Below are 144,179 nucleotides of genomic sequence, written 5' to 3' on the forward strand. Positions count from 1 at the left end.
GGTACTGACGAGGGTAGATTTAAACTGGGTGGTGGTATTGACTGGGTAGATTTTGGAGTGGTGGTGGTACTGACGAGGGTAGATTTAAACTGGGTGGTGGTATTGACTGGGTAGATTTTGGAGTGGTGGTGGTATTGACGGGGTAGATTTAGGAGTGGTTGTGGTATTGGCGAGGGTAGATTTAAACTGGGTGGTGGTATTGACGGGGTAGATTTAGGAGTGGTGGTGGTATTGACGAGGGTAGATTTAAAATTGGGTGGTGGTATTGACGGGGTAGATTTAGGAGTGGTGGTGGTATTGACGAGGGTAGATTTAAACTGGGTGGTGGAATTGACGGGGTAGATTTAGGAGTGGTGGTGGTATTGACGCGGGTAGATTTAAACTGGGTGGTGGTATTGACGGGGTAGATTTAAGGATGGTGGTTGTTCCAAATCATACAGCACGAAATCAGAGGTGAAATGATCACATAATCTGAGACTGACTGATTAAGAGCTGACAGGGGTAACTAATACTGACTCAAAACGGTAGCTAATAATCCCCGAGGTGTTTGATTGAAGATAAGTCCCCGTACGCAAATCCATCTATTGTTGCCCCTTAACAATGTATTTAACTGTGAATGATGTCACGCTCGAATGGGGAACACATGCACAAAGCCTTGTCCGACCAGGAACACTCCGCTACCGTTGCCAATGCTAGTATTTGTGTAGCGACGGTCCGGTATGGTGGTGGCCTAGCTTGTGGGTCAGGTTCAGTCTTGTGTTCTGGTGTTGACTGTTTGATATGAAGTTTACATGACATTAAATATCACAGAAGATGAGTGTTAAGTTCAGGGACAGAGGTAAGTGTTCTCTCAAACTCAAGCAATTTCGAAAATGTCGTAATTTCATTATGTATAACATTATTTTGATTGTCTTAGGTATTGGTTGGAGAAATAATATAGAGTATATGTTTTGTTAAAGTACCGTGACACGTCATGAATGTAGAACATTATTAGACAGAAATACCTGACTATATATGTTTTTTTCTATATTTATTATGTTTTTTGGTATTTATTTATTTTATGATTTACTTGCTATTTAGTTATTTTATTATTTACTTGGTATTTAGTTATAATAAAATCGACAAAATCCTTTCCCTTATCATGAGAAGAGTGAGTGAGTATGATTTTACGCCGCTTTTAGCAATATTCCAGCGGGAGACACCAGTATTGGGCTTCACACATTGTGCCCATGTCGGGAATCGAGCCCTGGTCTTCGATGTGACGAGCGAACGCTTTAACCACAAGGCTACCCGACCACCCCTATCATTAGAAGAGTCCACTGTAGGATTCTGACTTTACAATAGTCATGTGTTTATGAATCACTATCAAATAGGACCCGTGAAGATCCCGGGGTAGAATGGGTCTTCAGCAACCAATGCTTGCCGTTAAAAGCGACTATGCTTGTCCTAAGAGGCGACTAACGGGATCGGGTGGTCAGGCTCGCTGACTTGGTTGATGCATGTCATGTGTCCCAACTGGGTGGATCGATGCTCATGATATCAATCACCTGGTTGACTGGTCCAGACTCGATTATTTACAGACCGCCGTCATATAGCTGGAATTTTGCTGAGTGCGGCGTTAAACAACAAACACACAAACACTATCAAATAGTAACAATACCAGGTGAAAAGGTGAGCGTGTCCTGCCTTACCGGCGGCTTTCTTCACAAACACAGGTACCAAAGTCGTCGTTATATTCTCTCTGCCGTAGCAATAACAACTGTAGTCATATTTATGTTTCTGCCTGTTTCTTGTTTTACGCCGCACTCAGCAATATTCCAGTTTTTTTATGGCGGCATGTAAATAATTGACTCTGGTCCAGAGTAACCAGTGGTTGATGTCATGAGCATGCACTGTTCCACGCAGTCGGCGTGCGGTGACACAATGTCACTGATCAGCCCATTCAATGTCGTCGCCTGTCGGCAGGCAACGGAGCATTGGAAGGCTATTCTAACCCAACTGGGCTGTACATGCATCCATACTCGAGTCATGTGGGACACCCTAGTGGTTAATGGGTATCGATAATAAGTTGTGCCAGAAAAAACCATGACAAAAATAGTTATGATTCTGACTGTTGACATAAAGAAGAAATTGTCCACAAAATTGTTTTTCTTTTTTTTCAATCATGTTTTGCAACTATAGCTAGAAAAATACCGGGGTATATACCGGCGCCGTCGGGTAGACTAGTGGCTAAAGCGTTCGCTCTTTACGCCGAAGACGCGGGTTCGATTCCCGACATGGGTGCATTGTGTGAAGCCTATTTCTTGTGTCCCCCGCCGTGATATTGCTGGAATATTGCTAAAAGCGGCGCAAAACCACACTCACTCTTGTGTATACCACCACTCTACATATTAATCTCATGCGATTAGATTAGATTATTTCCCTCAGCCCTGTTAGAAGAAAACAGTTATAGTCGTGTATTCCATTACGTAAGCAAAGCTTTATTTTTCCCGTTGTGTATGTAATACATCCTGTCTGGCCTTTATCGCCCGCAGCTAAATTATTGTTAATCTGGATTGGAGCATCCTTGATCATCCAGTGTGTTACATGTTTATTATGCCGTTAAAAAGGGGGCTTCTCTCTCTTGGTAGCTACCATATTCACACTTTATTTTTACTCTCTCTGTCTATTTTTTCTTGTCGTCTTTTTTTGTGTAGATTTTCATCTATGTATTATATGTTAAGTTATATTTTTCTGCACGCTTTCATATTTTTGTTGATACAATTACTACTAAGTGTTAAAGCCTAAGGCTCGCCCCGGTCACGTGGTCCCTCCCAGTTCATGTAAATACGTGGCTCTATACATTAGTTTAAAATATTTACAAAGATTAAAATATAGAAATATTGTCATTTTGTTGATCAATGTGACCATACGCCCTCTATATTACTACCCATACAAGAGACTAATGCGCTTACGAATGGCGCAGCAGAGGTCGCGAACTAGTCTAGATTTCTGCTATACATCCGGGTACTCACTGGGAAAAAACAATAACAAAGGCAACAACCAGTCCCGGGGAATTGCGTTAGATCAGTGCCCCTTTAAGGTAAATATACTGGACCAATTTTCCACCAAATTTCGTTCCGGAAGTGACGTCATCATATTCATTTTGTCTTTTCACTAACTTAGTACCGAAGGTTTCTCTCTCATGAGAGTAATGTGTTGGGGCGGTTATTTGAGAGTCCTGACGTTTGGATCGGGAGCTGTGGTAGCAATATATTCAAGATTTCTATATATTTCAGGGTATTGATCCTGGTGGAATTGAGATATATTACACTGGAAAATCGAAAATGGGTCGGTGTAGAACACTACTGCCCCACTCATGAAAATATTAACTTTGTAGGATCACTTGAAGAGATCACGCGAGTGAGTGAGTATGGCTTTACGCCGCCTTTAGCAATATACTGGGGGATACCAGTTGATATCAAATTACAAAAACCTTCTATATATCACGACAGAGTTGTAAGATAAGATACAGTCCCCTGCGTAGATAAAGTCCCCTGCGTAGATGTATGGGCGTATCTGGTGCATGACATAAGAGTTAGTCATGTCATACAGATAATGATATTCTTGTGAACTGTTAACCCAAAGATTGCACGGTTCGATTATTTCGAACAATAAATACCCCGGATGTGGAACGAGAAGTCTTAAGCCGGCACTATAATACCGTGTCCCTCAGTGGAACGCTGTTTAATGTTGTGTTTCTCGAAAATATAATGTAAAAACACACAAAAAGAAATGAAAATGATCTCCCCGTGTCCTTATTTTGTCAGGAATAGGGCCGGTGGGGTAGCCTTGTGGGTAAAGGGTTTGCTCGTCACGTCGAAGGACCTGGGTTCGATTCCCGACATGAGTACAATGTGTGAAGCCCATTTCTGGTGTCCCCCGCCGTGATATTGCTGGAATATTGCTAAAAGCGGCGTAAAACCAAACTCACACACTCACTCACTGATCAGGAATTGCCAATCACTCTTCTGTTCCGCTACAAGCCGATCGTCCTTTTGCACCAGTCGTGTCATCCGGGACAGGCTAAATGATTTACATAAATGGTCAAGTTGTGGTGGGTGGCCGATCCGCGTGGATACGTTAATGAAATAACACGAATCATTTCGCAAGAACATAATAAAATGTTTTATTTTCGGTTCGAATTTTCAATTTCGAAAACACTGAATATGTTAATAGCCTTTCTTTGTGGGCCAAGTTGCCCTTAGCTATTTCACCACTAAGACCATTGACGTCGTCCTATTTCGCAATTTACAGTCTTCCGCGGGGGAGTGGATCTGAGTTTGAGTCAACTAAAAGCGATACATTTCGCTACATACACTTACTATTTTGTGGGGGTCACGGGTGGCCCAGTCGTCTAAGGCGCCGCGATTCGCTGTGCAGAGTTGCGTCCCTTGGGCACGCCAGAAACCTAGGATTGTGGGTTCGAATCCCGGTTCGCCCCGATTATGTTTCTAGGTTTGTCAGCACCATACCCGTGCTCGTGGGTTTCACCGAAGTGGTAAACGTCTAAGACCTGCATCACTTCGGGCTTTCCTCCCACATTAAGCTGACACGCCGTGATATAACTGGAATACTGTTAAAAGCAGCGTTAAACCCAACTCACTCACTCACTACTATTTTGTGTCAACTGTGTTAGTGGCGGTTGCTACCAGTAGGGCAGGATGTGCTTACCCTTGCGGACACCTGGTTTCATCACTGATTTTCGGTAATCCATTCATAACATTTTCATCACTATGTTACCTTTGACGCCCAATGGAATCTGTTTGTGCGGATAATCGGGGGTGGTTTTAAAGACAATGGCATACATCGCACGAATTAACCTAGACTGTGCTATATATAGATCATCATTTTATTTTTATAAAAACGCAAAAATATGAAAGTCTCGTAGGCATACATCACACGAATCAACCTAGACTGTGCTATATATAAATCATCATTTTATATTTATAAAAGCACAAAAATATGAAAGTCTCGTAGGCATACATCACACGAATCAACCTAGATTGTGCTATTATAAATCATCATTTTAAATTTATGAAAACGCAAAAATATGAAAGTCCCGTAGGCATTTTATGAAAGTATGTAAACCTCGGCACATTTGCAAATGAAAATTGCTTAAAGGGAAATCGGCTTAGTGCTTAACCTCCTTATTGACTGCTCTGTTTATCCCTGATCGCCGATGTTGTACAGGATTATCAGGGTATGTATTGTATTAAGAGAAAAGAGAATCCTTCGTATATATCGAATAACTGTAAACCCGACTTAACTGGCGGACGCACAGGGATTATGGGAGCGTTCACACCTGCAGTCACCGCAAGTTGGGTATAAGCTTATGTTTTCTTGTTAAACACAGTATGTGAATTGGTTTCTTGGTATCAGTATGTGATTAATATTTTGATTTGTTGTTAAATGCCGCACTCATATTCCAGCCAAATCATCGTAGCATGTAAATAATCTGTCTGATTCAAAGAAACCAGCGGAGCAATGACCCTACGCCCCCGGGGTACGATGACACGGGGTTTCTTAGGCAGACATTAGCAACGGGAACATAGCAGAGCGAAGTGACACGCTATGGCCACCCGATCCTTATAAGTGGGGTCCTACCTCTAGCTGGGGCACTTGGGATCTACCCAGTCCCGAAATCCCCGGGGTTGCATGTTTGAAGGGAGGGAAAAAGAAGAGCGAAAAAATACTACCGACCATGCATTCTTAATACTATATTATGATAAATTAAATAGATATAGCTCATGCACAATCAATAACTGATCAATTATGGATATATTACCTACACATATACATACACCTTCCACCGTTAAGCAAAAAATAATCAGTCCGTCAGTGTATCGGATACTCTCAGCTGTAAGACAGGCAGACAATATCAGTATCACAGAGCCTGTACCTGGCCTAGTCAGCACATTGTACACACTATCAGTATCACAGAGCCTGTACCTGGCCTAGACAGCACAATGTACACACAATCAGTATCACAGAGCCTGTACCTTGCCTAGACAGCACATTGTACACACTATCAGTATCACAGAGCCTGTACCTGGCCTAGTCAGCACATTGTACACACTATCAGTATCACAGAGCCTGTACCTGGCCTAGTCAGCACATTGTACACACAATCAGTATCACAGAGCCTGTACCTCGCCTAGACAGCACAATGTACACAATATCAGTATCACAGAGCCTGTACCTGGCCTAGACAGCACATTGTACACACTATCAGTATCACAGAGCCTGTACCTGGCCTAGTCTGCACATTGTACACACTATCAGTATCACAGAGCCTGTACCTGGCCTAGTCAGCACATTGTACACACAATCAGTATCACAGAGCCTGTACCTGGCCTAGACAGCACAATGTACACAATATCAGTATCACAGAGCCTGTACCTGGCCTAGACAGCACATTGTACACACTATCAGTATAACAGAGCCTGTACCTGGCCTAGTCTGCACAGTGTACACACTATCAGTATCACAGAGCCTGTACCTGGCCTAGACAGCACATTGTACACACTATCAGTATCACAGAGCCTGTACCTGGCCTAGTCTGCACATTGTACTCACTATCAGTATCACAGAGCCTGTACCTGGCCTAGACAGCACATTGTACACACTATCAGTATCACAGAGCCTGTACCTGGCCTAGACAGCACATTGTACACACTATCAGTATCACAGAGCCTGTACCTGGCCTAGTCAGAACACTGTACACACTATCAGTATCACAGAGCCTGTACCTGGCCTAGTCAGAACATTGTACACACTATCAGTATCACAGAGCCTGTACCTGGCCTAGTCAGAACATTGTACACACTATCAGTATCACAGAGCCTGTACCTGGCCTAGACAGCACATTGTACACACTATCAGTATCACAGAGCCTGTACCTGGCCTAGACAGCACATTGTACACACTATCAGTATCACAGAGCCTGTACCTGGCCTAGACAGCACGTTGTACACACAATCAGTATCACAGAGCCTGTACCTGGCCTAGTCTGCACATTGTACACACTATCAGTATCACAGAGCCTGTACCTGGCCTAGCCTGCACATTGTACTCACTATCAGTATCACAGAGCCTGTACCTGGCCTAGACAGCACATTGTACACACTATCAGTATCACAGAGCCTGTACCTGGCCTAGACAGCACGTTGTACACACTATCAGTATCACAGAGCCTGTACCTGGCCTAGTCAGAACATTGTACACACTATCAGTATCACAGAGCCTGTACCTGGCCTAGACAGCACGTTGTACACACTATCAGTATCACAGAGCCTGTACCTGGCCTAGACAACACACTGTACACACTATCAGTATCACAGAGCCTGTACCTGGCCTAGTCAGAACACTGTACACACTATCAGTATCACAGAGCCTGTACCTGGCCTAGACAGCACATTGTACACACTATCAGTATCACAGAGCCTGTACCTGGTCTAGTCAGGACACTGTACACACTATCAGTATCACAGAGCCTGTACCTGGCCTAGTCAGAACACTGTACACACTATCAGTATCACAGAGCCTGTACCTGGTCTAGTCAGAACACTGTACACACTATCAGTATCACAGAGCCTGTACCTGGCCTAGTCAGAACACTGTACACACTATCAGTATCACAGAGCCTGTACCTGGCCTAGTCAGAACATTGTACACACTATCAGTATCACAGAGCCTGTACATGGCCTAGTCTGCACATTGTACACACTATCAGTATCACAGAGCCTGTACCTGGCCTAGACAGCACATTGTACACACGATCAGTATCACAGAGCATGTACCTGGTCTAGTCAGAACATTGTACACACTATCAGTATCACAGAGCCTGTACCTTGCCTAGTCAGAACATTGTACACACTATCAGTATCACAGAGCCTGTACCTGACCTAGTCAGAACATTGTACACACTATCAGTATCACAGAGCCTGTACCTGGCCTAGTCAGAACATTGTACACACTATCAGTATCACACAGCCTGTACCTGGCCTAGACAGCACATTGTACACACTATCAGTATCACACAGCCTGTACCTGGCCTAGTCTACACATTGTACACACTATCAGTATCACAGAGCCTGTACCTGGCCTAGTCTACACATTGTACACACTATCAGTATCACAGAGCCTGTACCTTGCCTAGTCAGAACATTGTACACACTACCAGTATCACAGAGCCTGTACCTGGCCTAGACAGCACATTGTACTCACTATCAGTATCACAGAGCCGTTCCAAGTAGCCGTCCAATCATATTACCCGTATATGCGACATCAAACGCTGTGCTAAGTTTGTAATAAGAGACATTTAGATTGCAACATCACAAAAAAAAAGCGATTGCGAATGGGTCCAGGGTAATAGTAATGGTAATAAAAGTGGCCGCCATGTTGGACAATACACAGCGCTTGGCCCTTTTCCTCAAATTGATTAGAGTGAGTGAGTGAGTTGGATTTAACGTCGTTTTTAACAGTATTCCAGTGATATCGCGGCGTGTCAGCTTATTGTGGGAGGAAAGCCCAAAGTGATGCAGGTCTCCGACGTTTACCACTTCGGTGAAACCCACGAGCACGGGTATGGTGCTGACAAATCTAGAAACATAATCGGGGCGAAACGGGATTCGAACCCACAATCATAGGTTTCTGGCGTGCCCAAGGGACATGACTCTGCACAGCGAATCGCGGCGCCTTAGACGACTGGGCCACACGCACCCAACAAAGTGATGAGAAAACTCCCATTCTCAAACATAAACTTACGAACGTCCCAGTGCTCCGATCGTTTAGCTGAACAGGGACCCGTTCCAAAAAGCGATTTAAACGCTAAGATAAACGCAACACCCCAACTTTCACGTAGTTGTACCACAGTCGTAGCGTTGAGATCGTGTAGTCGGGCCCCGTCCTGTCCTTCAAGAGGTTTAAAGGTTTCCATACTGCTTTGGTTTATTAATACCTTGCTTAAATAATCGCTTCCGATTGCTGGAGACTGCTAGTATAACGCCAACAATAAGCGTCAGGGGTTACCAGCGCCACTCTGCAACAACACACCACGGTGCTAACATACATTTGTTCTGCAGTAAGCATGCAGATTGGCGGGGTACGGGGTTTGTAGAAGCCATTTTTCATCTCATCAACCTGTGCCAGGAATTTACAATGTTCGCTGTTCTAACACATGTCGTTAACGGAAAACCGACGAAACACAAGGTGAAGATCCAGCCCCATGTGTATTGTGGTGAGTTCCTTGGCACAAGCTATAGACACCATGTTCAAGATACAATGTTTCTTGATATTGAAATCAGTGTGTACAACAACTGACCGTTTGTATTTGATATACATTAGCCGTTATGCGATGTTAATCAGCTAAATAGTTTAATACATCAATGTAAATATTCACGTAGAAACGTCATGCCAGGTAGGAACGCCTGAAAGGATTGTATTGTCCAAAGAGGAACTTTGAGGGAACCTTCGTGTGTTTCTTGTTGAACCCTGCATTCAGCACTAAACCAGGAGAGAGAGAGTGAGTGAGTGAGTTGGGTTTAACGCCGCTTTTAACAGTATTCCAGTTATATCACGGCGTGTCAGCTTAATGTGGGAGGAAAGCCCGAAGAGATGCAGGTCTCAGACGTTTACCAGTTCGGTGAAACCCACGAGCACGGGTATAGTGCTGACAAACCTAGAAACATAATCGGGGCGAACCGGGATTCGAATCATAGGTTTCTGGCGTGCCCAGGGGAAATTATTCGTTTATGTATTGTTTCATTAATCTTTATTATAAGAAAGCAGAAATACAGAAAAGGCGTTGGGTAAGTCTATGTAATTTAGGCAGCATTTCTCCGATAATACACACGTATGCATACATGTCGATATATGTACCCACGTATTACATACGGATGTCACTAAACTAACGGGGTAAGAAACTATACGCCTATGTTTATTGGTGGCTAAAACAAGAAATGGTTATTCGATGATGATGATGATGATGATGATGATGATGATCTGATTTGACAGAGTATCATAGTTGTTTTTGAGCTTAAGTGTGCAGTGTCTCGGCCGTTGTTTGGAGCCAAAGTAAGGTGAGGTGAAATAATGGGGTTTAACGTCGCGTTCAAGATTATTGCACTTATAAAGCGACGTGTGTGCATTCGTGCGTGCGTGCGAGCGTGCGTGTGGCTGCTTGTACTAGTCCGGACTTTATAGTGTTAGCCCACTGAGGTACCAAGCCGCAGTTTAACATGAATACCCACTCAGACTCAGTTTTCTGACTTCGAGCCGACCAGTCCTTGTTTTAATCCCTTAATGCCGAGCGCCAGATAGGGTGACAACAATAAGCGTCATAAAACGTATTTTTGTATGACGCGGTCGGCATGATCAAACCAACTGCCTTCACTCTCCTGGCAGACGCTCTACCCACTAGACCACGGAGGCGGTCTTCAACCTGAGTTGTAATGTGGAGGGCAAATATATATAGTCGTTATCATACCCATTAGACGGCAGCCAAAAGGCTATTACGTGACGTAGGCTCTGACACGAGGTCCACGTAATGAATGGGGTTAGCCAGTTACCTGATTGGGACGATAATACAACCTTTCTGTATGGGGTGCATGTCAATTGCAAAGAATAATTGTGTTCGAGATACTTATAATTGCAGGGTTTTCTTGAGGTCTCGTCACCCCCTGCCGAGAATTCACATAATTGAACTTAAGTCTAGATCTGCGTGATATTCTGATCCTGCGTGTTCCCGAAGACTTGAAGTTTGTTGGTTTTTGTTTAACGCCGCACTCAGCAATACTCCAGCTGTATGACAGCGGTCTGTAAATAATCGAGTCAGGACCAGACAATCCAGTGACTGACGTTATGAAAATCGACCTCCGCAAATGGATACGATGAAATACATTAACCAAGTCAGCGAGCCTGACAACCCGATCCCGTTAGTCGCTTCTTACCACAAGCATAATAGCTTCTTCCTACGACAAGCATGGGTTGCTGAAGACCTGTTCTAACTCGGATCATCATGCCCAGTATGTTATGAAGACTTACTGATGATAGTATTTTCAGCAGCAAAATATAAGTAAACACTAGCCAGTCCTATTAAATATTTTGTTTTTCAAGGCATATACGCACAGAATGAGAAGGCCAAATATGTAAAAGAAATTGTTTTAAAAGATTAAAACAGGTACCTTGTCAGCGATCTCTACAAAAATATCAAATGTTTATGTGGTTTAGTGCCTGAAATCAGTCTTTAAATAAAAGTTTTATATAAAATATAAATGGAGATAAGCATTTACTTTAATCAAACACGACATTCTATTCATGTTCGTTAGAAATAATTCCAAATTATGTATAAATTTGAATTAAGAAATAAAATATTTCCGACCTGAAATATAATAAATACATTAAATTTAAATTTAAGACAGAGATTTAAAATTTAGGAAAAATATCTGAATGGTTGTTTGTTAACCAGCCTTACGAATGTACAACTACTTCATAGCAGCCTGTATTTAATAGATTACAAATCGGTTAAACTAATGGTTTATTATGAAGGAAATTAACTACACCATTGAGAGTACGACGAGGCACTTGATCACCATGTCACAAGCAGTGCCCAACTGATCCTCATTTCGACAATCCTTATGTACTTGGGATTTGTTCCGCCCAGGAATCCCCATTGGGATTTTATAGATATATAATTGAACCATTCCTCTTAATATTTTTATCTTATTTGTTCGTTTTATTTTTTCACAGAAAAGGTTAACCCGGTGAAATTCCGGCATCAGGATGACGTCATTGAGAATGACGTCGCGGACGAAAGGAGGAAATTGGAGGGCGTGTACCAGTACCGCCACCTATCGGATGAAGACAGAGAATTGGTGGATTGTCTCCTCTTGGGTACTCTCTCAAAGGATGAGATTCCACGGCCCAAATCTAAGGTCGTCAAAATATTCATCAGCTCAACCTTTACAGGTATACTTGTTTGTTTGTTTGTTTGTTTGTTGTTTCACGCCGCACTCCACAGCAACATTCCAGTTGTATGATGGCGGTCTGTAAATAATCGAGTCTGGACCAGACAATCCAGTGAATGATGTCATGAGCATCGATCCAAGGAATTGGGACACGATGGCATGCATCAACCAAGTCAGCGAGCCTGACCACCCGATCCCGTTAGTCGCTTCTTACGATAAGCAAAGTCGCCTTTTACGGTATGCATGGGTTGCTGAAGACCTATTCTAACCCGGATCTAAAAGGGGCTTACAGGTAATGCATTGTTGATTAAAGAACATATACCACTGTGTTTGTAAACGTGTATCAGTAGTATGTCTCTTGTGCTGAGGCAGCCTCCGTGGCGTAGGGGATAGAGTGCTTGCCTTGAGAGCCGAAGAACGGTGGTTCGTTCCTCTGGCAGCGTCATACGAAAAGACGTTAAATGTCGATACTTGTTGTTACCCTGTTTGGCGCTCGGCATTTGAGATAAAACAAGGACTGGTCTGCTCGGAGTATACTGTGTCTAAGTGGGGTACTCATGTTAAACTGAGACATGGTATCTCAGTGGGCAAGCACTATAAAACCGGACTAGTACCAGCAGCCACACACACCGTGCATCTACTTCGCTATATAAGTGCGTGGCGGTCGGGTAGCCTAGTGGTTCAAGCGTTCGCTCGTCACTCCGAAGACCCGGGTTCGATTCCCGACATGGGTACAATGTGTGAAGCCCATTTCTAGTGTCCCCCGCCGTGATATTGCGGGGATATTTCTAAAAGCGGCGTAAAACCATACTCCCTCACTCACTATATAAGTCAATAATGCGGCGTTGAACCTCCCCTTTATGCTGTATCAGTAATGATGTAGTAGTACTGAAATATGAGAATGCTGGAATAGTATTCTGTCACCATAATTTCACAGCAGTAGAGATGTTTCCTCGTGTTGCAGACATGACCCAGGAGCGGAACGCTCTGGCTGAAACAGTGTACCCCAAGCTCCGACAGTACTGCAGACACAAGCATGGTTTGGACTTCCAGGTACGGGGAGGTAACATATGTAGGATGGGAGGTAACATATGTAGGATGGGAGGTAACATATGTAGGATGGGAGGTAACATCTGTAGGATGGGAGGTTACGCATGTAGGGTGGGAGGTAACATATGTAGGATGGGAGGTAACATCTGTAGGATGGGAGGTTACGCATGTAGGGTGGGAGGTAACATATGTACAGTGGGAAGTAACATATGTAGGGTGGGAGATTACACATGTAGGGTGGGAGGTAACATATGTAGGATGGGAGGTTACACATGTGGGGTGGGAGGTGACATATGTAGGTTGGGAGGTAACATATGTAGGATGGGAGGTGACATATGTAGGGTGGGAGGTGACTGATGAAGGGTATGAGGTGATATATGTAGGGTGGGAGGTAACAATTGTAGGATGGGAGGTAACATGTGTAGGATGGGAGGCAACATATGTAGGATGGGAGGTGACATATGTAGGATGGGAGGTAACATATGTAGGTTGGGAGGTGACCGATGAAGGGTGGGAGGTGACATATGTAGGATGGGAGGCAACATATGTAGGATGGGAGGTAACGGTTGTAGGATGGGAGGTAACAATTGTAGGATGGGAGGTAACAATTGTAGGATGGGAGGTAATAGATGTAGGATGGGAGGTAATAGATGTAGGATGGGAGGCAACATATGTAGGATGGGAGGTAACGGTTGTAGGATGGGAGGTAAAATATTAACACTCAATGCCAGGGTGAAAGGCGGGCTGTTAGTAATACACTGTTCTCTTCTTGCAGGCCGTGGACATGAGATGGGGAGTTCCCCCCGAAGCCAGTGACGACCACACGGCCGCCAACCACTGCCTCGCGGAGCTCAGACACTGTCAGGAGCTGTCGATCGGACCCAACTTTGTGGTAAACAAAGACAATACGAAATATCTGATACATATGATACAATGTTTATTCATCATATTTAGACCAACAGTGACCAACTCGCAGCAACTTTATCAGTCACCACACAGATGCACATTATATATTTTCGGACAACAAAATGTGAAAGCTTGTTCAAACGATGTACAAGAAAGTACTTGAATGGAATGTACTAACCATTGAGCTTAAAATATATGATATTGTTCAAGGAATACATCCTCATCTAAACTAAACATTCGGGAGTACTATTTTTGGAATCGTTTGTTAACACTTTAAACAAGGAACATTCAAATATTTACCAGCAATAACGTCTTTTCACACAAGATTTCGTTTTTTTAGGCTTTCGTGGGTCAGCGGTACGGGTCTTGCCCCCTACCGGCTGCAATTATCAGAGCCGAGTTCGAAGCCATCCGTGCAAACCTTGAGACCTCTAGTAAAGACGTCACGCTCCTAGACACGTGCTATCTCAAGGACCAGAACTCGCTCCCAGCCGTGTACAGATTGCAACCTGCCAGTAAAATAAAAGGTAACGATTGCAAAGACTGATTATAGGATCTGGTGAAACTGGACTGAGTGGAGTGGAACGCCACTTGAAAACATTTCAAGTTTTATCACGGAATGTCGGTTTATCATTGTTGTGTACCGCTCGCGAAACGGGTCCAGAGGTCTAGTGGCTTTAATTTAATTTAATTTAATTTAATTTCTGTCGCGGTTATATATATATTGTATATAAATAACGTCATACTATGTTAGAGTGCATTGTGACGTCAAAACAGCGTAACGGTATAACTGTACTCTTGAAAATCACATGCGTGAAACCGGTTGAGTAAATTATACAGCTCATCTTTGGACTTTTGTATTTTATATATAAATGGCATTTAGTAGACATTTGAGACTTTTATGAAAACCACGACCGTGGGGTAGAGCTAACACACCAAGGGTCGATATCAGGCTGAATCAAACCAACAGTCAGCCGTTCCAGACACGGCTAAGGGAGGCTACCACGAAATATGGCGCTTTCGATAAAGTTATTGATGCAGGCATTGATTAAGATATTGATAAAGGTATCAATACTGGTATTGATGAAAGTATTATAACAGTATTGATGAATGTATTGGTAAAGTTATAGCCGCATTGATAAAGGTATTGATACAGGCAATGATTGAGATATTGTTAAGGAATGAATACTGGTATCGATGAAGATATTGGCAACAGTATTTATGAATGTAATAACGGGATTTTGGTCAATGTCTTTAAAAGAATATCAATAAAGGCATTGATAAAGGTTTTGATACAGACATTGATTAAGGTATTGATCAAGGTATCAATACTGGTATTGCTGGAGGTATTGGTGAAAGGATTGTTGAATGTATTGGTAACAGTATTCATGAATATTTTGATTAAGATATTGGCGATTGTATTTCAAAAGAAAGGTTTTGATACAGACATTAATTAAGATATTGATCAAAGTATCAATACTGGTATTTACGGAAGCGTAGTAGGGCAACGGAGAATCTTTTTTTGTCTAATTATCTCCTACGTAGGACTTAGTATCTCCTACGTAGGACTTAGTATCTCCTACGTAGGAGATAGGAAGTCCTACGTAGGAGATATGAAGTCCTAGTAAGTCCTACGTAGGAGATACTAACTCCTACGTGGGAGATACTAAGCCCTACGTAGAAGATACTAAGTCCTACGAAGGAGATACTTAAACGTCACCGTGGCCCCACTACGCTGCCGTACTTCTATAGGTATTGGTGAAGGTATTGATGAAGGTTTTAGTAGAGGTATGGATTAAACTATTGATAAGGGTGTGACAATGGCATTGGTCAAGGAATTGATTGAGATGTGGATAAAGGTACTAATATAGGCGTTGATTAAGATATTGATACAGGCATTGGTACAGTGTTACCATTGTATATTTATGTTATGAAATTACTTTGTCTTGTAACACTCTTTGTCTTTTCTTTCAGAGAAGACTGGCCGCCTGTGGTGCAGTATAGCGGGGGACATACGAGAGGTGTTATTTCGGGGTGCTCAGAGAGCCGTGGAAGCTTCGGAACTCTCTAAGGAATCATTCCGACTTCTCAAATCTTCAGGTGTGTGCTGGGTGTGTTAAATCGTCAGACATCTATGATCGTTCGAATCCTGTTTCCCCCCAATTATGTTTCTAGGATGTCAGCAACACACACGTGCTCGTGGGTTTCACCGAAGTGGTAAACGTCTGAGACCTGCATCACTTCGGGCTTTCCTCCAACATTAAGCTGACACGCCATGATATGACTGGAATACTGTTTAAAACAGCGTTACCTCACCCACTCACACACCCACTCACTCCTGAGCCAATAGCCCCCAAATGCCCCCTATATGTTGTTAGAGATTACTTATGAGGACCGTGCAGTGACCTAGCTGGCCCCGGCGTGGTACATGCTCTGTGATACTGATAGTGTGTACAATGAGCTGACTAGGCCAGGTCCAGACTCTGTGATACTGATAGTGTGTACAATGTTCTGACTAGACCAGGTACATGCTCTGTGATACTGATAGTGTGTACAATGAGCTGACTAGGCCAGGTACAGGCTCTGTGATACTGATAGTGTGTACAATGTTCTGACTAGACCAGGTACAGGCTCTGTGATACTGATAGTGTGTACAATGAGCTGACTAGGCCAGGTACAGGCTCTGTGATACCGATTGTGTGTACAATGTGCTGTCTAGGCCAGGTACAGGCTCTGTGATACTGATAGTGTGTACAATGTGCTGACTAGGCCAGGTCCAGACTCTGTGATACTGATAGTGTGTACAATGTGCTGACTAGACCAGGTACAGGCTCTGTGATACTGATAGTGTGTACAATGTTCTGACTGGGCTAGGTACACTTGCGTCCCTTTAGGCACGCCAGAAACCTATGATTGTGGGTTCGAATCCCGGTTCGTCCCGATTATGTTTCTAGGTTTGTCAACACCACGCCCGTGCTCGTGGGCGTTAAACCCAACTCACTCGCTCACTCACTCACTCACTCTTGTCAAATAACACGTTTATATCAGCTCGTGACATGGGCAATTGATAATTTCACCTATAGGTCACTCAGTGAGACAAGGATGTTATTTGACGGAAGAGAAGAACCAATTTAGATTATCTGCCGAAACAGACTCCATTGGGAGTAAATGGTAAAAATAGCTTTGGAAATTATATGAATAGCTCACTAAAAACCCGTGATGACACCAGGTGTTCGCCAGGAGTCCTACCCTAACTTCCGCCACTCACACAATTAGCATTTAAAGAATGACACATATCTTTTACACACACGAATGTTAAAATAAAAATATTCTATGGGGTTCAGAGTATGAATTTAACATTAATCGTCACAATCTTACCTCGCTACGAAAGTCCTGAATATTTGAGCTTTTTGTTGTATGTCAATGAATAGTGTGTAATTGTTGCCAGGATTGTACCAATGGTAAACTTTAAGCCAGTATAACCTTTCCTCAATAGGCCCTGTCGTCTGACGTGTCGCAATTAGCTGTTCAGAGTTGCGTCCCTTGGGCACGCAAAAACCTTTATTATCGTCAGTTAAATCCCGATTCGTCCCGATTGTTTCTAGGTTTGTCAGCACCATAGCCGTGCTTATGGGTTTCACCAAAGTGTAAAACGTCTGGGACCTGCTCACCCTTCCACATTAAGTGAGTGAGTGAGTTGGGTTTAACGCCGCTTTTAACAGTATTCCAGTCATATCACGGCGTGTCAGCTTAATGTGGGGGGAAAGCCCGAAGTGATGCAGGTCTCAGACGTTTACCACTTCGGTGAAACCCACGAGCACGAGCATGGTGCTGACAAACCTAGAAACATAATCGGGGCGAACCGGGATTCGAACCCACAATCATAGGTTTCTGGCGTGCCTAAGGGACGCAACTCTGCACAGCGAATCGCGGCGCCTTAGACCACTGGGCCACCCGTACCCCCCTTCCACATTAAGCTTACAGGCCGTGATATAACTCAACTGGAAGTTCAAAGTGGCGTCACATCCAACTCACTCACACAATAAAACTGATAGAACGGATCTCTTTAATAATGGTTGCCCTATTAATTACTCGGGGTTTTACACAAGGCAGACATGTGCAACCAGTGCGCCCCACTGCATAGAAGGGACGCCGATAAATACAATATTGCATCCCGAGGGTCGCACAGTAATATTCATTCCATCAAATTCTTCACAAGAAATATATTGTTCCTGTTATTAAATTAAATTATTAAATTATCAATTTTTACAGTACAGTACACTTGACCAGGACCCTCATATTTTCAGTAAGGACTCTTGGAATTAATTATTGACCCCTAGTTTTGTAGGTCAAGGTAAAACCTTGCGGGTATCTCATTCGCCCCCTGCTTCTTTCAGTGACAGAGATGGAGATCTACGACGGTCTGATTAACATCGCCAGGGAGAAAGACCGCCAGTCCAACTGTCTGCTGTACTTGAGGGATATAGAAGGACTAGACACAGACAGCGATCCTAAGATCGTCCGGCGCTTCCTGGACCTCCATCCAGACACCTTACAACCAAACGAGACTGCAGCCAATGCTCTGACAGAGCTGCGAGGACGATGTACCAAGAAGGTAACCAACCAGAACATGTTGAAGATGTCCGTGAAGTGGGAGAAAGATGGAATATGTCCTGTCACACATAATGACTACATACAGACCCTGTGTAATCACTTCTATGCTACGGTGAAGCTCATGGTGGATCGGAACATGGCTAAGAGGAACAAACTCCAGGATGATGACCTCTACAATGAAGTGGTCCAGCATTGGACGATTGCTAGAAACAGATGCCAAACCTTTGTAGGCAGGGCTCCGATGATTCAGAGCATCAGGGGGTACCTAGAAGCGCAAACAGACCAAGCCTTAGTCGTGCATGGGGAATCTGGCAGTGGAAAGACGTCACTGATGTCCAAGGCTGTTTCTGTGGTCAGTGAAGTGGTGTCCCAGAACGAGAACGAGATGAAGATGGTGACTGTGGTCCGGTTTGTTGGCACAACGCCCGAAAGCTCCTCCAGCCACCAACTGCTGTATTCCGTGTGCCACCAACTTGCGTACATCAGCAAGCAACACAGATCCGATGTCCCCGAGGACTATACAAGTCTGAAGATGTACTTCAGGGACGTCGTACAGAAAGGCAATTTCAGTGGAGTTGTGATTTTATTCCTTGATGCTTTAGACCAACTATCGCCAGCAAACGGGGCACACACTTTGGACTGGCTTCCATCAAGGCTTGCGCCAAATGTGAAGCTTATTGTGTCCACGTTGCCAGAGAAACATGGTATTTTGGACAAATTACGGAACAAAATTGCCCATAACTTCTTAGAAGTGTCACCTCTTCCACAAACAGATTGCAAGCAGGTAATGAGGGCACTGTTGGAACATTCGGGGAGGGCGATTTCCTATCCTCAGTGGAGAATAGTTGAAAAAGCCTTTACATTTTGTACATTACCTCTATTCATCACACTCACCTTCCAAGAAGCCATTAGATGGAACTCTTATGATGATCTGCCACCCGATGCCCTTCTACACACAGTGGAGGCAAGCATCAACCGATTGTTCGACAGGCTGGAGAAGACATATGGAAAAATGTTTGTTTCTAGAGCGCTGGGATATATCACGGCTGCGAGGAATGGTCTCAGTATGTCTGAACTGGATGATATTTTGTCTTTGGATGAGGATGTCCTGAACAGTGTCTTCACCCTCTGGGAACCGCCAATCAGAAGGATTCCTTCCAATCTCTGGCCACGCCTCTACTTGGACATTTCCTCTTTCCTAGTAGAACAGGAGGCGGATGACATTGTGGTGCTGTCCTGGTATCATACCCAATTCGTCAGGGCGGCAATGTCAAGATATCTGTCAAACGTTGAGGAACGCATGCTCATACATAGAAACATTGCTGAGTATTATCTCGGGACTTGGAGTGGAACAATGAAAAAACCCTTTGTGTATCAGCAAAGATTGATGGCACGTCTGAAAAAGACAGACCCACACAGCGCAGCTTGCAGACATGTTCCCGAGCAGCCCCTGATCTTCAAAACCAGTGAAACGTGTGAGAGATACAACCTCCGCAAAATGAACCAATTGCCATACAGTCTTGTTCAGAGTGAGCAAATAGACCGGCTAAAGAAGGAGTGCTTTTGTAACTTTGACTGGCTGTATGCCAAACTCAAGGCAGTATCACTGCAGCAGATTCTAGGTGATTTCTCAATGTTCCACGACAGAGAAACAAGCTTTGTAGCTGATGCACTTCGTATGTCTGGATCTGCTCTCAAGATTGATCCAAACGCTCTTGGTACGGAGATTTCCGGGCGCCTTCTACCTCATATTCACCATTACCCAATTATCAGAGACCTTGTTAGACAGTGCGATCTGAGGTCTCAGCACCAATGTCCCCTGGTACCACACTTCCAGATCTATAGCGTGCCAGGGGGCCCTCTGCAGTATGAGTGGGAGATAGATGGAACAATCCGGTCAGCAGTGGATGTTGATGTCTTCAACAGCCCCGATGGCATTCTAATGACTGCTAAACCCTACTACAGCAAGACTCTGAAGGTATGGGAGTTAACCCAAGGGGAACCGAGACAAGATATGCAGATGCCCATTGGGGAGATACATCCAAGTAAAGATGGAAAATATCTCAACATCTTCTCCAGGAATCGTATTGTGACGATTTACAAATCGGATTGTGGGGAAGTCCATGCTTCTGTGGATTTTGGTTATGGTGAAGTTGCTCATGTGAACATATCCAACCAATACATTGCCTTCACAACACGACATAATGCTAGTCCTTGTGTTATAGACATTGCCAAAGGAAAGGTTCTGCATAGATTCCCCTGTAGGAGCAATGCAGTGGCCATCAGCCCAAACGAAAGATACATAGTGTTCAATGCAGACAGGAATATTATGTTGTACTCTTTGCCTCTAATGGAAAGAAAGTGTGTAGGTCAAGCCAATGATGAACCTATGCAGATTGCTTTCAGTGACGCTCACATGAAGTGCTATGTTCTCACCAAAACAAGACTGTTCCAAACCATCCATTTTGACGTTGTAAACAGAGTCTCAACGACTTCTGGCATAGTTGAGGATATGGAGATAAAGGAGTTTAAAATATCACATCTTGAGCATAGGATTCTTGTCCGGAGTTCCCGTTGTCTGTATCTCGTTGACACAGCCACAGAGACAATTATACATAGGCTGCAGAGGATGCCTCCAGGGGTTTTCGTGAAGACCATGACATCTTTCACGGGAGCTGGTTTCACACCAAAGGATGATCTAGTGGTAGCCTCAAGGGACACGTACATCGCAGTGTGGGAGACCGAGACGGGAACACCTATCAGACTTCTTCAAGCATCGGTGTCCCCAATAGTGAAGATCTTCACTTCAGATACCTTGAACAAGGCAGTAGCCCTACTCAGAGACAACACTCTTCAAGTGTGGGATCTGGACAATTTGGATGCTGATGTTCAACATTCTAACGAAGTCATGTCTACCACAGTAAGGTCTGTGGCAGTTTCATCCACCACCAGGAGAGTTCTATGTCATGGAACTAGGTACCCAGAGGCCAAAATACTGGACATTGAAACGGGTAATATTAAAGCTGTTCTCCAGCATACATGTGATTTGGAAGACAAAATTTTGGATTGTGAACTATCGCCTTTGGGCCTATTTGCTGTAACAAAGGCTCATCTGGCTGAGAAGGGAGAATATAGCAAAGGGTTTAAGACCATTCTCACTGATGACATTGTTTGGAATATGAGCACTCAAGAAAAGATCCACCACGCACCATCCAATAGGTACATAGTATTCAACACCATCAATTCCATTATAGCAGTTGTCCAGTGCGTGTTTTACAGTTCCATTGACTGGACATGCAACACATACCACGTGAAGGTGATTCAACCAGATGTGATTGAGGAAGAACAACCTGAATTCTCAATCCCACTGATGTCCGAGTTTGTGTGCAAGCCAGTCCTACTGTCTATCAGAGAGGGCGAGGGTGTGTTCCATACCTTCTATACAGTTCTGCAGTTCTGTAAGAAGGAACTACACCCTGTCACTAAGGGAGAACTGTCAAGGAGTTGCTATATGAGACTCTACACGCGGACTCTTTTGAGTAAACAACCCGATGAGAAGATCCTCTGTGTCAAAGACTTTCTGAAGCATGCTGATCCAAATGATCAGTTTGTGGACGTGCGGATCATTGATGGGAACAAACTCCTGATGATATATTCGAAGGATCCAGTCACAGCTTTCTTTGACAAAGAGACAGGACTGGTTCTCTCAGACGCTTCTCACAAGGCTGCTGTAGTGTACGATCCTGAGACGCAAACCATCATTCGACACCTTCTCCACATTGTGAAGCCAGACTCCCTCCTCAGCCAAACAGTTATCTCGCGTCTTAGTTCCGTTATAGTGGATGATCAGCTAAGAGTCTTTGACCATCATGAAAACAAACTGAGAACAGAGATCAAAACAAAGTTTGCCGACGGATGTCACAGGCTTGCCCTTGATGGTGCTTACATCGTAGGAATATCTCATGATCTTCGTTCAGTGATTGTGGTGCGGTCTGTAGATGGGGAACAAAAGGGTCGTCTGTTCATCCATGGGAAGGCAACTTGTATTGAAGTCGCTGAAGATGATCGGACAGTTGTGGTTGGATGTTATGACGGTCGGGTGATGATACTGAGCCTTGTTCTGGGGCTCAGTGATCCCGTGACTGAGTTAATTGATAAACTCCCGAGTAGAATCCCACTTAAAGGTCAACAAGAACCACTGGTCAATGGAGACATCAGGCACATGCAGCGGTCATTGCCAGAACTCACTCGACTTGCTATGAAGTTGAAAGAAGATGCAGAAAAGCATGAGAGACGACAAACATCGTTCAGAGCTCTTGCCACAAGTGTGACTGTACTTAACAAAGTCAGGATGAGATCCCAGGCGTGTTCTCTACAATGAAATCTTACTTCACTGGAATGATGATAACGTAACACTGCCAAAAGATGTTATCTTGTAACTTGAGTGTACTCGATCTAACATTCCTATGATTATTCCTGCCTGGCCTTTATACTATGCATTAGTGGACATCAGTACAATTGTGTCATGCCACCAGTGGCCATCAGGTCATTCAACAGTGGATACGAGGATCATCAGGTCATGCATCAATGGATATCAGGACAATTGTGTCATACACCAGTTGATACCAGGACGATCAGGTCAAGAATCAGTAGATGCCATCGGGCCATTCAACAGTGGATATCTGGACCATCAGGTCATGCATCAATGGATATGAGGACCATCGGGTCATGCATCAATGGATTTCAGAACAATTGTGTCATGTCATGCAGTGGATACCAAGTGGATCATCATTTCATGCATCAGTGATAATAGATCATCAGGTCATGCATCAGTGGATCCATTACCATCAGGTCAAGAATCAGTGGATACTAGGACAATCAATCATGTCATGCCTCAGTGGTTCCAGGACCCTCAGGTCAAGCATTAGTGAATACCCGGACTAGCATGTCATGCATCAGTCGAGACCATCATGTCATGCATAAATGGATACCAGGTCAATCAATCGTGTCATGCATCAGTGGATCCAGGACCATCAGGTCATGCATCAGTGGATACCAAGACCATCAGGTCATGCATCAGTGGATACCAGGACCATCAGTGGATACCAGGACCATCAGTTCATGCATCAGTGGAAACCAGGACCATCAGTTCATGCATCAGTGGAACCAGGACCATCAGGTCCTGCATCAGTGGATACCAAGACCATCAGGTCATGCATCAGTGGATACCAGGACCATCAGTGGATACCAGGACCATCAGTTCATGCATCAGTGGAAACCAGGACCATCAGGTCATGCGTCAGTGGAAACCAGGACCATCAGGTCATGCGTCAGTGGATACCAGGACCATCAGGTCATGCATCAGTGGATACCAGGACCATCATGTCATGCGTCAGTGGATACCAGGACCATCAGGTCATGCATCAGTGGATACCAGGACCATCAGGTCATTCATCAGTGGAAACCAGGACCATCAGGTCATGCGTCAGTGGATACCAGGACCATCAGTTCATGCATCAGTGGATACCAAGACCATCAGGTCATGCTTCAGTGGATACCAGGACCATCGGGTCATGTATCAGTGGATACCAGGACCATCGGGTCATGCATCAGTGGATACCAGGACAATCGGGTCATGCATCAGTGGATACCAGGACTAGCATGTCGTGCATAAATGGATACCAGGTCAATCAATCGTGTCATGCATCAGTGGATCCAGGACCATCAGGTCATGCATCAGTGGATACCAAGACCATCAGGTCATGCTTCAGTGGATACCAGGACCATCGGGTCATGCATCAGTGGATACCAGGACCATCAGGTCATTCATCAGTGGAAACCAGGACCATCAGGTCATGCGTCAATGGAAACCAGGACCATCAGTTCATGCATCAGTGGATACCAGGACCATCAGTTCATGCATCAGTGGATACCAGGAACATCAGGTCATGCGTCAATGGATACCAGGACCATCAGGTCATGCATCAGTGGATACCAGGACCATCAGGTCATGCATCAGTGGATACCAGGACCATCAGGTCATGCATCAGTGGATAAAAGGACCATCAGGTCATGCATCAGTGGATACCAGGACCATCAGGTCATGCATCAGTGGATACCAAGACCGTCAGGTCTTTCATCAGTGGATACCAGGACTAGCATGTCATGCATCAATGGATAACAGGACAATCAGGCCATTGATCAATGGATGCCAGGACCATCAGGTCATTTGTGGTTACCAAGACCCAAATGACATGCAATCTCAAAGCTTTTAGCAACACCTGAAGGGATCTTGATCTTTATCTTTCCTCAATTGTCTCTTGGCAAAACGGATGGTGAAGCGTAAACTATTTCCGAAATGTCAGTCTCACACAAGTTATGAAGCAGAAAAGGAGACCATACCATCCTCGATAGTCATTGCCCAACGGGAGAGACGTGACTGTCAGTAGCTGTAACGACAACAAATATCGCATTTACTGGACATTTCAACGTTCTCAAAATTAACATTTCGATTTCCCATAATTAGAATGAGGATGATAACAGAACTCGATCGGGCTTTTAAAAAAACCACAAACTTCTGAACTAGGCTCTGTCTAGTCTTACTGTGGGCCCATCAAAGCTGGCTGTGATACGCATATATATAACATAAGTGGTCGATTATCTTTAACATAATGTTTAATGTACGTGTCTTGTTTGTGAAGTCTGGGTTTCTTGTCAGACAGTAAACATTTTAGTCACTGCTACGAGAGGCCGAACCAGTTTACTTTGTAACAACACATCAGTTCAACACAGAATACTACCTAATACCTTAGTTTAACAAAGGTCACTTGTCATATGTATGTTTGTGTGCATATCTTAACTGTATTGTTTAGATAATGAAATATATGAATAACACATACGCTGTTTTGTGTGAAATGTTATTACATTTTGCAAAAACGAGGTACCAATTTGCATTTCTTGTTTTTTATTTAGGTTATGTTACGTAGCCTACTGGGGTACGAATAAATGCACTTTCCCACATCGGAATGTGTCTATTGTTTTGTACAGTTCCTTGGGTAGAGTTCCCAAGTATTGGGCAGTGGGGTAGCAAAGTGGTTAAAGCGTTTGCTCGTCACAGCGAAGACCCGGGTTCGATTCTCCACCGTGGTACAATGTTCGTGTCTCTCCAACGGTGATATCGCTGGAATATTGTTTAGTCCGGCGTAAAACCATAACCACTCACTCACTCACTCCATGCTCGTCATAAGTCGAATAAGGGATCGGGAGCACTGGCGTTTGTCAGACACAAAACCTGTTTTGCCTAGTGTTCGCTCGTCACGCCGAAGACCCGGGTTCGATTCCCGACATGGGTACAATGTGTGAAGCCCATTTCTGGTGTCCCCCGCCGTGATATAGCTGGAATATTGCTAAAAGCGGCGTAAAACCTCACTCACTCACTCAAACCCTGTTTTTCAGTCACTGCTTCAAGGCTTACAATTGGGTTTTTTCGAAGCAATTGTCCTTTTCACAACAAATCCAGTATGCCAAGCGAGCAACTTGTCCTGGAGAAAGGTTTCACCCGTGTGCCTGGCAGCGCCAAATCCATGTTCACCAAAGTCGTAAATGCCCATAACCTGAGTAAACTATGGCTTTCTTCCTACATGAACCTGACACGTCGAGATATAATCGAGGTAATTATGTTAAAGGCTCACTCACCATAGAACTATATATGTTACAGGAAATATGTATAATCAGGGAATATGTATAATCCCTGAAATTTTCAGGAATATATTTAATGTCTGATTCACTCAGGGAAGATACATAATCCCTAAATCTTTCAGGTATTATACACATTCCCTGATTTGTTTTTTTTTATTAAGTTTGACCAGATAAGAGCCTCAAAAGTAATTTCAGGGAATATGTCTAAAAAACTTGATGTTAAATAAATCAACATTAAATCAACATATCTGCCCTTGAATCCCTTGGGGACACAAACATAAGACACTGGGGTGATATATGCCCCCAAAACCCTTGGCAACACAAACATAAGACACTGGGGACATATACGCCCCAGAATCCCTTGGGGACACAAACATAAGACACTGGGGACCTATACGCCCTAGAATCCCTTGGGGACACAAACATAAGACACTGGGGACCTATACGCCCCCAAAGCCCTTGGCAACACAAACATAAGACACTGGAGACCTATACGCCCCAGAATCCCTTGGGGACACAAACATAAGACACTGGGGACCTATACGCCCCCAAAACCCTTGGGGACACAAACATAAGACACTGGGGACATATACGCGCCAGAATCCCTTGGGGACACAAACAACAGACACTTGGGACCTATACGCCCCAGAATCCCTTGGCAACACAAACATAAGACACTGGGGACATATCTACCCCAGAATCCCTTGGGGACACAAACATAAGACACTGGGGACCTATACGCCCCCAAATCCCTTGGGGACACAAACATAAGACACTGGGGACCTATCTGCCCCAGAATCCCTTGGGGACACAAACATAAGACACTGGGGACCTATCTACCCCAGAATCCCTTGGGGACACAAACATAAGATACTGGGGACATATACGCCCCAGAATCCCTTGGCAACACAAACAAAAGACACTGGGGACATATACGCCCCAGAATCCCTTGGTAACACAAACATAAGACACTGGGGACATATGCGCCCCAGAATCCCTTGGCAACACAAACATAAGATACTGGGGACATATACGCCCCAGAATCCCTTGGCAACACAAACATAAGACACTGGGGACCTATCTACCCCAGAATCCCTTGGGGACACAAACATAAGACACTGGGGACCTATACGCCCCAGAATCCCTTGGCAACACAAACATAAGACACTGGGGACCTATACGCCCCAGAATCCCTTGGGGACACAAACATAAGACTCTGGGGACCTATACGCCCCAGAATCCCTTGGGGACACCAACATAAGACACTGGGGACCTATCTACCCCAGAATCCCTTGGGGACACAAACATAAGACACTGGGGACATATACGCCCCAGAATCCCTTGGCAACACAAACATAAGACACTGGGGACATATACGCCCCAGAATCCCTTGGCAACACAAACATAAGACACTGGGGACCTATACGCCCCAGAATTCCTTGGCAACACAAACATAAGACACTGGGGACATATACGCTCCAGAATCCTTTGGCAACACAAACATAAGACACTGGGGACCTATCTACCCCAGAATCCCTTGGGGACACAAACATAAGACACTGGGGACCTATACGCCCCAGAATCCCTTGGCAACACAAACATAAGACACTGGGGACCTATACGCCCCAGAATCCCTTGGGGACACAAACATAAGACTCTGGGGACCTTTCTGTCCCAGAATCCCTTGGGGACACAAACATAAGACACTTGGGGACCTATACGCCCCAGAATCCCTTGGGGACACAAACATAAGACACTGGGGACCTATCTACCCCAGAATCCCTTGGGGACACAAACATAAGACACTGGGGACCTATACGCCCCAGAATCCCTTGGCAACACAAACATAAGACACTGGGGACCTATACGCCCCAGAATCCCTTGGGGACACAAACATAAGACACTGGGGACCTATACGCCCCAGAATCCCTTGGGGACACAAACATAAGACACTTGGGACCTATACGCCCCAGAATCCCTTGGGGGCACAAACATAAGACACTGACAACATAGCTGCCCTGGACACAAAGATAAGGTATGAGGACCTATCTGAACTAGAATCCAACGGGACACAAACATAATATATTGGTGTCCTTTCCCCGAATATCAAGCAAGACCTATGAGAAGGGAATAAATAGATAGATTTAAATCAGAGGACAAAATACAGTGCACCAATATTTACAGAGATCCGGGGAACTCTGACCCAAGTTATCTCAAGAAATACTAACTTTTTAAGTGGTAGAACCAGACAGCAGTGAATATGCCCTCTGTTACTCCGCAGTTCGATGGAGAATGCAGACACTCTGGCTTCAAGCCAGCACGAGTAACCGGCCTTGTCACGCGAGGGTAGCGTGATGTGAGCATGCCTTGTGTGAAAAAAGCTAGCTCATCGCGACGTTGCGTGATCGTTTTGCAGTGCGTACCATTCACCTCTCATTCTATCTGTGGCAGGTTATACTGGATGATCTGAGCTTGAAAATAAAATGCCTTGAGTGGGTGATAAGTGGTTATCTGATATAGAAATAGAGCGTGTCTTTCTGTATTGGACGCATAATTCTTATGTTTTTCAGCACGGGGTCACAGCCCATAGATTTCTGGATTTGTTCAATGTACCATGATCGAAGCGAGATTGTATCTCAACCACTATGTATTCACCTTGCCAGATGAAAAAAAGAAAGTAAACAGGTAAATTTGTGTAAATCACAGTACTTTCGCAAGTGGCATCAATATAAAAACAGTCCGACTGGCTCCAATGAGCACGATGAATTGCAAAATAACTCAAAATTGGGAATAGTCTATTAATTGTCAGGACGGTACACGGCAATGAAAACCCCGTACCCAACAATATTTGTTGTTTGTTATTTTTATTCCCATCACTGGAAAGGTTGTTTAAGAAACTATCATGTTGTTATGTGTACAAGTTGACATCTTTAACGGAGTGTGTGTGTGTGTGTGAGAGGGGGGGGGGGGGGGGGGGGGGGGGGGAAGAGAACAACGGTGGGGGGGGGGGGGGGGGCACAACGGTAGGAGGAACAGCGCAAACATGTACTGCACGTGCTATTTAGTATGGGTCGGTGTTGACACGATGCGCTACTCAGCTGATGTGAAACAGTTGGTTTTTAAGGTGTATGATTTCTTTCAATGTGAAGCAGAAAAAGGAAAACCATTTACATGTAAGGCCTTTAATAAATACTAGAAACGAGCTTCAAAAGCTCTTGGTATGTCTCCTTACAAGCTAATAAATGTTGTCCGTCGACAGGATTCCAACGAAGCAGGTGGGGGTCCGACCACTTAGGGGTGATAAATTAGACGCTTTTCCAGAAAATCAAGAAAGTCAGACGTGCAATTGTTAAACTGCATTCACAAAATAAGTACATGTCACTAAGACTCTTGAAGAAAAACTTTGAAACTTAACATGATTTAATTGTTTCAAAATACAAGCTGTGGCAACTTTTGCAAACATTTGAATACAGATACAAAAGAAGTGGAGATAATAGGGCAGTGTTAAGTGAACGATCTGACGTCCTTCGTCTCCGAAATTGTTTTCTTCGAACCATCAAGCAGAAACTGTGAAGAAGGGTGTGATCCTGTTTTCCTAGATGAGACGTGGGAAAATGCCTCTCACACAGCCAGCACTCAGTGGTACCCAGAGGGAACTGTAAGGAGTCTGGGAGAAAGTTACCAATGGGAAAAAGTGAAAGGCGTATCGTTCTCCTCCCCCTCCCCCCTCCCCCCTCCCAAGTGTATATTTTCCTTTGACAGATTAGTACCATAGCATGTGAAAAAAAATAATATGACATACGTGACAGTGCACCCAAAATGTAAACATGTAAATTGTATTTTCATACACTGGAATAACAGAACGCAACTTGTGTAGAATTAACTCGGCAGATAAGGGTTAAACGATCATTTGATAAAAATATGTGTGATATCACGGCGTTTAAGCGTAGTGGGTGGGGTGGGGTGTAGGGTGGTTGGTCTAGTCCATCACTTTGGGCCTGTATGGTGCTGACAAACCAAGCTTTCATTATCAGAGTAAATCTGAGATTCAAACCCATGATCACAAGATCCCGTCACGCCTGTGGGATGCATTGTGGAGACTAAGAAGGCTGGGCCACCCGTACTACCGCCTCTGCATGTGGAGATACTTGCATATTACACTCATCGGGTGTAGCTACCAACAAAACGCATGGATCCTTGGCGCATTGTCAAGTGTATGATCATCCCATTGCTATGCGTAAGAGATGACTAAATGTAAGCGGGGTAGTGGGCCCGTGTGACACAGCCGATTGGTGTCACCGTGTCCCGATGGTGTAGATCGTTGCCCATGTTTTGTTCCGATTCCATGTCAACAGTGAAAATACCGCTTTCTTTTCATGTCTGGTGCGATTGTGTCGGGACGGAGAAGAAATCAATTAAGTCAACTTTGTTTTATTTTCAAGTTTTGTTGTTTTCATACTTTTTTGTTTAAAGTGACAATCTGTAAGTTTAATGCAACAAATGAAAATTCTAATCTTGCCAGAATAACCACGATCTAATGAACCAAGACATAACCTGAATTAACCAGAACAACTATTAACCCTTTGTGCTCATGGTTATTACTGATTTTTAGAAGATTTTGTCACGTCTAGGAAAAAAAGAAGAATAGCATTTGCACAAATTGTCCATGCAAAGCTCTTAGTCAATCTTTAAGAACATTAACGAGTGGCATATTTTGCTAACATAAACATGTTTGGTTAAGAGGCCATTGAACAATATTTCAGCACCCTGTCAAATTAATGAGAAAGGAGTGAGTGAGTATGGTTTTACGCTGCTTTTAGCAATATTCCAGCAATATCACGGCGGGGGACACCAGAAATGGGCTTCACACATTGTACCCATGTCGGGAATCGAACCCGGGTCTTCGGCGTGACAAGCGAACGCTTGAACCACTAGGCTACCCGACCGCCCCCCTGTCAAATTAATGTGAAAGGAAGCCATGCCAGCCACTGATGTTTTAGAGCAGGTTCGTTTGTTTGCAGTTTTCCAGCTCAATGATGGCTGCCTGTAAATATGTCAGGATGGGCCAGACAATCCCGTGATTGATATCTGAACAACGATGAACACCACAGTGTACAATGACACAAGTCACACAATCCATTTGGTTGACCCTTAAGACCAGGGCCCCGTTCCACAAAGCTATCTTAGCGCTAGGTCGGTCGTAACTCCCATTCTTTAACACTGACTTACGGCAGTCGTAGCACTAAGATCGCTTAGTGGAACGGGTCCCTGCACAGGTTGCGGTGGACTAATTCTAACCCTGAATCCCAACAGGGATTTTACAGCATGTCATGGTGAAGAGAAAACAAGGTTCACATTCTAGGCTCATTTGTGATTCTTATCAACGATCAGATTCTGGAATAAGTGACCATGCTTATTGACAGGCCTATGTCATATGGCGGGAATATTGCCGACTGGCAATAACTTTCATTCACTCCCTCTTGTACCCATTGAACATGTGGAGTACCATAGTTACAGTTAAAACGTGTGTGAGTTTGTGAGTTGGGTTTAACACCGCTCTTAACAGTATTCCAGTTATATCACTGTGTGTCAGCTTAATGTAGGGGGAAAGCCCGAGGTGATAAAGGTGTCAGACGTTCACCACTTTGATGAAACCCACGAGCAAGGGTATGGTGCTGACAAACCCACAAGCAGAGTATGGTGTTGACAAACCCAATGATACGTTTCTGGCATGCCCACTGGACGCAACGCCTTAGACGACTGGGCAACTCATGCCATTAAGACATTAAAAGTGAGTTTATGTTGCTTTCTGCAGTACTGCAGCTCTATCTCAGCGGCCTGTGCAACATCAAGTCTGGACCAGGAACACCATTTATGTTGGTTTTGTCTGCATCATGAAGATTATTGAGGATGTTGATAGCATGGGAAACAATCCATGCAGTCCGGAACGACGACAATCAGTCTTCTCACACACAACATCCATACCAGCTCGCACGTTAGTGCACTAGCCAGGGATTACTAAATTGTGCTGAAGACAAGTAAAATTCTAATGATAGTAGTCCCGAGACAAGTTGCATTTGAGGGCTATAATTATGAACCTGTTCTCAATGCTTCAATTTGCTACAAATTGGAACTGAATAAAATTGACAGAAAATATGAATGAGTGAATGAGTATGGTTTTACACGCTTTTAGCAATATTCCAGCAATATCACGGTTGGGGACACCAGAAATGGGCTTCACACTTTGTACCCATGTCAGGACGGACCACGACTAGGAGATCATGAGTTTCAACTCATTCCATTCATAAATACTTAAGTTCATGTACAAGCCTTTTTATGCCAAATACAAAATGAGTGACCGTCATCCAACCATATTTCGGATAAATTACTCAGGGGTACATAGGACGTATGTCATGTATAAATATAACATCTTTACAAGCGCACGGTTGAGAAATCTAAGTGGGGCGGCGTTGGCAGTGGCGCTCAAATTCGATAAACACATCAAGCAGCCAACTCACAGGGGGATGCTGAACAGAGCTCCAGTTAACTTTTTAAGCAATTGAGTTTTACTCTGGTTTCTATTTTAATTGGGTTATTACATTTTTCATTGGGTAACCAATACCTTTTCACTCATCTATTCATCACTCAATTGGGTTTTTCCCAAAATTGGTGAATATTTTAAGATTTAAAAAAAAATGAAATAATGTTTCAGATGTATATAACTGTTCTTCATATATAGGCTCGAAAGTAAATAAGCTTGTTATTGTGTTTCAGAAAGTAGCTCCTTTGAACGCATGCTGAAATATTGGGTATTTACGCGAACTGTTTTTATACATCTGAGTTTTTCATTTAATGCATGCGTTTCTGTACGCAAGTTATTTGAAAGTAATTGGGTTTTGAAAATTTTAGGGGGGTATTTTACTCAAATACGCTGCTTATCTGTAGCTCTGGCTTAATCAACAAATCTCAGAAAGCAAAACAAAGCCCACAGTTTATGTTCAACAGTTTATCTGATACACTGGGAACAATCCAGACAATACAGAGTGGATATCACAAATCTTAACAATCACCAGACGCCCATGCAATAACATTGCAATACATGAGTCATTCTTCTCAGAAAAGGACAGATCTCAAGATCATATTTCCCGGTACTTCTTTTCCATCCCTCATTTATGAAGTTTTCTCAAAGAAATCAAAACAAAGACACAGGACTGGAACAACTGACTACTAGAAATAGTATACCATTGGCAAATACAGGGGAATCACAGAAACATTATGGAACAAATTATTATATATACAATAACCAATGGTATGGCCAGGATGAGCAAATATGTTTATAGCTGTACAAAACAAAAAAGGCTTAAATGAAGACTTCCCTCCCTTAAAACTCACCCATTGCAGATTTGCTTTATTTCGCATACCCAGTGTGAATAAAGCTGAAAATGTTGAGATGTAAGTTGGCATAGTATTGTGAAGAAGTCAGACATCACTTCAACACCAGTTGGATGTCTATTCACTATCCCAATGCTAGCTACAAACACAGAGCTGACCCTAAAATTTCAGATATTTAGCTTGTGATGATAACTTGTAACTGTTCTTCAAGTCAACAGGTTAGTAAGCGTGGTTGGCAACAAAGAGAGACTTTCCGCCAGCAGCACTCTCACTACCCCCTGTGTACTTTCCAAGAGCCGCTAATCCGTTGGCCTGCAACACAAAAGAGGAAAGTGAACTATTGATTTCTATTTGAAGAAAAAACAGGGATGTCGCTGAAATATGAAATATGTCAATACAATATGTCAATACAATATGTCAATTCAATATGTCAATACAATACAATACTGTATTGATGTTGAACATGTTGAAATGACAGTATGACAGTCTGCATCGTTTCAACCCTAGTACTTGAATTATTCTACCAATATTAGAGAGAGGGACACCAGAAATGAGCTTGTGGGGAATCGAACCCTGGCCTTGATGGTGACAAGCGAACCACTGGGCTACTCCACCGCCCTGATGAAACAGGAAACTAGTGAACTGACCTTTGCTCTCTTGAGCAACTCATCCTGAGCAGCCTTGATATTGTCGTCCTGGCCCTTCCATGCGGCAAGCACACTGGCCTGGAGGGCACGCCCATAGGAGAAAGTGAGAGCCCAGGGCTTGCGGCCAGGGTACTGGTTGATGGCGTTCAGGTTGAGTGTTGCATCTTCTTCAGACTGGCCCCCAGACAAGAATGTTACACCTGTAAAAAGGAGTGGGGTTAATTGGGACAGTGAGTATGGTCTAATGATGCTTTAAAAGATAATCAGAAATGGGTTTCACACATTGCACCCTTGAGGGGAATGAAACCTGGGTCTTCCAAACGCTCTAACCACTAGGCTACCCCACAGCCCTTAACAGGGACAGTAGTTCAGTAATATCAGTGTGTCAGCCTAATGTCGGAGGAAAGAGGAATTGATGTATAGTTCTGAATCTTTACCACTTTTGTGAAACCCACAAGCAAGGGTGCTGACAAACTAAGGTTCAAAATCAGAATGAATTTGGAATGCAAACCTATGATCATAGGATCCATGCACAGCAAAGAGACTCAACACTACAACTAAATTGCGGTGATTTAGACAACTGTGCCCCCTCATATGCAGCGTTTAAAGTAACCTACACCAGTGATGAATTTGAGTGTTATTATACGCCAATAAAATTGCAGGACTGGGAGGAAATCCATTTGCTGCTGACGAGAAATGATGCATTCCCATTTAAGAGGAAGGCAATGCCCAATACAGTGAACAGAAGTTTAACAATGTTTTGAAGAATACGTTTGGGAATAAATAGACATGGCACAGTAACAATTAATGAGCACATAAGTATTGTTTGCCAACGTATTTGATACGGTCGTAATTTGCAATCCATCCGTATTTGACTAGTGTTCATCCATACAATATGCCGATACGGCATCCATCTGGAGCGCTCAACAGCATTCCACTCATAACCTAGGGTGAAGCGGGATTCAAACCCAGCATTTGAACCAACAACCATAGGTTTCTGGCATGCCAAAGAGAGACAACATCCAGTTCCACAAAGCGATCTTAGCACGACTATTGTCCTAAGTCTATGTTAAAGTTATGGAGCTATGATCATCTTGGCGCTAAGATGGCCTATTCGTGCCCCACAGAACTCACAGAAAATTATAAATCAGTGTTGTTATCAACAATTGCTCATTTTGCATCTCAATCACAGCAAAGCCATTTTGTTTTATGTCATCATTATCACATCTAAGATACAAAGCAGGACAATCAGTACCTGCAACTGCAGGTGGGACTGTCCTTGAGAGCGCCTGGACTGTGGCACGGGCGTTCTCCTCATTGCTGTTCTTCTGAGCACTGCTCATACCAGCTGTCACCATGTTGGGCTTGAGAAGAGTGCCCTCCAGGAAGACGTTGTGGTCAGCCAGAGCCTTGTATGTGAATGCCAACACCTACAGGAACAGAAGCTGGTGGTGTTAGCGCAATCTTCAAGATGATGAATACTAATATCTATAACCATTTATTAACACCATTTCTATGAAGACTTTCCTGGATGGAACATTTCTAGGGTAAGAATAGTATGAATCATTTTGGAAATTTTTCAAAAATACCAAGGCATTTTTGAGTAATGTTTCATTTTTTAGATATTAGGTTAACAGCAGAGAATCCTTAAAGGCATAGAATGCACACAAATGTTATCTGCTGTGTGACTGAAAGGACATAGCATGCATGTTTGAATCATTAAGATAATTGCAGCTTTCCCATCAGATTTAACTGACATGAAATACAAACAAGTATTGAGAGTACTTGTCAGATTTTCTTCACTCCATCACCAAGTTGTGATTCAAACAAGACTGAACCCTGAATGTCGTGCTATGACCTGCTGAAGTCTTACCTGCTCTGTGACTCTCTGCGCTGTCTGGATATCGTGTTCACCATCTGGCAATACTTCTGGTTCAACAATGGGCACAAGGCCATTCTGAAATGATAGACATACTCATCATGCTCAGGAGCATAATCCTCACAAAGACTTATTAACTCTGGTCAATGGCTTGAAATTATCCTATTCATCTATACTCTACATTTCCAATACATTGAGGACAGCAAAGAGTATGACCATATTTCAAAACTATTCGGAACCTATGAGACAGGGTGACATGCAGTCAACAAGGTCACGTGTTGTGTGAACCTGATGTCTCATCTCAGTCGGCTCTTACAAGCTGGAGTGACTTTGTTTGTTGTTTACCGCTGTACACAGCAATATTCCAGCTATATGACGGAGGTCTGTAAATAATCGAGTCTGGACCTGACAATCCAGTGATTGACATCATGAGCATCGATCCACGCAATTGGGATACGATGACATGCATCAACCAAGTCAGCGAGCCTGACCACCCTATCCCGTTAGTCGCCTTTTACGGCAAGCATTGGTTGCTGAAGATCTATTCTACACTGGATCTTCACAGGTCGCTTGGGTTACTCGGCACCCAGTGACCCTGGGTCCCCACATGGTAATGACTGTTTGTTTGTTGTATTCTGCAAAATTACAGCTATATGACAGCGGTTTGTAAATAATCAATACTGGTTAGTTGCCTCTTACGACAAGCATGGGTTGCTGAAGACCAGTTCTAACCTGGCATTGGTAAAGACTTAGGACACAACTGATAACATCACTTTTGAGTTTACTAGCTCAAAATTACCTACTGGCAACACGATGATTTTAATAGCTTTTAATGTAAATATTAAGGCTGGGACATTACAGTAACTGTGCGATCTGATACGTATCGTAGTAACTTGCACATCATCCAATATGCATCACGACACTTGCAAGAGCTCTAATCTGTGATGCGTGAGCCATGTTTTTCATAGTCAAGATGAGCAAACCTGGCACACTGATTTACAGTTGACAGTGTCAAGTATGGCACAATGGATAAAAAGTGTAAATTGGCACGCCTCCCATGGCCGAAAGCTATGAACACACAATGCCATTTCAAAAATGGTCAAATGTAACAAATGTTCGGGTACCATATTTTAACGTGTTTTGGTATGATGCAGACGGGGATTGTACCCCCGACGTCCCCTCCCTGGGCAGACGCTTTACCACAAGACCACAAAGGAGGTCCTTTCTTTCTATTAAGGTGTTCCATCACCGACGATGACTAGCAGTGCGAAACTGTTAATTTTAACCACTGTTGTTTCGCAAGATTAATGAGGTTCTGGAGTCAATTCTGGTTTAAAGTTCCATAATTTTACCAGACTCTGGTTTCGGACAAGTGGCTACAGTGTTAGACTGTTACAGACAGCTTACCTGTTGGCAGATGCTAGCATAGCGTGCAAGAACGTTGCCGTTCTCCAACATGGACTGATAGGAAGGGGTGTGGGGACCGATCTTCAGGACACATCTCCATTTGGCAAACTGGGCTCCATCTTTCTTGTACTGTGCACACCTGGCACCCAAGTCATCCAAACCTGAAATAAGGCATGATGGAAATAAGCTTCATATTCATCAAATTCATGAAAAAATACAACTAACATCCTCTCTGATGATAAACAGTGACTCAGAGAAGTGAGAGTACGTAAGAATATTTGGTGTCACTATTTCATGTGAGTATTGTATCCCATCAAAATTTTATGTAATTCACGTATTAATGCTAAATGATACACATAATGTGGTACTTGTAAAATGATACGTTACTCAAATGCATTTTCTCTGACAGTATTTACACATGTTCTGTTAACAGAAGCTCTTTACTTATATGATTTGGTTGGCTAATATTCATTCCTTGCGATAGAATATGTCTCATTTGAGCCATCTGTGACATGCATAATGTCTACTATGTATTCAGTAGGGCACATGATCTAAACTTGGGATGATGAGTTACCATATACAGTGATATACATTCATATTCAGAAGCAAACATGGATAATATTACATGTCACACTGATTTAATGATCAGATGTGTCAGAATGTTTGTATTTCCCAAGCGAGAGCAAAGCAAAAATTTGATGCATGAATTCTAACAAGTTTGGAAAAATCGTATGTTGTGTGTTCGTGTGTGAGAATGATGAACCTGATTTCTAAAGAAAATACAGCAGGGCCAACTTAGAAATTCTTACAAACCCACTGGTCCAAGACTTCAAAACATTACAGCTACTGATCATGCTGATGCTATTCTTTGTTGACTTGTAACTTTCGTTGATTATTTTGAAACAAGTGATTCCTATTTTGATTTGCAGCACAGTTGGGCAATATTCACTTTCAAATCCTTATCAAATGTAGCAACTTATCAGACAGCGTTAGAAATTGGCATAAGACCTGAAGTTGTAGTCCTTGCCAAACTGCCCAACAGTTAAGGTATCGTAAGGATTAGTAGAAATTTGCCATTTTTAAGGGTTGTGCTGTATGTTATCATTATAAGGACTAGTGGCCTAAAAACATTAGTTTCTACCGCTGTCAGAGACTGTTTTTAGCCTTCCTTGACAATTACACTGACTAAATGTAATTACTCATATGTTTATTGACAACAAAAACATACAGTCATTGATTCTTTTTATTATTCATCTGAATCTTGCTTTCCCCCCATTCTGAGAACAAGTGAACAGGACTAGTGATGACACATTTTTAAGGTTGATAAATGCTCGGTGATATATTTTTTTTATATGGGTCTGGTAACCTTAAGCACAGGACGGCATTTGCAGTCTACAAAAGCTGCCAGCTACAACCAAAATGACAGACAAAAGATCACTACATAACTTACCCTGTGTTGTGCATTCATTGAAGGTTCCGGCAAGGGGGACCACACCCTTGTCAACCTTGATGCCGGGGATGATGCCCTTATCCTGAAGGATCTTGACGAAGGGAGTCCCATCGGATGCCTTCTGGTAGAGAGTCTCGTGGAAGAGGATCACACCACTGATGTTTTCTGTAACAGCTGCTGGGGCGGTGAACAGAAGCTCCCTGTATTTGCGGCGGTTGTCCTCTGTGTTCTCAACGTTGATGCCAGAGAGACGCTTGCCCATGGTGCCTGAAAATAAATGTTCATCATGGATCATAGACAACTCAATCCAAGGAGAATTGGTCCTCAGCAACCCATGCTTTTTGTAAGAGGCGACTAACGGGATCCGGTGGTCAGACTTGCTTGATGCATGCAATCGTATTTGTGTAGATTGATGCTTATGACGTCAATCACCTGATTGTCTGATCTAGACTCAATTATTTACAGACTGACATACAATAAACAAACAAAACATGGTCAACTCATGTGCTGAATGTAAATCCAACATACAAGTTATGACAATAGACAAACAACCACAGGATTTGAGTGAAAAAATGCTAGTCTGTCCAAGATAGGGCTGGGACGATACTCCAACTGTGCGTTTGATACATATCAGGATACCTTGATCACGATTCGATACATATCACGAAAATTGCACCTTCTCTTATCTGTGGTGTGTAAGCCATCTTTTTCATAGAAAGGATGTCAAAAAGACTGGCGCACTAACAATTTACTGTTGGCAGTGTCAAGAATGGCGCAATGAATGAAAATATGTACATTTTCACTACTCATTTTCACTTGTAATTAGTGTTTGGTGTAACATTTATTAAAGAAAACATTTAAGGTAAGAATCGTTACTTTTTACTAAGTGTGTGATTGTGATCGATACTTGTATCAAAAAGTAAAAAATCAGGATCCACCAATGCATCGGTGTATCGTCCCACCACTAGTCCAAGACTAGTCAATTTTGCAAACACTTGTTACTTTTGTAAGTTTAAGCGGAGATCTTTCCATATTTAAAACCCAATATGACAAGTCAACTTCTCGACTTCAACTTCATTAACTTAAGATTTATGGGGTAACATATACTGAACACACTGACCATGTTTACTGCACCAAGGGCAAAGCATCAAGTCAAAGTACACATAAACTCGGATAAACACATTGTCAGTAAGTTTCCTCGAGACAAATGGCAAATAGATCTCTTCATGATTTTATCAAGTTTTGATAGACATTTTTCTATATCACGATATAAAAAACAAATTAAATGAGGCTGTATTCATTGTCTACAACATATGAAAGGTTTTCCCCCAATTATCCTTTTTGGCTACATGCACAGAGGAGAACAGGACAACAGTGAAGTAGCAGCAACTAACTACATGCAACTTGTCCGAACTGTAACCATGGTAACAAGTACACAAACAATTGGAATATCCCCAGTTGTCCTCTAGAGGCTCTATAGTATCTGAATCCAACATTCTGAGGACCCCTGGACTATAAACGTATAACGGTGGGGTTACAACTTAACACTAGCCCACTAGCCCGGGGCTAGTACAAATTTCCAATTTTCCCATTGTTTTAACATTACAAGGACATTTTATCTCTACCCAGGCTAATAAGCTTTTCAGTAATTTCTAGCCCTACAAGGACGCCTTGACTTTCATGCATTATCTCAAACACAGTTGAACATTACATACAATATTATTTTTCAAGCAATTATTCTTTGATGCACTCTGGAAATGCAACAGTTACACTTAAAATGTATATAGTAAACTGAGGAGGTTAAAATACTGGCATAGTCCACTAAAACTGCTGTGACACATGGCCTAGTCTATTCAGCTCACCAGTTGACTCATCAGCTGCGAGGATACCCTTGCCAGGAGCTACAATAGCATTGGCAATGTCACGGAGCTCATTCTCCTGTTCCTTAGTCAAGGCTGGGGTAAAAGCAGGCATGGCTTTCTGAAACACATAAAAAAATCAATAAATTCCTTATTTCAAACAGTCTTTGACATGTTTAATACTGTTACTTTGTTTCTTTAACTGTAATAGAAGTACTATCTTAATACTGATAATACTATGTACTGATATACTGAGTATGAGTGCATTCCCTACATTTATGGTCTTGACAGTTCCAGACCAACAGGATCACACTTATATAACTGTTTGTTGGTTAAAGCTACACTATGCAACATTCCATCTTTATCATAACAGCCTTTGAATAATCAAGTCTTAGTTCACAAAAACTAAACCACCTGCAATAAAGTTGGCCATAAAACAAGCTGTTGAGTCCTCGGAAGCTGTTGCATTGTTCATATGTATATCCTTTTCATAGAGATATGAAACACTAACATTCACGGCCTTATCAAGGCTTTCAACTGTCTACAAGACTGGGTTATTAGCCATAGTCTGTCAATATTTTTACTAAATCCAGCTTACTATATATATTAGTCGTAAAACCTAAAATATGAAAACCACAAATTTTCCTGAGGATATAAATTTTCACATCTCACAAATAAAACATATTTAGTCTGTCATGAATGTAAATACTTTGTTTTAACAAGCTTTTATTTTGCACAAATTCAAGGCTTTTAAAGCTATTTTGGTGATTTTCAAAGCGTTTCAAGGTTGACACTAAAAGCCAAGGCTTTTCAAGCAGGATCTTAAAATTCAAGACCTTTTCAAGCCTTACGAACCTAAATATCGCTATCTATAATATGACCTGCCTATAAATGCAACATCCCTGGGTCAGTAATGGCACGTGTCCATGCAAAGTTAATTTCAGATGCTAGAGGTGTTCTCATGGGTACCAGTCATGACCGCATTTGGATTCTATTCTGATTTTATATTCCATGTACTGTGGTCATTGCAATACTGAATAGTATTTGAATCTAGGACACAGTGAGACAAATATTACTGTTTTGGGTAGCCAACCGGACTATTTCCCACACAAAAATTTGCCAGTCACCATCATACTGTTTTAACACCAAAACTTGCTTAGTCACGACATAGATTAAGACATTCTTACTTTATTTCATCATCAGAATGCTTCTATTTGTACAATTCCGGCCCATACACCAGTCACATGTTTGAATATTATAGTAATAACATGGTTGACAAAATTTCAAGTCATATTATTAAATTTAAATGATGTTTCAAGGCATATTTGAATTTATTTCTGACCTACAGTCATGCCAAAATCAAGACCGTTTCAAAATGTTGCCTTGTCCTTGCCAGAGCTATCATGGAAAGGATATGAACCCCCACTTTCATTCTCAATTTCAAGGGTAACAGTTCTTCAGATTGACAAGGGCATCCAGTTATCAAGGTCACTGCTGCCCCCCCCCCCCCCAATAAAACTAACCTCCCAGTTCAGAGCTACATGGATCGCCCTGGCCCTATATTTCTAATATTCAACTTAAAACAAAACATAAAAAGTCAATAAATTGACTGCTTATCCATTGTCAATTGCTAAAACTTCAAAGAAGCAATATCCCGACACATAAAGATCAAGGACAAGGTGAGTGACAGATGGTTCATTAACTGATCAATATTATCTGGTGACTTTTCAGCATGGTCAGTAATTACACGTCTTCCATTTTGCAATATGGTGGTTTTCAAAGTACTGAATATAGAACATGATATACAAATATAGATGCATTTCCTTCATGATATGTCCATGGTTCGTCCACATACCAGTAGAATCATTTTCAGTAGCTTTTAATCAGGAAAGAGGGTTTTCAGATCAGTTCAGTTTCTAGGGCATTGATTTCTTGTCATCCAAAATGTCCCCCCAAAAATATCAATTTTGATAATGAGATAAAGGACTGTCCTACCAAAATTTGCTTAACATCATGAAAATGTCCTAAAGAATTTTTCTGTTGCAAAATCACTGGGACATAATGGACTTTTAATAGCTCATCTTACCATGCTTACTAAATCACAATGCATTATACCTGACCCAGGTTTTGGACTAGTCACCATTTGAGTTCCCAACATATCATATACGTGGTCATCAAATATTCATTGATTGTTTTGCAGTGTCCAAAAGTAAATGGGGACCTTGGGGTTTGGACCTGTACTGGCTATAGTAATTAGTATCTGAGTGTGGGGAGTCCCCCTAAATCTGAACATGTAACATTAGGGCAATAACAGCCATTCATAATTTTGAACAAATGATAAGAATATAAAAAATAAGACATGGACTTGACAGAAGAAGCATGTCCTTAGCTAGGTCATCATGGTTAGAGAATAAAGTATGTGCTCTTTACATGTATTATACATCTCTAATGCAGCATTAGAAATTGGCACTAGTCCTTTAGTCCTTGCTAGTCCTTTAGTCCTTGCCAAACAGCCCAAAACTTAAGGTTTTATAAGGACAAGGGTTTTGCTGTATGTTATCAATATACCTGGAGCAATGGACTAAAACTGCTAGTTTCTATCGCTGTAATGAAGCAAAATGTACTTACTCTCATACAACTACTCTGTAAATTAAGCTGATCTGGACAGAACAGTTTTTCCTTTCAGACAGCTATTTTTCAATGAAAGCAAAAGGTAAAGCAATTTGTTCCTAAAACTACATCAGATCTTGAACATTCCCCAATCTATTGCATCAGTCCAAACTGTCACTCCTTAAAATCATGTTTCACTTAACATGCTCAAGGAAGTGAAATTGAATAGCTTCACATTGTCACGTACTTGGCTAAAATTACATCATTTAACCATCTTTATATTCCATTTGTTTTATCAAAACCCATGGTTGTTAACATGTTTAAGAGCTAATACAATCAATCGACAAATTTAAAGACCTGTGCCACTAGTCCCATCAAAATGTCAAGTGAAGCTATAAAAGTAATAACATGCATTCTGCAAGTCATTACATACGTAATTACATGGGATGAGAGAGGCTTGCCACTTCTAGACTTCAGGAAAGTCAAAATAGCAAGATGACGGTAAACGGAGCTGTCCAAACATAGGTTTCCAACTTAATATAAGATCTGTCAAACAAGGAGGTAGGCCCATAAATTTGTCAACAAGCCCTGTTTATCCCTAACAAAATGCACAAAGCAGAATGCGGTATCATAACCCCTCTAATATTGACATCTCGTCTGTATAAACGGTGTTGTAGAGCTATTCTGAGTGTCTGTAGTTAAAATCCATGTAATGTCCTTGCAAAGTAAGGATACCTCAAGGTAAGACGACCTAGACTTCATAAATGAGCTAGTTCAAGGTCAGTTCGTCCTACTACAAGGACGCAGTGATAGAACTGGTTATTATCGAAATGCACAAATAATGCAACATAATAGGTTGATAGAACTCATTATGAATATTCTACATGAACCAATAATTAGTTATCTGCATTTGAAAAAGATAAAATTGCGTACTTACCGTATAAGATTCACCGGTGCAGCAAGCGGCTTACTCCAGCAACACACAACGACAAATGGGACTGAGAACGAGGCAGCTTGCCTGTGACATCACGTAATCGTGATAGTTCAAGGGCCAGGGGTCAAGGGTCAATCGTCTCTCGTTTCTCTTCCATGAAAGGATAGAGTGGTTTGTTACAAATTGAGATAAAGTGTGCACATTACTGCACACACCAATAAAATAAACTTTTAATAGAAGAACCCTCAATAATTCTTATCTAAACAATACTTTAAAAATATAAATAAGGTATCCTTAAAAAGATATTATGTGATACAAACGGTTGCCCTTGTGAGAATGTCATGCTCAGGAAAAAAGGTTCGTGTCTGTATTTTGATAAATTAATTGATATTTTCGAAGGTAATAATTTTCACCTCTAAAGCCCTCATAAAGATCATAGACATATCGGCAAAGATTATGAGAAAGTAAAATGTCTGTAAAAAACTTAAGAGGATAACTGTAAACATAATCAACACGTATTTAATTTGAATTATATTATGCATATATATAGATAGATAGATAGATAGATAGATATATATTGTGGTGCTGAAGGTGAATATTTCGATAAAAAATATTTATTCTTGATATAAAGATATAAAGATATATTGATATCAATAACTGTTACATGATTCTGTGTTGTTGATATTGTTACTGGTTTGCTTCTTTGGTTGGTTGTTGTTGGGTTGTTTTGGTCTCTTGTTGTGAATTATTATTATTATTATTATTATTATTATTATTATTATTATTATTATTACTACTACTATTATTATTATTATTATTTACTTTATTTCTTTATTATTATACGTTGCAATTATAGAAACAAACAGTGGGTTCGAATCCCGTTTCTTCCTTATGTTTAGGTTTGTCAGCACCATACCCGTGCTCGTGTGTATCACCAAAGTTGTAAACGTCATAACCTGCATCACTTCGGGCTTTCTAATATGATACGCCGTGATAATACTGAAATACTGTTCAAAGCTGCGTTAACCCCCAACTCACTCACTCACTCACTCACTCACTCACTCACTCTTACACCTCTCCTTCCTATGCACACAACAAGACCTTAGACCGAAAACGATTGCTGTTAATACAATATCATGCAGGAACCTGTCTATGGCGATGTTTCCATCTTGATGGACAAATGTGAAATAATTAGAAGTTAACAAATACACACGTGAGATGTCAGTGCACCTGTACCCATAAATATATATTTTAGAACGTATGTACACGAGCAAATTTGCGTATGTAGTGTATTTCTTTATATATATTTAACTTTATTCTGCATATGAAAGGGGTATTGGATGAACACAAAATTGATAATATGTTAAAAGACAATTTATGTAAAAAATATCCTAATATCTGTGGGTGACCGACCTGTATATTCTGTCATGGCGTACTTTGAATTGACACAAACGACCTTCACCGCGGCCGAGATAACCTGTGATCTTCACTTTAGGTCAGGACAGACAAACACCATGTGGTTACCCAACAACAGGTCATCTCGGTGAGATAAGAACTGTGTTGTTTGTACCGTCATGTTGACACTGTATAATGGTGGGAACTAATAACTTATTTACATCAATCTTGAATGTTCATTGACATACATGTATATAAATGTTTATCGTCAGACCCAGATTCCCAAATTTGTAGTTACTTTTTTAATGGAATTTCTTTAATCCCAGTAATGTATTTTAATAGTATTTCTTTTTTAATAATCAAAGTAACAGTAAAAATGATTACAAAAAAACGATTACTCGACCAAATTGTCATATAAAAACATATGTGATCAACAAGAAACGTATTTCATAACTTGAAAAATAACAAATGTGAAAAAAATGAAATTGATTTTAAACCTTTAGGAAACACTGCTTATTTACGCTTATACATTGAATTGGTTTATGGATTCGAGGAAGAAACCCTTCACAAAAGTGAAATAAAATATTAAAAAAAACAGTATTTATTAATAATAAACATCCAAACTAACTCTTTGACTTGTTATAATTAATAAACAGTCAGAGTAGCACGGCACGTTTCTTAAATATCCCTTTTTTTACCCCGTCGGCCATACTTTTATAATTACTCTTTAATTTTTTTACATTTTTGCATTTCTGTTGTTATTTCGGCCATCTACCCACTGGTAACCACAGCAACCCAAGTTGGTAATGAAGAGAGGCCACCCTTTAAGGATTTAAGGAGCGCTTCCGGTGGAACCATAACACATTTACGCTCATTGGTCATCGTATGTCATGTGTTGCAAGGACGCTTTCGGTGGAGCCGTTTTAGCACTTCCGGTTGAGACTTACATACTGGCAAATGTACCCTTCTCTTTTTGTTTCAGCCTCTGATTGCAGATGGTAAATGACAGTTCGCTACTGGTGGAGACAGCCCTGTATTTCTTCTTCCGATTATATTATATTGATATTATATCTGCGAACGAAAACGACTATTGTTGCTATAGAATATCTCGAAATATCTTTTTGCGGGGTTTCCGTGTTGATGGACAACTGTGAAATGATTCCAGAATTATAGATACACGCGTGATATGTCAGTACATATGTACCCCTAGAAAATATACACATAGGACGTATATACATGAATACATTTGCATATATGGTATATTTAACTATGCATTATTCTGCATATGAACTGGGTATTAGATGTAAAAAAATATAACAGGTAAAATATCCCGAAATGTATGGATGAACGATCTTTATATTCTGTCGTTATGTACTTTTATTTGACACAAACGACCTTCACCCAGATCGAGATAACTTGTGTTTTTCACTCCAGGTTTAACAACAACAGGGCTTCTCGGTGAGATAAGATAAGTGTTGTTTATACCGTTATGTTGACTCTGAATAACGGTGAGAACCTGTGGAGATTGACAAAGCATATAATAACCATACTTAAGTACACGTATCTTGATATTCACTCGCATTTATATGTTTGTCTCCCGTATCAGATTCCAATATTTGTATGTACTAGATCCCAGTCCGACGTTTTAAAAATATTGTTCATAAATAAATAGACCCGTGAAGACCCGGGGTAGAATAGGTCTTCAGCAACCCATACTTGCCGTAAAAGACGACTATGCTTGTCGTAAAAGGCGACTAACGGGATCGGGTGGTCAGGCTCGCTGACTTGGTTGATACATGTCATCGATCCCAACTGCGTGGATCGATGCTCATGATGTCAATCACTGAATTGTCTGGTCCAGACTCGATTATTTTACAGACCGCCGTCCTATAGCTGGAATACTGCTGAGTGCGGTGTTAAACAACAACAACAAAAACAACAACAAAAAATCATAAATTAATAATATTCCTATTTTATATATAAAAAAGTAACAGTTAAAATAATTATATCAAAAATACCGCCAAGCGTTATATATAATCACAAAATGCCTTCTAAAACCTCATTTAGGAAACATTGATTACTTAGGCTTTTTTATCATTTAACTTAAGCATTTATCGATGACATAAGCTTATGACATAAAAACATGTTTGTCATACCCCAATGACATAAGTATGCAAATTAGATATGCAAATTAGATAACCGGAAGAGCGAGCAGTTTGATTTGAAACTATATATTATAAGTGAAGTTACACCAGAGATATAATCAGATTACACAGAATCGTTGTTGTTACCGTTATTAAAGTTTCAATTATTCTGCAAAAGTCTGTTCAAGTATTTTGTCTAAAATAATCCGAGGAACTTTTTTTCTCAGCGAATTGTTTATTTTGGTTTACATGGCTATGGAAAACATGTATCACTACGCACGATCTATACGTAAGATTTCGACAAGTTGCTGATGTTAATGTTTAATGCAATTATTCCTTAATTTGGAAGCAAAAATGTGAAAATGATAAATAGAATTCATCACTCGTGTTTTCTAATATGGGAAATATCAACCTCGTCCCGTTAATCGGTATTTGCCTCGCCAAAGGCTCGGCAAATACCGATTAACTAAGACTCGGTTGATATTACCCATATTAAAAAACACACGTGATGAATCCTCTATATATTAACTTTGTTAACGGATTTTCGGAAGAAACCCCTCACAAACGTAAAATAAAATATGTAAAACATCAGTTTATATTAATAATAACCCAAAGTAACCTTTTGACTTTTCATTTAAAAACAGTCCAAGTAGCACGACACGTTTATTTATTATCCAAAACTGGCTCCCACAGGAGATATCGCTTGGATGAGATCAAGCGATTTATTACTTGCCCGTGAAGAGATCACCCGTTTAATAAACATATAGCTTTATTACACATTGTGTAATACCAAAACGCGTGCTTATGTACTCTCGGAACACGTTTCACGAACAAATATTGAAAGCTCTCAACATCGCTTGGCTTATTCAACGACATTGCGTGTGGAGTTGATAGATCACTGAGAGGAGCTTATGCACACTCGATGACCCCAGCAACCTTGTTGCTAGGCTGACGTCACATGGCATTGTTTCGCCGATGGATCTTGCATCAAAATTCCACAAATTTCGTCATCGGGTATTGTGACGTTATTGAAAACTTTGATGTGCAAGGCCCGTTCCACAAGGCGATCGTATTGTAGCGCAACGACAGTCGTTGGTCTAAGTTAAAGTATGTGAGATGCGAAAGTCTTAGCCCTACGATAACTTTGTGAATTCTAAAGGTAGACCCGTTGCATGGTATGAAATTCATACGTTTCAACTTTTGACGTGTTTGAAGTATTATTCTGTTAAACTCAATTTGACTATGTCGTGGATCATGTAGGTGTCAGCCAATTCATACTCAACAGTATAATTAAAAAAACGTTATAAATTGCAAGTAATAAATAAAATACTAAACTCGCTCCCGTGTAAAACCAATTTTATGAAACTCGTGAATAGTTGTGGTATCTGACTCGCTTTCGCTCGTTTCATAAAATTGGTATTACACGGGAGCTCGTTTAGTATTCTATATATCTGCACTGTAGATATCGATGCAATGAAATTACATCACAATGCTTTATAGACCATTGCGATGTCACTGGTTACCATGACGTCACAATCAAATGACATCACTAATGGCTCTGCAGCTGCAGCTGTTAGCAGTACTTTTTTTACACTGAAGACACTGCTAATTACTGTCTACAAATTGAAAAAGTTGGAAGAATGATGTTGGATGATAAATACAATCGCACCCTCGTGTCTACTGATATCAAATATATCAAGACTCGTTGATATATTTGATATCAAAAGACACTCGGGTGAGATTCTCTATTTACTATCCTTTGTTACCCTGTCGGGAATAATTTAACTCTTTAAAACATTGGGGGTTTTTCATTTCCTTTTTTATTTTGGCCATCTACCCACTGGTTTTGAAACTAAAATCGGAAACCTTAAGTTGCTTTTAGAGAAAGTCCTTTAATACTAGGATTTAAGGAGCGCTTCCGGTGGAACCACACACGTTTGCGCTCATTGGTCAATGTACGTTTTGTGTTACATGCTCGCTTTCGATGGAGCTTCCTGTGGAACGTCGAAAGGCTCACATATTAGTTAATGCATGTCTCCCTGTTTGTTTCAGCCTCTGGTAGTCGCATCTGCCTGTGATAGTGATAAGACAGGTGTCATTTGATTTGATATGATGCTGTGTTCGCGTTGCATAACACGTGACATCTGTGAGGAAACGGAGGCAGCTGCACATGCTTGACCCATCCTGACCGACCAGCTTAATCACTTGTGTGACGTAACAGGATGGATGCATATGTTGTTGTACATTGTGTTGTGATCTGTTCTTAGCACAGATGTACCAGTACATGTTAATTAGATGGTTGACATTTAAAGGCACGGGTGAATTTTTTATTAAGAATAATCGCAATTAAGTGTTTCGTATTTGCAAACATTTCATTTTAGAAGGGAAATCTACGGAAGCCTTTTAGGGTCATTTGTTTTGTTTTTTAAAAATTCTAGAAATTCAAGATGTTATGTTGAAATTTCAAGATACTAAGTTGAAATTTCAAGATACATACTAAGTTGAAATTTCAAGATAATCGTCTTGAAAATTCAAAATAAAAACTTGAAATTTAAACTTAGTATCTTGAAATTTAAACTTAGTATCTTGAAATTTAAACTTAGTATCTTGAAATTTCAAGAGAAAAATAATAAAACATATGGCCCTAAAAGGCTTCCTTAGAAAACATTTTGTCTTTCAATTTCACTCAGCAATATTCCAGCTATATGACGGGGGTTTGTAAATAATCGAGTCTGGACCAGACAATCCAGTGATTGACATCATGAGCATCGATCCACGCAATTGGGATACGATGACATGTATCAACCAAGTCAGCGAGCCTGACCACCTGATCCCGTAAGTCGCCTCTTACGACAAGCATAGTCGCCTTTTACAACTAGTCTTATGGAAAGTGAAATAAGCGTCAAAAGAAAGTGTACACTTGAACAATGGATTTGACCAAACATTACTACCGTTATCAAAACCATACCAGGCTGAAAACATTCGCCGAAACACTGCGCACTTAAGGTCCAAGACTCAACCATTCACCACCAAATAACCAGCCTCTGTTTCATTTTCGATGCTATACAAAGTCTGCCTGCAAAGCACGCCAGAAACCTATGATTGTGGGTTCGAATCCCGGTTCGCCCCGATTATGTTTCTAGGTTTGTCACCGAAGTGGTAAACGTTTAAGATCGCAGCACTTGCCGCTTTCCTCCCACATTAAGCTAACACGCCGTGATATGACTGGAATACTATTAAAAGCGGCGTTAACCCCAACTCACTCACTAACTTACTCTTTCCATGGGTTTGACAATGGGATTATTAAAAATGTAATTTAAAACAATTGAAACAGAGGGCCCTAAACAAGGCACGCGAACGCAGCCATAAATTGTCCCGTTTCGTACGCGTTACACAACGATATCGGTCAACCCGTCCTTGACAAAACATATATATCAGAGCCTCCCCTGCGCTCGCAAACACTACATTTAGCGAGAGCTTCTATTGCAGTCTGTTTTTTATTTCAAATGTTTATTATGTGAAGATAACAGTGAATTCGAACATTGACTCATTGATGAAATATAAATTAGATATTCTAATATCAAGTATCACAAGAGATAATAAATAGGTAGGTGAATGACCACTTATCTAACTTTCTCAACCCATCCTTGTAAGAGGCGACTAACGGGATCGGGTGGTCAGACACACTGACTTCGCTGATACATGTCATCGTATCCAAATTGCGTAGACCAATGTTCATGATGTCAATCACTGGATTGTCTGTTCAAGATTCGATGATATACAGACCGCCGTCATATAGCTGGAATATTGTTGAGTACGGCGTTAAAGAATAAACAAACAAAACTAAAGTTACGTAAGTTTGTGTAAAAATCATTACTTCCTACGTTTGAGATTCACACTGAATCCGAATTACTTTAACAAATTGATAATAGTCAGGTATATGGTGTATGTTTGAATCCCGTACGCAGCAGTAAACCATCTCCACAGCTACAGACGGACATATCAAGTCTAGCTTAGACAATGAATTGGTGTACATTGTGAAACCAAAGGTGCAAGATAACATTTCCAAAATGTGTCAGTTTTTCAGAGTATGTTTTGGTTATCAACTCCCAAAACGTGACACAATGTGGCCATACATCATGAATAGATTATGGGTGTTGAACAAGACGCCAAGCCCTAAAATTACTATCAGCTAAGAATAGATACATCAGATACATGAACTCGTGAATGGAATCCGTCGCTACTCATAAATGAGACGCAAAGCACATGCAGACAGGAACTAGCATGTAATAAATTGGCTTTATTTACGCACGCGAAAGTCGTGAACATTGTCAATTGTGTACACAAAACTTGTGACGTCAGGATAATCTTGGGTGAAATGAAAAACAGTCACTGTTCCAGCCGTCGTGTCTTGGGCAGATATAGTTATCTAACAGAGATTTAAAAGTCGGTCAGATCCGATCACAATGCTCTCCAAAATCTCGCTGACATAATATTTATGTAGCAGGGCGTGGAATCATCCCACACATGACATTCTTACTCTAACGGGGTTACGGGGTCACATGGACAAGGCGTCCGACCTCGGATCAGAAGGTCCATGCTCCGAATCACGGTACATTAAGATACACAATACACACCTGTCGATGTGACCTTAGACTCGGTGATGCAAGTAGCAATATTGTTTTGAAATGGAATATTAACGCTCTGTGCATCATTACATATCTATATACGCATAATGGACCGTGGCCACTTTACAGAAATAAACTATCTGTCTCTCAGTCAAAACAATATTGTGGACAGATGACAGTAATTCACAACAAAGTGACAACTTTGTACGAGTATATTATCTTTATCTTACGTACGAATTATTGTGTAGAAGTAAGCGAGAACAATCTTAAATCTTTTGTACGGGTTAGTCAGATGCTGTATGCATTGTTAATATATTTTTTAATTAATTGCCAGTTAGAAAGAAATAGATGATATTAGACATGGTCAATATAATAAATAGCATGTAGTTATCGATGATCAATTTTGTACTCTAAAAAAATAAAAGTTTATCTTTCAGGTAACCGCATTTTCATTAATTACTTAATTTATTCAACAATATCAAAAGGATACACGTCTCGAACGCTATTGTATTTCATTCAAATGCAATGGGTTGAATACGTATGAAAAGAGTCAAATTTAGAGTTACCTTTCCCTGAGTTGTAAGGCTTTAACTGTTTAGTTCTTCTTTTAAACGCATGCGCTCCTGGTTATCCGTAAGCACTGTAAGCTGCTTGAAAGCACACACCGCACCCAGTTTGAACTCACTTTGGGAACAATGGCGTCGGTAGCTAAGCCCGAGAAAGAACAGCCAGATAAAATAGTAAATACTAATGGAACTAAAACATTTGGCGACAAACCAAAATGTTTTGCAATCGAGGAAGGTGGAGAGACTTACTACATCGGATCAGAGGTACATTTAAGCTAAATCTTGCATGTTTTCAACCGCTCTATGATCCTGTGTGATTTACCGGCATAACAAAAAACGTCTTCTTAGTTCTTTGAGCCAATAGGCCTATATGACTGGGCCTTGTTTTAGCTTTACATTAAACTATTTCTGAGATTTCAATATAATACTAACTGACAAACGTCTTTGTTTATCATGTTTATCGTACTACTTGTGAAAAGTTTCACGTTTCACACTCAAAATGTTTCAAATTTTCCATCACATTTTCCCCATTACTTAGGCCTATTCGTAATGTTGATTTTGAAATTTACCGAGTCACTATATTTCAATTCATGACAATAGATAGTATGACATTGTCATATGATATCAAATACTTTAGATTGGCTGTTTGAAAACGGGCCTTTGACTAATTGTGCTGGTAACTAGCCTACTGGCATTAGAGTCTAGGTTATTTTCATGATTGGCTATTATGTTATAGGACATTTTTCTGTATCATGAACAAAATAGTAAAATATATCTTAGATGGCAATAAGACAGGTATCTAGACAACAAACTGAAAATTTTCTGATGGGAGAACCATGAGTACCTGAAGTTCTGCAGTGATGATGAATTTGATCAGCTGATAATAATATAATAGTCTTTCATGATGCAGTGTTTGTGATGGGGAAAGAAAACATAGCTTTTCTCATGATGATAAATGAAATGTTTCACATATATCTGATATATAATTAGACATCTGTCATAGAATAAAGCCCGGGTAAGAATATGGGTCCCAGCAACCTATGTTTTTTGTACGAATTAAGCGACTAAATGGATCGGGTGGTCAGACTTGAGGACTTGGTTGATTGCATGTTATCCAAATAGCATGGATAGATGTTCATGATGTGACTCACTGGATTGTCTAGACCAGATACGATTATTTGGAGACTGTCGTCATATAGCTGTAATATTGCTGAATTTGGCGTTAGACAACAAACATAGAAGGCAAAAGTATGTGTGCTAAAGGCAATGATTGTTCTGACACAGGTGGGCAACTACCTTCGCATGTTCCGAGGGTCCTTATACAAGCGGTATCCATCAATGTGGAGAAGACTGGTGACGGTTGAGGAAAGGAAGAAGATCGCTACCATGGGTAAACAAACACTGACAATGATTTACCCAAAGATAAACTGTTATATCTGATTCCCTGCTAGGTACTTGCTCAAGAGTGCAGTTTACCAGGCACGACTGCCTGTCATCCACTAATTGACTACCTCTACTGGTCTTTACATTCTTTTATAATTGTTTTGAGGCTTTTGTGCAGACCAAGAAAGTTTGCCTGGTATTGGTCAGTATTCCCAGTTTGTTATGGTATTAATACAACTACATTTGTTCAATTGAATTTAGATATTGTGCAACTGAACATGTTGAAAAATTGATTTGCACATCCAGTAAACTTGTTGAAACCACAAGAATTAAAAAAATTACAGGTTACCTTTCATTATGGCATTTACAATGTATACCATGTACAGGAAAACTGTCAGAAGAGTTCACCCTTATTGGGCTGTTTTACCTTTATAATGAGTATGTTAAAGCAGCTTGCTAAGACTGCCTATTATTTTCCCCTGATGAAGTAAATTTCGTCTGACTAGGTATTTTTTATCATTGATTGTCATGATTATGCAATCGGTGTGATTTGACTTTAAAAAAAATAGCTTTTACCTAGCTGTCTTATCTACCATTATTATGCACATATTGGCCACAGCCATGGTTACTGTGGCAACATTGAATGATGTTATGTTGTTTTATGTGCATTCAGTTGTGTGCTTTGCATGTGGTCACAGCTATTGATAAAAAGTCCATTGAATATTGCCAATATTCAAAGATTCCTACATTGGAATCTCAATGTCCACTGAATTTATAAAACAACTGATATGCTTTTATCATTTCTGATAACTGACTTTTATCAATACATCATGTACATGATCAAGATTGAAAGTTGTTACTTGACAAGGTATTCATACTATATTATCAGTGGTTATTGAATTTTATTACTTGGAATCTGCATATATGTGGCAGACAAGAAATAAGCTGTTTGTTGATAAATTTATTTTCTCTGCATGATCAGTATCATCAGAATAAAATCATCCTGCATCGATGTCTTTACTTCATATATTATTATTTCAGACATAAGACGCTGTTGTGTATATCCTAATATTGTAATTCAAACACATGCCAATCACTCTCGTCTAAGAATAGATTCTTTCGAGTAGATCACTAAAGGAATCGATTTCTACATGTCTTAAGGCTTTTCTGTACAAAACAGCTTTACGGATCTGGTCAGCTTGGCTTCATTGCAATGTATGTCATAATAATCATATTCAGGGTAGGGTATAAGATATCCCTGTGCTTGGAATGAGAAAAATGTGATGTCACAATTGGTAATCCCGTGGGGATGCCAGGTAAGACTTGATCCCCAGCAACCTGTGCTGGTTGGAAGAGGCAACCAAATGGATCAGTTGGTCAGGGTCAATGACCTGATTGCTGGTGTGTCATCAGATAAGACCAAGACAGTGTGGACTGTTGTTAGCAATATCAATCACTGGATTGTCTGGTCCAGTTGAGATTATTTACAGGCCACCGTCATATAGCTGGAATATTGCTGAGTGAGGTTTTAAACAACAAATAAACACAATTTGAAGCATAATTGAGGATGGATGTATTCAACTTTCATTAAATCAGTTTTTCTTGTACAAATATCTGTAAAGTGATAGTGTTCGACCCAAATATTTCTTTCTCAGAACATGCAGAAGAATATACAACATAGAAAATATCATTCTCATTGCAAGTCTGATAATTTGATCATGTTGATTTATCCTGGTGATGTGTTAACTGTATTCAGTTCAGTCTTTGATATCTTAAACACTACACTAGATGTTCAAGAAGTTTGTAAATGGTAAACATATGTTCCATTTCATGATTTGATTGTACACAACCATGATTTGTGTCACCCCCATATATGATGCTTTGTGTTGGACATGTTGGGATTTTATATGCTAATTAGGAGATATAGTGTGATTTCAATGTTGAGGTTTCAAACATAGATTTGATACCTGTAAATTTCGTTCGAAAAAGAATGCAATTGCATGAGCTTTCGAAATTGAAAAAATGTGCTGGTATCAAATTGAAGTTGGAAACCTCTACGTTGAAAACATACCATGTTTATCTCCATTCTACCATGACACAGTGACAAAACAAACATGACCATTTTGGTTATGGGATAGATTAGTGTTGTGGCATCGTTTGAGCCTTAAATGTTTCGTAGGCTGACAGGGCGAATTCAGGGATTAGTGAAGATCAGTTTTAATCTGCATATATCCTGAAAGCATTATTCAAAAAGTTCTAAACTACATACGACTATTGTGATGTCATAAAGTTCTACAGATGGGAAGTCTAACTATTTGGACGTTGTAGACATGATGTCACAGAATGTGATAAAGTAGCACCTGAAGTCAAGCCATGTTGAAGTTACAATACACTGTTTAGTTAGTATCTGTTCATCATTTCTCCGCCTGAAATATATTGCCGCACTTGCTGTAAATTATGTAGGAACTGCAACACATTTAGCAATGTTAAGGAAGTAAGATCGGTATTTGAAATTGCAAAAGAAGTGCTTCTGAATAAATATTTTCTTTTCGAGGTAATGCAGTCATCAGCAATATCGTGGTGTGTCATTGATCCAGCATCTCTGCCAGACCAATCAGAATGCAGGTTTCTAAGATGTCATGGTAGAATTCTTGTTCATTACTCTTGCATTCTCTGCATTGTAACATTTGCTGCTTACATGTGGGAAGAAGATGAAGAATTGCCTTCTGATGGAACTCGATAAGTGATTAACATTCAGTAATGACTGAAACTATTTTCTTAGCCACTCATTCTTAGTTACCAGTTAAAGTTGCAGGAGGAAGATAACTCTTGCATGCAACACTGGAAATGGATGTATCTAGACATGCTCTTGGACCGATATTCAGCCCCAAGTCTTCACAACGTTCAGGAAATGTCACTTCAAATTCCTTATTTGAAAATAATAATTGGCCCCATTAATGCTCATGATATGGCTTTGTAGAGGTGTCTTGTATGTCACTGGTAACTGCTTCAATAAAGAAGAAGAAGGTGCCTGGGAACCAAGACTATTATCTTTTTTAGCCTTATATAGCTGGGGGGCACGGGTGGCCCAGTCGTCTAAGGCACCGCGATTCGCTGTGCAGAGTTGCGTCCCTTGGACACGCCAGAAACCTATGATTGTGGGTTCGAATCCCGGTTCGCCCCAATTATGTTTCTAGGTTTGTCAGCACCATACCTGTGCTCGTGGGTTTCACCGAAGTGGTAAACGTCTGAGACCTGCATCACTTCAGGCTTTCCTCCCACATGAAGCTGACACGCCGCGATATGACTAGAATACTGTTAAAAGCGGCGTTAAACCCAACTCACTCACTCACCTTATATAGCTGGAATGTTACTGAGTGCAGCCTTGAACAACAAACCGTAGTCGGTAATCTATATTTAGTTGCCAGGTAATCAGGAGGAAGTGTTTGTTCATCTTCAGCCCGCATGTTGATGTTTGCTTATTGCACCGCTGGTGTTTTGTGCTGTCTGTGAATTGTCCAGTATAGATCAGGAGAACTGTAGTTTTCGCAGGGTTCGGTCAGCATTCTCTGGCGACAAACATCACCCTGCTGAAGGCAGTCGAGGTGGACGAGATCTTCGAGGGCAACGACGACAAATACAAAGCTGTCTCCATCAGTAGTGAACCGTCATTTACGAGGTAAACATGTAAACAATCAACCGTGTCAAAACTATATCCATTTTCAGTTTACAAATTACCCTCATCATTATCTTCTGAATCTCCCGGATTGGGCCATGACGTAAGCTACACAGAAAGTCATAACCTGTTAGGGCTTTGTATCAGCAAAATAAACTGGTATTATTGTGATACATTGGGAACTATAGCGTTTGACAGTGATTTACACTTATTGTACATGCAGATTCTCTTTTCTATACACTGAAGTGAATATTACTCAGCCTGGTCTGTTGACGCCATGTCGTTGTCATGGATACAGGGGAGATAACAATGTGAGAGAAAAGTCGCTTCCACGTTTCCACCGTTTTTTCAATCATTTTCGTAGGGAAACATCATTTGTACATGAATTTCTGTGTAGATTTCAGGTTAAGTGATACAAAGAATAATGGAACTTGTTCAATTTTTGTTACCCATTATAATGGATTACAGAAAAAATATACTGGTTTGCCAGTCATACTATGAAGTCCAACAGTGAATTCTGTTCATACAAGTGGGGCTCACATTAGCATGGTTAACTATGTTATTAAGAGACTGATCATTTAGAATGTCTTCTTCCTGATTTCCTCTTCCCTTGGCCACGCCAGAAACCTATGATTGTGGGTTCGAGTTTGCTCCAATTATGTTTCTAGGTTTGTCAGCACCAAACCTATGCTCGTGGGTTTAAAAAAAGTTGTAACTATCTGAGACCTACATCACTTCAGGCTTTCCTCCCTAATTAAGCTGACATGCCATGATATAACTGAAATACATGTACTGTTAAAAGCAACTAATACCCAACTCACTCACTCACTCCTGTTTTCCTTCTGTCATTTTACTGTTAAATCTGTTTCCGTATTGAATGACATCAAAGTTGCTGGAGCTGTAGGTCCATAATGAACTCTTTAAGATGAACCAAAAAGAAATTTAAATTACCTTATTCGACGTAATAAGAGCCCTGCTCTAATAAGCGCCCACGGCGACATTTGCCAATATATTGGCTGGTGGACAATCCCAATTAGAACCCCTTCCGATTGATCAATGTACACAAGACTTATTTATTCGCGTATAATACGCACTCGTGTGTTATATGCACCCTTAATTATGGGCAATTAAATTCTGGAAAAATATATCTGTCGTACATAAACACTTCAGGCTGTCAGCATAAACCTCGAAATTTATCTTTCAACTCTATTTTTTTTCACCAAAATATAATAATATTCTAATAAGAGCCCCCTGTGTCTAATTTTGAGAGCGCCCTGGGCACATATTACGTCGAATACGGTAGTATGAAAATTAATTGTAAAATATGTATGATATTTATGTACAGAGGTTTACAACCACTCAAATCTGCTAAACATGTTTGGTTGGGCTTCCATTTATTCTCCTCCCAATAGGATCATTATCAAGGATGTAGTACAATAAACTACGGTTATAACGAACTCAAAGGGACCACTAAATTTAGTTTGTTATAACCGTAGTTCGTTATAAGCATATATACAGCATATATACAGCAAATGGACAGGTTTGATGCATGTCATCATATCCCCATTGCGTAGATTGATGCCCATGATATCAATAACTGGATTGTCTGGTCCAGACTTGATTATTTGCAGACTACTGTCATATAGCTGGAATATTGCTGAGTGTTTCGTTAAACAACAAACAAACAAAGTACTGGTTTGTCTGCTCAGATTTGATTATTTATGGGTCTTGGTTATGTGTCTGGAATATCTGCGAGTGCTGCTTTTAACAACAAACTAACATGTTTGAATCATTCTTTTCAACAGAGATTCAAAGACAAAGCGCAGTACCTGGGTACCCACAATTCCAAGCAGTTCTCACCATCTTGATGCTGTTCCCTGTTCTACACCCATCAATAGAAACAGACTCGGCAAAGGCAAAGTGCGGACATTCCCTCTATGGTAAACCGATGGCCACAACAGAGTGGATGGATTTCTGCTGCCATATACATGTCAAATATTGATAGGAAGTAATGATCGTAGAACTCTCAGAAACAGTGTACATGGTGTTAGGAAAGCTGGCATTTTGTCTACCTAGTAATCATGGCCGTCTAGACACAAACATGCTACAATTTAGGATGAGAATTGATTAAAGATTTATCATAGATCATTTGTTTAAAAAAAGGCAATAGATGATCAATGAATTATCAGTCATGAGACCCTTGAAGACCCTTCAGCAACCCATACTTGCCGTAAAAGGTGACTATGCTTGTTGTAAAAGGTGACTTACGGGATCGGGTGGTCAGGCTCGCTGACTTGGTTTAATACCTATCATCGATCCCAATTGCATGGATAGATGCTCATGATGTCAATCACTGGATTGTCTGGTCCAGGCTCGATTATTTTTCAGACTGCCATCATATAGCTTGAATATTGCCGAGTGCGGCGTTAAACAACAAACAAACAAACAAACATCAGTCATGAGTTAGAATATGAGCATCATAATGTGAGCATTGTCTCTCTGTATAAAGGATATTACAAATAACAGAATTGTACACATTGATTGATTGATAGAATTCGAAAAAATATGTTTGCAGATTCAGCCTCAGAATTTCGAGGTTTTTTTAGAATGGTCTCAAGGACTAGTTGAAACCTTAGTTACTGGTCTGCATTGCTGCAGTTGATGTTGGAACGGAACTACAAAGGAGACAGTTGTGTGAATATTGACATGTGTTGCTGACCTACCACATGTTTGTTGTAGCTTTGACGACACAAACCCAGCTACTATCCACGAGAATGCTGGCCAAAATGAATCCCTCATCCCAATCAGACTTGATATGGAGTTTGATGGCCAAAAACTGAGAGACTGTTTCACATGGAATAAAAACGGTAATTAAGATGTCAGAAAATGGTACTTGTTACCCTGCCTGGCGCTCGGCATTGAGGGGATAAAACAAGGATTGGTCAGCTCGTCGTCAGTGTAATGTGTTTGGGTAGGGTATCTATGTTGAGCTGGCATAACTCTGGATGAGTACAAGCAGCCAAACACACATGCATGCATTATTGATTGAGTGAGTGAGTGAGATGGGTCTAACGCCGCTTTTAACAGTATTCCAGTTATATCACAGCGTGTCAGCTTCATGTGGGAGGAAAGCCCGAAGTGATGCAGGTCTCAGACGTTTACCACTTCGGTGAAACCCACGAGTGTGCTGGCAAACCTAGAAACATAATCGGGGCAAACCGCCGGCATATATGAGTGAAATATTCTTGAATGCAATGTTAAATTCCATTTTACCTCACCCATGTTCTTTTGTGCACAGGTATTATTGGGTATCAGCAAACTTTAAAATAAAACTCACCATGCTTTTATCACCAGATATCCTTTAGCTTCAGGAAATGATGAGAAAGCACTGTATAATGTTACTCACTCAGCTGTTATCCTCTAGCTTCAGGAAACAAGATACGACTCTTTATTCTGCTATACTTTTTTCTAAACACCAGGGAGTTGCCTTGACTTGTTCTACTTGACACCAGACAACATCCTCTTTTCAATTTGGTCTGCAGCAGTTTGGGCGTGTGTGACAGTGCTTGTTTTTTCGCCTACATTGTCTCATATAGTCTGTTAATTCAACACATCCAGCATGCTGAGGTCTACAATTTTGACAATTTATAAGCTGGTGGCTCAAGTGCACAATCATATTACAAGCATAGGCTGCTTTGGATAAATTCTAGCCCTGTGAAGATCCGGGGTAGAATAGGTTTTCAGCAACCCATGCTTGCTGTAAAAGGCGACTATGTGGGATGGGGTGATCAGGCTCGCTGACTTGGTTGATGCATGTCATCGTATCCCAATTGCGTGGATCGTTGCTCATGATGTCAATCACTGGATTGTCCGGTCCAGACTCGATTATTTACAGACTGCAGTCATATAGCTGGAATATTGCTGAGTGCGGTGTTTAACATCAAACAAACCAACTTAAAATTGTGAGTTTTTGCAGCTGCCAAGGATCTATCACAGAATTGTTTGATATGTGTTACTTATTTGTAAGTTATTTGTAAGTTGGTGTTGTATTACTGGAAAATACCCGACATGGCATAATGTATATATGTAAAATCTATAGTTCACAGACTTTTCAATACATGTGTCATGTAATTTCAGAAAAGCTCATCTCACCTGAACAGTTTGCTGAAGTATTATGTGATGACCTTGACCTTAACCCAATCAACTTTGTGTCAGCTGTGGCCCAAGCGATCCGGCAGCAGATCGAAGCATCGCCCACAGACACTATAGTGGAGGACCAGAAAGATCAAAGAGTTATACTTAAAGTAAACAACGCGATATCAACAAATATTCAGTAACCTCGGAACCAGTTGTTTTCAAGGATTATTATAACACATTCGGACAGCCCTATAATGCAAAATATGTATCTGTTCCTATGCTGCCCCAAGTGTGTAACATGTTGCATAAACTCATAAGGGTATAAAATACATACAAAGCTCATTTAACTCAAATTTAAGCGCAGCCACCTCCATGTTTAGTCATTCACCCGAGACTACAGTTCACAGCAGCATTAGGCAGCCTTCATGGTCCAGTGTTAGTGCATCCATCCAGGGGAGCGGATGTCCGGGATTCAATCCCAGTCGCGTCATGCCAAAAGACCTTAAAAGATTGTACTTGTTGTTACCCTGCCTGGCTCTCAGCATTAAGGGGCTAAAACAAAGAATGGTCATCTCTGAGTCAGTATAGTATGTCTGAGTTGGGTACTGTTTAACTGCGGCATTGTATCTCAGTGGGCCAGCACTATTAATCGGCATTGGTCTGAACTGGTACAAGCAACCACATACACATGCTTAAAGTCGTTATATAAGTGCAATATAGATAGACCCAACGTTAATTCCCGACATGGGTAGTATGTGTGAAGCCCATTTCTGGTGTCCCAGCCATGATATTGCTGGAATATTGCTAAAAGCGGCATAAAACACTATTCACTTACTCATTATTCACGGCAGTAGAGTTCAAGTATGTGTGAGGGACGGTCGGGTAGCCTAGTGGTTAAAGTGTTCGCTCGTCACGCTGAAGACTCGGGTTCGATTCCCGACATGGGTACTATGTGTGAAGCCTATTTCTGGTGTCCCCGCCGTGATATTGCTGGAATATTGCTAAAAGCGGCATAAAACCATACACACTTACTCATTATTCACGGCAGTAGAGTTCAAGTATGTGTGATGCCAGCACTGGAACAGAAAATAAATGTAAAGAAATACAGGTACACAAGTGGAAAAGGCTACACTGGGTGGTTACACAGTGGTGTTATGCCATTGGGTTTTAGAAAGTTTTAATGCGTATTTGTACACAAACAACTGAAAACTAATTGGGTAATGGCGATATATTTTGCATATTTTACTCGAATCTGGCGCTCGGATTCTGCTTGGAAGTATCTTGACTTATCGATCTGGTTTTGGTTTGGTTTGTTGCTTTACGCCACACTCAGCCATATTCCAGCTACATGACGGCGGTCTGTAAATAATCGAGTCTGGACCAGACAATCCAGTGATTAGCATCATGAACATTGATCCACGCAATTGGGATCGATGACATGCATCAACCAAGTCAGCGAGCCTGACCCACTGATCCCATGTCTATCTGGATGACTGTAGACTTGGAAGGTTTCATTGTGTTTTAGCAATAAGGTTCAGGTTTGAATATTTTTCAGAATTGATGTCCAGATGTTTTTTTGCAGTTAAACATTCATGTAGGAAATATCTCACTAGTGGACCAATTTGAGTGGGACCTCTCCGAGCCAGAAAACAGTCCTGAGGAGTTCTCCACCAAACTGTGTGCAGAGCTAGGTAAGAATCATCTCAATGCTAATGACTGGATGGTAACACTGAACAAACGTAGCATACCTGACTGTTAGCGTGAGTACAGCTTAGCTATTGGTAATAACCATTATAACTTGCCCGTGAAGAGATCACCTGTTCAATAAACATACAGCTGTATTACACATTGAGTAATACCAAAGCGTGTGCTTATGTACTGCCGGAACAAGTTACACTAACAAACATTGAAAGCTTTCAACATCTCTTGGCTTATTCAATGACATTGTGTGAGGAGATGATAGATCACTGAGAGGAGCTTATGCACACTCAATGACCCCAGCAACCCCGTTGCTAGGCTGACGTCACATGGCATTGTTTCGCTGGTGGATCTTGCAACAAAATTCCACAAATCACGTCATAGGGTATTGAGACTTGATTGTAAACTTTGTGGTGCAGGTCCCGTTCCACAAGGCAATCGGATTGTAGCGCAATGACAGTCGTAAGTTTCTGTTCAAGTATGTGAGTTACGATAACCTTAGCGCTACAATAACTTTGTGGAACGGACGCCTGAATTCTAAAGGTTGTATGTTATTAAATTAGTATGGGTCAACGTTTGACATGTTCGAAGTATTATTCTGTTTAACTCAATTGGATTATGTTGTGGATCGTATAGGTGTCTGCCTATTCATACATGACAGTGAAATTCTAAAAAGAATTATAAATGGCAAGTAATAAATAAAATACTAAACTTGCTCCCGTGTAATACCAATTTTATGAAACCCATCAATAGTTCTGGTATCTGAATCGCTTTCACTCGTCAAATACCAGAACTATTCACTCATTTCATTAAATTGGTATTACACGGGAGCTCGTTTAGTATTCTACATTTATCTGATGATAAAGGCATATTTTATCACATCAGAATGTTTGAAATTGTAATATGCTTATGACTTTACTTGCTCATGCAGATCATGTGATAAATGTACACAAAGAAATTATGATTCCAATTACATGTCTTGAAAAATGTGATTGCATCATTTTTTTTGTTTTTATTATTGTTATTTTTTATTTATTCAGTTTGCAGCAATAAATGTAAATCTTAGCATCAACATTATCACAGTTTCAATGCATCAGTCTACCATCAGTGACATGTTAAAGTCTTTAATCCCAGAATAATGGGTACAATGTGTGAAGCCCATTTCTGGTGTCCCCTGCCATGATATTGCTGGAATATTGCAAAGAGTGGCGTAAAAACATACTCACACACACAGAATAATGCGGCAACATTATCAAAGGGAGATAATTCGAATGGCACATGTATGGATTGTCTCCCCTTGGCTTTTGAGTTTATTATTCTGTGCCTTATACCAAAAAGGTATGTAGATGTTGGTACATGTGTTAAAATGTTGCAGGTCTTGGTGGGGAGTTTGTGACGGCGATTGCATATAGTATACGAGGTCAGCTGAGCTGGCATCAAAGAACATACGCCTTCAGGTAAGTGGAAGGGGTTGACAGAATGTGACACCCCTGTGAAGATCTGGGTTAGAATTGGCCTTCAGCAACTCGTGCTTGTCGTAAGAGGAAACTAATGGGATCAAGTGGTCAGGCTCGCTGACTTGGTCATCGTATCCCACATGGGTGGATCGATGCTCATGATGTCTATCCTTGGCTTGCCTGGTCCAGACTTGATTATTTACAGACCACCATCATATAGCTGGAATATTGCTGAGTGCGGTGTTAAACAACAAAACAACCAACAAATCATATAACTGGAATGTTGCTGAGTGCAAACAACAAACAAGTAAATGAACAAACAATATATTACATTTTAACTTTGTTATCTCTGATCTGAATGGATGAGAATTATCAGACATTGCCAGATAAACATCATGATTCCTTTACATTTGGGAATAGGGGATTAACAGGTCTACAAATTTTTCATGGAGGGTGGATCACTACTGGTTGGGAGGGTGGGGATGTTGGAGTTTAGTTGGGGATGCTGGCTTTTGATGGGAAGGTTTGAGTGAATGAGGGGGTGGAAATCTTTCATCTAGTCTGGCCTTGTATTTCACAGTCTTATTCAGTAGTTCAACAAAATAAATATAAGCATGATAAAGCATAGAAAGACAGAGGTTTATTTGCATTACACGCCATGTGAGCTAAATTACAAAACTTTTCACATCATAATTTGAGTTACCACATGAAGATATACAGACTCAAATTAACAAATGTACTTATTAAGAGGAACAGTTCTTGAATAGACGTGTTAAGAACTTGGTAAATGGCAATGATACATTAATATCTGATGAAGTACATAGGCTTTTAAGTGAATAATACTGCTTATTTGACAATTTAGGTAATAACAGTTTACGCTCATCTTCATAATGTTTACAGACATATACAACATGAAGGAAAAGCATAGAAACGTAACAATGTTTTCCAACTTTTGACATTTTGCCGAACTGGTGGTGAAATCAGGCTTCATATGAATCTCTGATGTTGCAGCGAGGCACCACTGCCAATTGTTGAAGTTGCTCTCAGGAACCAGAACGAGGCTGACCAGTGGTGTCCATTCCTGGAGACACTGACCGATGCAGAAATGGAGAAGAAGATCCGAGATCAAGACAGAAACACAAGGTGGGTACGACACGGACTCTAGTCAACTGCAGAGTTGGATCTGTAAACTGAGTCTGTCGGGATTCAACTAGTCTCCTGCCAGTACTATCACATGAGGTGTTTATTAGAAAGCTAAGGAAATATGCCTATTTGACATCTCTCTTTTTTTTAGCATGTCGGAACTAACGAGAATTGACATTCATTTAGTTGTAAGGTGTCATTAGATATAATTCTGTTTGTCCACTGAAGTTTATGGTACTACTGTGTGGCAGATTGAGCATTCTTCCAAATATGTGTAATAGTGCTTTCTCTATTTGACATTGTTTTAATTAATCACAGTAAACTGTGACTCTCCAGCTCTGTGAGATTCAGATTTGATTGTATGTAAAAATTCACCGAATTGGTTTTGACTGCTTTTCCCGTTGGGGGAAAAAAAACTGTTGCAAGTCAGATTAGGTTCTACATCCTACAATTTGACTTTTGAAGTTTTTAAGCATCAAATTCAAGACGTCATTGTCATTGCCATAATGCTAAATATTACAAATTAATCTTTGTGGTCCATGGATTTAAATCCTATCTAAGGAAATCTCAAGGATCACTGGACCCCCCTCCTTTCTAACTCGGATTTCATATCATGCAGTATTTATATCTTGTTTTCAGACGTATGCGAAGATTGGCCAATACAGCACCTTCCTGGTGAACAAGACGTTTCAAGTGTTGATATTGACGAGTTTGGTCCACCTGGGAAGCCATTGACTTCTTCAGTATGAGTGCAATGTACATGGCAGGTTCTGAAAGTGACATGTTCGAGGTGCTGTCCACTATGAGGAGTCAACTGATGATCTGGTGACAAGACCATGTGGGGCAGGGGGTGGGGGCGGATCACTGCTGGGTAGGAGGGTGGGGATGTTGAAGTTGAGTTGGGGAGGCTGGCTTTTGATGGGAAGGTTTGAGTGAATGAGGGGTGGAAATCTGTCAACTAGCCCAGCCTTGTATTTCAGAGTCTTTTTCAGTAGATTTTAGGGTTACCATATGGACTTTTATTAGCCGGTTGGTATTTATTGGGATTTTTAGACTTGAGTCTGGGTTGGTTTGGTGAAGTGGGCGCTGGGAAATATGGGAGTGTTATGAGGATGGTTGGTCGTGGATTTGTATGATTGAGTCTTGGTTAGCTTGGTGGAGTGGGCGCGGGGAAATATGGGAGTGGTATGAGGATGGTTGGGTGGGTGTTTGTATGATTGAGTCTGGGTTAGTTTGGTGAAGTGGGCGCTGGGAAATATGGGAGTGGTGTGAGGATGGTTGGGTGGGTGTTTGTATGATCGAGTCTGGGTTGGTTTGGTGAAGAGGGGTGAAGTGGGTGCTGGGAAATATGGGAGTGGTGTGAGGATGGTTGGGTGGGTGTTTGTATGATCGAGTCTGGGTTGGTTTGGTGAAGAGGGGTGAAGTGGGTGCTGGGAAATATGGGAGTGGTGTGAGGAGGGTAGGTTGGGGATTTGCATGGACGAGGTTGGATTGTCGAGTCAGGAATGGAAAATGGGGTGGGATGGCGATGTGTATGGTCGAGTGTGGTTTGGTAGACAGGGGGCTGGAGTGAGGTGGATTGGGAAATCTGTAAATTGGCACATGTCACAGATGGAAGGACTGAAGGACACCTAGTGGACCATTACAGACGCTTTGAATGAATTTATTTATACTGTGTTACCATCATGTGCAACCCTAGACTTAAACGATGCAACTCCTTTCAACACTGTGAGCATATGTAAGTTTATCAAAGGGGATTTCAGGCGTAGAGCTAAACTTTTAAATATCTGACAGTTAAAGGCATTAAAAATGGAAATAGGATATTTCGAACACAGGTCCCATTGATACAGATAATTTGATATTCAAGTTGAACTGCGGAGGTAATTACATTACCGGTAAGTATGTTAGGGACACATAGGGTTAATCATGGATGAAGACAGATAGTAAGTGTTGTGTATGCGAGGATGCTGGACTATGGACTTCCTACAGCTAACACTGCCACGTCGCACTGTCATATGGTGCATCCAGGGTTTCTACTGGGTCAGTTCATTATGTCAAGTCATTCATTGTCATTATTCATGTACATCATTTATCATTTCAAATAAATCAAATTTTCTATATCATGTTTGTTGTGTTGTGGTCGTACACATGGAGGGTTCAGTGGCGTTCTGTTTAATATCTTCAGAATTTGGGGAGTGTTGTGTTCTATGTCATGTTTGTTGTCTGTATGACATATTGAGGGTTCAGTATGCGTTCTATTTAATATCTTCAGAATTTGGGGAGTGTTGTGTTCTATGTCATGTTTGCTGTGTGTATGACATATTGAGGGTTCAGTATGCGTTCTATTTAATATCTTCAGAATTTGGGGAGTGTTGTGTTCTATGTCATGTTTGTTGTGTGTATGACATATTGAGGGTTCAGTAGGCATTCTATATACAGTGGTCCCTCGCTACAACGCTACCAATGGGGTCCAAATAATTGGTGGGCGTTATAGATGATGAGCCGTTTAACCGAGGGCAAGGCAGGGGAGCGCGTTCGGCAAATCTCAAATCATCAATATGTGTTTATCTCACGTCACGTCAAAATAGTATATATTTTTATGGACCTAGATCTACCTTTAATATCATTCATTTATTAAATCTGTCACATTTCTAAATGTCTGAAATACGTATTCCATTTCAATTTATCATTTTTTATCGATAAATTAAAAAATTATTCACTATTTCCTGCGATGTTATTGAAAATAAAATTCTCGGACACACATTTTGACAACGGGTCCGCATCGAACATGTCAAAGAGCAAAATAAAGACGTTTTAAGCAAATCTTTAAATATATTATACAAAGTGATAAATAAAATCAACAAAAATATATCTAAAAGTAATCAAACTTACATCTAAGTTATTATTTCCATCACTGTAGGGATCACTGTATTTATATCTTCAGAATTTGGGGAGTGTTGTGTTCTATGTCATGTTTGTTGTGTGTATGACATTGAGGGTTCATTTCGCGATCTATTCAATATCTTCAGAATGTTGTGAGTGTTGTTTTCTATGGTGTGGTTGTAGTCAGAAAACAATATTACAGCTGTATCAGGGAGGCCTGCAATTAATTGAGTCTGGACATTTATATTCAGGTAAATTATTTATTCACATGAGACGGGGCTATATGAACACAAACAAATGTCCTGACTCATAGATTACCGGTCGTGTTGGGATTTGGGACAAAATAAAATTGAGCACTTTGTGATCTGTGACCAGGTTGACTGTCACCATACCCTAACCATGATAACAGCATGGGTAGATGCTCATGTTATCAACCACTTGTTTGGCCTATCTAGGCTATATTACGTTATAGGGAAAGTAGCAAATGTTTTAACTTATCCTGCATTACTCCGGATTGCATTAACTGCTGTCTTTTGATAGAGAGACGAACTGTGTGAGATCCAGCTGCTGAAGAAAGTTGCAGCAGCGCCCTCTCACACAGTCGGCAATGTGACCCGGAAGTCATGACGTAACATCAAAACACATAACTGCTTTAAACACAACATCTGAAACTTCGTGGGGAGGCAGTGTAGCGAAGGAAGGGCACTTCAACTTCGTAATGCAGGATAAGTATGCAAATATAAAAAATATTCAGATTTTACTAAATCTAATGACAATGGTGTTAACACTTTCTTGGGGAAGATTCATTTTCACAACACGAATGAACATGTAAAACATTTGCAATGATAAGGCACAGTATGGGCATATAAAAGTGGTTTACTCGAAAGTAGCAAAACACTACGCAACAGAGTTATTTCAATAATAGGGACAGCTATAAATTGGAATGATCTTTCATTATCCTGACCCACAAATCAGAAACATTGACACAAAGTAACATAGCAATCAGTTGAGGTTTTACTGCAACTGTCAGTGATGAACATTAAACGTTAAAATTTGTTTATTGTTTAACACCAAAATCAGAAGTGTTCGGCTAAATCAAAGGAGCCTGTAAATAATCCAAGTTACTGATTTATCTAGTCCAGACTTGATTATTTAAAGCTATTGTGACATAGCTGGAATATTACTGAGAGCAGCATCAAACAATATTCACTCACTCACTCACATGACAGGTCAAACAATTAAGCCCTAATACTAATCAGATGACTATGTCTGTCAAAAGAGGCAACTAACAGGATCGAGTCGTCTTGCTCACTGACTTGGTTGATGCATGACTATGTATCCCATTTGCGTGGATTGATGCTCATGTCAATCACTGGATTGTCTGGTCCAGACTCGATTATTTACAGACTTCTGTCAAATAGCTGGCAGTGTGCGAGCTTAGCCTCAATTTTGTAATTGATATCTTTTCCCGTAAAAACCAAGCCTCGTTCTCAAGTGCGACCTACAAACAGTAAATACAATTTGCTAGCAGATGACATATTCACTCTATAGTCTCTGTCAACTGGAGTTTTTAAACAGAGGTTTCTACTGAAACAACTTTTTTGTACTTTTATTAGCTTTCCATGTTACAAAATATATTCACTGGATATTAATGCTTTTCACCTGGATAATAAGGTTTATTCATTTCATGATGAGGATCATCTTTTTTTAAATTGTCCCAACTGTATGCATACCTGACAAGGACGACATTGGCTACCATTATGTTACGATGTCTTACATTTTTCTCAGGAGGAATGCCATTATTTTTTCTTTTGTTTCTATTTTTTCTGACTTGTTGGATGGCATAAATGCACATATATTCACAAGATGCAAAATTCTACTAGCGTTTAAACTTCTATATAATATTAATGCATACACAAGCCTTATTGGTATAAATGAACTCTTGATATTTTCCACTTGAAAATTCATTAGTTATAGAGGTGCCAGAATTCCAATATGTTCATACCTTTCTTGACAAATCTCCAGTGGTGTCACTTGGAAGTCGCATCATGATAAATAGTTAGTAAGAGACTGGTATTCCAAGTGAGTTCCAAGAAAATAACAGTTGAAACACACAATTTAGCCATGACCGAGCATAAAAATGCAATAGCCAAGGTATAATCCAAAAGTAATCGTCCACCACAACAGTAAAAGAAGTATACTGCTACAGCAGACGATAGGTTTGAGCCAATCATTTTACTGATAGAGGTCACGTGACTAAAATCTTGACAACTTCCGGTGGTGTGAAGGGTTACTTTCCCTAATTAAAACTAACAAACCAATACATATTTGAGATTTAAGTTCTGATTTATTTAAGCGCAAATGTCTGTTCAGTGTGATAACACTGACAAACTATGTCCAGACAGCTTAAGACAGAAAGAACCAAATGTCAAACACCACAACCTGTAAACCATCAGTTTAGACCCCTGACACACAAATTAGTCCCTCAATGACAAATCAGTCAACTCAAATTTAAACAAACGGTGTTAAACTGCCCTAAAGTAACATATCTGTCACTAGAATGTGATGCTATCAGTAAGATGCCAGATTTATTTATGTTTCTGGCCGCTCTGTGTGGGACTTCTTGGTCACTTCGAGGGGGAAACTGGGGACTGTCTTTTATCCAATTAAAAACATGTTTACATTTGTAGCTCCTCCTGTTTTAAGTTGGATATAGTAAGCTTAGTGATCAGTGATTGCAGGAAACATAGGAATTGGCCCCTCCTCCCTTTAAGATAGATGGAACCCATATTTTTGTGAATGACTTCTACCCTGTGAGAGAATATTTTGAGGTCACGTGACTTCAATAAACATGTTCTCACAGCCTCTACAGTGCATGGATGGGTTATATTTAGGTATTATTTTGGTAAATTGACATATGTGGAAATGGGAAATATATGAAAACATTACATGTACATATAGGATTTGTAATAAAAGGTTTATATGAGGTAGGTGTAGAGCCCAGGATTTTTCACTTCCTGTGACAGGGGCTGTGACGTCACTATGGGGCCTTTAGCATTGAATCTATTTATAACCTGTGTGAAAGCGAGGCTTGGTTTTCATCTATAAGCGGTAACATAGCCTGAGCTCGCACACTGTGGAATATTCAGTGTTTTGTTAAACAACCAACAAACAAACACTAATTTGTCTGCCCAGATGTGATTATTTACGGGTCTCCGTCATTTCTCTATTGCTGAGTGCGTTGTTTAACAACAAGCAAAATCAATGCTAATCATTTAAACTCAATGGCCATGATCAATAACTGCCAAGTATCAACAAAGTGCAGCAGGAAATAACACATTGTCAGTGCTTCCGGGTGTGTATACACCAAGTTCCTCTATCACCTGTGTTGATATACAGCCACTTCATAGTGCAGTAGTGACAATGAAATGAGGCCATGTGTTATCCAATGAGCCCTACTACATGCAAGAACTGTGTGGACCCTTAAGTTACCAAAATATCAAAGCAAGGTGTCAATGAAATTGAAGCAATGTGGAGATTCCTGCAAGGCTATGGCGCGAGCTGTCCAAGAAATATTGCTGTAATCTGAGCAAAATCGAGTGTACTTATGCACGATTGAGGTACTCCGTGTATATATACCCTGTGAAGTATTGATAATGGAAATAACATTGACACAAAGGCTGGGACGGGTAACTCATGTACTCAGGTGGGGTGGGTCCTGAGAAGGACATGGGTACCTTCAGGACATTCGGGATCTGTGGTAAGTCACGTGATAGATTGTTTAATGACAAAAACAATAAAAGTCACTTATTTTTTGCATTTCTTTCTGGCTATGCACACATTGTTTCTGACTTTGAAACATTTGAGTTAAGATGTAACTTCAGTCGACATCAGCGTATATAAATAGCATCTTCGGGAAAACAATTCCAAATCGGACATTATGTCCCAACTCTTGAGACCTACATAGGGTACCCGGGTAGGGTCAGGTAATAAGAGGTCGTAAATTTGGACTCGTCCCAGCCCTAATTGACCCCGTCCTTGAAGCAGAAACAGCTGACCCACAATGTTGCTCTGCGCATCTTCTGTACAATGCTTAGATGTCCCAAACACAGAACAACAAAAAGACTCTTTCATGTGTTTTTCCTGCCAGAGAATTTTAGATAGAGGCCATTTTCTGCCCGAAGAACGACCTCTGGAGAAGGCACCGCAGGTTTAGCAGGGTCAACCTCGATGTGAAATCTGTAAAAGTAAAATATTCCATTATATGACTCAGTTTTCATGTCAAAGCTTGTTGAAAGCTCCATTTAAATTCTGTACTAATACAGTATAATACATTTGTTACTCATCCTTCAATTTGCAAGTTTTAACTGCTTACAAAATTGCAGCTTACAAAAAAAAAGCAAAGAATTAAAAGTAACCTAACTGACATCTGTCCCGCAGTTATTTCCTGAGTAGTGTGATGATAATACAGCAGAAAATATGAAATATTGCCATATTGCAGATTATTCACATATTCCTGCATGTTTCATGGGGTTATTCCTATGCAGTAAGCTACTGCTGGAGCTGTCAACGAGGGTGCCAAACCCCTACCCTCCTGACGTCCGGCATACCACATACAGTAACATCTGTTCAAAACATTAGCATTGTTCACAATACTTCACATATGGCCATGCTCTGTTGAAATAATTATATAACCAACGATTTCAGATCATGACACTTTGGTCTCCTTCAATTATTCAACACCCACCGTCTAACAACTTGACACAGCATCACTTTTATTTCATTCACAGCAAAGTTCTGTCCGATACAGTTCCTGAAAAAACATCACAAACATCCTAAATATAGTACTGTTGAAACCTAACATCCCCTCGATGACTGTCTTATATGGACCTGGTTGTGACTATATGTAACTAAGGTGGCCATCTGTAATTTTTTTTGTGGTTTTCATCTGCCGATACGATATTACAAATAATGTCCTGCTAAAAATATGTTCTTATATCTACCTAATCATCCAATTTGATTGTACATCATCACATCCTAGAATCTGTTATCAAATTTCTGGTTACCAAAAAAATCTGCACCCAATGTCTTGAGTGAAAACAGTAGAACTTAGCAGCTTCAGTGGCCAAGAGATGAGTGATGTCATTTGATTGTGATGTCATGGTAACCGATGATGTCATATTGGTCTGCAAAGCATTGTGATGTTATTTTATTGCAGCGATATCTCCTAGGAGATGTAACTTGATCTCACCCAGTATCTCCTGTGAAAGCTTGTTTTGGATTTTAAAACTGCCTACTAATTATTATTGAAAATATTTTAATTTTGATGTTTAAACAAAGTTCATTCACCACTGTTTGATCTCTGACAACAAAGGTACCTTGCTGTGTATGCGCCCCTAGACAGTGTGATGGAAGTGAGACGGAAGTACTTATGTTTCCGGGAAAATCAAGACAGTGAGACGGAAGTAGTGATGTTTCCCAGAGCAACTATAGTCTGGAAGGTAATTTAAGGTACCAGCGTTTACTACAATATCTGAAAAACTATCGGACCTACTCCAGTCAAAGTTTGTATGAGATTATTAAACAGTCATACATAACTGGATATTACATTTAAAGACAATCGGTGCAAGAATAAAAAATCTGTCTATTTAGCTATCACTATATTTTATCAACAACCAGACCTATTCGTCACGGGTGGAACGAGTTGAGTTGATTGGTTCAACTGTGCCATATGGCCCTGTGACGCAGGGGTAGCATTATGCAGATGGCTGTTTCAATGAATGCTCGTTCCACCCGTGACGAACAGGTCTGGTTGTTGATGAAATATAGTGATAGCTAAATAGACAGATTTTGTATTCATGCACCGATTGTCTTTAAATGTAATATCCAGTTATGTATGACTGTTTAATAATCTCATACAACTTTGACTGGAGTAGGTCCGATAGTTTTTCAGATATTGTAGTAAACGTCGGTACCTTAAATTACCTTCCAGACTATAGACAGTGAGACGGAAATACTGATGTTTCCCAGAGCAACTAGACAGTGAGACGGAAATACTGATGTTTCCCAGAGCAACTAGACAGTGAGACGGAAATACTGATGTTTCCCAGAGCAACTAGACAGTGAGACGGAAATACTGATGTTTCTGGGAACATCTAGACAGTGAGACGGAAGTACTCATGTTTCCAGGTGTTCCCTGTTGTACTTGAGACAAAGGCTTTAATACTACAACACCTCAATTCCTGGTATTACTGCCTTGTTGCAGTCATCAAAGGACTGTAATTTGATTGGATGCTATTTTTAGAAGTTTTCGTTTGAACAGAACTCAAAACAAAGCTATGGTAGTGAACGGGTCCAGGGTATACTTCATAATGGAGATATAGTAGATTTGATGATCGAGCATGTCATACCTTGGTCCAGCAGAAAACGGCACAAAGCAGTAGGGGTCCCTCCCGGCAGCCCTGTCCAGACTGAATCTCTCGGTGTCAAACTCCTGAAACAAGGGTCACAATGAGTGCACTGTAGCTCACCTGGCTACACCTGGCAGAGGCTATCTGATCTGTGACACAACTTCTTTTTGAAAAATAAATCGAATACTCCTGGTGGACCCCAGGTTAGAATAGGTCTACAACACCTATGCTGATTGTAAGAGGTGACCATATATTTGTTTGTTTGTTGTGTAATGCCGCACTCAGCAATATTCCAGCTAAATGGTCAGTGGTCTGTAAATAATCGAGCCTGGACCAGACAATCCAGTGATTGACATCATGAGCATCGATCCAGGCAATTGGGATACGATGACATGCATCAACCAAGTCAGAGAGCCTGACCACCAAATCCTGTTAGTCGCCTCTTACGACAAGCATGGGTTGCTGAAGATCTATTCTACCCCGGATCTTTTCGGGTCTATATTCAGGCTTAGTGGCTTGGAAATCATTGTACAGCGTGGATCATTGCTTACAATATCAATCACTGGATAGCTCGGTCCAGAATCTTTTATTTACAGCCCATAGCTTGGAGCAGCATTGCACAACAGACAAACAAATCAAATATAAAAAGCCAGGAAGTTTTGAATGTTGACCATTCCGCACATGTTGCTTATCAGAGCTTGCCATTCCAAAAACATGTCTGTGTTGGGAATAAATTGACTTAAATGTGAATACATCACAGTTTACACATTTGCCTCCTTCAACACTTTGTTGAAAAAAAAAAGCTTCTTGCCTCACATCTTTTTAATAAAAATCTAACAATTTATTTGGCCTAAAAGTCTGGGCGATATCTGGGATATTTTTCCCACTACATAAGTCACAAAAAGAATCAACAACCATTAAAAAGCCCAGGGGCCACTTGCACAAAGCGATGTTAGCGCTATGACTATTGTAAGCCTATGTTAAAGTATGGGAGTTACGATCATCTTAGTGCTAAGATCGCTTTGTGCAAGTGGGCCCAGATGTAAGTAAAAGAGACCATACAAAGTATAACCTATCCAATTGAACCCCTTGAGATATGGAAACTAAATCTGATAATACCATGGGATTTGGCCAGACATTAGCGTTCCGGTGCATCTGGTACATGTTGATGTCGACTATCACCCCTTTGGGAATCTGGACGCCGTCAATGACCAGTGACTGGCTGAGCTGTCTGCTGACCACCGGCACAGGGGGAAACAGCCTCATGCTCTCACGGATAAACATGGGTAAATACTTGAGCTTGGCTAGATCATCCCTGAAACACAGGTACATTAGTCAGTGTGTGATAAACATGGACAAAAACTGGTCAGTGTGTGATAAACATAGGTAAATACAGATAATGTGTGACACACATGGGTAAATACTGAGACAGTGTGTAATAAACATGGGTAACCACTGAGACAGTGAGGGATAAACATGGGTAAATACTGAGACAGTGTGTGATAAACATGAGTAACCACTGAGAAAGTAAGGGATAAACATGGGTAAATACTGAGACAGTGTGTGACACACATGGGTAAATACTGAGACAGTGTGTAATAAACATGGATAACCACTGAGAAAGTGAGGGATACACATGGGTAAATACTGAGACTGGGATAAACATGGGTAAATACTGAGACAGTGAGGGATACACATGGGTAAATACTGAGACAGTGGGTGATAGCCATGGGTAAATACTGAGACAGTGTGTAATAAACATGGGTAAATACTGAGACTGGGATAAACATGGGTAAATACTGAGACTGTGGGATAAACATGGGTATATACTGAGACTGTGGGATAAACATGGGTAAATACTGAGACAGTGGGTGATAGACATGGGTAAATACTGAGACAGTGGGTGATAAACATTGTTAAATACTGACACAGTGGGTTATGAACATGGCTAAATACTGGTACAGTGTTAGATAAACACGGGTAAACACTGAAACAGTGGGTGATAAACGTGGTTAAATACTGGTACAGTGTTAGATAAAGATGGGTAAATACTGACACTGGTAAATACAGGGACGGTGTGTGACAAAGAGTAACTACTGGTACACTGGTCACCACAAACACCTCCTTACCACTCGACTTCATTCTTGTCCCCGACTGCCTGCTGAACGTCCTGGAGTACCTTCTGCTGCTCGGCAGGGTACTTGGCCAGCGTGTACAGACACCAACTGATGGCCGACGAGGTGGTGTCATGGCCTGGGCACAGACAACACATGTCTTATTAAATCAATCTGAGGTGGGGTGATGTAAAATGGGGTTCAACATCGAGTTCAAGATTATTACACTTTTATATTGTACGTCTATAACGACGTGCATGCGTGTGGCTGCTTGTACCAGTCCGGACTAATGACAATTTTATAGTGCTAGCCCACTGAGATACCATGCCGCAGTTTAACATGAATACCCCACTCAGACACAGTATACTGACTCCGAGCCAAACCAATCCTTGTTTTAGCCCCTTAATGCCAAAGCCAGACAGGGTAACAACAAGTGCCATCCTTTAAAGTCTTTTGGAATGATGCGGACGGGAATCGAACCTCTGACCTTTGCTATCTGGGCAGTCACTCTACCACTAGACCATGGAGGTGGTTCGACAATCTGAGAAGTGATGGAATGAATTCTGTGTAATATTGATTTTTAATAACATTTGAGTATGACAGTAACTATGCCATTAAAGGATAATCTGTGTGTATACATAGATGTCTTTCAATACTGAGTGAAGTAAAAACTGTGTCAGTTATTATGTATAGGAATGTGTATAGGAGATTTACAGAGCATCACACTATTTTGGGAAATGCACATACTGCAATACGTAGCACGATACATTGTAATTCTAAATTTTAAATTCAGAAGCACACTTGTGACAGACTGCAATATTTGTCCATCAAGTTTGCCATCTGTATTTTAGACCATAGAGCTTCCACAATTCGTCTTTTCTTGGAGCTCCAGTATGTTGATGACGTGTACAAATGCGTATGTACATAAGGGAGGTAACTGAGAATGAACCTACATCTTCGTGAACTTGCATTTTGGAATTATGGAAACAAACCTGCATTTTAGAACTATGGAAAGGTTTTGAAGATATTTGGTAAGTGTATAACATTTAACATATATATAAATATAAATCGCTATTTGAAACCACCCGATATATTGTGCATAAAAAAGTAGATTTGTAATACTTATTGTGGAAAGAATGAACCTCACTTTACCGATATATCGGTAATACCATGCACCCTAATGAAACCTGTATCATGTCCCCTACCTTCAAACATGAATGTGTCGACCTCATCTCTGAAGCCTGTATCATGTGCCCTACCTTCAAACATGAATGGGGGCAGTCGGGTAGCCTAGTGGTTAAAGCGTTCGCTCGTCATGCCGAAGACCCAGGTTTGATTTCCGACATGGGTACAATGTGTGAAGCCCATTTCTGGTGTCCCCTGCCATGATATTGCTGGAATATTGCTAAAAGCGGCGTAAAACCATACTCACTCACTCACTCACTCAAACATGAATGTGTCGACCTCATCTCTGAAGCCTGTATCATGTGCCCTACCTTCAAACATGAATGTGTCGACCTCATCTCTGATCTCCTGGTCAGTCAGGCCTTGACCTGCATCATCTCGCGCTGATAACAAAATGTCCAGGAAGTCCAAACGACGCTTGTTTAGTAACTCGGGATCTGATTCCTGGAAACAAAAGCTATAATATACTCCAGACTACCAATTTTTTGCATTGCTTGAGTGTTGATATTACCATTGTAAACATATGTATCTTATAGTTAATGTTCATAAAGTGAGTCAATCACTCAATCAGTGTCCGAAATAACTGCCTGTCCGCCTGACTGCTAATGTTTCTGTCAGGCTGCATGAAATTTTCTCCCACCTACCCAACTGTCTGACAGATAATTTTAACACTGCTTACATATTCAGTTTTATTGTAACTCCCTGTAGATTCTCAAGTACCGTAATCGACGCAATAAGCGCCCAGGGCGCTCTCAAAATTAGAAATAGGGGGCTCTTATTAGAATATTATTTGGGTGAGTTGAAAGATACATTTCGTGGTTTATGCTGACAGCCTGAAATGTTTATGTACGACAGATATATTTTTCTGACATTGAATTGCCCATAATTATGGGTGCATATAACACACGAGTGCGTATTGTACGCGAATTAATAAGTCTTGTGAACATTGATCAATCGGAAGGGGTACTAATTGGGATTGTTCACTAGCCAATGTATTAGCAAATACCGCTGTGGGCGCTTATTAGAGCAGGGCGCTTATTACGTCGAATACGGTAGTTGTTAATATTATTTTAACTGAATTGAATCAAGACACGATTTGTCTCTTATTTTTTTGCGATTTTTCAATATTTATAATACGGTTACTTTAAAGAAGGGCAGGCAACACTTATGGGTCACCAGCCTGACTGGCTTGTGGGGTTCTAAAATTATTTCAAACACTGGACTCTGTCAGCAACATTTAAGCTTTATCCTGGCTGCCTGTACATGATCGAGTTTGGCCTAGGCAAACATAGTATCTGGGAATGATGACGCACAATTATACAAGTTATTGAGTCTTCATCTGAGTTGGTTTAAACAAGTTACTAGGAACCTATTCTGACCTGGAATCCTAACAGGAGTTTCATGAAGTAATCGTGGTTGACAACTGGAACACCCGTGGCCCCTAATTCTGTTGTAAGCATGGGAGGTATATGATAATCACAAACTGAGAACACCTTGGTCATCTTGGTCACATCTTAATTACCTTGACAACCTTGGTCACCTTAACTACTTTGGTCACCTTGACTACCTTGGTCATCTCTAGGTTTGTCAGCACCATACCCATGCTCGTGGGTTTCACCAAAGTGGTAAACGTCCGAGACCTGCATCACTTCAGGCTTTCCTACCACATTAAGCTGACACGCCGTTATATAACTGGAATACTGTTAAAAGCGGCGCTAAACCTAACTCACTCACTCACTCACCTTGGTCACCTTAACTACCTTGGTCACCTTGATTACCTTGGTCACCTTAACTACCTTGGTCACCTTGACTACCTTGGTCACCTTGATTACCTTGGTCACCTTAACTACCTTGGTCACCTTGACTACCTTGGTCACCTCGATTACCTTGGTCACCTTAACTACCTTGGTCACCTTGATTACCTTGGTCACCTTGATTACCTTGGTCACCTTGACTACCTTGGTCACCTTGATTACCTTGATTACCTTGGTCACCTTAACTACCTTGGTCACCTTGACTACCTTGGTCACCTTAACTACCTTGGTCACCTTGACTACCTTGGTCACCTTGATTACCTTGGTCACCTTGACTACCTTGGTCACCTTGATTACCTTGGTCACCTTGATTACCTTGGTCACCTTAACTACCTCGGTCACCTTGGTCACCTTGATTACCTTAGTCACTTTAACTACCTTGGTCACCTTGACTACCTTGGTCACCTTGACTACCTTGGTCACCTTGACTACCTTGGTCACCTTGATTACCTTGGTCACTTTAACTACCTTGGTCACCTTGATTACCTTGGTCACCTTGATTACCTTGGTCACTTAAACTACCTTGGTCACCTTGATTACCTTGGTCACCTTGATTTCCTTGGTCACTTTAACTACCTTGGTCACCTTGATCATAGTGGATGCTTTGATCAACCACAGACCAATACCATCTGAAGCTGTCATCGCTGTCACCTTGATCACCTTGATTACCTTGGTTACCTCGGACATTATGGTCACCTTTCCAAATTGTACATCATAGCCACCTTGGCTACCTTGGTCACCTTGACTACCTTGGTCACCTTGACTACCTTGGTCACCTTGACTAACTGTGACAATCTTCGTCGTCCTCATCACAGTGCTACTAGAACTACCAACAGGTAGGATACATACTGCATCATGAGTGTCTATATTGACTACAAATGAAAATCTTACCAGTGCCTTTTTCCTAGCCATGATGATGTCCTCCGAGAATTTGTGAACATATTGACAGAGCTTGGCAAACTCCTTCCCATTGGCCGAGAGGTTGTAGATGAAAGGGATGTAGTGCAGGATGTTCCTGGAACATGGGGGACGTGGGTGAGTGTGCATACAACTACCACCGATAATATACATACACAAATAGCCTGTCACCCAGCGACACACAAGATAAACAACACAGCCAGTTAACAAGCTAGAGACAGTGAGTGAGTGAGTGAGTATGGTTTTACGCCGCTTTTAGCAATATTCCAGCAATATCATGGCGGGGGACACCAGAAATGGGCTTCACACATTGAACCAATGTCGGGAATCGAACCCTCGTCTTCGTCGTGACGAGCAAACGCTTTAACCCCTAGGCTCCCCGACCACCGCAAGCTAGTGACAGGATAGCCAACTTTTCCAGTTAACCAGCTAGAGACAGAATAGCCGACATTTCCAGTTTACCAGCTAGAGACAGGATAGCCGACTTTTCCAGTTTACCAGCTAGAGACAGGATAGCCAACTTTTCCAGTTTACCAGCTAGAGACAGGATAGCCGACATTTCCAGTTTACCAGCTAGAGACAGGATAGCCGACTTTTCCAGTTTACCAGCTAGAGACAGGATAGCCGACTTTTCCAGTTTACCAGCTAGAGACAGGATAGCCGACTTTTCCAGTTTACCAGCTTGATGTAAGATAACTAACATGTCAAGTTAACTAGCTACACGTAAGATATAAAAAAACATACCCTGTTAACCAGCTAGAGACAGGATAGCCAACATGTCCTGTTAACCAGCTTAAAACAAGATAGCTGACATGTCCAGTTAACCAGCTTGATACAAGATAGCCAACATGTCCTGTTAACCAGCTTGATACAAGATAGCTGACATGTCCAGTTAACCAGCTTGAAACAAGATAACTAACACGTCCTGTTAACCAGCTTGAAACAAGATAACTGACATGTCCAGTTAACCAGCTTGATACAAGATAACTAACATGTCAAGTTAACCAGCTACACGTAATATAAACAACACGTCCTGTTAACCAGCTCGATACAAGATAACTAACACGTCCTGTTAACCAGTTAGAGACAGGATAGCTGACATATCCAGTCAACCAGTTCGATACAAGATAGCTAACATGACAAGTTAACCAGCTTGACACAAGGTAACTAACATGTCCTGCTAACCAGCTAGAGACAATAAATCCAACATCTCCAGTTAACCAGTCAGTGATGAGGCAAACAGAACGTCAAGCAAACCAGTGGCATCATTTATTAGCTATTTACTTACAAGGATCTTGCCATGATCAGGTTTGACAATCTGATGACAGCTTTTACATAAGGATGACTCTGTCTGGAACAAAGATGTATTTAAGATAAAAGTGCATCCTAACTCCATAAGACTGAAAAACAAGGAACTGTTTGTGAGGCATCAGTGTGTCACTTTGAGTCTGTGCATCAGTCAGTTCTATGGCCAAGAAAAGATATTATTCAAATTTCCCACATCATATAAAGAAGACTCAGATACCCATGCTTGACGTCATTAAAATCAGAGTGTGTGTGAGTGAGTTGGGTTTAACGCCGCTTTTAACAGTATTCCAGACATATCGCAGCATGTCAGCTTAATGTGGGAGGAAAGCCTGAAGTGATGCAGGTTTCAGACGTTTACCACTTGGTGAAACCCACGAGCACGGGTATGGTGCTGACAAACCTAGAAACATAATCGGGGCGAACCGGGATTCGAACCCACAATCATAGGTTTCTGGCGTGCCAAAGGGACGCAACGCTGCAGTGCGAATCGCGGCGCCTTAGACGACTGGGCCACCCGTGCCCCCTGGTATGACAGAGCTGGGGATCGAATCACCAACCTGCCACTCTACAGACAGACTATGTTAGTGTCACATCAGCTGAAACCAAATCAACATAGCCCCCGAGATATTAAAGATCCAACCTTCCACTCTACAGACAGACCATGTCAGAGTCACATGGCTGAAACAAAGTCTACTAGGGCTGGGGCGGGTAACTAGGGTACTCGGGTCGGGTGGGTACTGAGTAGGATCCGGGTACCCACAGGACTACCCGGACCTGTGGTTAATCACGTGATATATTGTTTAATGACAAAATTTATCTAGAACTCTATGGTTTCACACACTATAAGTGACTAATGTTTGCATTCCTTCTGACTTCATATGTTTGATTAAAGATAGAACTTCAGTCAAGTTCAGTTTATGCATGACCAGATCATTTTCATTCGTGTATCTAAATACATTTTACGAGGGCTACGGTCAAACTATTCCCAGTCGGACCATCTTTCCGAGGCAAGAGAGTAAACTGACTTTAAAAGTCCAGTTTCCACCCTTGCCGAACTTGGCTGGAATTACTGGGCTCGATCGTAGCGCCACCAGTGGCTATTTCCAGTAATGTCCCTTCTAAGCCTCTTCAATGAACCAATCATATTCCACCTCTCGTATCACTTGCGTTTGCTTCACACAAAATGGTGGGACCCAGTCAGGACGATCTGATCGATAATCAAGATCTTTATTGTGATAAAACGGTCTAACATCACGAAATGCATCAATTCACGTGAGCACCTTGACTAAAAACATGAAAAGATTTGGAAAATATCTGCTGACGAGTTGGCAAATCCTGCAATTGACCGAAATCTGCACGACAGTTTATGAACCGGATTTCGATTTCGGTGCGCGATTTTTATTGGACTATGCATAGACTCGTAAGTCGAGCCAAAATGTAACTCCATAATACCAGTCTAGTTTGGCAAGGGTGTACACTGGACTTTTATAGTCAGTTAACTCTCTTGCCTTTGGAAGATGCAGTCGGACATTTGGACCTATCTCTTGAGACCTGCAGTGGGCGCCCGGGTAGGGTCGGGTAAAAGGGGTGTATGTACCCGGGTAGTAAATTTGGACTCAGCCCAGCCCTAAAGTCTACATAACCCACCGGGATAATAAAGATTCACTGTATTTCTTCATTAATGCCTTGTAGCCCCTCACCCTTTTTCCTGGATGTCATCCTTATAGGACAGCGAACACTGCAGCATCGTGTCCAGAGTGGCTAGTCCAGCCGGGGCAAACACTTCAACAGAGTTACCTCCCTTACTTTGGCTCTCCAGATTTTTCTGAAGATAGAAAAGTTTTGGGGCAACTTGCAATCCTGTTGGGCTTAATTAGATACTGCAACACACCTACTTGTGCCAGGGTATTGAAAGATTCTGAATGTAGAGAAATTTGTGAAATGGGACACATGAGAATGATAAATAAGTTGTAAGGAAGGCATAACAAAATTCAAGGCTAATTATAAATGACTCAAACATTTTGAAAAAAACGTTACTTAACTACAAATAAAGTGAATGATGGATCTTTCATGGGTAGACCCAATGAGTTAAAAATAAACCTTACATATACTATTTTCTTCGAGCAGTTTATGTAACATATTTGGGTACAAAACAAAGAATACTATCTGCTTTTTCACAAGTTTTTTAATTTCTATCCTTGATTATCCAATGTATTTTATCTAAGTGTTATTATTACATTTTATAATATTAATAAATCCTCTGGACAACTGACTATTGCTCCAATCTCATTAAAATTAGACCTCAGTTCTCGCTACCGCTTAACAAAGATCTGAGGACATCCTATTACGGGTCCCGTAAGAATGACCTTTCATCCGACCAATCAGAGCATCGCTTACCAGATTATGAAAGTGACAGTCAGAATGTGATTTCCAATCATGCAGACTCAAAAACTTTAACTCCCAACGATAGTTACGGGTTCAACGACTGTATCCATACAATCTAGACCATCTATTAGCCATTCCAGAATGTTCTTTTGTTCAGGTTTCAATTTTGTAATCGAGAATTTGTCAAAATATGTTTCGAAGCGTAGACACCAATTTGAAATTGGTGCCGTAAAGCACGAGAAAGCTGCCTTCTGATTGGTCATTCCATTGGTCGGTCAAAGTTCGCGCAAGGTCAGTCTGACGTGACCAATAATGGGATATCCTCAGATCTTTGTTTAGCGGGAGCGAGAACTAAGATCTGATTTTAATGAGATTGACTATCTCTCTCTCTTAATTTCTCCAGTTTCGGAGGCTATTCAACATTTTGTCATTCAACATGGGACTCAACACTAAGCAAGGGTAGTGAATGGGTCCAGGCTATTGATAATAGATAGGACGAAGATATTACATGCCAAATAACTGAAGATGAGGCTTGAACGCTATGTACTTTGCCGACATCTATTTAACAAGGTATTGAAGTCACATTTACCATGAACGTCTGAGCCACCTGGTTGTAGACCCTGACATATGGCTGGAGAATATCGAAGTGGAAGGCTGGGGTCAGCAGGCGGCGGTTTCTCTCCCACTTCTTACCATCGCTCACTAGTAATCCATCCCCTGTAACCATGGAAACACAACCAGTAGATTAGTTTGGCAAGGATGGAAACTGGACTTTTAAAGTCTGTCAGCTCCCTTGCCCTGGGAAGTTGTCAGTGTAACAATGCTTTTGAACCATCAGGCTAGCCAATCGCCCCAAACCCAAAAGTAATGCAGGGTGTAGATTTTTACCACTTTGGTGAAAAGGCTGTGCTGACAATCCAAGATTCTTATTCAGGTTAAATCTGAGATCAAAACAGATGATCATCAGATCCTGGCATGACTAAGGGACACAACTCAGGTCCTTACACTGCAGGTCCTTTAAACAAGGTGCCCCCTGCACCTCATAAAACTGAAATGACAATCTAACATTCACCTTGCCAAGGTAACAAATGAGTGAGTGAGTTTGTTGTGTTTAACACTATTTTGAACAGTATTTCAGTACTGATGAGGGAGGAGGGCCCAGAGAGATGTTTGTTGTAGATGTTATCAGACCTGTGAAGATCCGGGTTCGAATGGGTCTTCAGCAACCCATGCTTGCCGTGAAAGGTGACTATGTTTGTCGTTCGTTCGTTCGTTCGTTCGTTCGTGAGTATGGTTTTACGCCGCTTTTAGCAATATTCCAGCAATATCACGGCGTGGGACACCAGAAATGGGCTTCACACATTTCGGGAAACGAATCCGGGTCTTCGGCGTGATGAGCGAACGCTTTAACCGCTAGGCTACCCGACCGCCCTGTTTATCGTAAGAGGCAACTAACAGGATCGGGTGATCAGGCTTGCTGCCTTGGTTGATGCATGTCATCGTATCCCAATTGCGAGGAACGATGCTCATAATGTCAATCATTGGATTGTCTGGTCCAGACTTGATTATTTACAGACCTCTGTCATACAGCTGGAATATTGCTGTGTGTGTTAAACAACAAACAAACAAACAAAACTTTTCTGTAACCAATGAGTATGTTTGGGTGTTGATAAGAGAGAGAGCGAGTGAGTGAGGTTTTACGCCGCTGTTAGCAATATTCCAGCAATATCAAGGCAGGGGACACCAGAAATGGGCTTCACACATTGTACCCATGTCGGAAACCGAACCCCAGTCTTCAACGTGACAAGGGAATGCTTTAACCACAAGGCTACCCGACCGCCCCTGGGTGTTGATAGTCCTAGGATCTTAAATCGGAAATCGGAAATCGAACCCGGGTCTTCAGCATGACAAGCGAATGCTTTAACCACAAGGCTACCCGACCGCCCCAGGGTGTTGATAATCCTAGGATCTTAAATCAGGGCAAATCTGATATTGGCATCTCACAATCGCATCACTAAGGGACGTAACTCTACACAGCAAATTGCAGCAGCTCAACCCACCGGGCCCCCTGTGCCAATCAAAGTCAGATGTGTAGTTTACACTCACCTAGCCATGGCAACAAGAATTCATATCCACCTCCACCCTTGGCCTTGGGTTCGGATGTTTTCAGAATGGCCTTCACACTCTCGTGGTGGGCGGCAACTACAATAGGTCTGTAGAACCCAATCCAGAACATATATGCTTGAGATCCATCTTTCAATAATACCATAGTGTCCTCAAAAAAGGCCTTGATACTTTTAATCTGCAAAACAAACAAAAATGGAACATTTGAACCTACTGGTACTGTAAGAGAGTACAGGCCTAGTAATACTGCCTTGACATGTACTTAATTCCACTATAAGATCATTGATATTTTGTTTGTTGTTTAACGCTGCACTCAGCAATATTCCAGCTATATGACGGCGGTCTGTAAATAATTGAGTCTGGACCAGACAATCCAGTGATTGACATCTGCACATGATTTCTATACTTTACATGCAAATCCTGTACGAGACAAATGGTGCATCTCGAGTCATGGATCTATGACGTTGCATGTGATGCGTTCTTGAGCATCGATTCACACAACATACCAACCAGTATGTTCCTTAGTGCCTCGAACCAATCTAATATCTCTTGAATATGAGTAAGTCTTCATATATCAACCATCATGTATGGTATTCAAGTTTCTTTTGTCGGTGAGAATATATGAAACAGATTCCAATATCAAGATGAGAATAAGATGAGAATGACAGCTGGTAATGCCTGTCTTGACAATATAATCTAAAATACTGTATAAACGGTATTATGTTTGTTTGTTTGTTTGTTCAGCAATATTCCAGCTATATGACGGCGGTCTGTAAATAATTGAGTCTGTACCAGACAATCCAGTGATTGATATCATGAGCATCGATCCACGCAATTGGGATCTATGACATGCAACAACCAATTCAAGTCCCCAAGCCTGACCACCCAATCCCGTTAGCCGCCTCTTACGACAAACACAGACACCTTTCACGGCAAGTATGGGTTGCTGAAGACCTATTCTACCCCGGATCTTCACAAGTTCTATTCACGGTATTAGTATCCTGCTGCAAGAAAACACACCCTGTCCCTGCTATACTGGTTGTAAGAGGGGACTTAATATATTGGGAGGTCAGGCTTGGCTGGCTGATTCCATGTCATCGTACCCCAACATGGATTGCTGCTCATAACACCAATCACTGGATTCTTTACATGCTGCCATCATATATCTATAATATTACTGAATGAGATTTCAAAACAAAAAACAATATAAACTAAATGCCAGGCAAAAGAAGGCACATGAAAATTAAATCTGAGGATTTGGGGAGTAAAGTGACCACCTCCATCTTTCTCCTCCATCACCTAGTGATAGCATGCTGCCAATCAGGATCAGAGTAGGTGCAAGATATTCATCAAAATATAATGGACAAATAATACACTGGATACTCAAGGATGGATTGAATGTTGTATACTTATAGGAAATGATTTGGATACAATATATATTATTTAGATCTGTAGTTCACCTGACATGCAGAATATGAGCCTAGTTCCAATTACCTGTCACAGGTATAATGCTAAATGGGGATCAGGTGGTCACCTCCCCGACTGGGTACCACTGTACCCTGAATGTGTGGATTGCTGCTCCTGCTATCAATCACCAGTTTTTTTCTGGAGCAGACACAAATTTGATCTTCAAAACTAACCATTGCTATTAAGGCCAGGACTGCCAACCAGTGTTTGAAATTTAAAAAAATACCAGGTTGCCATCAGGACCCACACACATTAGAAGTTGCAGGCCCTGAAGTTGCAGGTCCTGAAGTTGCAGGCCCTGAAGTTGCAGGTCCTGAAGTTGCAGGCCCTGAAGTTGCAGGTCCTGAAGTTGCAGGCCCTGACTCTTCATGCCCTCATTTACAACAAATATGCAGCTTCTTGTGACAAATAAATCGGGACATAAATGTACTGCAGGCCACAGAGACCCACACAACATTGAAACTATGGGCCCGACACAAAACCTACCTGACACGGGCCTACGTGCAGGCGCTTATTTCCAACACTGCTGCCAACTTGCTTAAGGCTATATAATTCCCACTTCATGGTGATTCGTTAACTCCAATCTCAACCACCCACTCCTCTATATCCTCAACACACATCCTACACAATGTTACAGTGTTATCACAGTACGTTTCTCGTATACCATACCACGTACCTGTTTCAAATTTCCCCACAGCCAATGAATGGGAAAATGGGGAAACTTGTCGTCCAACCCAATGTGCCATTTCCGCAGTGTCCTGGCGAGAGGAAGAACTTTGAAGACGAAGACACTGATGGCCAGTGCTATCAAGAAGACACCAACAATTCCTAATGCTATCATCTTTGTATGTGTACAGTGTCAACGTGTTCCTCTTCTGCCACCATTAAATGTCAAGGCAGAGATCGTATACCGAGTCGTATGGTCTTTGATCAAGGGTAAAGACCGGCGTGTTATTTTTAACTATCACTCATACCCGCGTAATCAACTGACCCGACCCAACGTGCCCGGTAATTGAGGCTCTACATTGATGGTACACTAGAGGTGTAATTTGGTATTGTGGTGCATGAAAATCGAGATGTCGCTCTTTTTCCAAACCAATAGAGCATCTCACCCAGTGTCTTTGATATCGAATATATGAAAACAAATCGGTACAAGTTTAAAACTGCGAGGCTTGCCAAAAGACATGATGCTGTTATTTTAACATACAAAATCAGCCTTCCAACCAGTGTCTTGAGTGTAAAGGTTATGTCAACCAGCTACAGAGGTGAGTAATTGTGACGTCATGGTAACCGATGACGTCACAATGGTCTTCAAATCATTGTGATGCTATTCATTGTAGGGATATCTCCCAATGTAAATATAGAATACTAAACGAGCTCCCGTGTAATACCAATTTTATGAAACGAGTGAATAGTTCTGGTATCTGACGAGCGAAATCGAGTCAGATACCATAACTATTCATGAGTTTCATAAAATTGGTTTTACACGGGAGCGAGTTAAGTATTTTATTTATTACTGGTTATTTATAACCTTTTTAGAATTATACTGTTGAGTGTGAATAGGCTGACACCTACACGATCCACGGCATAATCAAACTGAGTTTAACAGAATAATACTTCAAATACGTCAAAAGTTGAAACGTATGAATTTAATACCATCCAAGGGTCCACCTTTAGAATTCAGGCGTCCGTTCCACAAAATTATCGTAGCGTTAAGGTTATCGCAACTCATATACTTTAACTTTGACCAACGACTGTCGTCGCGCTACCGTACGATCGCCTTTTGGAACGGGGCCTTGCACCTCAAAGTTTACAATCACGTCACAATACCCGATGACGTAATTTGTGGAATTTTGTTGCAAGATCCTTCGGCGAAACAATGCCATGTGACGTCAACCTAGCAACAAGGTTGCTGGGGTCATCCAGTGTGCATAAGCTCCTCTCAGTGATCTATCATCTCCACACGCAATGTCGTTGAATAAGCCAAGGGATGTTATTACTTGCCCGTGAAGAGATCACCCGTTTAATAAACATACAGCTGTATTACACTTTGTGTAATACCAAAACGCGTGCTTATGTACTCTCGGAACACGTTTCACGAACAAATATTGAAAGATCTCAACATCCTTTGGCTTATTCAACGACATTGCGTGTGGAATTGATAGATCACGGAGAGGAGCTTATGCACACTCGATGACCCCAGCAACCTTGTTGCTAGGCTGACGTCACATGGCATTGTTTCGCCGATGGATCTTGCAACAAAATTCCACAAATTACGTCATCGGGTGTTGTGACATTATTGTAAACTTTGAGGTGCAAGGCCCGTTCCACAAGGCGATCGTATTGTAGCGCAACGACAGTTGTTAGTCTAAGTTAAAGTATGTGAGTTGCGATAGTCTTGGCCCTACGATAATTTTGTGAATTCTAAAGGTGGACAGCTGTATGGTATTAAATTCATACGTTTCAACTTTTGACGTGTTTGAAGTATTATTCTGTTAAACTCAATTGGACTATGCCGTGGATCGTGTAGGTGTCGGCCTATTCATATTCAACAGTAGAATTCTAAAAACGTTATAAATGGCAAGTAATTAATAAAATACTAAACTCGCTCCCGTGTAAAACCAATTTTATGAAACTCATGAATAGTTGTGGTATCTGACTCGATTTCGCTCGTCAGATACCACAACTATCCACTCGTTTCATAAAATTGGTATTACACGGGAGCTCGTTTAGTATTCTATATTTATTACATTATATAAGATAGCAACGCGGTAAACCGCAAAGAACAATGAAGAACGAAGCGTGGTTTATTTCACGATAAAACATTGTTCTATCATGACGTCATTTCTAGAGATTCGAACATGCGCTCGCAACTTGATGACGTCCTGTGTTTGACGACGTCATTTTTAAGAGGGGAGCATCTGGTGAGTTGTTTCCTTTAGATGCAGCAGGGCAACGCAGATGAACGCGATGGCCGAACGATCGCGCCCAAAAGCAAGAGAGATATGACAATCGGTATTGGGAGAAAAGGTACCGGTAATCGACGTGATGATTGTGAACAAATGCGGGAAATACCCACCTGTGCATAAAGTGGACTTGTGCGACGTTGCCGAGGTCGGATTCTATTGAGGGAGTCATCATTATTTAGATAGGGGTTAATATTTTTAAAGCTTGTACATTTTGTCAACATCCTTAAAGAGGATGTTCATACTGCTGATATCGCATATAAGAAATAAACAACTCCCACTCGTCGTTTATTTTTTAATTAAAATTGTATCAGAATTAAGGATGAAAATTTATGGATGACAACTTCTTTATTATGAGGAACACAACGTTTCGGAGTATATGCTTACTCCTTCATCGGGTGAATGAATGATATGAGGCAGAGAGCATATATATGTACACGTAAGAACAACAAAAGTAATGAGATAACAAATGGTGGAATTAAATTATCACTGATAGGTAAATGGCAATGGGCAGTGGTTGATTGAGTATGGTTTTACACAGCTTTTAGCAATATTCCAGCAATATCACGGCGGAGGACACCAGAAATGGGCTTCACACATTGTACCCATGTCGGGAATCGAACCCGGGTCTTCGCCGTGACGAGCGAACGCTTTAACCACTAGGCTACCCGACCGCCCCTAATGGGCAAATTGGCAAACGGGAGCCTGGGGGTAATTAGCACTGATAGGTAAACGGGAGGCCGGGGAGTACCCAACCCCCTCTGGACCCCCCTTGGAAAAAATACCATTTAACAAAATTGGGGGTAGATTTCTTCGTCCGCAGATAAGTTATGGCGGGCTGACCTGGGCTGAATGGCACGTAGTCGCTACACACGTAAAGCTGGTTCGCTAAACAAAGACAAGGGACATAACCCCGGGCATTCCCAATCACCAGTACCTAAGAGGCTTAAAACGGTAGTTACATGTTCAGTCTGAAAGTTCCTCCCCTATCATATCAAGTCTAGAGTGTGACATCTCGTTAAGGTGAAGCATTCTTTATATAGACCCGTGAAGATCCGGGATAGAATAGGTCTTCAGCAACTATGCTTGTCGTAAAAGGCGACTAACGGGATCGGATGGTCAGGCTCTCTGACTTGGTTGTTGCACGATCATCGATCCCAATTGCGTGGATCGATGCTCATGATATCAATCACTGGATTGTCTGGTCCAGACTCGATTATTTACAGACCGCCGTCATATAGCTGGAATATTGCTGAGTGCGGCGTTAAACAACAAACCAACCAACCAACCATTCTTTATAAATCAGTGACACAATTGTGTTCTTAAAGTCTCGGCCGATTGAAACGAGAGCCCATGTACCCACAACCGTAAGGGGTCAGGTAAATTAAGCGTTATTTCCCTAGGTGAGTATCCATCTTTTATAAACTGGTTTTAGAGACAATATGTCAGTCATCGAACCTTAACTGTTTGACCTTAGATACGAGTGTGAAAAAGAAGAGATTAGACACGGCATCTGTCCGACATCTTATGCCGTTTGTCATGCAGGTCTCAGACGTTAACCACTTCAGTGAAACCCAAGAGCACGGGCATGGTGCTGACAAACTTAGAAACATAATCGGGGCGAACCGGGATTCGAACCCACAATCATAGGTTTCTGGCGCACCCAAGGGAGTTCGATACCACGTTGTAGAATAACCACAAGCCTATGCAAGCTCTATTTCCTTTATTGTTCGTCTCGATTACATACATATGCGGTTCAATGCTTCCGTGTTTCTTGAACTAAGGGAGGAGTAGGGGAGGAAGAACAAAGTAATCCATGTATACGGGATGTGAGTACGTATTGTACGCCGCTTTTTATAGAAATATTCCACCAATATCACGGCGAGGGACACCAGAAATGGGCTTCACAAATTGTACCCATGTGGGGAATCGAACCCGGGTCTTCGGTGTGACGAGAAAACGGTTAATCCACTAGGCTACCCCATCGTTTGAAACCTCAAATTGGAGTTTCTGCTGTTACGTGTCGATTCCCAAATTGAAACACTACGTTATTCCAGAAATCTCTACGTAAATGAACTAAGTGTGAAACCAACAAACAACCAGCAGGTGGCATACAATCAACAAATGTATTACAAAATTTACTAGGCTTAAAAATCAACACAGCGCAGCAATTACAATGGCAGTACACAATAGAGTGGTAGTACACAATACAGTGGTAGTACACAAAAGAGTGGCAGTACACAATAGAGTGGTAGTACACAATACAGTGGTAGTACACAATACAGTGGTAGTACACAATACAGTGGTAGTACACAATACAGTGGTAGTACACAATACAATGGCAGTACACAATACAGTGGTAGTACACAATACAGTGGTAGTACACAATACAGTGGTAGTACACAATACAGTGGTAGTACACAATACAATGGCAGTACACAATAGAGTGGTAGTACACAATACAGTGGTAGTACACAATACAGTGGTAGTACACAATACAGTGGCAGTACACAATACAGTGGCAGTACACAATACAGTGGTAGTACACAATACAGTGGTAGTACACAATACAGTGGCAGTACACAATACAGTGGTAGTACACAATACAGTGGTAGTACACAATACAGTGGTAGTACACAATACAGTGGTAGTACACAATACAGTGGTAGTACACAATAGAGTGGTAGTACACAATACAGTGGTAGTACACAATACAGTGGTAGTACACAATACAGTGGTAGTACACAATACAGTGGTAGTACACAATACAGTGGTAGTACACAATACAATGGCAGTACACAATACAGTGGTAGTACACAATACAGTGGTAGTACACAATACAGTGGTAGTACACAATACAGTGGTAGTACACAATACAGTGGTAGTACACAATACAGTGGCAGTACACAATACAGTGGTAGTACACAATACAATGGTAGTACACAATACAGTGGTAGTACACAATAGAGTGGTAGTACACAATACAATGGTAGTACACAATACAATGGTAGTACAGAATACAGTGGTAGTACACAATACAGTGGTAGTACACAAAACAGTGGTAGTACACAATACAGTGGTAGTACACAATACAGTGGTAGTACACAATACAGTGGTAGTACACAATACAATGGTAGTACACAATACAGTGGTAGTACACAATAGAGTGGTAGTACACAATACAGTGGTAGTACACAATACAATGGTAGTACACAATACAGTGGTAGTACACAATACAGTGGTAGTACACAATAGAGTGGTAGTACACAATACAGTGGTAGTACACAATACAGTGGTAGTACACAATACAGTGGTAGTACACAATACAGTGGCAGTACACAATACAGTGGCAGTACACAATACAGTGGCAGTACACAATACAGTGGTAGTACACAATACAGTGGTAGTACACAATACAGTGGTAGTACACAATACAGTGGTAGTACACAATACAGTGGTAGTACACAATACAGTGGTAGTACACAATACAGTGGTAGTACACAATAGAGTGGTAGTACACAATACAGTGGTAGTACACAATACAGTGGTAGTACACAATACAGTGGTAGTACACAATACAGTGGTAGTACACAATACAGTGGTAGTACACAATACAGTGGTAGTACACAATACAGTGGTAGTACACAATACAGTGGTAGTACACAATACAGTGGTAGTACACAATACAATGGCAGTACACAATACAGTGGTAGTACACAATACAGTGGTAGTACACAATACAGTGGTAGTACACAATACAGTGGTAGTACACAATACAATGGCAGTACACAATAGAGTGGTAGTACACAATACAGTGGTAGTACACAATACAGTGGTAGTACACAATACAGTGGCAGTACACAATACAGTGGCAGTACACAATACAGTGGTAGTACACAATACAGTGGTAGTACACAATACAGTGGCAGTACACAATACAGTGGTAGTACACAATACAGTGGTAGTACACAATACAGTGGTAGTACACAATACAGTGGTAGTACACAATAGAGTGGTAGTACACAATACAGTGGTAGTACACAATACAGTGGTAGTACACAATACAGTGGTAGTACACAATACAGTGGTAGTACACAATACAATGGCAGTACACAATACAGTGGTAGTACACAATACAGTGGTAGTACACAATACAGTGGTAGTACACAATACAGTGGTAGTACACAATACAGTGGTAGTACACAATACAGTGGCAGTACACAATACAGTGGTAGTACACAATACAATGGTAGTACACAATACAGTGGTAGTACACAATAGAGTGGTAGTACACAATACAATGGTAGTACACAATACAATGGTAGTACAGAATACAGTGGTAGTACACAATACAGTGGTAGTACACAAAACAGTGGTAGTACACAATACAGTGGTAGTACACAATACAGTGGTAGTACACAATACAGTGGTAGTACACAATACAATGGTAGTACACAATACAGTGGTAGTACACAATAGAGTGGTAGTACACAATACAGTGGTAGTACACAATACAATGGTAGTACACAATACAGTGGTAGTACACAATACAGTGGTAGTACACAATAGAGTGGTAGTACACAATACAGTGGTAGTACACAATACAGTGGTAGTACACAATACAGTGGTAGTACACAATACAGTGGCAGTACACAATACAGTGGCAGTACACAATACAGTGGCAGTACACAATACAGTGGTAGTACACAATACAGTGGTAGTACACAATACAGTGGTAGTACACAATACAGTGGTAGTACACAATACAGTGGTAGTACACAATACAGTGGTAGTACACAATACAGTGGTAGTACACAATAGAGTGGTAGTACACAATACAGTGGTAGTACACAATACAGTGGTAGTACACAATACAGTGGTAGTACACAATACAGTGGTAGTACACAATACAGTGGTAGTACACAATACAGTGGTAGTACACAATACAGTGGTAGTACACAATACAGTGGTAGTACACAATACAGTGGTAGTACACAATACAGTCGTAGTACACAATAGAGTCGTAGTACACAATACAGTGGTAGTACACAATACAGTGGTAGTACACAATACAGTGGTAGTACACAATACAGTGGTAGTACACAATACAGTGGTAGTACACAATACAGTCGTAGTACACAATAGAGTCGTAGTACACAATACAGTGGTAGTACACAATACAGTGGTAGTACACAATACAGTGGTAGTACACAATACAGTCGTAGTACACAATAGAGTCGTAGTACACAATACAGTGGTAGTACACAATACAGTGGTAGTACACAATACAGTGGTAGTACACAATACAGTCGTAGTACACAATAGAGTCGTAGTACACAATACAGTGGTAGTACACAATACAGTGGTAGTACACAATACAGTCGTAGTACACAATACAGTGGTAGTACACAATACAGTGGTAGTACACAATACAGTCGTAGTACACAATAGAGTGGTAGTACACAATACAGTGGCAGTACACAATACAGTGGTAGTACACAATACAGTGGTAGTACACAATAGAGTGGTAGTACACAATACAGTGGTAGTACACAATACAGTGGTAGTACACAATACAGTGGTAGTACACAATACAGTGGTAGTACACAATACAGTGGCAGTACACAATACAGTGGCAGTACACAATACAGTGGCAGTACACAATACAGTGGTAGTACACAATACAGTGGTAGTACACAATACAGTGGTAGTACACAATACAGTGGTAGTACACAATACAGTGGTAGTACACAATACAGTGGTAGTACACAATACAGTGGTAGTACACAATAGAGTGGTAGTACACAATACAGTGGTAGTACACAATACAGTGGTAGTACACAATACAGTGGTAGTACACAATACAGTGGTAGTACACAATACAGTGGTAGTACACAATACAGTGGTAGTACACAATACAGTGGTAGTACACAATACAGTGGTAGTACACAATACAATGGCAGTACACAATACAGTGGTAGTACACAATACAGTGGTAGTACACAATACAGTGGTAGTACACAATACAGTGGTAGTACACAATACAATGGCAGTACACAATAGAGTGGTAGTACACAATACAGTGGTAGTACACAATACAGTGGTAGTACACAATACAGTGGCAGTACACAATACAGTGGCAGTACACAATACAGTGGTAGTACACAATACAGTGGTAGTACACAATACAGTGGCAGTACACAATACAGTGGTAGTACACAATACAGTGGTAGTACACAATACAGTGGTAGTACACAATACAGTGGTAGTACACAATAGAGTGGTAGTACACAATACAGTGGTAGTACACAATACAGTGGTAGTACACAATACAGTGGTAGTACACAATACAGTGGTAGTACACAATACAATGGCAGTACACAATACAGTGGTAGTACACAATACAGTGGTAGTACACAATACAGTGGTAGTACACAATACAGTGGTAGTACACAATACAGTGGTAGTACACAATACAGTGGCAGTACACAATACAGTGGTAGTACACAATACAATGGTAGTACACAATACAGTGGTAGTACACAATAGAGTGGTAGTACACAATACAATGGTAGTACACAATACAATGGTAGTACAGAATACAGTGGTAGTACACAATACAGTGGTAGTACACAAAACAGTGGTAGTACACAATACAGTGGTAGTACACAATACAGTGGTAGTACACAATACAGTGGTAGTACACAATACAATGGTAGTACACAATACAGTGGTAGTACACAATAGAGTGGTAGTACACAATACAGTGGTAGTACACAATACAATGGTAGTACACAATACAGTGGTAGTACACAATACAGTGGTAGTACACAATAGAGTGGTAGTACACAATACAGTGGTAGTACACAATACAGTGGTAGTACACAATACAGTGGTAGTACACAATACAGTGGCAGTACACAATACAGTGGCAGTACACAATACAGTGGCAGTACACAATACAGTGGTAGTACACAATACAGTGGTAGTACACAATACAGTGGTAGTACACAATACAGTGGTAGTACACAATACAGTGGTAGTACACAATACAGTGGTAGTACACAATACAGTGGTAGTACACAATAGAGTGGTAGTACACAATACAGTGGTAGTACACAATACAGTGGTAGTACACAATACAGTGGTAGTACACAATACAGTGGTAGTACACAATACAGTGGTAGTACACAATACAGTGGTAGTACACAATACAGTGGTAGTACACAATACAGTGGTAGTACACAATACAGTGGTAGTACACAATACAGTCGTAGTACACAATAGAGTCGTAGTACACAATACAGTGGTAGTACACAATACAGTGGTAGTACACAATACAGTGGTAGTACACAATACAGTGGTAGTACACAATACAGTGGTAGTACACAATACAGTCGTAGTACACAATAGAGTCGTAGTACACAATACAGTGGTAGTACACAATACAGTGGTAGTACACAATACAGTGGTAGTACACAATACAGTCGTAGTACACAATAGAGTCGTAGTACACAATACAGTGGTAGTACACAATACAGTGGTAGTACACAATACAGTGGTAGTACACAATACAGTCGTAGTACACAATAGAGTCGTAGTACACAATACAGTGGTAGTACACAATACAGTGGTAGTACACAATACAGTCGTAGTACACAATACAGTGGTAGTACACAATACAGTGGTAGTACACAATACAGTCGTAGTACACAATAGAGTGGTAGTACACAATACAGTGGCAGTACACAATACAGTGGTAGTACACAATACAGTGGTAGTACACAATAGAGTGGTAGTACACAATACAGTGGTAGTACACAATACAGTGGTAGTACACAATACAGTGGTAGTACACAATACAGTGGTAGTACACAATACAGTGGTAGTACACAATACAGTGGTAGTACAATATTCAATATGATAGGATGGCAGTGGTCCGTATCAAATACAGAAACACAGTGGTGAAAGCAAAAGTCAGTTATAATAGAATATTCACTCAGCGGCGACAGTGGTTAACCTCCTAGAAAGACCTAGGCAGGGAATCCGAGGTGATGAGTGATCTTCACACGAAAGCTGGTCTTGATGTAATCAAATGAGTGATAGATACGTAAACACTCTCTTGTCCCCTTATATACAGTCTACCTAGCTACTTGAAATTTCTACACAGTGCTCTCACCAGTCTACCGGCACCAGAACATTACAGAATATTACACATCAGTCCACGGTATACCGGAAGATTACACACAGCACAAGCATCTAAACATAGTAACTTTCTCACAACTGCTCACATTAAACAGTACTACATTTCTGACAACTAATCACACACAATACAGTGAGCGTCTACCGAACCTCATCAGAAACATTGCAACACAGTTACAATCATTGTTCAACAATAAAATACATGTGCACTACCATATAACACTACACAGAATTTTAAAAATAAATGCATTTATGGTTCAACCATCTATGAGTTCAAAATTTCATACTGAATTGAAAAAAATGTAAGAAATCAATATCATCTCATTTTAATGAGGTTTATGCTTGCAATACTTTTCGCAGGTTCGAACCTGTCTCGGTGTTCCGGAAACAACTTTGCCATAGAATTGTTAGAGTAGCATAAAATTATTAGAGTGACGTCCCTTTGTTGAAGTCATTTCCCAAAACTTGGTGATGGACACGTTATGAGAAACTACAAGCATGAAAGGTTCGCTCGATTATTCCGTTGATGTCCTACACATGATTGTTGGTGAGCATAGATTATTCATCCTCTGATATTCGATTCCATGGTACAGAATTATACTTGCTCTGAGTCCAAATAACACGATCAATATTCAGTCCGACGATGTTGATATTGGTGGCCTTATTGTCATTGATGAAACGGCGAAAGTGAAATTAGAGCAAGATTATTTCTTCTCTATGGTCTTAACAGCCGAGGTTAATGTTGATTTTCTGGATAACATGTTACACGTGAAATCAAACGGGTAAACAAGTACTACGAGATAAATAAAGTTTTATCTTTATTCAATCATATAGGCCTAGTCAGAAGGAATTTGTGCATAGTCAGAAAGAAATGCAAACAATTAGTCACTGATAGTGTAACCATAGTTTTCTAGATCATTTTTGTCATTAAACAATATATCACATGACTAACCACAGGTCCAGGTAGTCCTGTGGGTACCCGGGTCCTACTCAGTACCCAGACCGCCTCCATGGTCTAGTGGTAGAGCGTCCGCCCGGAGAGTGGAAGGTCCGGGGTTCGATCCCCGACCAAGTCATACCAAAAGACGTTAAAAGATGGTACTTGTTGTTACCCTGTCTGGCGCTCGGCATTAAGGGGCTAAAACAAGGACTGGTCGGCTCGGAGTCAGTATTCTGTGTCTGAGTGGGGTATTCATGTTAAACTGCGGCATGGTATCTCAGTGAGCTAGCACTATAAATCGGCATCAGTCCGGACTAGTACAAGCAGCCACACAAACACACACACGTACATGCACGTCGCTATACAAGTGCAATAATCTTGGACGCGACGTTAAACCCAATTTCACCTCACCTCACCTACTCAGTACCCACCCGACCCGAGTACCTGTGCCACCCGTCCCAGCCCTACTAGATCTACCCGTGTTTAGATTCATATTCTAATTCTGTATCTATTAAAAAGATATATGATGATATTTTCTACATTTTGTAACCTGGCCAAGAAGCATGACGACAAATACGATTGCCAACGTTACTTTGAAACACAAAAACAGTGTTAGAAACTGGCACTAGTCCTGGAGTCCTTGCCAAACTGCCCAATAGTTAAGGTATCATAAGGACTAGTAGAAATAAGGGTTTGGCAATATGTTATCATTATAAGGACTAGTAGACTGAAAATGTTAGTTTCTACAACTGAAAAATGTTGCAACCTATGGACTATGGAGAATTTAAAAAAAACTGGTGCAAATTAAGTATCACAATACATCCCTAGTAAGTTGACACATCATAATATGACCAGACATGATAACTGAAATATTGTTCAAAGCATTTTTTGACCCACTCGTCAATGGCGCTGACTTACCTCATCTGTTTGAAGATGATAAGTGCATTGGCAGCTGGAATCCTGACAACAGTGCCTAGTGCTTGTCAGGGAAATGGGTATTTTTTTGCCAGCATGTCTAGTTAGTGTGTATTGAATGAGTGCCTAAGTCTTGTCTGTGACCTGCCTGAGTTGGTGTGTCATCTTACCCCAAAGATTGGTAAATACATCCAGGGTTACAAATAAGCTGTGTATTTGCCATGTTTGCATAAGATACACAAATTAAAATAGAATCACCATAACCTAATTAATTTTGACTTGTTTCTTACAAGTACACATGAAAAATGTTTGTAACACAATAGTATAACAACACCGTGTGATATATCTAATGTAGCTTTATGAGATATACGTATGTCTTTACATATATACCGCCTCCGTGGTCTTGTGGTAGAGCGTCCGCCCGGAGAGCGGAAGGTCCAGGGTTCGATCCCGGGCCGCGTCATACAAAAAGACGTTAAAAGATTGTACTTGTTGTTACCCTGTCTGGCGCTCGGCATTAAGGGGCTAAAACAAGGACTGGTCGGCTCGGAGTCAGTATACTGTGTCTGAGTGGGGTATTCATGTTAAACTGCGGCATGGTATCTCAGTGAGCTAGCACTATAAATCGGCATCAGTCCGGACTAGTACAAGCAGCCACACACACACATACACGTGCATGCACGTCGCTATATAAGTGCAATAATCTTGGACGCGACGTTAAACCCAATTTCACCTTCACCTCACCTTTACATATATTTTTTTACTCGCTGAATGCTGGTGTATCACATATACATGAACTCTACTGTAGTGAATAACACACATGTGCCCAACATCTCGCTTATTGTAACTTAGACATGTGTCGCAGTTAGTGTTATAAGGTTATATGATATGTGTCACACTTGGGGCTAGTACTCACTATGCATTGGTTTACAAAGCCCAATAGACTAGGGACTGCCTCCGTGGTCTAGTGGTAGAGCGTCGGGCCGGAGAGCGGAAGGTCTGGGGTTCGATCCCTGGCCGCGTCATACCAAAAGACGTTAAAAGATGGTACTTGTTGTTACCCTGTCTGGCGCTCGGCATTAAAGGGCCAAAACAAGGACTGGTCAGATCGGAGTCAGTATGCTGTGTCTGAGTGGGGTATTCATGTTAAACTGCGGCATGGTATCTCAGTGAGCTAGCACTATAAATCGGCATCAGTCCGGACTGGTACAAGCAGCCACACAAACACACACACGTACATGCACGTCACTGCAAAAATCAAGGATGCAATGTTAAACCCCATTTCACCTCACCTCACCCAATACACTAAACCAAAGGAAGTAAAAATGTATCGACTACACAATTAAAACCATCAATACCCAATGTGAATGATAATTTGTGAGTAAATACTCAATGGCTCAAAAATATAATCTGGTGCCTCGCTGCTCACCTATTGAATCATCTTACCTTGCATTGAAATACTCATTTCTGATTGGCTACTGAACAGGCAGTTTTGTCCCAATTACCCCAAGTGGTTCCAATCTCATATACCCTGCAGGGAAATGCTGAATTTTTATCAATGTGAATATTATGATGGGATTATGTTTTATTGAAACTGTCAACCTGTCAAATGCAGTTGAGAGAACTTAACACATTATAATATGGGGTAATAACTCTGGTTGTGGTTATTGTCGTCTACTAGCCGTCGATATGTCCATGAAACGGTTCGTTAGCCATACCCATCGTGCCCATGTAGACATTTTAGATACACAAATGACAATTACCGTATTCAACGTAATAAGCGCTCTGCTCTAATAAGCATGATAAGCGCCCACGGCGATATTTGTTAATATATTGGCTAGTGAACAATCTCAATTAGCACCCCTTCCAATTGATTAATGTACACAAGACTTATTTATTTGTGTATAATACGCACTCGTATGTTATATGCATCCTTAATTATGGGCAATTAAATCCTGGAAAAATATATCTGTCGTATATAAACATTTCAGTCTGTCAGCATAAACCACGAAATTTATGATCTTTCAACTCAAAATAATACTCTAATAAGAGCCCCCTATTTCTAATTTTGAGAGCGCCCTAGGCACTTATTACGTCGAGTACGGTATGCCAGTAAGATAAATTCATTGTCAACCAGTCCCTTGAGTCCCTCAAAAAATTAAATGTGAAAAAAAATACAATGAAAAGCAGTTGGTTTTGTACTCTGCCACCCAGAAGTAAGTAAAATGTTTAAGAATTACTCATGTACTGTCACTATCAACATGATCAATATAAACATGATAAATAAAGTCATTAAAATACAATTAAAACTTGTTGAAAATTTATTATAAGAACCACACCCACTATATTAAAACAAATAATTCCAATCAACATAACATTTTGAGAAATTATCACAAAAAAAATATTTAAGATGTCTCACCACTGCATGTATGTAAAAAATATCAGTGAACCTGAGTATCTCTGTCAGTAGACTGTGAACCTTTATCAGTTTATAACAATACCATTAAAACTTTCCAGCTAACAGTGGCTAATCTCCTTGACCTTTAACATAAACACAACAATGGATACAAACCGCTCAGCAGGGCAGACCAAGCTTCATATACTATATCCTTGAAGACCAACATGTGTGAGATAGTTCAAATTATTTTTCATTGAAGATAAGTACAGTAGACAACGGTTATTGCAAACTCAACGGGACCACTAATTTTAGTTCTCTATAACCGTAGTTCATTATAAACATATATACATCATATACACAGCTAATCGTCGGGACCAAAAAACCAGTTCATTATAAGCGTGTTCGTTTTAATCATAGTTGACTGTATGTGACTGTTTAACATGTTTACTGTAGGGGACACAGCAAGGCTATGTACTACTTCCCTTCTCTTGTTGCAAGTGTTTTGATGTTGTTTAGAAGTCATGCTGGTTGTTCAACAGAATATCAAATGCTGATCTGTCTGTTATTTGCAGTCGAGAAGATTAAGTCACTTTGACAAGACAGTTTCATCAGGTAAGAACATGTTCTGTTTTATCTGTTTATAAGTATTCAAGTATTTATCCATAGATGTCAGACATTTGACTTGTCATGACCTGACATCCTCAGTTATCCAGGGTGTTGTTTATTCAGTTTATTATTACACATACCCTGGGTCTATTCTCTACCCTGCTTGATTGACACAGTACTATATCACCATCAAATATGCTTACAGTCCTAAGCGTCAAATATGTTTACACTCGTAAACATCAAATATGTTTACAGTAATTACAGTCCTAAGTATCAAATATGTTTACACTCCTAACCATCAAATACGTTACACAGATTCTTACAAAAGTTTGCACATTGGTTTTTCGATTCATACCTCAATGAACCAAAAAATACAGTCAATCCTTAAATTTTTCTTGATCCCGATCCTAATCCCGATCCTCGTCCGGATGATGAATGGTACAGCATGTACAGAAAAACAGGAATCTAGTGCAAAAAAAACAATTTGGAGTTTAACACGTCATCATCTAACACTCCTGTCATGATAAACAAGAAAAATAGTTTTTTCACGCCCATGAATATAAAAATCTTGCAAGAAGAAACAAGTAGTTAGTTTCAATTTATACATGTCGTCAGCATTATTTTGTTGAATATTTGAAAATTAAAATCTGGGAATATGGCCAGCCATTCTTTTTGCAGGTGTAACTTTTTTCTACTTCTGTCAGAGAATAGAGATTACTATCCCAAATGTCAAATTTATAATTTAGAAATATTATTTGCAATAATAAAAATGTATCAAATCATAATAGTTCTCTGCATTCAAACGTATAACGTGATGTGTGAGAATGTATTGAATTTCTTCCAGATTCACTGAAGTCAAAGTGCACAGATCGAAAGAACAAAGTACACTGACAAGAAAATGACGTCCCTCCTGTCTTATGTTTTATCTGTTCTGAAAAGAAGACCCCCACCCAGGGCCAGCAAACACAACCTCCCTCAACCAAGGGTCTGCCATCTTGAATTGGGAGCAGACGTCATTCGGGACAGGAAAGTCTTCGTAATCGGGGACGTTCACGGCTGCTATGACGAACTGTGTGAACTGATTGACAAAGCTAAACAGAAAGAGCCCAATATTCTGTGTGTATTTGTTGGAGATTTAATCAACAAGGGCCCCAAGAGCAAAAAAGTACTAGAACTAGTTCAAAGCATGGAGTGCTACTCAGTACGTGGTAACCATGACGATGTGGTCCTCCATGAATATTACAGATCCATCGGGGACCCAAATTGCGTTATGAAGGATAAAAATAAATGGATAAAAGACCTACCATGGACCGATTTTGAATATTTAAAAGATTTACCATACACGATATCCATTCCAAGTTTGAACGCAACCATAGTTCACGCAGGTCTCATTCCGGGCTGGGGATTCGAAGGGCAAGACTTCACGGCTATGACTCACATGAGGAATATAGAACAATTGTATACAGTATTTCATGGCCTGTATCCCACCCTCATCCCATCTGAGAGTTCAAAGGACGGAGTTCCCTGGGCTTCCTTGTGGCCGGGCCCTGATCATGTGTACTTCGGTCATGATGCGGTACGTGGTCTTCAGATGTATCAATATGCTACCGGCCTTGACACTGGTTGTGTGTATGGAAAGTGCTTGACGGGTGTTTTCCTGGATGGAACAAGAGAGATGATATCAGTGAAATCCAAACAGCCAGACATGTTTTCAAAGACTGATTAAAGATCTTAGACTTTGTTTATGTTTGTTTTATGTTTTTTAACATGATTGTGCTTTAAGTCACACTTTTATCATCTCTTGGTTTATTTGGATATTCATGAACAAGTTTAGTGATAATAAAAAATGTTATGACTTTATTTAACTTATCTTGCTTATTTTGTGATCTGGTTGTTCAGGGGCGGTCGGGTAGCCTAGTGGTTAAAGCGTTCGCACGTCACGCTGAAGACCTGGGCTCGATTCCCGACATGGGTACAAAGTGTGAAGCCCATTTCTGGTGTCCCCCGCTGTGATATTGCTGGAATATTTGCTAAAAGCGGCGTAAAACCTCACTCACTTACTCACTCACTCACTCACTCACTCACTCACTCACTCACTCACTCACTCACTCTGGTTGTTCAGAGTTTGTCGTAATCATCTCATCAGAAACGACTGAACCAAATCTTCACATCTATGTTCCCACAAGCGATGACAATCTGTCTAAGAGGTTTGACAGCCATATTGAAAATGCTCTTTTTTTACTCAGCCATTTTATATAAACATGTAATGTAATTTGGTGTAGATATTTTATTTGTAGGTAAGAGTGAGCCCCAACATGCCCAATACATATGTTCCATTTTTGTGTTGCAAGTTTTTAAGTTTTGACCTTCATTTGACCTTCACCCTTTGACCATGCTCCCAAATTATTTTAATATGAATTTTCCCACACTGTAAAAATAATGTGCTTAGAAACCACTTGACCAATGAACATGATGAAGATATACCTGTTCCCACCAGTGATGAGATCTGAACTTGTGTGAGAGTTTTAAATCTGATTTTCAAAATGGCGACCACGACAGCCATTTTGAAAAGGTTATTGATGGTAATGCGGGTTGGAACATGTGTAGTTAGTAATGGGACTGAACTATGTGTTGCGTTTTTGAGATATCTTTTATTTTGACATTGATATGACCTTTGCACTTTGACCCTTCTGAAATCTGGAACTGGCACCAAAGCAGCTGTATGTATGGTCACTGCTCATTCATGTCTGCTCAATATACATTTTTGGCTTTGTTGACATCTCTTAAATAGCTGAGGAAGCTGCATGTTTCTCCTCATGATGGTCGGGTAGCCTAGTGGTTAAAGGGTTCGCTTGTCCCACCAAAAGCCCTGGTTTGATCATCCATGTAGGTAATATGTTTGAAGATCTCACCATGAGATAGCTAGAATATTACTAAAAGCAGGATAAAACCATACTCACTCACTCCTTATGATGACATTAGGAACTTAGTGTGTTCCTCGAGAAACATTTGGAAAAATTGTATGGCATTAGCAAAACTGGAATGAAATTTGGAACATATGTAGATAGTATTGGGCCTCAACATACATGTTCTGTTTCATATGAAAATATTACAATTTTGTAAACAGTGAGTGAGTGGGTTGAATTTTATATCGCTTATAGTTTAGCAATATTCCAGCAATGTCACTTCGGGGGACATCAGAAATAGGCTTCACACAGTGTACCCATATAGGGAATTGAACACTTTCACTAAGTCGGGACTCTACTTAATATGCATTATTTTGGTTTTATGTAAGCATTGTACATGGAGACGAATTCTTACCCTGTATTAGTTGCAAAAAACATGTACAATATTGGGAGAAACAAGGTCTTACATTATACAATGGATCTTCATTACCCAACAGACACATAGACTATTACAAGGTGAGGTGAGGTGAGGTGAGGTGAGGCGAGGCGAGGCGAGGTTGAGGTGAGGTGAGGTGAAATTGGGTTTAACGTCGCGTCCAAGATTATTGCACTTATATAGCGACGTGCATGCACGTGTGTGTTGGGGGCTGCTTGTACTAGTCCAGACTGATGCTGATGTATAGTGCTAGCCCAGAGATACCATGCCGCAGTTTAACATGAATACCCCACTCAGACACAGTATACTGACTCCGAGCCGACCACTCCTTGTTTTAGCCCCTTAATGCCGAGCGCCAGACAGGGTAACAACAAGTACCATCTTTTAACGTCTTTGACGCGGCTGGGGATCAAACCCCGGACCTTCCTCTCTCCGGGCGGACGCTCTACCACTAGACCATGGAGGCGGTCTGGACTACTACAAAAACATAGACAGTTATTATTCATTATCTCTAGTTCCGCATGGATGTAGGCCCTCGGCCCATACAGCTGAAGTTAACCCATGCTGACATTGTTTCTAGAGCACTCCAAAGTAGTAGTATTTAGAGGTTATATATTAATCAGAAATTAATATCCAGGTGTGTTAACATATGAAACAAAATGTCATATTGTCAGTGTGTGTCTTTTTGTGTGTGTGTTACTTGGTTCAGGGAGATGCTTTTTTTAGATAAAACATATGGGTCAAAATAAGAATAATGAAAGAGAAACATCACATGTTCAGAGGGATTGCATTGTGTAGCTAGTTAACCCACTGAAGAGTTTAAACATTTCTCATTGTTACCTGTAAGGAAATCTCACAGAAGCTAGCCACTTTTGAGTAGCAGGTTGCAATGATAATACAATGAAGTTATAAAACAGGCTGATATTGTTTTATCCATAAGTTTGTTTAAAATACATGACCCACACATGGCAACCCTCTCCAAACACCTATTGACTATTTTCAGCATCCAATCATTGTCACCCCAGGGTGGCCTTTGACCATTCTATTTTATAAGTTAATCTATTCAAACACACTCCAACCTAGCGTTATCCTGCGTCGGAATGCGACAACCATTCAGCCCTCGTGGCTTTTTTAAAAATAAATTTCGTGAAGCGTCTTAAACCCAATTATCGTTTTCAGGGGAAGTAACTCTTTGGTTCTTTTGTATGAAGCGTTTTGGTACCTTTTATGAGGGCATCATGAAAAACGCGGTCTCAGAGCAACGACAGTCGAAAAGGAGCACCCATTTTGGGAAGAGGGAGGGGAGATTTTTTAAATGGATAGTTTGTTGGCAGTGGTAAAAATTTAATAGATTCTTCGGTTGGAAAGTACCCAAACGCCAAATGTTTTGTGTTAATGGTGAAAATGAATAAGGTGGTTGCTGGTGCTCAGTAAATAAATAGTTTGTTGGCTCCAATTGGGGAAAAAATAGATTGTTCCGAAAAAAAAACATTCCCACATTTTTTACATTCACGGGAGTAACGAATTCTGAATCACGGAGCTCCAGAAAATCTGCATATTTGCGTCAAATATACAAAATAATCACCAAATATCAAACTATATTCATGTAATGAGATCCGTGAAGATCCGGGCTAGAATAGGTCTTCAGCAATTCATGTCTGCCATAAAAGGCGACTAGAGGCGTAAGAGGCGACTAACGGGATCGGGTGGTCAGGCTCGCTGACTTGGTTGATGCATGTCATCGTATCCCAATTGCGTGGGTCGATGCTCATGATGGCAATCATTGGATTGTCTGGTCCAGGCTCGATTATATTTGTGACCTCTGGAATATTGCTGAGTGCGGCGTTAGAGAAGAAACAAACAAACAGTTCTCCAGTTTCATTACACTTTCAGACTTGAAACGGATTTCGAAATGGTGTTTCAATCTTGATTCAGTAGGTAGACAGAACTGGACAAGTAATGTTAGACATATTCTATTTCGTTCATGTTTTAAATATTCCTGGGTTTACCAAGAAAATGGATGTATTTTCTTAACCTTTTTCAAGCCAGATTGAAAGAAATATACAGACAAGAATCGACTATTGCGTAATAACCTAGTACTCGATATGAATATTGTACCATTTTTAAGATAACTACCGAGGCAAATTTTTTTTTTGTATATTGGATGAAACCACCAAATTAAAAAATCTGAGGAATTATCTATACATTGTTACCTAAACAATATCGAAGATCTGTATCATTTCACCTTTGTATCAGTTCATCCTCGGAAAACACTCTAAAGCAATACATACCAAATGATATGTAGACCGCCTCTGCGGTCTGGTGGTAGGGCGGAAGGCCCGGGGTTCGATCATCGGCCACGTCAAACTCAAATACGTTAAAAGATGGTACTTGTTGTTACCCTGTCTTGCACTCGGCATCAAGGGGCTAAAACAAAAACTGGTCGGCTCGGAGTCAGTATACTGTGTCTGAGTGGGGTATTTATGTTAAACTGCGGCATGGTATCTCAGTGGGCTAGCACTATAAATCGGCATCAGTCCGGACCAGTACAAGTAGCCACACACACGTGCATGTACACATCTACATAAGTTTAATTATCTTGGACGCAACGTTAAACCCCATTTCACTTAACAAATAATATGTACTTCGACCTTCAGTCCAAACATTTCCTCTCCTTATGGCAACCACAAATTTTCAAGATTTAAGTTTTCAAGAATTTAAATCTGTCATGTTTTACTTTAATAGCAGAACTGTACTGAAATGAAACCTGAATATACTTGTAAAATAATACTACAATGTGTTGTATGCATTTTATGTATTTGGGCGTATGGCATTTCATACAGTAAACATGGTGATTTTTATCCACGATGATAACAGGCAATTAAAATGGCATAGCTTCATAAGACGGGAACAGATACACGGGCAGACCAGTCGTCTCAGCCACTGCTGGTCCTCCCACACGAAGCTTACTTTGCGTGATATCACTGAAATACTGTTCAAAGCGACGTTAAACCAAATTCAGACACACTTTTGAGATCGCCCTTTTTATAAACGCGCGTGACACATATATGTACCATGTTGAACCGTGTGACATTTGGAAAATACCTGATGAAAACTGATACTCGAATAAAGAAAAACAATACCACCTGCCGCGTGGTAAATATATTCGTCATGGTGCGAGGGCGACCTATAAGTCCTGTCTGTCAGCGTGACCCAGACGAAGTGGCCGATGAACGTATGTTCCAATCGTGGCTTCACTTGTGCCTCGCAAACTGGTTGACCTGTTCCCAGTTTCTCTTCGGAAAAACATAACGTTTTACCGGTTCAAGGCAACTTAAATAATATCGCTTACAGTTTTGTCGATCATTCGTTGTAGTACAGATAGAATCTCTTCAAATGTGTACCACAGACGTCTCAGTGGTCTCTCGCACTGTACAGAGTTCCGCCCCTTTGTCGCGTCAGGATACGGTCAGCTTGGGTTTGAAATCTAGATCCTTGGTGTGTTATCGTCATATCAGGCTTGTTGGTGTTACCAAAGTGGTAAGGCCCGTGAAGATCCGGGGTAGAATAGGTCTTCAACAACCCATGCTTGCTGTAAAAGGCGACCATGCTTGTCGTAAAGAGGCGACTAACGGGATCGGGTGGTCAGGCTTGGTTGTTGCATGTCATCGTATCCCAATTGCGTGGATCGATGCTCATGATGTCAATCACTGGATTGTCTGGCCCAGACTCGATTATTTACAGACCGCCGTTATAAAGCTGGAATATTGCTGAGTGCGGCGTTAAACAACAAACAAACTCAAAGTGGTAATCCTCCATGGTCTACTCCATGTCAAACCGTGAATATGTGAAACACTCTTCAAAGGCCGAGTAATACCAACGGAATTTCTAGACAATAAGCTTTACTACTATGTGGTGAATGAACATCAGTTGATCTAGCCAAAAATATGCAGATTTGTGTATGAACGTAAGAAGGAAGTCTGCCTATAAAAGAAACAGGTTTCAACTTGTGTTTCACCTTTCCCCGCTGGTTAACTAAATAGTTAATTAAAACCGGTGTGCTCCCTCGAAACAAAGCGTGCACAACGTTCTTTACCTATATACCTCAATAAACGAAACAAACAACATGTTGAAATCAGTTCTTACAAATAAATACGTCAACAATAACAACTTCACAGACTGCTTTTGTAATCAGTAAAACATATGAAACTGTAGACAACAGCAAGAAATCAGTGTCCCCAATCAACGAAATAATCACCCACTTACTTCAAGGCAAATAAACGCAAAGAATTGCGTCTCTTTGTAAACGTGATCCGGTATTGTTCGTCTCTTTGGACCTTCCTCCCAAATTGTTCGAAAATCCCTGATATACCTGACCGCCTCCGTGGTCTTGTGGTAGAGCGTCCGCCCGGAGAGCGGAAGGTCCGGGTTTCGATCCCCGACCGCGTCATACCAAAAGACGTTAAAAGATGGTACTTGTTGTTACCCTGTCTGGCGCTCGGCATTAAGGGGCTAAAACAAGGACTGGTCGGCTCGGAGTCAGTATACTGTGTCTGAGTGGGGTATTCATGTTAAACTGCGGCATGGTATCTCACTATAAATCGGCATTAGTCCGGACTAGTACAAGCAGCCAAACAAACACAAACACACACACGTACATGCACGCCGCTATATAAGTGCAATAATCTTGGACGCGACGTTAAACCCCATTTCATCTCACCTCACCTGATATACCTGTCATACTAGTCAAACCCTTGTTGTGTAACCCACTTGAACACTTTGACACCTTAATAGTCAATTCTGTATGTTCCAGAAGCCAGATGTGAGGTCTGATGAGAAGCAGAGGACACTAACAAAATGACGGCTCTCGTTGCCTACCTCATGTCAATCCTACAAAAGACACCAACGGTCCGGAAAAACAAGTATGACCTCCCTTTACCGGACACCTGTCATTTGGACCTCGGAGAGGATGTTGTCGGGGGGAGGGCGGTGTTTGTCGTGGGGGACGTCCACGGTTGCTTGGAGGAACTGCAGGACATGATCCAAGTGGTCAAGAAAATGGAGGCAAAGGTGCTGTTTCTTTTCGTAGGGGACCTCATCAACAGAGGTCCGTCCAGCATTGGCGTCTTGAGGCTGATCCAGAGCGGGGAGATCGACTGTTACGCCGTGAGAGGAAACCACGAGGAAATTGTATTGAAGGAATACAGGTTTATGAAAAATGACCCAAATTATGTCCTGCGAACCAAACACAAATGGATCAAGGACATGACCACCCAAGACCACCACTTCCTGTCCCAACTGCCTTTCACAATCGGCATCCCTAGTTTGAATTCCATCGTAGTGCATGCTGGGATTGTTCCTGGCCTCTCTTTGGACAAGCAAAGCCTCGTGGCCTTGACCCGTATGCGGAACATCATAGAAGAAGACTATTTTGATGGAGGGGGTCTGGTGTTTTCAAATAAGCCCGATAGGGGCGTGCCTTGGTCGTCATTGTGGCCGGGCCCTCAACATGTATATTTTGGACATGATGCGCGGCGAGGGTTTCGGCAGTACGATTTTGCTACATGTTTAGACACGGGTTGTCAGTACGGAAATAAATTGACTGGGATTTTTATCAATGGATGTCAGAAACTTGTGAGCGTGAAGGCAAGGCGGGTTTACTGTGTAGGGAAGCCCGAATGAGAAGACGTTTTGATTTCTCAGTTCAGGCAACAAACATTAAAAGGTTTATTAAGGTACATTATTGTGATGTTTCTGATAATCATTTCAAATCTCTACCTTTAGTTTTGTTTAAGAGTTTATGGCTTTTCTCTACTACAAAGATTACATCAGGTCCAGATGTCTATAAAATGCCCTGCTGTACTACCTAACACTTATTTCTGATGTCTCCCGCGTTATATTGCTGCAATATTGCTAAAAGCGGCGTAAAATCATACTCACTCGCCTAACACTTATTGGTCCGTAAGGCATGGCTACGAATCACTCTGTAGTAAAGTACAGCCACCCTCGATTATCCAGAGTATGATCTGTCCATTCCATGACAATGACTACCCTGGACCTATTCGCTACAGTAGCCTCGTTTTGAAACAAATAGCCGTCCAATCAAACAAGTATCATCAGCGAGAGAAACCCTGTGTTAAGTGAGTGATAAGACAGATGGATAAAGTGACTTCACTTCCGACACGATGCTGTTGTGGCATGTAGGTCCAGGCTATTCATCATAACAGATCAGATGATGTGGTATTGGGTGTGCCGCCGTAAGTGCATTAGGTCATGCACAGAGTTCTCAAACCCGTTATCTACCAGTTGACCAAAATGTGTCGAGTGAAAATTTATTTTGTTGAAGTGTCATAAACCGACTGGTGATTATAGTCGCAATCGGTCTTCAGTGTCACATGTTTGTCGTACAAGTCAACCTGTGATCGGGTGATTACCATCTTCCCGAGGCAAGAGAGTTAACTGACTATAAACGTCCAGTTACCACCCTTGCCGAGCTAGACTGGAATTATGGAGTAATATTTTGGCTGGACTAAAGAGTATGTGTAACGAAATCAACATCCGGTTCGTAAACTGCCTTCCAGATTTCGGTCGATTGCAGAATTTGCAAGCCTGTATACTAACATCTCAGCTTCAACAGATATTTTCCAAATCTGTTCATGTTTGCAATAAAGGTTCTTACGTGATTTGATGCACTTTGCTAAGTAAGATCCGTTTTATTACAATATAGATCTGGATTATCGATTAGATCGTATTCACTGGGCGCCATTTTATTTGGAGTAAATGCTAGTGATATGAGAGGTGGAATCTGGTTGGTCAGTTGGAGGGACATAGAAGGGACAATGTGTCATCGCAGATGATGGTGTGTAAAACGCAGATGATGGTATGTCATCGTCCACCGACGGCTATGGTAGTTGCTCTAGCAGTCTACAATTATATTAACTGGATCAAAATCAATAAGTTAAAGGTTGCTGTGATATAGTTAAAATATCACTGACACCAACTTCGATTATCTAGGGTATCATTTCTCCATTCTAGGTAAGATAAGTACCCTGGGCCCATTCGCCACCTTCGCTTCGTTTTGGACGCGCTTGTATCCACCTCGCTTATCAACATCTTAGCATGGAATATCCCCCAGTCAGGGGTGTAAGTAGACTGGAAGCAGTCCCGTCTCCAATATGAATTTAAAAAATAATATTCAAATCCGAGATCAATTTGTTTCCTCTTCCCAGGGTGTTTCGAATGCAAACTATATATGTCACTTTTTCGGATCAATGTTTCAAATTTATTTCTGTATTGCATTTTGTTTGCTTCTCTAAGGTTATTTGATACCGTGTTGTTGCAAAAAAATAACGACTGTCCCAGTCTAGGATGTAAATTGATTGGACGGCGATTTTTAGCATCGTAACATTCGGCTTAAAATGAGGCCACGTAGGGAATGGTGCCATGGTGTTTACCATAACTGTAAGGCCAGGTTCACACACTGCCGATTGTGGCTCCCGTTTGAGATCAGACAGCGCTACGACACGAAAAGTGAAAAAGTCGGATTACTATCCTCAATGATCTGGAATGTCCTATCATTGTCTGAACGCAGTCGTATACGTTCGTAACAGAGTCCTACGGGTCGGGAAAGGTCCAGAGAGGTCGGCCAAGCACTCCCGACAGTATGGTGCGTCCCGTAACATTCGGTAAACTCAGCCGATTTTGTCTAGTCGGATTACAATCGTGACTATGTCGTGACAGATTCTGCTGTATCGGATCAAAATCCTGAATGTGTGACTGAGCCCTAATGCACGTCCACGTTTTCGCAGCTATAATTAAGTGTATTTAAGTAATCGCAGTGCGTGTAGCCGTTTTAAAGTAACCTTTAACAATCTATGCCACAATCTCGGAGTAAGGATTGTGAGTTTATATACCTTGACAAAGTAAGCAAACGCTTGTGGATAACTTCTGTATTATACTGTAGTAGCGACGTTTCGGTATAGATCCTTATACCGTTTGTTACAGCGACGTTTGAGTATATATTCTCATACCGTTTGTAAATGCGACGCTTTGTTATAGATACTTCTACCGTTTGTAACAGCGGCGTTTGGGTACAGATCCTTCTACCGTTTGTAACAGCGACGTTTGGGTATATATCCTTCTACCGTTTGTAACAGCGACGTTTGGGTACAGATCCTTCTACCGTTTGTAACAGCGGCGTTTGGGTACAGATCCTTCTACCGTTTGTAACAGCGGCGTTTGGGTATAGATCCTTCTACCGTTTGTAACAGCGACGTTTCGGTACAGATCCTTCTACCGTTTGTAACAGCGACGTTTCGGTGTAGATCCTTCTACCGTTTGTAACAGCGGCGTTTTGGTATAGATCCTTCTACCGTTTGTAACAGCGGCGTTTCGGTATAGATCCTTCTACCGTTTGTAACAGCGACGTTTCGGTACAGATCCTTCTACCGTTTGTAACAGCGACGTTTTGATATAGATCCTTCTACCGTTTGTAACAGCGACATTTGGGGATAGATCCTTCTACCGTTTGTAACAGCGACATTTGGGTATAGATCCTTCTACCGTTTGTAACAGCGACGTTTTGATATAGATCCTGCTACCGTTTGTAACAGCGACATTTGGGGATAGATCCTTCGACCGTTTGTAACAGCGACGTTTCGGTATAGATCCTTCTACCGTTTGTAACAGCGACGTTTCGGTATATATCCTTCTACCGTTTGTAACGCGACCTTTGGGTATAGATCCTTCTACCGTTTGTAACGGCGACGTTTCGGTATAGATCCTTCTACCGTTTGTAACGCGACCTTTGGGTATAGATCCTTCTACCGTTTGTAACAGTGACGTTTCGGTATAGATCCTTCTACCGTTTGTAACGCAACGTTTCGGTATAGATCCTTCTACCGTTTGTAACAGCGACGTTTTGATATAGATCCTTCTACCGTTTGTCAAATGGTATAATGTTGAAGTTGTTATCCATAAAATGTTGCCTCTTTGGTCATACGTCAACTTTTAAGAAATGCCTATCAGACAATTTACATTCATGTATCTATTTTTAAATTACATGGAATAAATGACTTTTGAATGAACATAGAAATTAGTTGTTGTTGTCCAGCTGTTACACGATCGTTATAAGCCAAGTTATGACGTGTTGTCAACATCTGTGTCTATTGACCGGCCGGACCATCAGCTGTCGATCCCGAATTGATATTCTGATGTTTGACGTCATTAAACACTTTCGAGGTAACGTTGATGACGATACTGGAGCAGCCCTTCTGGGTTTACTCTACATACAAATCAACTATGACTGTCACTACTCCACCGATGGGTCAGTAATACAACATGGCCGCTGCAACTGAGCTTCCGGTAAGTTCACCTCTGCTATGATGGTTACACACGACCAAATGTTTTCGCTTAGACTTCTATAGTAACGTTATATTTTTTTAAAAATTAACTAAGCATTCAACAGCTATTACCTGTGCGTGTGTGCACAGGTTGGCCTTAGAGCAGCATTAAAAACAAAAACATGACTAGCTTAGCCAGCTCTTTTTCCGAGTACAGGAAGCTAAACACACCACCCCCAGTTTCGCACCAAATGTCACCTACTTGAAAAAAGCTGTGGTCACATTCAGCATAAGTCATCAAAAAGAAGGACAGTACTAAATATAGAAAAACATGGTCAGTTTTAATAACTGGATGGATGTACATTTAAAAGACATAAAAATCTTACACAATATCCTCCAATCACAGCCTGCAGATATCTCTCGATCTGCACTGAAGGCTACGAAAACCGCACTGTCCCAACTGGTTCTGAATTGGTGTAGTAGAACCTCATCCTTTGCTCTCTGAATGTTTTAGGTAGGACATCCTTGGGGGTTTGGGTTAGAATTGGTCTCCAGTAACCTATGCTGGTTTTAAGAGGCGATTTAATGGTTCGGGTGGTCAGGTGACCTGCTGGTTGATTGCGTGTCGTTGTACCCCAACCGCATGGATCATTGCTCATACTATCAAACACTGGTTTGTCCGGCGTCTGGGGGTAAACATCTCGAAAATATATCAAGCAATGAAACTGAAACCTGACATGCTTGCTCTCACTAATGATGACACCTAAATAAGTTCAAGTGGTTCGAATCCGATTTTCAAAATGGCTACCATGGAGCAATGTTGAACACGCATTCTTTGCCAGTTATTCGACCCGTGAAGATCCGGGGTAGAATATGTCTTCAACAACCCATGCTTCCCGTTAAAAGCGGCTATGCTTGTCGTATGAGGCGACTAACGGGATCGGGTGGTCAGGCTCGCTGACATGGTTGATGCATTTCATCGAATCCCAATTGCGTGGATCGATGCTCATGATGTCAATCACTGGATTGTCTGGTCGAGACTCGATTATTTACAGACCGCCGTCATATAGCTGGAATATTGCTGAGTGCGGCGTTAAACAACAGACAAACAACAGACAAACAAACAAATCTCCTTCAAAGATTACAATTGTTGTCCCTGGCGTAACCAAATTGAACTACCTCCAGAGAATGATAAAACGTTCCAATATTATATGTATGAACAAATAATATCTTAATCATACACTTGCATTGGTCCAAGGCGTAGTCGAACTTGAGGCAGGACCCGCTTTTAAACACTTTACATTACACACAGTACATACAGTATGCATTGTATACGTGGATCGTGATATAATGAAACAGCCACGTGCTTGACACCATTGTGAACACAGCGACATAAGATGTATATATGATCAATAGTCCCCTGCCTAAGAAACCCAACCGACACTTACATTTATTTAACAAAAGCCCAATATGTGGGACACAGCCTGCAGGAACGTGACAAACGCATCTGAATGTGCAACGTGTTTTCACTCGGTTCCCTGAACGGCAGCTACTCCATTGAGCGACATGTGTCTTTGTTTTGCATCAATCGTGCGTTGAATACGCACTCAGTGTACTTTTATTTTCTAAAACTGTGACATAAGTACAGAGCGTATATATATATATATATATATGTTATGGGAACATGGCCGCCTCGATTTTTGGGCGTTGTAAAACGCCGACAGCGATCAGTAAACAGGCTAATGCCCACGTGTTGCTATATTTGTACGCGGTTGGGAGGTAAACCTGTTGTAAAGTTACATTTTCTCTGCTTTGTACAAGGATGTTAGATGAGTCTGGCTGACCCGGATACCTGCTGCCCGAGTTGCAGGGGAGCGAGCTAGTTTGAAGGTATGTAATAATAACATTATCAGTCTCCTCATCCCGTCAACAATGTCGGCGTCCGTACATTCATATACGTTGTGGTAGTAGGTGTAGTAGAGGTGGTCCATGTCGACAACACTCCAGCAGTCCTATCAACGGTATAGTGATGTATAAGTGTGTTAAAACACACATATTCATTCACCGGTTAATGGTATCTCAAATGTCACTGTAACATTGATTTACACAATAGGCTTCATGCATAGTGCACATTCATAGTGCACCCTTTCCTCACAAACTGGCGTGTTCTCAGAAATAGCAAGACTTGATCAAGCTCTATTGTATTATAATGCGATTCGCTTCCAAGTGTTCCAAATTATAGAAATTGTATTTTCAACTCTTTCACAAATCAAATATTTTATATTGACGAGATTCACATAGTATAACCTATTTTTAACGAAACCAAACAAGACATATCTCAAGTCTAGCGGCTCGGATTCCACTCGGAGATTTCAGGGTGTGAGTAAAACCATGTATATAGACTCTAAGTGTCTCGTTAAAAGCACACAGCCTTCAGCGCACGGAGGTAAGTATGTGAGAACAAGGGATCCCGTTAGCCCGGGGACCTCGCTGTCAGACAGTTACTGTTAGAAATGTCTACACATACAGAAAATCTCACCCTCATGTCTTTTGATATAACATCTATCAGCACGATTCGACACGAGTGCAAGGCTTTCTGAGAGGTTTTTAACTTTTTTGACGAGTATTGATATATTTGATATCAAAGGACACGAGGGTGATATTATATATATCATCCAACATCTTTTTTTCAACTTTGTTTAGCTTTCAAAGCGCTCATTGGTTATGAAACCCTTTGATTTGAGGATAATGAAGTGATGTGATGTGAAGTGAAGTGATGTGATGTGATGTGATGATGTGATGTGATGTTACGTAGTGATAATGAGTGAGTGAGTGAGTGAGTGAGTATGGTTTTACGCCGCTTTTAGCAATATTCCAGCAATATCACGGCGGGGGACACCAGAAATGGGCTTCACACATTGTACCCATGTCGGGAATCGAACCCGGGTCTTCGGCGTGACGAGCGAACGCTTTAACCATTAGGCTACCCGACCGCCCCTAGTGATAATGAAGTTGTGAGATGAGGTTTTATGTGAATGATGTGATGTCATGTGAAGTGAATTGGGGTTTAACGTCGCCTCCCAGATTACTGCACCATATTTCAGCCAATTAATGCCGAGTATCAGGCAGGGTAACATCAAGTACCATCTTTTCACGGCTCATGGTATGCCGCGGCTCTGTTGCGGACGCTCTACCACTAGACCACGGAGGCGGTCGATATGATATGTGATATGATAGCTGAATAATCAAGTACGTCAATATCACCATGTTTGTCTTTTTATATTCTATAATTTTATTACGTATGTCAATCCTATTTAGGAATTGACCGTCACTTTGTGTGAGTTCATTGGAGAATGAACCTTCATAGAGTGAGTGCCAAACTGTATAATTACACAACAACAATAATTGTCTTTCACACATAACATTAATTACAATGTATATACCCAGACTGGAACTAGTCAGTGTTAGCATATCCCCGTGAAAATCCAGGCAGAGAATAAACAAACAAACAGTGGGAGCATATCCCTGTGAAGATCTGGGCAGATAATAAACAACAAACAGTGGGAGCATATCCTCGTGAAGATCCGGACAGAGAATAAACAACAAACAGCGGGAGCATATCCCTGTGAAGATCTGGACAGATAATAAACAACAAACATTGGGAGCATATCCCCGTGAAGATCCGGGCAGAGAAAAAAACAACAGAAGGAGCATATCCCCGTGAAGATCCAGGCAAAGAATATAAACAAACAAACAGTGGAAGCATATCCCTGTGAAGATCTGGGCAGATAATAAACAACAAACAGTGGGAGCATATCCCCGTGAAGATCCGGGCAGAGAAAAAAACAACAGAAGGAGCATATCCCCGTGAAGATCCAGGCAAAGAATATAAACAAACAAACAGTGGGAGCATATCCCCGTGAAGATCTGGGCAGATAATAAACAAACAAACAGTGGAAGCTTATCCCCGTGAAGATCTGGACAGAGAATAAACAACAAACAGTGGGAGCATATCCCCGTGAAGATCCGGACAGAGAATAAAAAAAACAACAGTGGGAGCATATCCCCGTGAAGATCCGGGCAGAGAACAAACAGTGGGAGCATATCCCCGTGAAGATCCAGGCAGAAAATAAACAAACAAACAAACAGTGGAAGCATATCCCAGTGAAAATCCGGGCAGAACATAAACAACAAACAGTGGGAGCATATCTCTGTGAAGATCTGGGCAGATAATAAACAACAAACAGTGGGAGCATATTCCCGTGAAGATCTGGACAGAGAATAAACAACAAACAGTGGGAGCATATCCCCGTGAAGATCTGGGCAGAGAATAAACAACAAACAGTGGGAGCATATCCCCGTGAAGATCTGGGCAGATAATAAACAAACAAACAGTGGAAGCATATCCCCGTGAAGATCTGGACAGAGAATAAACAACAAACAGTGGGAGCATATCCCCGTGAAGATCCGGACAGAGAATAAAAAAACCCAGTGGGATCATATCCCCGTGAAGATCCAGGCAGAAAATAAACAAACAAACAAACAGTGGAAGCATATCCCAGTGAATATCCGGGCAGAGAATAAACAACAAACAGTGGGAGCATATCCCCGTGAAGGTCTGGGCAGAGAATAAACAGTTGAAGCATATCCCCGTGAAGATCCAGGCAGAAAATAAACAAACAAACAGTGGAAGCATATCCCCGTGAAGATCCGGGCAGAGAATAAATAACAAACAGTGGGAGCATATCCCCGTGAAGATCTGGACAGAGAATAAACAAACAGTAGGAGCATATCCCCGTGAAGGTCTGGGCAGAGAATAAACAAACAAACAGTGGGAGCATATCCCCGTGAGGATCCGGGCAGAGAATAAACAACAAACAGTGGGAGCATATCCCCGTGAAGATCCGGGCAGAGAATAAACAACAAACAGTGGGAGCATATCCCTGTGAAGATCCGGGCAGAGAATAAACAACAAACGGTTGGAGCATATCCCTGTGAAGATCCGGGCAGAGAACAAACAAACAAACAGTGGGAGCATATCCCCGTGAAGATCTGGACAGAGAACAAACAAACAAACAGCGGGAGCATATCCCCGTGAAGATCCGGGCAGAGAACAAACAACAAACAGTGGGAGCATATCCCTGTGAAGATCCGGGCAGAGAATAAACAACAAACGGTTGGAGCATATCCCTGTGAAGATCCGGGCAGAGAACAAACAACAAACAGCGGGAGCATATCCCCGTGAAGATCCGGGCAGAGAATAAACAAAAAACAAACAGTGGGAGCAGAGGCTCCCCATAGCCACATTCTTTAAACTATCATCTCTCTCAGGGAATACTGTTAAAGCGGCATAAAAACCCAACTCACTCACTCTGACCACTTGGTGAATAAAATAAGCTGATGTTGCAACGAACACGCTGACTATGACTACGGCCTGTACTTGAAAACTGGGAAAGTTAGTATTTCATAGCGCGTTATTTATTATCAATAGATAATTCCAGTAAGTAATGTAGTCACAGGTAATTTATCACAGCTTAATATCCAAGATCGGCTCGTCTATTTGTGCCTGCCCTATGTACGGGTCAGGTAACAAAACACCATAGGTATGAAGCATGGCTCAGAACAGAGCGGATCTGTGGGTTGGCTGAAACAAGTGATAGAAATATATATCTGTTCTGGGATAAAAACAATTTGTCCCCAGCTTTTGCAAACAAAACATAAATTGTTATCTGGATATGCTGGGTGTTTGCAAAAAGAATGTTATGGGTGAAGACGTGTTTGGTTCCTCCTTGAGGGCAGATACTTGTGTATCAGTGAAGAGTTTTCTTAATTTATATGGGTCGGAGAACTTTTTCGATGTGGGGAAACCAAATCCGGAAAGTGAGCGAGCTTGTTTTAACACCGTGTTGGTCAGTATTTCAGGTACGGCGAATCCATGTTAAACTGCGGGACGGTATATCTCAGTGTTTCGATGTGAGGAAACCAGATTCAGAAAGTGAGCGAGCTTGTTTTAACACCGAGCTGGTCAGTATTTTAGGTACGGCGAGTCCATGTTAAACTGCCTGGATCAATGCTCATGATATCAATCACTGGATTGTCTGGTCCTGACTCGATTAATGACAGACCGTCGTCTCATAGCTGGAATATTGCAGAGTGCGGCGTTAAAAACAAACAAAACAAAACTTTAACGCGATGTTAAACCCATTTCACCTCACCTCACCTCACCTCACCTCACCTCACCTCACCTCACCTCACGGTTTTAAGTAAAATCATTCGGATGATTAAATGTCAAGATTAACTTTCATGGACAAGTGCCCCTTTAACTACATGGAGAGGACCCAAGTTGTAATCGCCCGGATGTCGGTGGCTGGTTTATCGGTGGAGTCTACTATCGCCTACAGTGCACTTTTCCTACAGTCACTTCGCCTACAGAAATTGTAGCATGGTGTGGTAGTTTGCCTGCACTAATAATTATACATCCCTAACTGACAAATGGATTAGTCCACGCACTATCTCGTTACAGGTTAAAAATTTCAAACAAAGATACTGTAACAACATATCAAGATAAAACTTGCAACTCTCTTGACGGGAAATGTAAGCCCTGGGAGAAGGGAGAGTAGGGAGGGCGAAGCCCGACCTAATTTCCCGAACTCCCAGGGCTGTTTGAACATATGTTTCAGGGCATAGAAGTGATGCCGTACGTACGTATAAACGTACTTCAGACTAGCAAAGGAGGACCCTGTCGGACATCATTGCAAAAAAGAGGAAGCAGGATGTAAGCTCTGAGCCGACGCCGATTGTAACTGAAACGTCTAAGCCCGAGACTTCCCCCGAAAAAGATGAAATTGACATTGGTCGTCGTTTTGTACTCAATTTCACTTTTCATTAAACCTACTTCATAAGTGTTGCTTTCATTAATTTGAACTTTGAGGCATTTGGGAAACGAGGTTTGTCCCTAGGCCCATCTGCACAACGCGATTTTAGTGCTAAAACTATTTTAAACTATTTAACTTGGGAAACTCAACCATTAGCACTAAAATCGCTTTGCGCATCTGAAGCCAGATCTTGCCGGCGGAATGCCCAGGTCTTACCAGCAGAATGCCGGTAAGATCCGGGCATTCTGCCGGTGGGACTTGTGGGAACGATAGCGGAGTTTACCTCCGCAAAGAAGAGACTGTCTGAACAATGGAGTGACGTCATCAAAGGTTTATAAGAACAGGACGAAGAATGAAAATGTGTACTGGAGGTGTGTGAACAGATCTTGCAGTGGCAAGTGCACCACAGTCCGAGACTACGTTCGCGGAACGTCAGAACACAACCATCCACTTAGTGATGACCGAGCAGTGAGATTTGTCAACGCCATAAGGAAGAGGGCCAGGCAAGAGACAACACCTATGCATGGATGGGTGGATGACGGTGCCCGGTTCCCACCTCGACTGTGTATATACCATGCGACACAAGGACCCCGTACAAACAACAACCTAGAAGGTTTCCACTCCAGAATCGGCAAGTCCCTCCAGCACAAGCATCCAAACATCTTCAGATTTATCGAACTGATCCAGAAGGTAGAAATTTCAGAGAGAGCGAAACTGACAATGAAATAACATTTGAATAAAAAATTGTGAAATCTACCCAGCTTGTTACATGGGTGATACCATTTTACTTAATCAAGGGTACAGGGTACTAATTACTGATGCAACCAGCCATAACGAGTGTTGTTTTAACGGGTCTGCGTTTTGGCAGGTCTACGTTTTGGGAAGATACCCTCTGATCTTGTTATGTTGTTACAATGTATTTACCTGAGTATCTCACATGAGAAGAGAGAAGAGAGAAGCCAGCAAATAATTAACAATAAAGTATAATATCAGTAACATCATTTAATTAACCTGCCCTACCAAGGTCCTTGACTCAGGTTGACCTGCCCGACACATGGAACACAACAACAGATGTCCCTCTCCGACACATGGAACACAACAACAGATGTCCCTCTCCGACAAGTCCAAGATGCCTGGTTGGATGCCATGGACCACGCTCCCAACATCCCTCAAGCCATCCCCTTCAACGATTACATGGTGACCATATGGGCGGATGACGACGGCCGGTTCAAGCCAGCAATTTGGAACCACGGTGACAACACAGGTCCAAGGACAAACAATCATCTAGGAGGGTGGCACAGTCACCTCAACAAGACGGTCCATCCTAACATCTTCGCCTTGATCCGAGTGTTGCAGCAACTGGAGAAGACCGAGAGAAAAACTGGTACAGTTCCAACGTGGTGCGCGCCCCCTCCTCGCAAACGAATCTATGTTGAACTTGACCAGAGACTGCAGAGAAAGATCAGCTATCAAATGGACAGAAAAGCCCCCTTGAATTCCTTGATGCTGCTGGTCACATCATTAAGCTTGATTGACTGAAAGACATGATCAATGGAGAGGGACAAGTTTTTAATGTGCTATTGTAATGAGTGAGACATTTAATCAATATTTATTATTTTCTGACGCAGTGATGTGCTATTTTAATGAGTGAGTTAATCTTGTTTCAAAGCAAAGTATATATAAAATTGTTATCACTTATCAAGGGTTATTTCTCAGTCTCTCATAGTGGGAGAGTCCATTCATACTGAAGGTAATGGGAGCTCATTAGTGACACCCACTGGTGCATAACATTGTTTTGATAAGACTGTAGGCAAAGTGCACTCCAGGCGATAGTAGACCTAACCGGTTTATCGGGGTCGGGATTAACGAGTTATCACTGTAGACCTTTCTGAATAAAATACACAAAATAATGTTTTATTGCTTGATGAACTCTTTCTGAAAGTATTTGTTTTATTCAACCGCACGTGTCTTCACTCCTGAGCAGTGAAGCGGATGTCCCGACTCACACAGACACTCGACTGTTGTTAAATGGACCAGTATATCAATTTGATAAAGGTGAGGTGAAATTGGGTTTAACGTCGCGTCCAAGATTATTGCACTTATATAGATGTGTGTGTGTGTGTGTGTTTGTGTGGCTGCTTGTACTAGTCCGAACTGATGCCGATTTATAGTGCTAGCTCATTGAGATACCATGCCGCAGTTTAACATGAATACCCCACTGACTGACTCCGAGCCGACCAGTCCTTGTTTGAGCCCCTTAATGCCGAGCGCCAAACAGGATAACAACAAGTACCATCCTTTAACGTCTTTTGGTATGACGCGGCCGGGGATCGAACCCTGGACCTTCCGCTCTCCGGGCGGACGCTCTACCACAAGACCACGGCGGCGGTTCAATCTGATAAAATAAAACAATAACATGAAATATAGTGCTGACGTGTTCAAGTTTCTACGTCGGAGCACTGACATTGTTAGCAAACAGGTTCTCGACAAACAAGTCAATATATTCAGTACATTCTAAGAGAATGTCAATTTCGCATCATACAAAACTGATTTGTCAAGTAACTTTCATTATCAGGTCACCTCCTCCGATAAGGAAACTAAAACATCTCGTGATAGTCAATATCTCAGTTGGCCATATACAACCATAGCAAGACAGTAGGCACGCCCCGTAGTCTACCAATAAACATAATTGACCCTCTTACCCAAATTTATTAACATTATTTAGCCTTGTTCTCCCTGCCGCCAGCAGTGATGCATGCAGGGGGCCGCTGGTCTATTCCTGTCCAGCTCAACACGAGTCGTGTACATAACATCAGTGTAACGACATTCCCATACAACATACACATTGCACGTGTTGTCAATTTCACCCCAAAGCTTGTACAGTAAGAAGGGAGTCCGCGCTGGCCTGGTCTGACTCGCAGGCAGGAGGAATATGGTAAATATAGCATGGCCTTCTTATTTCAATCAACTAGTGCAGTTCGGCGAGATGTATTGATTTTGGTGGCATGTAAAAAGGCAACGTTTCGGAGCACGTATATGTCTCACAGATAGTCATGTAGAAGTGTAGTTGAAGCCGGAGATGGGTGTAATTCATCACAGTTTCTTACAATTGACGTCTCCAACAGGCTGCATTGATACCGATATAAATATACAACAGTAGTTGAGGGCCAACCATTTTTTGTCCTGGAGGCTGGGGTATCTTTGGAAACAATCTGCTCCCTAAAATCCCAGCATCCCACCTATTAGTGTGTCATACGATATGTGTTTGACAACCCATCTGTCAGTACATTATTACAATATGTGTTTGGCAACGAAGCTGTCAGTGTATTATTATTATGATATTATGATTGTTTGGCAATCCGCTTGTCAGTACAGTATTACGATATTTTTGGCAACCAAAATGTCAGTGTATTATTACGATATTTCTTTGGCAGCCAAGATGTCTGTGTATTAAGACGATATTTCTTTGGCAACCAAGATGTCAGTGTATTATTACGATATTTCTTTGGTAATCTGGATGTCAGTGTATTAAGACGATATATATCTTTGGCAGCCAAGATGTCTGTGTATTATTACGATTTTTTGTTTGGCAAACGAGATGTAGGTGTATTATTACAATATTTGTTTGGCAAACGAGATGTTAATGTATTATCACGATATTTGTTTGGCAACCAAAATGTCACTGTATTATTACAATATTTGTAGGGCAACCAAAATGTCAGTGTATAATTACATTATTTGTTTGGCAACCAAGATGTCAGTGTATTATTACGATATTTCTTTGGTAATCTGGATGTCAGTGTATTAAGACGATATTTGTTTGGCAAACGAGATGTAGGTGTATTATTACAATATTTGTTTGGCAAACGAGATGTTAATGTATTATCACGATATTTGTTTGGCAACCAAAATGTCACTGTATTATTACAATATTTGTTTGGCAACCAAGATGTCAGTGTATTATTACGATATAGGTTTGGCAAACGAGATGTCAATGTATTATCACGATATTTGTTTGGCAACCAAGATGTCAGTGTAATATTATGATATTTCTTTGGTAATCTGGATGTCAGTGTATTAAGACGATATTTTTGGAAACCAAAATGTCAGTGTATTATTACATTATTTGTTTGGCAATCAAAATGTCAGTGTATTATTACGATATAAGTTTGGCAAACGAGATGTCAATGTATTATCACGATATTTGTTTGGCAACCAAAATGTCACTGTATTATTACAATATTTTTTTGGCAACCAAAATGTCAGTGTATTATTACATTATTTGTTTGGCAACCAAGATGTCAGTGTATTATTACATTATTTGTTTGGCAACCAAGATGTCAGTGTATTATTACGATATTTCTTTGGTATTCTGGATGTATGTGTATTATTACGATATTTGTTTGGCAAACGAGATGTCAATGTATTATCACGATATTTGTTTGGCAACCAAAATGTCACTGTATTATTACAATATTTGTTTGACAACCAAAATGTCAGTATATCATTACGATAATTTGTTTGGGCAACCAAGCTGTCTGAAATAATACCGTATTTTTCAACGGTGTTTGTATGTTTGTCGCTGAAGGTATATATGCATATACTATATATCACTACATTATATATATTTCCGTGTCTGCATCACAGTTGAATCCTGATGTGAACTCTATTTAAGCTGGAACCAAACATACTGGCCAACAAATCCCACCAGCCTACTCTACTCCTTGAGCTGTTCCTCAACTCAGATGTGGCCGAGCTGTCTATTCAATTACTGTCTGTTGTTACGATTTTACTCAAATATTGAATAAATTTTGAATGCGTGAAATACTGAAAACACAACAAGATGATATAATTCAATAATTACATTCACAGAACCGATCAATACCAGTTACAATGTCACAATAGAGATCATAATACAGAACACTGCCAGTGACATCAAAAGTAATATTTGCACTTGGCCATTTTTTCGATCTGCGCCGCCGCATCTTGAATGACCTTGAGAGCTGATCGATACATTCTGCCAATACAATTAATCATTTGGCATAGAAAGTCAGGTGAGAATTAGGTCGTTATATTCAATACATACAAATCGTACGGTCTTTTGTAACGAATTGAGTTTTCAAACAAGGGACCGGAGTGAGTGAGTGAGTTTGGTTTAGCGCAGTATTGAACAGTATTCCAGTTACAGTAAACTACGGTTATAACGAACTCAAAGGGACCACTAATTTTAGTTCGTTATAACCGTAGTTCGTTATAAGCATATACACAGCATATATACATGTACATGAAATGGACCGGAGCAAAAAGCAGTTCGTTATATCCGCCAGTTTGTTATAAGCGCGTTCGTTATAAACGTAGTTTACTGTATATCACAAATGTTGGAGGAGCGCCCGAAGTCATGCAGATCTTAGACGTTTTTCCACCTTGGTGAAACCCCCGCAGAGGGGTATGGTGCTGACAAATCAAGGCTGTGGGATTCGAACTCACGCTCATATTGTCCTGGCAGCCTTTAGACGCGTTCCAATTCAGTCAAGAAGTATGAAGTAGGGGCACGGATGTCGTAGTGGTTCATGGCGGTGCTGTTCGCTGTACGTCTGGAGACGTTCAAACGGATTCATATACGTTAATCATTAACTCAACGAATCCAATGTCGATAACAGTTGTCTGGTCTGTGTAGAATTCAAGTTGTAATCCTTTCCCAGTATACCTACAGTAAAGCAAATTTCTCAAGTTCCGGACGGGGACATTTCGTTCACACCTCAGAACGCGCTGCAATGAAGCTCTTGTCTGTTTCGCGGTTATCCTTGCTATATAACGACAGTGATTGACAACATGAGCATCGATCCATGCAATTGGAATACGATGACATGCATCAACCAAGTCACCCGATCCCGTTAGTCGCCTTTTACGGCACGCATGTAGAGCTTTGTGACATGTCTTTAGCGAGCTAATTAATGTGCGTATATTTACGAAATAACAAGGCGGGACGTGCCATTTTGACCCCGATAATTATTGCAACACCCGGGGTTAACATTGGAAACCATCCTCAACAAGCCCCCGGGTTTGCTACTATTGCTGGAATATTGCTAAAGCGGCGTAAAACCATACTCATTCACTCACTTAAAATAAGATGTTTAAGGCGTAATTTCTTTCACTGAAGTAACTTTAGAAACTGCGTATGCGTGTTTGAGTGAAATGACAGCAGCCATATTTGTCTACCTGACACCCCCTTTGAAAAGCAGACATTGCATCGCTGTAAAAATAGTTCTTGATAGATTACCTCATTTGCATATTTTTCGTATCCTTTTCTTCGCAGAGCGTGGTTTCGATCCACGTACCTCTTGGTTATTATTAATTTACATTTTTTTTATTATTCCATTTCCCATCATATTTTATATGTCGTGAGTTTTGAGTGAGTGAGTTTGGTTTTATGCCGCTTTTAACAGTATTCCAGTTATATCCCGGCGTGTCAGCTTAATGTGGGAGGAAAGCTCCAAGTGATGCAGGTCTCAGACGTTTACCACTTCGGTGAAACCAACGAGCACAGGTATGGTGCTGACAAACTCTGCACAGCGAATCGCGGCGCCTTAGAAGACTGGGCCACCCGTGCCCCCTATTTTATATGTCAATGTCATACATAGAGTATGCATGGATTTATTGTGACATTATTGGCATGTTTGTATAACATAGTTTCTTCGTATCATGACACTAAGTTTATCGCATCGATAACACTATTAAATATTCTGTGCAGTTCATAGATATTTTGGTGATGTTATATTTTTATTCATTGACCCAAAGCATTGAAATGGAATTTGACCTTCCTAAACATGTGCACACAAAACTTGAACTGGGAAGGACTTGTTTGATTTGGTGTGAAATACGCCTCTTTCTTCATTACATATGTTTCATGTAGACATGTGTGTTCTGTTTTTTATCCTGGCATCATTTCCAGATCTGTTTCAGTCACTGACATTTCTGGTCGATGGGGTTTTGGCTAAAGTGTTTGCTCGTCATGCTGAAGAACCGGCTTCGATACCTTTCTATAACAACGAGTGAAGACCATTATTTGGGCCCTGCCCATGGATAGGACTAAAATGATGTTATAGCGGCCTAAACATCAACTCACTCTTTAAAGCACATAATCATGGGCCCTTTTACCTGACCTGATGTAGTTGCTTATCAAAATTGCTTGTTGCATGTTTGTTTGTTGTTTGACGCTGCACTCAGCAATAATCCAGCTATATGACGTCGGTCTGTAATTAATCGAGTAAGCCAGGGATTGACATCATGAGCATCGATCTACGCAACTGCGACACGATGATAGGCATCAACAAAATCAGCGAGCCTGACCACCTAATCCCGTTAGTCTTCTGACAAGCATGGGTTGCTGAAGACCAACTTTAACTCGGGCTTATCAACTTGGAATAGAGTTAAAACGCTCAACTGAATATAATTATCACTTAATTTACCCACGAGTCGAGCGTGGTGGATTCATCGATTGTGATGCATTTATCCACAGAGCTCCAGATAAGCTTTTGGTGTTGTGGGTATTTTACCCATGTATTTTAAAATCATTGGGTATCAGTAATTCTATCTGGGTATTCAAATTTCTGTTACCCACTAGTTTTTAACACATGTGGGTATTTAAGTTAAATATTTAAACACTATTCATCTAGTCCCTGCAAACTGGTGTCGTGTGGGTTCGAGAGCTTCACAGGACTCAAAAATACCACGATACTTCCACAAGAAAGTGTGATGGCAAATGATCATGATGTAACTGTCATCGTGGAGTTTGGCAAGGTTGACGGAATGCCCGTTTATAATTTCAAAATAAGTTGCTGATTTGCTAATCGAATACGCAGGGTTACTTCACAATATTTTGATGATACGCACAAGTTTTATTTTTGTAGTGTATCTGTAATGTTCGTTGCGTATTTGATACGCTTGGATTTTATTTTAATGCGTCTTTCTGCATTTCTGATGAGTATTTCACACAGATACGCAGCTTATCTGGAGCTCTGTATCCATATCGGTTTGTTTTCAGGTCGCTGTCAACTCTCACCTGACATCATGACCACCCGGAAGAAGGGCCACGAGCGGTCAAGTCGATATGGTCTTCCGCTACCGGAAGTGTGCCATCTTACTCTGGACAAGACAACGATTCAGGATCGAGCTGTCTTTATAATCGGCGACGTCCATGGTTGCTACGATGAGCTCAGAGAGTTGATGGACAAAGCTCGGACGTTAGAGGACACAGTGTTGTTTGTGTTTGTTGGGGATCTAGTAAACAGGGGCCCCAAGTCTAAGGAGGTGGTCAAAATTCTCCGAAGAACAGACTGCTACTCCGTCCGGGGAAATCACGAGGAGACAACTCTGCGTGAATATGCCCGGCTTTTAAAAGATCCCGGATACGATTTACCGGAACGATACCAATACATCCGGAAATTTGATGAAGGGGATTTAGATTTTTTACGACGTCTTCCGTACACTATATGCATTCCTTCTTTACAGGCGATTATTGTCCATGCGGGTCTTGAACCAGGGTTTGTTCTCGAGGAACAGTGTTTGACGGCCATGACCCATATGAGGAGTTTGGTTCAGGGAGGGGATATCGACCCTACCCTTACCCCATCGAACAAGATCTCCGAGGGAGTGCCGTGGGCTTCGTTGTGGAAGGGACCAGGACATGTATATTATGGTCATGATAAGAAGAGGGGCTACGTGGAATATGAGTTCGCAACGGGTTTAGACACAGGGTGTGTGAATGGTGAACACCTGACCGGTATGTTTATTAATGGATGTTGTAAAACATTGACTGTACCTGCCCGGAAACAATATTGGGTGGACACGCCGTAAATGTGGGCTAGGGTGGATACCGATTTGTGATGGTAGGGGTGTGACCTGGCTGGAGAGAGTTTGGGGTCGTGTGGACGGTATGTGGCTGTCATACTATCAGAGTAGTAGCATACGATACTAAACGTGGCAGGTGGGATAATACTACCATATCAGAGGGGTAGGGTGTGACGTTTATTGGGAAGAGGTGGGTCAGGGGTAGGGTGTGACGTTTATTAGGAAGAGGTGGGTCAGGGGTCGGGGCACTATCGTTGAGGGGTAGGGTGTGAAGTTTATTGGGAAGAGGTGGGTCAGGGGTAGGGTGTGTCGTTTATTGGGAAGTGGTGGGTCGGGGATCTGGGCACATCGTTGAGGGGTAGGGTGTGACGTTTATTGGGGAGAGGTGGGTCAGGGGTAGGGTGTGACGTTTATTGGGAAGAGGTGGGTCAGGGGTAGGGTGTGACGTTTATTGGGAAGAGGTGGGTCAGGGGTAGGGTGTGACGTTTATTTGGAAGAGGTGGGTCGGGGATCTGGGCACATCGTTGAGGGGAAGGGTGTGACGTTTATTGCGAAGAGGTTGGTCAGGGGTCGGGGCACTATCGTTGAGGGGTAGGGTGTGACGTTTATTGGGAAGAGGTGGGTCAGGGGTAGGGTGTGACGTTTATTGGGGAGAAGTGGGTCAGGGGTCGCGGCACTATCGTTGAGGGGTAGGGTGTGACGTTTATTGGGGAGAGTTTGGTCAGGGGTCGGGGCACTATCGTTGAGGGGTAGGGTGTGACGTTTATTGGGGAGAGTTTGGTCAGGGGTCGGGGCACTATCGTTGAGGGGTAGGGTGTGACGTTTATTGGGGAGAAGTGGGTCAGGGGTCGCGGCACTATCGTTGAGGGGTAGGGTGTGACGTTTATTGGGAAGAGGTAGGTCAGGGGTCGGGGCACTATCGTTGAGGGGTAGGGTGTGACGTTTATTGGGAAGAGGTGGGTCAGGGGTAGGGTGTGACGTTTATTGGGAAGAGGTAGGTCAGGGGTCGGGGCACTATCGTTGAGGGGTAGGGTGTGACGTTTATTGGGGAGAGTTTGGTCAGGGGTCGGGGCACTATCGTTGAGGGGTAGGGTGTGACGTTTATTGGGAAGAGGTGGGTCTGGGGTAGGGTGTGACGTTTATTGGGAAGAGGTAGGTCAGGGGTCGGGGCACTATCGTTGAGGGGTAGGGTGTGACGTTTATTGGGGAGAGTTTGGTCAGGGGTCGGGGCACTATCGTTGAGGGGTAGGGTGTGACGTTTATTGGGAAGAGGTGGGTCAGGGGTCGCGGCACTATCGTTGAGGGGTAGGGTGTGACGTTTATTGGGAAGAGTTTGGTCAGGGGTCGGGGCACTATCGTTGAGGGGTAGGGTGTGATGTTTTTTTTGGAAGAGGTGGGTCAGGAATGGGGTCACTTTTGTTGAGGGGGAGGATGTGACGTTTATTGGGAATGTTGGGTCGGGGGTAGGGTCACTTTTATTGAGGGGTAGATTAAGACGTTTATTGGGAAGGGGTGGGTCAGGGGTTTGGTCACCTTTGTTGGGGGGGGGGGGGGGGGATGTGACGTTTATTGGGAAGAGTTGGGTCGGGGGGGGGGGTCACTTTTGTTGAGGAGTAGGATGTGATATTTCTGGAATGTTGCTTACCACGGCGTAAACCTTACTGACCCATTACGGTTAGGATGGAGATATGTATTTAACTGACCACAACTGGCTGGAATTGTACTTCCCCTCTAGATATGTGTTACCTTGGTCAGCATGGAGGGTGCTAGTGCTACGTTTTACTCCAGCGGGCGGTTTGTAAACATGTCAGAGTAATATCTACTAGGGCTGGGACGAGTCCAAATTTACTACCCGCTATTACCCGACCCTACCCGGGAACCCGCTACAGGTCTCAAGAGTTTGGTGCAAAATGTCCGATTGGAAATAGTTTGAGCGTAGCCCTGGTAAAATGTATTTAAATATTTGTATAAAACGATCTGGTCATGCATACTCTGAAGATGATTAAAGTTTAATTTTATTCAAAACTATAAAGGTCAGAAGCAATGGTGCATAGTCAGAAAGAAATGCGAACATTAGTGACTTGTAGTGTAACCATAGAGTTCTGGATATTTTTTATGATTAAACAATATATCACGTAACTAACCACGGGTCCGGGTAGTCCTGTGGGTACCCAGGTCCTACATTGGCCACCCGACCCGAGTACCCGAGTCACCCGTCCCAGCCCTAATATCTACCATCTAAAGGAAGTATGTCACAGATGTGAACATGAGCAGGCGGTTAGTAGACATGTGATTGGTAAATATACTTTATATATATTTGAATTATGACACAGCTGCGTAAACCAACCACGGCTCTAGATGAAATCATATACTAGTATATGTAGTATACTAGTCTTGTCATATTTCCACTGTCCATGTATGTAGTGCATACATATTATGCATGCAAATACAATGTTTATTAACAAATATTCACAACGAGTTTTTACAAGAAAGTTGTTTTTTATTGTTATTCGTTATATTTGTTCAGAAACGTTAGTATATTAGGTTATTGTCCAGCAATGTCTTCCACTTTTTTTAGTTCAGCCAAGAATATCAAAATGTGAAAAAAATTCCACTCAGGGTCTGTGTTTCACATGACCGATATATGCATCAGGTTAAACAGTTATGGAAAATTCCTCATCAGTCACAATGGTACCGCATCCGTCTAACTGTGCCACCCGATGAAATATCATTTCAAAGAGAAGGTGCTCCGTGGTTTATTGGTTTGAAATGTATTCTACCTTCAGCATTCATTAAACAATCAAGACAATTTTATTTAAAAAAACATTCAGCAAATATGTGAAAAGTTAACTTGACACACGAGTTTGGAAGACAGAAAGAAGAGAAAAACACGCTTCATATTGAGGTTGAGTCAAAACTCTAACGTCTCTATAAAAAAAACCCACACGCGATGAAACTTTCCTTTTCATAAACCCAGAGGTTTTGACGCAAGCCTCAATACAGTAACTCGTTGAAAAAGAAATTTACATGTGACAAAACATTTTGTGATATTTACAGCTGACCTATTGTTTCTAATAGCATTCTTGGCCGCTGTTGTTTAATATGCAATACTTTATTAAATATATTGTTTTGTTATTTTACAACTCAAATATACTGTAGACTTGTAGATTTTACAATGCATGTGCATCATCGAATACAGCATGTCGATGGAAAGAAGATTTGTTACCCCAAAGATCATTTGCATCGTTGATTTCCCATTGTATTACATTGTTATGATAAATACCCTGGACCCATTCGAACCTTTAGGTGCGCTTCCTCCAATATTTTCCCGTCGTAATGCAGACTGAGCAAAGGTTTCTGTTATATTATGTGATGATATAAATTACGTATTTATTTGAATTGACATAAAACAACGGCAAATAAAAGTGTATCAAACATGTTTATTTCAGGGTTGTTATATCCATGTACGTGCACATATACCAATATCTAAACAACAAACAATACTTACTTATATAGACCGCCTATATGGTCTAATGGTAGAGCGTTCGCCCGGAGAGCGGAAGGTCCGGGGTTCGATCCCCGACAGCGTCATACCAAAAGACGTTAAAAGATGGTACTTGTTACCCTGTCTGGCGCACGGCATTAAGGGGCTAAAACAAGGACTGGTCGGCTCGGAGTCAGTATACTGTGTCTGAGGTGGGGTATTCATGTTAAACTGCGGCATGGTATCTCAGTGAGCTAGCACTATAAATCGGCATCAGTCCGGACTAGTACAAGCAGCCACACACATACATACACGTGCATGCACGTCGCTATATAAGTGCAATAATCTTGGACGCGACGTTAAACCCCATTTCACCTCACCTCACCTCACTTACAACTTCATGTTCCACAACGACTATATAACATTGTCAACAGGGACCCATGGAGAGGGTTAGAATAGGCCCCAGCAATCTGTGCTCGTCGTAAGAGGTGACTCGGAAGGTTAGGCTCCCTGACTTGTTGACTGCATGTCATCGTTTCCCGACGGGATTGCGAGGTCCAGTGGCCGCAAAGCGATTTTAGCGCTCTGACTCTCGGAGTGAGTGAGTGAGTGAGTGAGTGAGTGAGTTGGGTTTAACGCCGCTTTTAACAGTATTCCAGTTATATCGCGGCGTGTCAGCTTAATGTGGGAGGAAAGCCCGAAGTGATGCAGGTCTCAGACGTTTACCACTTCGGTGAAACCCACGAGCACGGGTATGGTGCTGACAAACCTAGAAACATAATCGGGGCGAACCGGGATTCGAACCCACAATCATAGGTTTCTGGCGTGCCCAAGGGACGCAACTCTGCACAGCGAATCGCGGCGCCTTAGACGACTGGGCCAACCGTGCCCCCTCTGACTCTCGGAAGTCTACGTTATAGATAGAAGTTATGTAGTCAGTGGCCATAAGGTCGCTTTGTGTGCAGGAACTTCACCCAGTTACGTGCACGCTGAATCACATATACAGCTGGAATATTGCCAGACGCAGCGCGAAACAAACTGTTGAGGATATTGATTCTAGGTGCACAATTGGTTTAAGAAAAAAAGGTTTCCTGCAGAAAGCGAATCACTTCATGGGATTATATAACGTGTTTCAATCATATCTAAAATTATCATCATTGTGCAAGCATGGACACTTAACCTATATTTAGGGTCCATGGTGCGAGTGAGCCAATGAACGTTTACGTGAGTAGATTTATAAATACCGCAAACGAAACCGAACAGGTAGTGGGTGTTGTCATTTCTATATCCTGTGACGTATAAGGAAGTACTTTAATAGCCTCGTATCAAATACCTCCACACGGCCAGGCATTTCAAACCATGTACCGTCACAAACATACAGGTCCCCACCAAAAGGTGTTCACTCCCCCGGGGGACCAACGGAGAAAGGTGGACGGGTCATCGGACGGTCCGTACAGTGCCATTGCTCACCTGACCATTCACTTGGGGTCCAACAAATATGTCGGGACCGGGTTTCTGTTTAAGAGGGAGGCGATCGGGAAGGAACGCTTCGTTGTGTTGACTGCCGGACACAATCTATACGATCACAACTTTAAACGTCATGCCGATGCGGTCGTCGTTCGTTTCGGTCGAAATGGGACTTTCAATACAGGAGAGATCATCAAGTATGCAGACGCTTTCAGGGTACCGTCTCGGTCCATTCAGGACCACGAAGAAGAGTACGATTTTGGAATGATCCTGTTGGATATTTCGACTGACCCTATTCCTCACGAATATGCATTCGAGCCAATGGTGTATGCTGACGATGACTCCGTCTTTGCCCAGGTCTTCATGAGTGGGTATCCACGTCGACCCAGAGACGGGAAGGACGGCATGCCAGGTTTTCCCCGCGGCACCCAGTGGGAACTGGAGGTCAACTTGGAGGAGATGACCGATTACCACTTTCTATACAAGGACGCAACCACTCCTGGGAACAGCGGCTCTCCCGTCTATTGGAAAATACCGATTCTCAACAAATATGTCGCCTTGGGGATCCATGTCACAGGAGGAGATTTCACGGGGTGAGTAACGAGAATATTTCAAGGTTCGTCAGCACCCGTGGGTTTCACCAAACATACACAATTCCTGTAAAGCAAGATCATATAGATGCTATTGTCACGGAATCACATATTTAGATTGGTTCTATGTGCAACTGTTATTCAGTACGTCTAGTCACAAACTTCCTATTGCAAAAGGACGTTGGTATAACCAATAGCATACAACACGTATTCAACTGATTTGTCTCCTTTGCACATGGTTGAGATGAGATAAAGACCTGGAGAGAATTTGTCTGCCATTCACAACCATATTTCTGCATCATCTCAAAACTGAAGTGAATTTTAGAATATGATACAAAGTAAAATGCTCAGAGGAGCACCCACAAACTTAATGTCAAATGACCCCAAAGTCTCTTAAATTGTCAACAGATTGGTCTGTGTATGTGTGTGGTAGTGTTTGTGTGGCTTGAGTGTGTATGTGTGGTGTGTATGTGTGTGTAAGTGTGTTTGCGTGCGTGCGTGCGTGCGTGCGTGTGTTTGTGTGTGTGTGTGTGTGTGTGTGTGTGTGTGTGTGTGTGTGTGTGTGTGTGTGTGTGTGTGTGTCTGGTGTGTATATGTGTATACGTGTGTGTCAGTGTATGTGTGTGCTTGTTTGGGTGTTCTGTGTATGCATATGTGTGTGTAAGTATGTGGGTACATATGTGTATGTATGTATGCATCTGTGTGAGTCTGTGTGTGTATGTGTTAATAATTAAATTTTCGTTGTGTCCATTGATATTCCTGCATTCTGATTAGCTGAATTGGTCACGTGTTATTGCATTCATTTCCCAACGAATGTAAAAAACTAAGCCACGCCACCGAGACGGACTACTTTTGTTACTACGGAATGTAGGGGAATCCCAAAATAACATTCAAGGGAATTCCCTTTCTGCTTAAGAGTATCAATAGTCATGCACGGGACATTTAGCGAAATTCACGCATATTCATTATCCAAACAACCCTTTGAGACCGAAGGCCGTGAAGGAATGAAACAGCAAACGTGAAGGCTCGCTCGCCTGTTTTTCCCCGCTCGACTCGGTTCCACAACTTTCATGTCTTCGGGTGTCATTTCTAACTAGAGATCCAGCATTTTTCCAACTGAGTCATTCCGTTCTCAGGGAACTAATGTTTGAATCTGGCGCCTTCTCCCGCACATATTTATTCCGGTTCGTTTCAGTCTGACTGTTGCATTTCTTCTCGCCTCTTGCCTTGATTGATTGGGGGCACGGGTGGCCCAGTCGTCTAAGGCGCCGCGATTCGCTGTGCAGAGTTGCGTCCCTTGGGCGCGCCAGAAACCTATGATTGTGGGTTCGAATCCCGGTTCGCCCCGATTATGTTTCTTGATTTGTCAGCACCATACCCGTGCTCGTGGGTTTCACCGAAGTGGTAAACGTCTTGGACCTGAATTACTTCGGGCTTTCCTCCCACATTAAGCTGACACGTCGTGATATAACTGGAATACTGTTAAAAGCGGCGTTAAACCCAACTCACTCACTCACTCTTGCCTTGATTGACAGGTCTTATCAACATTGTTTTGTTCCTACTCTCCGTTGATTGGCTGCTTACTTTGTAGGCGTGTCAAGTTGTGCGCATAAATTAAACAATCACCTGATTCATTTCACGCTAGAGTATGTATTCCTACACCTGGAATGTTTATCAATGTCGTCATTTTTGTCGGCTTTGATATATAAACCTGTTTTTGGTTAAACTATTGCAGATAAAACATGTTTTCGTTGTCGAATTTAAATATAAGCATTGACTGTGTATATTTTTCGGTTCATTGAGGTATGTAAATGTGTAAACTTTTGTGGGAATTGGCTACGCGGATTCATACAGTTTGCACATCGGTATTTCGATTCATATCTCAATGAACCGAGAAACATACACAGTCAATCCTTAAATACATTGGAAATTCATATCTGCAGATTCAATGCGGCCACACGTATCACCATGGAAACCTTGACTGAATACATCGACGTCTGGCTTGATTTCGACGACGACGACTGGGTCTACTACCCCTGGGTTGACACCTCTTGGCTCGACGTGGACGACAGTGAGCGACGCAAGACATGGGAGAAAGGGCTGCCTCCAAATGAACTTGCGTCAAGGGCGGAGCGCTTGGGGTGTCCGGCCTTTAACACGGGTGGGGCCATAAAAACACACGTCATGCCCAAAGCGGAATGGTTCAACCTGTTTAGTTACGATTCTGGTCTCCTAGATTCTCCTAGAAGTTATGGAATGTGGATCAGGTGGAGTCATGCAAAATGTATGCAGTGAGTCTAAGGCCTTGACCTCAACGAAAAATTTGACCTTTGGTAGATCACTACAAAAACATATATCACCTGGATGTTTCAAAGATTTGAAAGATGTTTCAATTTTTTCAACTGCTTGGCATCGAAGTTAATGCATTATTCTTTATATTTCACCTGGGCGTTATACCCTCTTCGTTGTTCTAAAAACGATTTTTTTCAAATTCAGATTACCATAGCTTCAGCATTCAAATCTATTTTAGTCAAGGTTTATATCGTTGAACATAGCAATTTGTTCCTTATCCGATAACAAGTATTCCTTTTAGTTGAGACAACATTGAGGTAGCGATTCCCACGAACACATTATCACTTTGTTGCAATCCATCACAACCCTTTGAATTTGAGATTGATGCCACAGAGGTAGCCGGTATGGCGAACCTGCAGGCGATGATTTTTGGGATATGATACCTGGAGATTTATATTATCAATACTCGTTAGTATCAAAACTGGTCGCCTAGTCATGCTGACAAAGTTGAATATGAATGTGAATATTATTAATAGTTAAAAAGCATGTGACATTTTAGAGTAGTCCTGGTGGGGCCTTAGGTGAGCAGTTCGTGACTCACATATATGAACACAGAGCAATCATCACGTTGTGGAACTGGACCACGTTCACTATTAAAGTAAGAGGGTCCTTTGCGGCCCAAGGATCTGTTTATTTGAGAAGTTCGCAAAACCATCGTGACGAAAATGATCAAATGTGTTTCAATAAAAGAGAATCGAACTTGCATGGGTTTTTTTACGAGCTCATAGTAATATTTTCTCTTAACGTTCAGTTTGCTTTTACTAATGTTATCCATTCGAATGAACGTGATCATGTCAGAAGAAAACATATTCCGAAGTGTTCAGCAATTTGAACATGTCTGATAATTTTCATACCAATATTTAATGATTTCCGTAACTTAAATATCCGTCATTTTCATTTGGCCAAAGTTATCCCTCCATTATCCTACCTCCTGCTTTCAAAAGAGTGCATGTTCCCTCACAAATGATAATGGTAAGATTAGCATTGGCAACATATTAGTATTATCTTCTTGTTTATTATTTTCTTTGTTGTTTTTATTTACATTATGAATTCAAACCTCATCCATGTTTTTACACTGAAACGTATTATATATTATACAAAATTGTTTTGTGCGTTATTTTCTTCCATATATAACCCCATTTACTTGATTACTGTTTTCATCTAAATTATCAATTCAAACCTCATCCATATCTTTACATTGAAAAGCATTATATAAAACAGCAACATTGTTTTGTGTGCTGTGTTCTTCCATATATAACCCCATTTGCTTTTGTTTTTGAGGTCGGGCTGTGCTAATTACTTGATTTTTTGTGTCTTAGTTTGTGTTACACTACAGGTAACTCATGTTCGCATTTCCTTCTGACTATAATATGTTTGAATAAACAAAAAACTTTTGTCGACTTCAGTGTTCGCATGACCAGATCGTTTAATACGTGTATCTAAATACATTTTGCCAGGGGTATGGTCAGACTAGATATTCATGTGATAAATTACTTTGGAAAAACTCTTTTGGAAATGTGTTCAATTCTGAACATACATATTGTGAATGGAAGATTTGGAACTGACTATCAAATCGGTGACTGAACTTTTTTTGGGCATTTATCTATTTGAGGGTGTAGTGTGATAGATTATGGTTTAGTATCGAGTGACATGTTCCCCGATAATGATGAATGTCTCTGTAAAAAACATGGACGGTGCCATTATGTAAATGCGTTCAGGAGAAACTAGAGCTAACTCCTACCTTTTAAAGTAAAACAAAGTTTGCAATGAATACAGATAACTGTGTGGAATCAAGAAGGACCAGTTTGCATAATGTAAAAGGAGTGACCTAGAAAATGCAGCAGCGGTAGACTGTCCTTTCTGGGACATCATAAAGCGTGTGTCTAGACGACCGCAACGACCCACCCCTATTGATATACAACACTGGGGGACTCGTCGCTGAATTCTGAACCAATGGATATTCAGGAAAATCTTGGTGAGGTGGAGGACATAGTGACAGGTCATGGTTATGTGCAAGAACTGACAATTGACATATTAGAATCCACAATCACCAGATCCGAACTTTTTGAAAGCATCAGTGCTTGACAACATAATAAATCAGCTGGCTTGACGACATCTATGGAAGCCATTGTACAAACATGGTTTGTGTACTAAAATGGGTAAAATGTGACAATCCTTGTACAGTTATGTAAAGGCTTGTGTTCGTTCAAACAACAGAGTATCTGGTATATTTGTTGCTTTGTGGTTGTACGGCAAGGGTGTATGCTTTATGCTTTTGTTTCAGATTTTTCATAAACGAATTGGTTACAAAATGGAACATAATTGTCGTTTTGGTGTTACGTTACATCCGGAATTTATTTATATTTTTCTACTTCTATTTGCGGGAGACCTTATTGTGTTTGGCAATACTGTCAACAACGTACAAATGGAGCTGAATATCTTGCATGATGACTATTGTTAATGGGTAATACCAGTCAATCTATAGTTGTTTTTTAAAAATAGAGGAGGTTTAACTTTATGAAAAAATGGTATTATGATGGAAATGCTTATGAAATAATTACT

The 144,179-nt window shown here is 41.2% G+C and overlaps 7 protein-coding genes across 12 annotated transcripts; 5 read left to right on the forward strand and 2 right to left on the reverse strand.

The window, feature by feature from the left end:
• Nucleotides 1–723: 723 nt before the first annotated feature.
• On the forward strand, nt 724–25,600 carry LOC124138740 (NACHT and WD repeat domain-containing protein 2-like). Its single transcript, XM_046505587.2, has 7 exons — nt 724–838; nt 11,791–12,009; nt 12,973–13,061; nt 13,834–13,950; nt 14,305–14,491; nt 15,939–16,064; nt 18,362–25,600. The coding sequence occupies exons 1-7, from the start codon at nt 814–816 to the stop codon at nt 22,957–22,959; spliced, it is 5,361 nt and encodes a 1,786-aa protein (XP_046361543.2). The 5' UTR covers nt 724–813; the 3' UTR covers nt 22,960–25,600.
• Nucleotides 25,601–33,267: 7,667 nt separating this feature from the next.
• Nucleotides 33,268–44,604, reverse strand: LOC124138684 (fructose-bisphosphate aldolase). The gene is made up of 8 exons (XM_046505455.2): nt 44,458–44,604; nt 40,914–41,031; nt 39,052–39,318; nt 37,602–37,762; nt 36,189–36,272; nt 35,571–35,745; nt 34,316–34,515; nt 33,268–33,980 (listed from the first exon to the last, which is right to left on the reverse strand). The coding sequence occupies exons 2-8, from the start codon at nt 41,023–41,025 to the stop codon at nt 33,888–33,890; spliced, it is 1,092 nt and encodes a 363-aa protein (XP_046361411.1). The 5' UTR covers nt 41,026–41,031; nt 44,458–44,604; the 3' UTR covers nt 33,268–33,887.
• Nucleotides 44,605–53,282: 8,678 nt separating this feature from the next.
• LOC124138683 (SWI/SNF-related matrix-associated actin-dependent regulator of chromatin subfamily B member 1-like) lies at nt 53,283–68,801 on the forward strand. 2 transcript variants are annotated; one of them, XM_046505453.2, is made up of 10 exons: nt 53,283–53,451; nt 54,472–54,577; nt 58,123–58,249; nt 60,052–60,186; nt 60,986–61,113; nt 62,384–62,550; nt 63,966–64,074; nt 65,457–65,538; nt 66,550–66,681; nt 67,321–68,801. In XM_046505453.2, exons 1-10 carry the CDS (start codon nt 53,317–53,319, stop codon nt 67,358–67,360), a joined length of 1,161 nt encoding a protein of 386 aa, XP_046361409.1. In that variant the 5' UTR covers nt 53,283–53,316; the 3' UTR covers nt 67,361–68,801. The 2 variants fall into 2 exon arrangements, with proteins under 2 accessions (XP_046361409.1, XP_046361408.1); XM_046505452.2 differs by having other exon boundaries at nt 53,284–53,451; nt 58,114–58,249.
• Nucleotides 68,802–69,810: 1,009 nt separating this feature from the next.
• LOC124138682 (cytochrome P450 4B1-like) lies at nt 69,811–90,306 on the reverse strand. Its single transcript, XM_046505451.2, has 12 exons — nt 89,966–90,306; nt 87,805–88,000; nt 86,288–86,415; nt 85,014–85,138; nt 83,294–83,356; nt 81,979–82,102; nt 79,585–79,717; nt 78,104–78,227; nt 77,094–77,289; nt 75,975–76,057; nt 74,312–74,377; nt 69,811–73,803 (listed from the first exon to the last, which is right to left on the reverse strand). The coding sequence occupies exons 1-12, from the start codon at nt 90,128–90,130 to the stop codon at nt 73,695–73,697; spliced, it is 1,512 nt and encodes a 503-aa protein (XP_046361407.2). The 5' UTR covers nt 90,131–90,306; the 3' UTR covers nt 69,811–73,694.
• Nucleotides 90,307–100,863: 10,557 nt separating this feature from the next.
• Nucleotides 100,864–114,398, forward strand: LOC124138681 (bis(5'-nucleosyl)-tetraphosphatase PrpE [asymmetrical]-like). 4 transcript variants are annotated; one of them, XM_046505448.2, is made up of 3 exons: nt 100,873–100,962; nt 105,283–105,322; nt 106,161–107,176. In XM_046505448.2, the coding sequence occupies exon 3, from the start codon at nt 106,215–106,217 to the stop codon at nt 107,040–107,042; it is 828 nt and encodes a 275-aa protein (XP_046361404.1). In that variant the 5' UTR covers nt 100,873–100,962; nt 105,283–105,322; nt 106,161–106,214; the 3' UTR covers nt 107,043–107,176. The 4 variants fall into 4 exon arrangements, with proteins under 4 accessions (XP_046361406.2, XP_046361404.1, XP_046361405.2 ...); XM_046505446.2 differs by having other exon boundaries at nt 100,880–101,004; XM_046505450.2 differs by lacking the exons at nt 105,283–105,322; nt 106,161–107,176 and adding an exon at nt 113,472–114,398 and having other exon boundaries at nt 100,864–100,962.
• Nucleotides 114,399–119,661: 5,263 nt separating this feature from the next.
• Nucleotides 119,662–135,198, forward strand: LOC124138679 (bis(5'-nucleosyl)-tetraphosphatase PrpE [asymmetrical]-like). Of its 2 annotated transcripts, none has more exons than XM_048396236.1 (2): nt 119,662–119,889; nt 132,919–135,198. In XM_048396236.1, exon 2 carries the CDS (start codon nt 132,945–132,947, stop codon nt 133,728–133,730), a length of 786 nt encoding a protein of 261 aa, XP_048252193.1. In that variant the 5' UTR covers nt 119,662–119,889; nt 132,919–132,944; the 3' UTR covers nt 133,731–135,198. The 2 variants fall into 2 exon arrangements, with proteins under 2 accessions (XP_048252193.1, XP_048252194.1); XM_048396237.1 differs by lacking the exon at nt 119,662–119,889 and adding an exon at nt 127,277–127,809.
• Nucleotides 135,199–138,257: 3,059 nt separating this feature from the next.
• On the forward strand, nt 138,258–143,832 carry LOC124138678. Its single transcript, XM_046505445.2, has 2 exons — nt 138,258–139,268; nt 141,209–143,832. The coding sequence occupies exons 1-2, from the start codon at nt 138,568–138,570 to the stop codon at nt 141,558–141,560; spliced, it is 1,053 nt and encodes a 350-aa protein (XP_046361401.2). The 5' UTR covers nt 138,258–138,567; the 3' UTR covers nt 141,561–143,832.
• The last annotated feature ends 347 nt before the right edge of the window (nt 143,833–144,179 follow it).

Source organism: Haliotis rufescens, unplaced genomic scaffold, assembly GCF_023055435.1.
Source record: "Haliotis rufescens isolate VD_foot unplaced genomic scaffold, xgHalRufe1.0.p SCAF_15, whole genome shotgun sequence".
NCBI lineage: Eukaryota > Metazoa > Mollusca > Gastropoda > Lepetellida > Haliotidae > Haliotis > Haliotis rufescens.

Excerpts from the sequence above, each read along its gene's own strand:
- LOC124138740 (XM_046505587.2), top strand. The coding sequence starts at position 814 with ATGAGTGTTAAGTTCAGGGACAGAG. Across the intron at positions 13,951-14,304 it reads CGATCGGACCCAACTTTGTG|GCTTTCGTGGGTCAGCGGTA; the intron begins GTAAACAAAGAC and ends TCGTTTTTTTAG. Across the intron at positions 16,065-18,361 it reads CCGACTTCTCAAATCTTCAG|TGACAGAGATGGAGATCTAC; the intron begins GTGTGTGCTGGG and ends TGCTTCTTTCAG.
- LOC124138682 (XM_046505451.2), bottom strand. The coding sequence starts at position 90,130 with ATGATAGCATTAGGAATTGTTGGTGTCTTCTTGATAGCACTGGCCATC. Across the intron at positions 76,058-77,093 it reads ATGTCTGGCCAAATCCCATG|GAGTTTGACACCGAGAGATT; the intron begins GTATTATCAGAT and ends CCCTTGTTTCAG. Across the intron at positions 74,378-75,974 it reads CCGTTTTCTGCTGGACCAAG|GAACTGTATCGGACAGAACT; the intron begins GTATGACATGCT and ends ATGTTTTTTCAG.
- LOC124138679 (XM_048396236.1), top strand. The coding sequence starts at position 132,945 with ATGACCACCCGGAAGAAGGGCCACGAGCGGTCAAGTCGATATGGTCTT.
- LOC124138684 (XM_046505455.2), bottom strand. The coding sequence starts at position 41,025 with ATGCCTGCTTTTACCCCAGCCTTGACTAAGGAACAGGAGAATGAGCTC. Across the intron at positions 35,746-36,188 it reads CGCAGAGAGTCACAGAGCAG|GTGTTGGCATTCACATACAA; the intron begins GTAAGACTTCAG and ends CTGTTCCTGTAG. Across the intron at positions 33,981-34,315 it reads AGTTGCTCAAGAGAGCAAAG|GCCAACGGATTAGCGGCTCT; the intron begins GTCAGTTCACTA and ends TTTGTGTTGCAG.
- LOC124138681 (XM_046505448.2), top strand. The coding sequence starts at position 106,215 with ATGACGTCCCTCCTGTCTTATGTTTTATCTGTTCTGAAAAGAAGACCC.
- LOC124138683 (XM_046505452.2), top strand. The coding sequence starts at position 53,317 with ATGGCGTCGGTAGCTAAGCCCGAGAAAGAACAGCCAGATAAAATAGTA. Across the intron at positions 62,551-63,965 it reads ATCAAAGAGTTATACTTAAA|TTAAACATTCATGTAGGAAA; the intron begins GTAAACAACGCG and ends GTTTTTTTGCAG. Across the intron at positions 64,075-65,456 it reads CAAACTGTGTGCAGAGCTAG|GTCTTGGTGGGGAGTTTGTG; the intron begins GTAAGAATCATC and ends AAAATGTTGCAG.
- LOC124138678 (XM_046505445.2), top strand. The coding sequence starts at position 138,568 with ATGTACCGTCACAAACATACAGGTCCCCACCAAAAGGTGTTCACTCCC. Across the intron at positions 139,269-141,208 it reads ACAGGAGGAGATTTCACGGG|ATTCAATGCGGCCACACGTA; the intron begins GTGAGTAACGAG and ends TCATATCTGCAG.